Raw genomic sequence first — 141,084 nt, forward strand, 5'->3', positions numbered from 1 at the left:
CCATTCTTTGGATCAACGATTTTAACTGCACCATACGGAAACACTTTTTCCACAATAAACGGCCCATCCCACCTAGACCTTAAATTACCAGGGAACAAACGCAGCCTAGGACTAAAAAGCCAAACCTTTTGATTTGGTTCAAAAGTTTTTTCTTGAAATGTACTTATCATGGAAGGTTTGTTTTGGCTTTATAAATGCACAAGCTTTTGTAAGCTTCATTGCACAATTCCTCTAGTTCACTTAATTGTAGGGCCCAATGGGATCCAACTACGTCATCAGTCTATCAGACCAATCTTTTCGGTCGGGCCTAATAGACTTCTACATAATACCTTTAATTTCCCTATTGGACACTTCCACTTGACCATTTGTTTGGAGATGGTAGGGGTGGTTATCTTGTGGGTGATTCTATACTTGCGGAGCAAAGCACGGAATTGCACATTAGTAAAGTGTGACCCCCCATTACTGATGTTTGCTCGCAAACACCCGAACCTAGAGAAAATGTTCTTTTGAACAAATTTCATTAAAACTTTGTGATCATTGGTCCAGGTTGCTACCACCTCAATCCATTTTGACACATAATCAACAGCTACAAGGATGTATTCGTGATCGGATTATGGAAGAAATGGTCCCATGAAATCAATACCCCAAACCTCAAAATTTTCTATAGCTAGAATAGGGTTAAGTGGCATTATGTCTCTTTGGGACATATTCCCGACAAATTGGCATCTCAAGCAATTTTGGCTAAAGGCATGGAAATCCTTAAATAAACTTTGCAAGTAAAATCCACTCTGCAGAACTTTGGCTACAGTTTCCTTCCCCGAAAAGTGCCCCCCACAAGGTAGAGTATGACAAAAGTTAAGAATGCTTTGGTGTTCAGACTCGGGTACACATCGTCGGATCACTTGATCCGAACAGATAAAAAATAGCTCAGGATCTTCCTATAAGTAGTATTTGAGTTGGGAAAAGAATCTGTCTTTCTCTTTCTTAGACCACCCCTCGGGAATTTTACCTACTGCTAAGTAATATGGGCATACCATGAGGGAGCATAATGAGAGACAGTTAAAAGGTGCTCATCTGGGAATGAGCAATCATGGATGGCCTCGCTCTTTTCAATTTGAATTTGGGACAGATGATCAACTACTACATTTTCAGAGCCCTTTTTATCCCAAATCTCAATGTAAAATTCTTGCAACAGAATGATCCATCTAATGAGCCTAGGTTTGGCCTCTTTCTTAGACAACAAATGTCTTAAGGCCGAGTGATCAGAGTAGACAACCACTTTGATGCCTAATAAGTATGGGCAACATTTTTCCAGAGCAAATACTACAACTAACAATTCTTTCTCTGTGGTGGTATAACTCAATTGGGCTTCCGAGATGTTACAACTTGCATAATAGATCACTACATGACATTTATCCACCCGTTGTCCCAAAACAACTCCAATGGCGTGGTTGGAGGCATTACACATGATTTCAAAGGGCAAAGACCAATCAGGAGGTTGCAGGGTTGGAACCTTGGTCAGTGCCCCTTTCAAGTACTAGAAAGCCTTAAGACAAGCGTCATCAAAGCTGAGTGAGACATCTTTTGCTAGAAGGTGGCACAATGGTTTGGAAATTTGGGAGAAGTCCTTAATAAATCATCAGTAGAAGTCGACATGTCCAAGAAAAGAACTGACTTGCTTGACAAAAGTGGGAGGTGGTAGTTTAGAGATTAGGTCAATTTTTTCTTTATCCACCTCAATACCCCGTTGTACCCAGAACACCCATCTAAGAGGAGAATTATTTTTGCTTGGCGAGTTTTTCTAAAATTTGGTCAATGAAGAGCAAAGGGAAATGGTCCTTTTTTGTAACTACGTTGAGTTTCCTAAAGTAGATGCACACTCGTCATCCCATGGTAAGTCAGGTAGGGATGGCTTCACCTTGATCATTAGTGACCACGGTGAGTCCAGCTTTCTTAAGCACCACTTGCGTAGGATTTACCCAACTGCTATCTGAGATCGGGTAGATAATACCCGCATCTAACCACCTAACTACTTCTTGTTTGACCACCTCCCTCGTATTTGGGTTCAACCTTCTTTGCATCTCCCCACTAGGTTTCGCACCTTCCTCTATGTAAATATGGTGCATACAGATGGACAGACTAATACCCTTCAAATCAGCTACTAACCAACCAATAGCACCCCTATACTCCTTTAATACCTCAATCAATTTCTCTTCCGATCTAGGGGTTAACTTTGCAACTATGATCACCGACAGGGTTTGGTCGGGTCCTAAAAACACATACTTAAGGGAGTCCAATAAGGGCTTTAATTCTAGTTGTAGGGGAGATTCTAGAGAAGGCACATGTGGTTCACCCTTTACTTTTGGTAGAGGTTTAATAGTAGGCCAAGATTGAAATGCGTGAGGAGACTTCATTAAGGCATTAGCTTCCTCGAGAGAAGTCCTTAGTTGTACCCAGAATACCCATCTAAGAGCATAAATATTTTTGCCTGGTGAGTTTTTCTAAAATTTGGTCAATAAAGGGCAAAGGGAAGTGGTCCTTTTTTGTGACTGCGCTAAGTTTCCTAAAGTCAATGCACACTTGCCATCCCGTGGTAAGTCAGGTAGGGATAACTTCACCTTGATCATTAGTGACCATGATGAGTCCAACTTTGTTAGGCACCACTTGCATAGGACTTACCCAACTGCTAACCGAGATCGGGTAGATAATACCCGCATCTAACCACCTAACTACTTCTTGTTTGACCACCTCCCTCATATTTGGGTTCAACCTTCTTTTCATCTCCCTCCTAGGTTTGGCACCTTCCTCTATGTAAATATGGTGCATACAGATGGACGGACTAATACCCTTCAAATCAACTATTGACCAACCAATAGCACCCCTATACTCCTTTAATACCTCAATCAGTTTCTCTTCCTGTCTAGGGGTTAAGTTTGTAGCTATGATCACCGGTAGGGTTTGATCGGGTCCTAAAAATACATACTTAAGGGAGTCTGGTAAGGGCTTTAGTTCCAATTGCGGGGGAGATTCCAAAGAAGGCATAGGTGGTTCACCCTTTAGTTTTGGTAGAAGTTCAACAATAGGCCAAAATTTAAATGGGTGAGGAGACTTCATTAAGGCATTAGCTGAAGGGATGTCAAATCCATCACATGGATGCCCAAAAGGTGCGGAATAGGGTGGGCAAATTTCAAAAATTTATCTCCCTTCAACTGGGAATCGTATTCCCTATTTTAGAAAAATCATATTTTTCAATGATCAATCTTGAACCATAAACCGAACCAGATTTGAAACAAAACAAAGGGAGAAGGATATACCTGATATAGAGAAATAATATCTCTCAATGGAGTTATTCACGCCCAAAGAAGATCACTAAAACTACTCCCACTGAAGATGACATAGTGGATGGAGGAGCAGAATTAATAGGGTCCATCCCACAAATCGAATTCTTCAGCAAGAATCCAATGGAGGCAGTGAGCACAACTTCCTATCAGCCTTTCAGCAAAGACTGATATCAAGATCCAATTTTGACTACTCCTACAATGTTGGAGAACGAACTGGCAGTATGGCGGCTGCAGGAAGCGATCACAAGGAGAAGGCGCAGTCACACTGTGTATTCTTCTCTCTGTAATTCGAGATCTAGTATCTCTGGAACTTATGGGATGATTTGATGGTTTGCCCCCTCTTGCTTTTATAGGCTTAAAGAGATCAGCTCCTGATCCTATCAGGAGTTTCCTAATTCAGATCATTATCTGAATTTGGACTCTCTTTAAGTGATAAGGATAAGACCATTATCTTATCTACAGATTAGATCAGACTTCTCCTGATCTTATTAGGAGGTTTCCATACCTGAATTCAGATCTGGTCTCTCTAAGTGGATAGGGTAGGACTCTATCCTATTTGCTGATTTAATCCCAGATCTGCCTCCTTTATTTAACCAATTAAAAGCCCAGTTTGAAATGGGCTTTAAGCCCAATAAGTCTATGTGCTCAAACTGCTTCCAAACTATTGCCCAGTTGGGTTTCTTTGTATGGCCCAAGCATTGATCTACACATCAACCACATGGGTTCGGCCCAGCCTTTATTACAAGGCCTGACCGAATACACTATTGTGGATAGTGCACCCCCTGAAACCCATCACTTAGGCTTCTATTGGGCCCAACACTTACATTGAGTGGTCCCTATGCCAAGCCACCTTATAAAAACCTAGGGACTATGGGCAGATGCAAGATTAGCCCATCAAGTATTACCCTCAGTGGCCTTACACTTAACCTCTCAGCCCATAATGATCAAACACTACCCGACAAGAGAGGACCTCTCCCTCGGCTACAAGGAACAATGTTGCTCTCTCTGCTTATAAGGATCATGGGAATTAAAACATTTTGCAAACATTTTAGAAACCGTAACATATATACTTTTATATCTCATAAAATATATTTTGCAAAAACAAATCTCAAAGATTGAAATCGGCTGCCGGCAGTCTTGGTTTCCAACAGAGAGAGTGCTTTCTTGATCATTACCATTGTCCGACAAAGGGGCTGATCCTGTCACTATGATCACCCATTCAGATGAATTCTCAGACTATCCCAACATACCCAGGTTTTGACCCCCGCAAGGATCTCACTGATTGGCATATCAATGACAGCCCAATCCGACACCTAGTGCAGTATCATAATCGAGTCTAGGGGTCAGGTGTAACTTTCCAGTTTTGCCCATTAATCTCCAAGGTCCAGAGCAATACTGGAAATCTGGTCCGATTCAAAGATTTAATTAATCTTACACTGCATGTGCCTTGGGTCTCACCCTGGCGGTTGAGACAAGCCACCCCAACCGACTTGGTGGCACATCAGTGTTAGCCTTATCAGGACAGGTCTCCCTAGACCGACCCACCGGCTGTGAACATTCAAAACTAACACGTGTCTCATTAAGTGTCCAGTTTAAGGGTATAACACAGAAACAAACCACAAGAACATGAATCAAATATGCACTTTATTCATTTACAATATATGTCAACAGTACATCATTCTGATTGAAGCTAAGGGCATACAAAGACTGTCTAACATTAGCTTCCTCTGTCGGGTCATCTACTATGACCATATTAGTTTTGAAAGGATGGGAGATCCATCATATGGATGGTCGAACCCTGTAAGAAGGTTGGACAAAATTTCAAAATTTTCTTTACCCCCTTCCAGGAATCCTAATCCCAATTTAGAAAACTACATTTTCAAGGTTTGTTCTTGTAACTAAACTGGACCAAATCTAGAACCAAGATTAGGGAGGGATATCCATGCAAAAACTCCTTCCAATGTAGGTGTTTACACCCAAAGAGTGTACCAAATCCTCCATCCACTGAATAGGACACAACTTAGGATGAAGCAGGATCAATAGGTAGATCTTTACCAATAACTTGTGATTCTTCAACAAGAATCGAATGGGGTAGTGAACACAACTTCAAAAATTGTTTCTTCTAGCAATAAACAATATCAAGATCAAATCTTGATCAAATCCAAGAATTGGAGATCGAATAGGGCAGGGCGACAAGAGCAGGGAGAAAAAGAGAAAAAGAATTGAAGGCATAAATAGTTAAATTGAGTTGTCTTCTTTGTGTTGTGTGTCTTTTTCAAGTTCGCCTTGCTCTTTATTTATAGCCTTAAAGATGCAACCTCCTAATCTGATTAGGAGTCTCCTGATCCAAATCTTAATTTGGATCTGAACTCTTTAAGTGATAAAGATAATCCCCTATCTTATCTATAGATAAAGATCAGCTATTCCTAATCAAATTAGGAGTTCCTTGATCCAAATCTTTATTTGGATAATGACTTTTAAGTGGATAAGAGTTATCCTCTTATCCTTATCTGCTGATCCAAACCCAGATCCACCCCCATTTAATTAATCCAATTAACCAGTTTGAAATGGACTTTAGGCCTATTAAGCTTTCAGGCTCACTCCTTTTTAATGCTAGCTTGCTTGGCTCTTTTTTTATGGCGTGGGACCCTAACATTGATTTACACATCAGTCACTTGGTTTCAGCCTAGCCTCTGTTACAAAGCCTGGCCAAATTCACTACTGAATACAGTGAACCCCTTGAGTCTATCACTATGGGCTCTTAATGGACCCAACATTTACACTAAATGGTCCTTGGGTCCAACCCCCTTTTGAAAGTCCAAGGACTATAGGTAGATGAAAGATTATCCCATCAGGTATAACCCTCAATGGTCTTACACCTCTCAGCCCATAATGATCAAACACTGCCCGACAAGAGAAGACCTCTCCCTCGACTACAAGGTACAGTGCCGCACTCTCTACTCACATGGATCTCGAGAATTGAAACCTTTTGCAAACATTTTGAAACCATAATATATATAACTACATATCTATATAACTATATTTTGCAAAACCAAATTTCAAACACATTTGAAATCCACTATCAGCAGTTTAGATTTCCATCAGAGATAGTGCATTTTCCCGATCATTCACTTTGTCTAACAAAGGGGCTGATCCTGTCACTATGATCACCCACTCAAATGAATTCTTGGACTTTTCCAACATACCCAAGTTTTGATCCCCTCTAAGAGTCTCACTGATTGGCATATCAAAGACAAACCAATCAAACACCTAGTGCAGTATCATAATCGAGTCTAGGGGTTAGGTGTAATATTCCAGTGTTGTCCATCTATCTCCAAGGTCCAGGGCAATACTAGAATTTTGGTCTGGTTTAGGGTTTCAAGAAAACCCACACTGCATGTACCTCAAGTCTCACCCTAGAAGCTAAAACAAGCCACCCCAACTAACTTGACAGTACATCAGTGTTAGCCTTGATAGGATAAATCTCCCCAGATTTATCCAATGGTTATGAAGATTCTAAAATAACGCGAGTTTCATGTATGTCCTGTTTAATGGTATTACACAAAAACACACCACAATAACATGAATCAAATATGTATTTTATTCAATTACAATAAATTCCATAATGTACATCATGCTGATTGGAGCTAAGGGCATACATTGTCTAACAACTCCCACTTACACTTAGGTCCAATCGAGTACAAACCGAAGTCTCATACTTTCCACATGTTTCTCAAACACCTTTTGTGTCAGTGGCTTAGTAAATGTGTCCGCTACATTTTCCGCTGATGCTACCTTCTGAATCAAGATGTCCCTTCTTCCAACTATCTCCCGTAGTACATGGTACTTCCTCTCGATGTGCTTTGACTTCGAGTGGGCTAGTGGCTCCTTAGCCTGAGAAATGACTCCAGTGTTGTCACACAACCATGGAATGGATAATATTCTGGAACGAACTACTCCTAATTCCTGAATGAACTTCATCCATACAGCTTCCATTGGCAACTTCACTTGTGGTAATGTACTCGGCCTCGGTTATGGAATCTGTTGTGGACCCTTGTTTGCTACTTTTCCAGCTAACTGCACAGGACCCCATCGTAAAGATGTATCTAGATGTAGACTTTCTATCATCTAGGTCTGAATGGAAATCGGCATCGGTATACCCAAAGATCTGTAGTGAACTACCATCGAATACCAGACAAAAATCTTGTCTTTCGGAGGTATTTTAGTATGTTTTCCAAAGCGGTCCAATGCTCTTGTCCTGGGTTAGACTAGTATCTACTTACCACACTCACGACCTGAGTAATGTCTGGCCAAGTGTACAGCATGGCATACATGATACTCCCTATAGTAGAGGCATAGGGAAGTTCCTTCATGCCCTCAATCTCCTTAGGTGTCTTGGGAGACATGCCCTTGGAGAGAGTGACTCGATGCCTGGAAAGAGCGTTTCCTTTCTTTAAGTTCTCCATACTATATCTCTTAATTATCTTGTCAATGTAAGTAGACTAGGATAATCCTATTATCCTCTTTTATCTATCTCTATAGAGTCAAAGTGCCAAGATATAAGAGGCTTCTCCAAGATCTTTCATGAAGAATTATTTTGAAAGCCATATTTTCACCGTAATCAACATTCCTACATCATTCCCAATGAGTAGAATGTCATCTACATACAGAACCAAGCATGTAACCTTATCCCACTGGTCTTCCTGTAAACATAGGTCTCATCCAGATTTTACTCAAACTCAAATTGTTTGACAATAGAGTCAAACCGAATGTTCCAGCTCCTAGAAGTTTGATTAAGTCCATATATGGATCGGTTGATTTTACATACCATGTGTTCCTGACCTGCAGCTATGAAACCTTGCAGCTGCTGCATAGAGATTACTTCAATAAGATATCCATTCAGGAATATGGTTTTGACATCCATTTGCCAAATCTCATAATCATGGTATGTTTAATGGATTTAAGCATGGTCATGGACGAAAAAGTTTCCTCATAGTTGATTTTCTCTTTCTGAATGTACCCTTTCACCACAAGACGAGCCTTGTTGGTCTCAACCTTACCATCGGGGCCCTTCTTCCTCTTATAAATCCATTTTCAAGCTATTGTTTTTACCCCAGGGGGCGGATCTACTAGAGTCTAGACTCCATTGGCCTTTATTGAGTCCATCTCAGCTCTCATGGCAACTACCTACTTCAAGGAATCTACGTCCAACATAACTTTCCGTATAAGTCACGGGATCCTCCTCACTTTCCACCAAGTAACTTTCTTGGTCATAACCATAATGAACTGGAGGCCTGGATACCTGGGTAGATCTCCTAGGTTCGTTATTATGTAGAGCTTGTGGGACATCTCCCTCTACCCTTAAGCTCTCCTCATCAAGAATAACTTCCTGACGATGATTGTTCAAGATGTAATATTCCTCAAAGAAATGAGCATTTCGACTATATAACACATTGTGATCTCCTAGGTCATAGAATAAATACTCTACAGAGCCTTTTGGGTAATTTACAAATTGGCAACGACTGGTCTTAGATTCCAATTTGTTAGCATATTTGTTTCCTGAGAGGGAGAACATGGAGATCATTCTCAAGTTCTTCATATGCGAGGAATTTGTTATTTCTTTTGATAGTAATCACATTACTAAAAAGAACAGAATAACCATCCACACAGTTTTGAAACAAAAATCAAATTTCTTCTCAAGTTGGATACACAAAGACAATCTTTTAATGTAATTATTCTTTCTCTGAAATACAATTTTACAGTTCCCATGATTGTAGTTGCAACACTTGCAGAAGTCTCTAAGTAAAGAATCACTTCTCCGTCACTCAGTCTTCTATTTGTCCTGAACCCCTGCAATGTATTACATACATGAATAGAAGCACTGAAGTCAATACACCAAGAAGCAAAAGTGACCAACATATTGGTCTCTATGACAAAGGATTCGAAGTTACCTTGTTTCTTGGTCTCTAGGTACTAAGAACAGTTCCTCTTCCAATGGTCGGTCTACTTGCAAAAGTAACAGGCATCTGATGCCTTGTCCTTCTTTTGCCTTTTAGTCTTGCTAATTTTCTTCTGAGATTTCTTCTTTGCATTCCTCTTCTTCTTGCCCGATTTGCCACCTTCAACAAGCATGGTTATGGGCTTATCATTCTTTATCAGTTCTTCGGCCCTCTGCAACATATTGTTGAGTTCCTGAAGGATAACATTTAGCTTGTTCATATTGTAATTCATTATGAACTGATTGAATGAATGAGGCAAAGAGTCAGGATGGCATCAACTTTGGTGACATGATCTAACCCAGATCCAAGAACCTCCAGTTCATTGGTGTATCCCATCATCTTAAGACAATGGTCATAAACTAGCTGGTTCTTGGACATTTGTGCGGTCATAAACTGCTTTAGGACCTTCTGGCGAGTAGAATGATTCTGCTCTTCATACATGGTCCTTAAACTATCCAAGATATCCTTAGACACTTCGATCTAATCGAACTGTCATTGTATCTAACTGTCTAAGGAGGCTATGATGTAGCACTAGGCAAGAGAGTTTTTTTCTTCCCATTCTTGATATTCCTTCATATGGGCCTCAGAAGCCCTATCACCCGGACGATCCAGAGCAGGGTTTGTAGCAACTTTGTCCAATTTCTCGAACGTCAAAACCAGCATAAGGTTACGATAACAGTCAGCGTAATTTGGACCCTTAAGCTTATTATCGTCCAACAGTTTGACGAATTGTCCGTTTGCCATTTATGGTAAAAGACAAAACAAATATTAGTCAACAACCTGATTCAATTCATATTATATATATAGATATGACTTTCAATCTATGTTCCATTTCCATTTGTTCATATATGAGATTTTCCTCCTCTCTCACTGACGGAGACTGCGAACTGTCTTTAAAAATATAGGAAACCATATAGAGTGCATGAAACCAACTATTTCAGCTGCATAACCCCACCACCTTCGGTGAAGGATCACATCCACTCATCTCATGAACTTTTCCTTTGGGCTCTCTCAAGCAAGGTTCATTGTCATTTTAGGTTAAACCTTTCTATCCGGTAAATGCTTACCCATCATATTCGTAAATGCCAAGGTACCGTGAGAGAGTTTTCAATTTTATGATAGATCCCTTTCACATTGGTCTTTGACGCTCCCATCATCTTATGAAGCAATCCAACAAATCCAACAGCAAATGGATAACCCAATTTTATAGTGCGTCTCCTCATTACTTAATGAGTCATCTTCATGTTAATGATGGCAAGCTTTTAGAGAATTCATCATATGAATCTCCCTATCACATGCACTTATATTTCAATAGAGGGAATAAAATATTACACCCTAGTTTTATTTAGGTCAAACCAAAGTGGCTCCCATTGGCTTTCTTAAAGCTAAATTTAAATAGGCCCTAAACAGCTAAGGTTCTGCACGATTCCTCTTGGAGAGGAAGCTGATGTGGGGCCCATCAAATGGGGAGTTCATCCAATGATCTTATAGATACCATGAAAATGATGTGCATTCAGTCATGGTGTGTGAAAGAGCCACTATCGAATTAATCATGAGCCAAGTACCTATGGCCCATGTACATAGCACATCACATGCATGAAACAAATTGATCCAATCAATTAAAATATCTGTAAAACCCTTAATTAATTAGATTAAATTTGTATCAGCCCAACAGAACCCATAATGTTATCATATAACATTATCTAGGTACATAAGTTGTACTGCAAAAAGCATATTAGTCCATGTAGTTAAATCAGGGCTGATTTAGTTTTATCATATTAAAATTAGGTTTTTATAGAGGTGGGTCGAATTAAAACTTGAAGTGGGCCATCAATCCTCTGGCATAAATCGAATTAGGGTCAGAAAAACCAACCCCATTGAACCAACAATTCGGTCCAACCAGTTTGGACCAAATTTGTTACAAATCGGCCCAAGTTTTAGTGTCCAATTCAAGATTTAATTCAAGAATAATTATTTGAAAAATAAATTAATTCAAGATAACCAAATTATCAAGAAAACGAAATCACAGGGTTGCACTATGATTTTCTTGGACATCCCACAAACCTGCAAAGAACACTTAATCGCAGATTGCAGAATCGACATCTGCAAAATCATAGATCGCAAAACTTTTTTCTGCGAAATCTTCTTCTCTGTTGCGCACTCCAACAATCTCCAAATGGAAATAAAATAGAAAACCTAATTTTTCTATTATTACATCATATCTAATTCCTATACAATTTGTCTAAAAAAAATTATTTACAAACCAAATTGAATAGAAAAGAAATAGCAGGGTGCACCAATCTTGGCAACAATTTTATAAATCTAATAGAATAATAAAGATTTATTTTATAGATCATCTGCCCATAATCTAAGAACCAATTCCTAGAAAAAACGCTAACTGCGCAAATCGGGTAGAACGCCTTCTGCCCATCTGCACAGATCCGGGTCTGATCTAATTTGGTTCAAGACTTGAACTTGGCTCTGATACCACTAAAAGGATGGGAGATCCATCATATGGATGGCCAAACCCTATAGGAAGGTTGGGCGAAATTTCAAAAATTTCTTTACCCCAATCCGGGAATCCTATTCTCAGTTTAGAAAACTACATTTTCAAGGTTCGATCTTGTAACTAAACCGGACCAAATCTAAAACCAAGATTAGGGAGAGATACCTGATATGGAATCCACACAAAAAAACTCTTCCCAATGTAGGTGTTCATGATAAGAATAAAAATTGTCATATTTTTATCCCTAAATATTCAGTATTTTATACTTAATTAGTACTTAATTAGACTCATTATTCTTGTATTTCGATCCAGGGCATGAAAGAAGGCGTTAGGAGAAAAACAAGGCTAATCGGATAATTTTGCACAATTTCGGCATCGCGTAGTAATCTGGGCATAACTCTCCCATTCGGACTCTGATTGAGATGATTCACGATGCATTGGAAAGATAGGAAAAACTCTACAATTTTCATGTTTTGAGTTTTGATAGATTCGAACTGCATCAAAGTCAAAATCGGGCCCAAAGTCTGAGCAAATTTGTAGGGAAGCCCAGTTCACAGCAGAAGCCCAATACAAATACAAGAATAAGGAAACTGCAAAGTATCCTATCAGATTTAATTTTCTAAAATAATTCTAGAAAGATAAAGGATATTGAGATTACCAAATAAGAGATAGGATAGGATTATATATAAACCAATCATTAGGAATGAGGACTTTCTATTTTTTAGAAAGAACTCCAAAAAGGAATTGGAAACAACCCCTCCTCTTAAAGCTATATAAAGGAGGGGGGGAGGGTGGGCGAACTAGCACCAGGCATCAATCAATCTCTGGAGCAATCAAAAGTTCTCCAAGAGAGCTTTAGCTTTCAAGGAAGCAGTCAGCAACTTAGGAGGAGAAGAAGGTAACGACAAAGAGAAGACAAGCTCATTGATCTCAACTTTAAGGGCGACATCATGAGTTCTTTCTTATACATTGTTTGTTTAATCTTCTTTATCATGAACTAGTTTATTTATAGCTGGGGCTATGGAAAGCCTAACTACGACCATGGATTAATTTTTATTTAATTCAACCAAACTGTTTTTATTTTCATATTGTCTATGAGTTATTATGCGTAATGCAATTAGGAGCTTGGCCACCTCTTAGTTGATTTGGTTTATGTGATAGAGCTAAGAATTGGGTTTAATCTTCTTAGGCTTTTTTCATTCTCATTACGTGATAGAGCTAAGAATTGGCTTAACTCACTCCCTGCAGGAAGTATCACTATTTGGAACGACTCGACTCAAAAATTTTTGGGTAAGTATTTTCCTCCTCTAAAACAACAAAATTGATCAATGATATCACTACTTTTGTTCAACTAGATTGAGAATCTTTGTATGAGGCGTGAAAACGATTTAAAGAGATGCTTAGGAAGTGTCCTCACCATGGAATACCAATTTAGCTTCAAATTCAAACTTTTTATAATGGTATTACTCCATCTAATCGCTCCATTTTTTATGTAGCTGCAAGAGGCACAATCATGAGAAAAACTCCAAAAGAAACCTATGATCTAGTGTAAGAGATGATATCAAATAGCTACCAATGGAATAATGACCGAGTTGATCGAAGGAGAGTGCATCATATATATTCTTTTTCAGCTTTATCTGCTCAGTTTGCTAGTTTGAATAAAAAAAATAGACAATCTTAGTGTTGCAGCATAAATATGTCATCTTATAATCCATGCGACCTTTGTGGCCTATTGGGACATATAAATTCTAACTTAGGTAATCATTTTGTTTCACATGAAAGTGCTAATTTTGTTTCTCATGATGGCAGGTCAAATTTCAACCCTTAATCGAATACATACAATCCAAGGTCGAGGAGTCATCTGAATTTTTCATTAAATATCAACCAACAAAAAACACCCATGGGATTTCAACAACAGCCGCCCCCGTAAGATAAGAAGGGAAATTTAGAGGACATGATTTCTAAGTTCATTAATACTACTGAAGCAAAGTTCCAAGATCATAAAAAGAAATTCTTAAATCAAGAAACATCTATTAAGAACTTAGAAGTTCAAGTGGGGCAGATTGTGAGCATATTGTCAGAAAGAAAAGCAGGATGATTGCCTAGTAATACAGAGAAGAACCCAAGGGAGCAAGTGAATGCCATTTCCTTAAGAAGTGGCAAGACTATTGGTGAAATCAATGATGATGATCAAAAAGTTGAGGTAGCCGATTTACAAATGGTGATAGAGGGGAGTACACCTAAACTAAATTTAGATGCCATTAAACTTCCTCTCCCCTACCCTAAAAGAGTTTTGAAAGTTAAATTGGATAAACAATTTGAAAAATTTTTAGAGGTGTTTAGAAAAATACATATTAACATTCATCTTCTTGATGTATTGTCTCAAATGCCAAAATATGTCAAATTCTTGAAAGAGGTGATGCCAAATAAAAGGAAATGGGAGGAATGCAAAATGATGAAACTTAATGAAGAATGTTCAACAATTCTTCAAAATAAATTAACCCCAAAGCTCAAGGACCCAGGGAGTTTTTCTATTCCTTGCACCATAGGAGATACTGAATTTAAGAAAGCTTTATGTGATTTAGGTGCTAATATAAATTTAATGCCACATTCTATTTTTGAAAAACTTTGATTGCATGAATTAACACCTATTACTATTACCTTGCAATTAGCGGAGAGAAGTATTAAATATCCTAGGGGAATAACAAAAGATGTTTTAGTCAAAATAGGCAATTTTATTATACCTGCTGACTTCATTGTATTGGATATGGAAGAATGTAGGACAATGCCCTTGATTTCAGGGAAACTTTTTCTTGCTACTGGTAATGCTTTAATTGATGTGCAAAATGTCTACTTCTTTTTAGAATCAATGGTGAAAAAATAGTATTTTATGTATTTAAAACCATGAAATATCCTAACACAATTGAACATGAAATATATGCAATTGATTGCATTGATATTTGGGCAGCTGAAATCGATACATCTAAATCAGATGATCCTTTAGAACGTTGCATTCTTAATTCTTGTAAAAATGTGCAGGTCTTGGATGAAGAAATTAAAGAGGCTTTGAACTATTTGGAGGCCGATCAAAAAGAGTTCAAACCAAGACAATAAAAATTTTTACCATTAGATGGACCGACCTCTACCAAGCAATTGCGACCTTCCATTGAAACACCTCCAGCTCACACAAAACTCCTCCCATCAATTGTGCAAACCCCTATTCCAGATTTAAGCCCACCCATGATGGATGAGAGGGGAAAACATCGAAAGTTGCTACAAGACCTGGAGGATCCGGTTTATGATTAAAATAACAAAGTTTGTTTTTCTTTTTTTTTTCTCTCTTCTTGTTTTTATAGTTAAGTTATTTCCACCTTTTCTTTTTACCTTACATTGAAGACAATACATAGACCAAGTGTGGAGGGGGGAGAGTATAGGATTTTAATTCAGTTCAAAAAAAAAAAATCAAAACCTCAACTCTTTTGAAATCAATTGAAACAATGTTCTAGAAAATTTTTGTAAAACTAGTAATGATGTACGATCAAGGAGTACACAACTTATTTGAAGTCATTTCCAGTTAAGCTAGTCCTAAATTCAGGTTTAAGTAAATGGGATAGTTGTTTTACCATTGCTACAATTGGTAGGATGGAGCATAAAATGCACCTACAAACCAAATAATTCAATAGTAGGATGGAGCATAAAATGCACATACTAGCCGAGTGATCCAAAAGTGAGACGGAACATAAAATGTACTCACTCCCGATAAAAAGAGAAAAAAAGGGAAAAAAAAGAGAAAAAATAAAAATAGAGGTTTTCCTTGATTTACTACCTGGTTTGCAGTAGCAAAAATTGGATTGACTGATGAATGAGTCGAGTATGACTTGGTTGTGTTGATTTGACGGTTTGCAATAGTTAACCTAGAATATTTGTGAAGAAAGATGGAGAGTTGAATTTAAATATTGGAAGGATAGTTGTTTGTTTTGTGTTTGCTTGAATTTTGTCTTGCCCAATGACAAGCAAGGTTTAAATATGGGGGGATTTGATAAGAATAAAACATTTCATATTTTTATCCCTAAATATTCAGTCTTTTATACTTAATTGGATTCATTATTCTTGTATTTCGATTCAGGGCATGAAAGAAGGTGTCAGGAGAAAAAGAAAGCTAATTGGGCAATTTTGCACAGTTTCGACGCCGTGTAGTAATCTAGGCATAACTCTCACATCCGGACTCCGATTGAGATAATTCAATATGTATTGAAAAGAGAAGGAAAATATCTACAACTTTCATGTTGTAAGTTTTGATATATTCGGATTGCACTAAAGTCAAAATCGGGCCCAAAGTCTAAGCAAATTCGTAGGGAAGCCCAGTTCGCAACAAAAGCCCAATACGAATACAAGAATAAGGAAACTACAAAGTATCCTATCATATTTAATTTTTTTATGTAATTCTAGAAAGATAAAGAAGATTAAGATTACCAGATAAGAGATAGGATAGGATTATATCTAAACTAATCATTAGGAATTAAAACTTTCTATTTTTGAGAAAGAACTCCAAAAAGGAATTGGAAACAACCCCTCCTCCTAAAGTTATATAAATGGGGGGGGGGGGTGGACTAGCACCAGGCATTAATCAATCTCTGGAGCAATCAAAAGTCCTCCAAGAGAGCTTCAGCTTTCAAGGAAGCAGTCAGCAACCTAGGAGGAAAAGAAGGCAACGGCAAGGAGAAGACAAGCTCATCGATCTCAACTTCAAGGGTGGCATCATGAGTTCTTTCTTATACCTTGTTTGTTTAATTTTCTTTATCATGAACTAGTTTATTTATAACTGGGGCTATAGAAAGCCTAACTACGACCATGGATTGATTTTTATTTAATTCAACCAAGTTGTTTTCATTTTCATATTGTCTATGAGTTATTATGCATAATGCAATTAGGAACTTGGCCACTTCTTAGTTGATTTGATTTATATGAATGAACCGGAAGGGAAATTCATATAATAGAATAAATAACTCATAGTGTGAATTAAATGGTATATAGGAATATATATACATGATTCATCTGATGATACTGATTTTTCATAGAACTTAATGCATTTTCTATCTCGAGAACTCTAATCGAGGAATCGAATGGTTACTTGATAGAAGTAGGTCTGATATATCATGGAAGAGAATATTAAATAAATTAAGAAAAACTTCAGCTTATGAAAATAATAAATTATCTTAGTTAATTTAATAAATTGATATTCATTGGAAATGTTAGGTGGACCAATAGTCTTGGCACTTTGAATTAAATCGTTGCAAATTCAATCGTTGATTGTCTTTGTTTTTATCTCTTTTCTTTTTTTATCTTTAATTTTTAATAGTTTCTATTGTTAGATCTAAAATTCAGTTGTCCAAATAATTAAAGAACAATATCTTTATACTACTTGATAACTAGTGCATTTACTAGGGTTATATAATTATAACTATCAATTCACGCCCAAAGAGTGTACCAAATCCTCTATCCATTGAATATGACACAGTTTAGAATGAGTCAGGATCAACAAGTAGTTCTTCATCAAGAACTTGTGATTCTTCAACAAGAATCGAATGGGATAGTGAATACAGCTTCAAAAATTGTTTCTTCTAGCAATAAACAATATTAAGATCAAATCTGAGAATTCGAGATCGAACAATGTAGGCCGGCAAGAGTAGGGAGAAAAAGAATTCGAGATCGAACAATGTAGTCCAGATCAAATCTATGTTGTGTGTCTTTTTCATGTTCGCCCTACTCTATTTATAGCCTTAAAGAGACAACCTCTTAATCTGATTAAGAGTCTCATGATCCAAATCTTTATTTGGATCTAGACTCTTTAAGTGATAATAATCCCTTATCTTATCTATAGATAAAGATCAACTATTCCTAATCAAATTAGGAGTTCATTGATCCAAATAAAGATTTGGATCAATACGCTTTAAGTGGATAAGAGTTATTGTCCTATTCATATATGCTGATCCAAACCCAGATTCGCCCATATTTAATTAAGCCAATTATCCTAGTTCGAAATGGACTTTAGGCCCATTAAACTTTCAGGCCCTAGTTCGAAATGCTGGCTAACTTGGCTCTCCCTAACATTGATATACAGATCAGCCACATGAGTTCCGCCTACACTCTGTCACAAGGCCTGGCCAAATTCACTACTGAATATAGTGAATCCCTTGAGTCTATCACTATGAGCTCTTAATGGGCCCAACATTTACACTAAATGGTCATTGGGTCCAACCATCTTATGAAGACTCAAGGATTGTAGGTAGATGCAAGATTAGCCCATCAAATATAACCCTCAATGGTCTTGCATTTAACCTCTCAACCCATAATGATCAAACATTGCCCGACAAGAGAGGACATCTCCTTCGATTGCAAAATACAGTGCTACACTCTCTACTCACATGGATCCCGGGAATTAAAACATTTTGCAAATGTTTTAAAACCATAATATATATAAGTATATCTATATATAAATATATTTTGCAAAACTAAATTTCAAACATATTTGAAATCTACAACCAGCAGTTTAGGTTTCCATCAGAGAGTGCATTTTCCCGATCATTCACTTTGTCCAACAATGAGGCTGATCTTGTCACTATGATCACCCATTCAGATGAATTCTCGAACTGTTCCAGCATACCCAGGTTTTGATCCCCTCTAAGGATGTCACTAATTGGCATATCAAAGACAGTCCAATCTGGCACCTAGTGCAGTATCATAATCGAATCTAAGGGTCAAGTGTAACAATTCAGTTTTGCCCATCCATCTCCAAGGTTGAGGGCAATACTGGAATTTTAGTCTAGTTCAGGGTTTTAAGAAAATCCACACTGAATGTACCTCAAGTCTCACCCTAGCAGTTGAGACAATCAACTCCAACTAACTTGGCAATACATCAGTGCCAACTTTGGCAGGATAAATCTCCCTAGATCTATCCAACGACTGTGAAGATTCTAAATTAACAAAAGTCTCATATGTGTCTAGTTTAAGGGTATTACAAAGAATGACCTCTAGCAGGTCTTCACACTTTTCTTCCCTTTGAAAAGCTAAGGTTTCTTCGACATTTTCTAATTCTAGGGTATTAAAGGTTGTAGGATCTTGGTATTGGGGAAGATCTAAGGATTCATCTCTTGGGTTTACAACCAATTGACTGAGCATTGAATTATTTTCCCATTGCAGGTTAGCATCCCTAACTTAAATTACTTGGCTCTCTAATTTTAGGATTAATTGTTGTTGAGCTAAGATCAGTTGTTGGAGCTGCAAAAAACAATCATCAAATGAATCAGTTGATAAGATTGAACCAGTTAGGCCCCAGGGTAATCACTATACTCATAGTGAGCCTAGGCTGCAGACCATTGAGAGTGCACATCTGATAGGGTGGTTTCTTGGGCTTGGGCCCAATAAGCAAAATGGGGTAACATTGGGTTGGAGAAATCTGTTAGTTGCATGTACTTGCTCTGGAATGATCGATTGACATGGCCCATCACAGGGCATTGACTCACATGATGGGTCAGGCTTGAACAGATGGAACATGTTGAGTAGGATGACAAGGTTGGGAATTGTTATTGATATGCAACTTGGTCAAGTCTTTAGGACATCCCATTGATCTTGTCCAACTATTGAGACACATGGTTTCAATCTATTTGTGGCTTAGGTTCGAAGTAGTTTCTCATTCCACACACTCCGACCATTGCAATATTATTATTATTATATATATTTTTTCCTTTTTTTTGAAATTTGAAATTTATATTTTTGAAATTTAAATTCAATTTCAAATTCAGATTTTGAAATTTAAATTCCTGAATTTTAAATTTAGAATTGAATTTTTATATTTAAAAAAAATGCAAGCAAATCAACAACAGACTTAAGACTGACCTAGAGTTTCCTAAACTAGTGGTTCAACCAATGTGAATCATTTTAGGTTCACTTGGAATTACACCACTTCCTTTGGTTAGCTAAGTAAGAGGTGGGGATGTGGGAGGCTCCCCCTTACTTTCCATAACTGTCGGTTATGGAAAATAATTACAAGCTTTCTTAAAATTCAGCACACCTTTGAACCAAATGTGAGGCTTTCCTAAAGGATCTTGCTATCCAAATTTTAAATTAGGGTTAGGGTGAATCGCACGTGGAGGGTGGTGATTTTTTTGCCAAGGGTGATGAAATTCCCACCTTATCTTATTTAAGTTGGATGCCCTTGAATGAATTAACGGAAGGAAAAACAATAAAAAAAAATGAATTCATCTAAGAACAATTATTTCTAAAATGCAATTCAACAATATAACATAAAATAATAAAATAAACTAAGCAAGAGCAATAATTAAATAAAATAAACAAAAATTCTTTTTTTTTTGTTTTTTAATATGAAATAAAAGAAAAAAAACCTAATAAAGCAAAAAAATCAAACAAGTAATTAAAATAAAGAAAGGTGAATAGATCTAGAAACAAAATGGAAGCAAAATAATAGTAAAAATAAATAAATTGGATTTAAGGAAAAAATAATTAAAAAATTTTGAAAATTACTATTCTACCAAAAAAAAGAGTGAAAATAAAAATAAGCAATTAAAAATAAAACGAAACGATTACATCTGAAATGCAATCCAATTTCTCTTCTCTTTTCTTCCGTCCCACAGTCCTGCAATGCTCCAATACCACAACTTTCGCTATTCTATCCTATAGAATGAAAGAGAAACAAGAATTAAAACAGAGATAATAGATCAAGCAATTAAACAAAAAAGAAAAAATAATAAAACATCTGAAAAAAGTAAATAAATTTTTTTTTTCTCCGTTGCTTCCCCGACAATGGCGTCAAAAACTTGGTGTGATCCAGAGCATGTTGTTAACCACTTCGGAACACTAGCTTAAACATTTATAAATTTTTTCGATTCTCAAACAAATACTAGCGCAGTAAATGGGTGAGAATGGGTCGTATCCACAGGGAAGTGAGGGAAAAAGCATTTATTTACTTAAGTCCGGGAGAGAACACGATTGGAGAGTGCAAAAATTAAAACAAATTAATTAATTAAAGTTGAATAAAATAGAATTCGAACATTACTGAAAATTAAAAGTGTAGAAAAATAAATAAATACAAAAATAAATGAATGAAAGAAACAAAATAAAGAATTTGTCATCCGATCAGAGGTAGCAGTCTCTGAATCTCTCCTTCAACACTCGAACTTCTCGAACTAAGCCTTCCGTCTTACTTGGCCGAATTCCAGATATGCAGACAAATAAACGAAAATCAAACGAAATGAAATAAATTGTAGGAAGAAATTAATGAAACTAGAATTAAAAGAACATAAATTAAAACTAAAGCTAATGTAAATTGGTTAGAATCCGATTCTAAAGGTGGCAATAGTGGTGTTGGCGAACTGCAAGTAGGAACCCCTCCTCTTGCCTGGACGTCCTCTTCCTCTACCCTAGAACTTCTCAATATCAAACTTCCGTTTTACTTAGGGGCAGAATCCAATCTTCTCAGGAGCTCTTAGGCCATTTTTATAGAGAATGGTGAACACAACTGAGATCAGAGAGAAAGAAAGGGGCAACAACTGGGTTTTAAGAAAGTTATGGGTGCCCTAAGTTTCTAATGAAGGGTTATGATGGTTTTGGGGTGATCCTAAGGCTAAGAATAGAAGGAAAGTTAACCCAATATTATGTAGAATTGAAATTTAATGGCTAAATGTTGAATGGTAAAGATTAGAAATTAGGTGGTTCCTAGGGTTAGAATGCAAAAAAGATAGTGCCCTAGAATGGATGATGGAGATCAGAAGGGATGGAAAATGAGGATTTAGTAGTTAAGGGCGGCTAGGGTTTGTTAAAAGTAAAAAGAATGGGTTAAAAGGTGCCCTACGGTTTGCTAAGGCGTGAAAAACATGCTAATACAGTAGAAGGGGCGCCAAACTGGGTTTAGCAGTTAGGAGGCACCCTCCTGTTTTCAGTTTTTCACAAAAACACTCCCTCTCTCATTTGGACTTCACACCAACTTCCCAAAATCTGCATTTTAGCCACGAAAACTTCCCAATTTTCTACATAATTTGCACAGACCCTCAAAAGTCACATAATTGATTTTAACTAGAAAAGTGATGCACTTTGACTAATCTATGGTCGAAAATACCCCTGAATTAATGCCCTTAAGGCATCAAAATGCAGGGTTATCACCATTGCATAATATGTATAAAAAGATCTGTATGAACCTAGAAGCAAAAATAATGTATAATGTAAGAGAAGTTTTGAAAGAATGTGACATGAAAAGGAAAGTCAATATGGCACTGCTATGAGAATAACAATATTTAAGAAAAGGTCAATGGTGTCACCAAAAGGACAATGGCAAGGATGTATAATAAAAGGATAATAAAAAGTAAAGTACAAGAGATACCAAAATAAGACAATTAGGACGTCAAGCATATAAATCAATAAATAATACCATGCACTTGCACTTTGTTTTGCATAATAGAAACTATAGAACAAAAGAAATAGCAAAGTAAAATTGTACGACTCTTGGAACTAATCCTAATATGCTAAAGAAATAAATCAAAATATTGCATTGGAAAAACTTGTGGCAAAGCACTCAGGAATCACCATGGGACATTGCTCTGAATTCAGCTTCAGCACTAGACTTAGCCACCACATTTTGTTTCTTGCTTCTCCATGTGAAGAAGTTCCATGGTCCATGTTGTTTGCGGATGACATTGTTTTAATTAATGAAATTAATGAATGATTAAATGCAAAATTAATCTTATGGACCAATGCCTTAGAAACAAGAGGTTTTAAAATAAGTAGGACTAAAACAAAATATATAGCATGTAAATTTAGTAATAATATGAGTGTAAATCAGGATACACTTAGGATTGAAGACCAAGAGATAACTCAATGTGACCATTTCTGCTACCTTGGTTCAGTAATTCATAACAAGGGAGAGACCGAAGAGAATGTCACCCAAAGAATTAGGTTAGGGTGAGCAAAATGGAGGGGTGCATCTGAACTTTTGTGTGATAGGAGAATAACACATAGGTTAATAAGGGAAGTTTTATAAAACAGTTGTAAGGCCAACTATGATGTATGGAGCAGAGTGTTGGGCAGTCAAGAAACATGTTCAGAAAATGAGTGTGGTAGAAATGTGCATGCTAAGATGAATGAGTAGAAGAACTAGAAAAGATAGGATCAAGAATGAAGCCATCCATAAAAACCTAGGAGTAGCTCCAATAAGTGATAAAATGGGAGAGAATATACTAAAATGGTTTAGTCGTGTTCATAAAAGACCACCAACAGCTCAAGTTTGAAGAAATTATTCGTTACTACAAGTGGAAGGCACTAGAAGAGCTAGGGGTAGACCAAAAAGGACATGGGTAAAAATAGTAAGAAATAATTTAAACACTAATAATTTCACAATGGGGGATATGGCTTTAAATAGAACAGATTTACGAAATAGGATTCATGTAGCCGACCCCATATAGTTGGGATAAGGCATGGATGAAGATAACGATGATGATGATGAAAAGTTAAGTACACAACCTTAATCTCCATAATCAATAATCAATAGGCCAAACCCTATTAAATCACAACTCATCTTTGTGAGCTTCTATTAACTGTTATATCACAACCCATCAACCCCAAGGGTAAACATTCCCCAACCTTATAGGAAAAACATATAAAAAAAATCAAGTCCAAGCATCATTCACTATTGCTTTAGGTTCTTGGAGGAGAACAACATCTTTGAGAATGTCTCCTCTAAAAATAATGAGAATGACTTTTCTAGAAAATGTAGCCTTCAAATTTAGTGTTAAGCAGAATTAGATATTACTAAGGAGATCGTTCATTTGACTCCAAAGAATTGAAGCAGGACCAGAAATCAATTCCAGAAATTCTTCCTCATTTGAGTTCTGAGGTCTCACTTTCTCACTGATTGGACTTGGGGTATGTCTATGATGTGTCAAGTTGTGGAAAATATTCTTCAAAGCGAATGAGTAATGTTAGGGTTGTAAAACCCAGATTTTATTTTTTATATACCAACTGATGGTGGCTCAATTGGTAGGATCTGTGATTCGTCAGAGTAGAGACCCAGGATCAAATCTCATTGCCACTAGGGTTCGGGGTTAAGGGAGGGGATGGGGATGGGCTACCCCCCATTGTGTAGCCCCATGAAGCAAAAAAAAAAAAAAAAAACAAAAAAAAAATGATATTCAACCAGAAAAACACAATATCCAAATTTGATTCAGATACTGATGGATATTCATATTTCCCTATTCAAATTCAATTCAATTAAGTAAATGGATATCTGATTCAAATTCAATTTGATTCAACATGGAGATTCACTAGGCCTCATGCTTAACTGTAACTGCAACTAGGCAGATCCTTAACCATTCAAATTGCATACAAGACCATTTAAATACTCAATTCTTCCTAAAATTATTCAACTTAACAACAATAGAAAATTTTTTTATCAATAACAGAAATTCAGTATTGCACGTGACAACATTTGCAACTGGATCCCACAAATTCAGACAGTGTTCAACTCAGGTTGCAGAAATCTAAATTAGAAACAATAAATTGAACCCATCAAATCTAAATCACAAATCATAGATAGTCCTATTGTAAAAAAAAAAAAAAAAAAAAAAAAAAAAGCACTAACCCATTAATTGATATCATATCAGTCCACAGACTGTAAAAAAGAGGAAAAAAAATCCCAAAGAGAGCCCAACCTGAACCTTTGAACAACATAAGAAGAAAAAGATCAGAAAACATACCTGAGATCTTAGAAAAGGGTTTACTCTCAGATCTGTGTCAAATGGAAGCTTCAAATGATGATTGAGATTTGTCCTTGGTGATCCAATGCCGGTGACAGTACAGGTATTCTCCAGGTCTGACCATCTGGGTAAACAACAGGTTGAAAATACTACCATAACACCCTAGACCAAAAGCCATCACACTTGCACTGATTTGGCTCAAAGGTTTGCAATAGATTCAATCTCTATACCACCCCAGACCATAACAAAGATGAGATTAACTATTATTTTCTTTCTTTTTTCTCAGGAAAAGGATTTCATTAAAATTAACTAATAAACTTAATACAACTGTTGGAAGATTCCAACACCCTTCAGTAACAGTTTTACAAGTTTTCCCATAATAGACTTGGCCTGTTAACTCCCTGTTTAGCCAGTACATCTGCTGCCCCATTGGCAGTTCTTCTCACTCAGCTGAAATGTGAATTTAATTGCTTTGCAATAACATCAATTTACCTAAAAGCATGTCTATATTTCCAAGGTGCTGCTTTGACTTGCTTTGCCCAATGAATTACCAGTTGTGAGTCACCCTCCACTTCCGAATTTCTAAGACCAAGCTGTTTACTAATCTCAAACCTTGTAAAAGTGCCAAAATTTCCATTTTAATTGAGCCTCCCAATCCCACCGGACCTGATACACTACCACCACCAATGCTTGATGATCTCATCACTCCCCCAATACCTGCTCTTCCCAGGTTGTCCATAGAGCTACCATCAAAGTTCAGTTTCAGTTTATTTTACAGCAGGGGGCTTCCAATCCATTCTCACCTCTTCAATGTTTCTACCTGTTTGCACCACCTCAGACCAAGCTCTAATGATGTTCTTAACTGAAAAGATCTAAACAGCTCCAATGTTTTTTACCCAATGTGCAGCTCTCACGAAGATAGCTTCCAATAGCTCCTCCTTAGACCTGCTTTTCTCATTGAAGATTGTATTGTTCCTTTCTTCCTATATCATCCAAACCAATGCAGCTCTTACTGTCCTCCACATGATTTTCCCTCTCTTTTCCTTTAGCCTCAGGAAGTTGGGGTTGAACAGGTTTACTACATCTTATGGGGGCACCATCTGCAACCAAGGAGAGAACAAAAATATTCACAAAAACAAAACACAAGAGGACAGGATAATAATAGATGAGAAACGGTCAAACAATTTGACTGTTTGGGTCAACAAAGAGTTGAAAACATTGATTATAGCACCCTAGACCAAAAGGCAAAAGCCATCATACTTGCACAGATTTGGTTCTAGGCCTTGCAATAGATTTAATCTCTAATATGGGTTAATTAGAAATGTAATTTATAGATCCATAATGAGTCAGTGCTCTTCCTCAAGAAATAAACAATGAGTCAGCTACACAGGAATATGACTAGACCTTATCATTACAAATTCAAGGATCTGTTATTAATCCCTCCTATGACGATCCAACAGATTCAAGAATTAGTTGTTCATAAGTGAGTTATGAGGAAACAATGTCAGAATGTGAATCCTTCATCCTTAAAACTATATACAGATAAGGATTTGACTTTAATTAGGAATCTGCAATGTCAAAGCAGACACTAATAGAATTTCACAGCTTCATAGGAAAGACCACAAGACTGCCTACTTTGTGTCCCCACGCCTGTGTCCGTTCTCACCTTGTTGATTCCTTTAAACTTTGAGAAACCTAATACCATTGCTGACAGATACAGAGATCAAACATAAGGAGGCCTAGGTGGGCGTAGGGGCCATGGGTGGGAGCCCCCAGCTGCAGTTGATGGGCTGGAACTAGAAAACTGCTTTGGTCTTTGAGAAATGGTAGCGGCCTTCGGGTCTTTGTTCACCTTCTGTTCAACCTCTGGAGGGTTAGCCTGTGTTTCATTAATATCAATATCTCGCTTGACATTCTGATTTTTCTCTCCATCTGTTGGCCTTGGGGTAGAATAGAGATGATGGGGCTGCCAGAAGGTCGTTGCACGATTTAACACATGTTCACTGTGTCCTGATCCATATGATGCAGGAGGGTGATGGACCATATGAGGATTACCTTTACTCTCAATCTCTTCTTTTCCTTTGCCCTGATAGTCTGTCTGCAAACCTTCAGGTAATTTGTTAGGTTTATTAACTTCAAGTTGCTTGTCTTTGTCTGAAGAAGATGAAATCTCAACTGGATCAACTCTAGGAGCTGATGAACGGCCTGAGGTAATTGCAGTTGTGGGGAATGCTTTCTCTGGAGGGACAGCTGGAGTGTAGTTAGGTGGGAGTAGATCATCCCAATTCTCCAGTAGCTCCTTGTAGACTTTTCGCAGAGTGACCTCAGTGAGACCTGTCACTTTGCAAATCTCTGCCTGGGTTTTGCGTTTGTCTTCCAGTTGACAGGCCAGATAAATAGCAGCTGCAGAGATGCTAATTGGATTCCTACGAGTGCAGAAGCATTTGTTGATCACAACTTCTCCAATATGAGTTGCTAGCTCCTGAGAAGGTCACAAGAGGATAAAATGGAATTCTGTTAAAGAAAATAAATGAAGAGCAAGGTTGAATAACTCCAACAATCAGGTCAATGAATTGGACAAAAAATTAGGGACCATTACTTGGTATAATGGTAAAATCTCAGGCTGACAAGAATGAGAATGTGAATTCAAGTCTGCAAGTGGCCACTTTGTGCTAAAATAGGCCAAAGGTTAGATCTATATTTACCCCTCCCAAGGCCCCAGATAGCTTGGACCAACATTAGGTAAGTTTACTTGCTCCGTGCAGTATTTGTAGTTGGGAGAGCCTCATCCACATGTGAGTTAAAGTGTTAAATCAAGCTTAATGCAGGGAATCCATAATTCATAACAAAGATGATTCATGATAAATTTCTTCAAATAATATACCTGAGCAGATTTGTTGAGTTGGAGGAGAGTGCAAAACCTTGGCATGTGAACTGATATCGAGTTGCTGTTAATGGGTTGACTCAGTTGCAGAGCTTCCCCTAGTATTTTAATATATTTCCCTATCTCCTTCTGGGGAACATTAGCTGCAATTGAAATTTCCTGTGGTATATAAAGAACAATAGGAGTTCAGATAATTCTAATGAAAAGTGGAAACAAAACCTAATCTTTTACCGAAGAATTATAACAGGTCCCACCTGTTCAGGAAATAAAAGTTTTAAGCTCCAGCATTTTCATATATGATCTAGCAATTTGGCCCTTAGGAGCCCTGATTCTATTTGTTACATTTTTTTATTATCTAACAAAATTCTCTCAAAAAAAATACCAGAAAATTGAAAAGCATTGTCAAATGCAAGAAAGTGACCCTGGTCAATGCTTGAAAAGGAGAACATAAAAGAACCTCTAGAACTTCAAGACAAGTATGAACCTAGAGGAAGAACCAGAGAGAATATCACTAAAGAAAAATTACTTAAATGGATGTCCTACAAGTTAATTTGGTTGCATACAGAACCAGGATCAGTACCAACCATACTAGCTGATTATTCTTTTTTTTTATCAACGACAGAATTTCATTAGATTTATTAAAAAAAAATTATAAGACTGAGGCAAACTATCTTACCTCTCCACAACAAAAACGCAATTACAATTGAGCCCAAAACAATTGATTCCTTCCTGGCCCCTTGTTTTGCTAAAACATCAGCAAAGGCATTTGCAGTCCTTTTAATCCAGCCGAATTGCACACCCACATCTTGAATCAGCCACTTAAATCTCTTCTTCCTTTTGAACCACTGCACTACTAACTTTGAATCACCTTTGATAATCAACTTTCTCATATTCAATTCCTTTGCCTTTTGCAATCCTTCCATGACAACCATAACCTCAGCCCTTAGGGAGTCAACAACTCCAATTGGGTGATTGGGTCCAAATAAAATCCAATAACTCTGCTTTCACTATCTCTAAAAACCCCTCCAATACCAGAAGGACCCAGGTTTCCTGCACTATGCCCATCAAATTTCAGCTTGATGTAGTCAATCACTGTGGTCCATCAAGAAGAAATAAGAAAAGAAGACAAAAAGGAGAAGAGGAAGGAGAAAAGAGAAAAGAGAAGGAAAAGTTCTATTGGAAAGGTACACTGGCTGGTAGCACCTAAGTTAGTATTTATACTTATGGCGACAGCATAGAATAAAAGGATAAGGAAAAAGACAAAAATACCCCTACGGCAATACATAACATGTTTCAACATTCCCCCTCAAGTTGGAGTATATATGTCAATCATGCCCAATTTGTCACACAACTCATTATGCTGCAAGTAATAAAGACCTTTTATAAGAACGTCTGCTAGTTATTCCTTGGAACTAATGTAAGGAGTACATACTTCTCCCTCGTCAAGTTTTTCTCTTATAAAGTGCTTGTCAACTTCAATATGCTTGGTCCTATCATGAAGAATTGGGTTGGCAGCAATATTGATGGCTGCCTTGTTGTCACAATAAAGGGACATTGAACTATCAATGGAGAAGCCCAATTCACCAATCAAATCTTTTACCCAAAGCACTTCTGCAACCCCATGAGCCATAGCTCTATACTCAACCTCAACACTGGATCTGGCCACTACACTTTGTTTTTTGCTTCTCCAAGTGGCCAATTTTCCACCAACAGAGGTGCAATATCCACTAGCAAACTTCCTATCATCAACTGCACCAGCCCAATCTGCATTTGTATAGACTCCCACTTTCATATGACCATGCTTCTTGAACAAAATGACAGTCCCTAAATACTTCTTTAGATATCTTAAGACTCTCTCTGCTGCCTCCAAATGGGAAGACTTTGGAGAATGCATAAACTAACTAAGGACACCAACAATGTATGCTATATCCAAACAAGTTATCAACAAATAGCGAAGCCTTCCGATTAACCTTTGAAATTTCTTGACATTGTCACAAGTTCTCCAATACAATCACCAAGTTTATGATTTTCATCAATAGGGGAATTCATAGCTTTGCTCCCAACTTCCTTGTACCTTGTAAGAGATCTAGGACATATTTCCTTTGAGAAATAAAGATGCCCAACTTCAATTCCAAGGAAATAATGTAACAGTCCTAGGTCCTTAACTTCAAATTGCACAACAAGTTTTTTTTTTTTGATCAATAACAACAGCTTTTCATTAAAATGAAACAAAATTAATTACAAGGAAGGGGAGATAAATTTTCTTAACTCCTCGAGTAGGGCAAGAGCCCCTAGAAAAGCAATAAAGTAGAATTACAACAAAGCCCAAAATAAAGATTCCCGAGCCACCCCTTGCTTAGCTAACCTGACAGCAAAAGAGTTAGTAGATCTCTTCACCTAACTGTACTTCACTTCCATATCCTTTGCCAACCACTTGTAATTTTTCTTTTCATTGCTAAAGTTCCACAACCTCGCCTTATCCTCTTATTAGCCATCCTACTACCACCTCCAAGTAGGGATGCAAACGGATTGGATTCAAATGAAGGTATATTCGAATCCGATCTAACATTGTTCATGCTGAATTCGATCCGATCGAATCTAATAGGACTCTATCTGAATTCGAATCTTCGGATCTAATTTGATCCGACTTGTTTTCTTTGAAAATTCATAAATTATTAAAAGAAAAAATAAAATATACCAATTTAAATAAAGAAAAAACAAAAAATACAAGTATTTTTTAACTATTTTCATCATATATACATGTTTTTTATAAAAAAACAAATAATATAACAAATTTATAAAAATACAATATAAATAATATATTTATAAATAAATAAATAACACATATATGTAATTATGTATTATATATATTTATATTTATAAATAAACACATTGGATCAGATAGAGGTGATCCGAATCCGATCCGATTTCTGATCGGATCATAGGATCTGATCCGATCCGAAGAACCAACTAGGGGTGATCCAAATTCAACCAAATAGGATCAAATCATGATCTGATCCATTTGCACCCTTACCTCCGAGTCACCTTCAACCACAAATCTCCTTATATTCAACCCCTTTGCCCTCCGGATTCCTTCCAGAACCACAAGGATCTCAGCCTTGAGGGAATCACCTACCCCTAGAGGACTTGAAAACATAGCTGAATTAACCCCTTCATCCCTGAAAACTCCCCCAATACCAGATTGTCCTGGGTTCCCTCTATTGCTGCCATCAAAGTTCAACTTTATAAACCTAGTAGGGGGAGGGGTCCAAGGACTAATCCCAGTTCTAATCTAAGTAGCACTAGCAATCTCCTTCCACTTTCTTAGCAAATCATCCAAAGTAAAACCAATAAAAAAATCAGAGGTCTTTAACCATTGTGCTGCCCTTAGGTGGATTAGTTCTATTACAGTTTCAATATTCCTCTCCCTATTTGAGAAGATCCTTGAATTCCTTTCTTCCCACAATGTGCAACAAACAACAACCCTTAGGCACCTCCACATGATCCTTAGGCACAGCAAGGAATTTTTTTTTTTAATTTATGTATTTTAGAGTCCTAGTTCCCTATAATTACTATGTCATCTACATACAAAATTAGAACCACAACCTTCACTTAGTTTCTCTTTACGTATAAAGTATGATCAAACTGACATTACTTGAACCCCAGTTTGTTGAAGGGCCAAGTGAAATCTACTAAACCATGCCCTAGGAGATTACTTCAGACCATATAGTGATTTTTTTAGTTTGTAGACTTTTCCTTCACACCCTTGTGCTATAAACCCAGGAGGCTGAATCATATACACTTCTTCTAGACCCCCATTCAAGAAAGCATTTTTTGTATCCAATTGATGAAGTTCCCACTCAAAGTTAACAGCCAAGGATAATATGATCCGAATAGTGTCATTTTAACAACTAGGGCAAAGGTTGCTGCATAGTCAACCCCATATACCTGTGGGTACTAGGTACCCTTTTGCAAACTCAACATTTTCATGCTCCTTAAGCACTAGCTAATGTACCATTCCAACATCTTTGGGGTTTGTCCTCTTTTGTATGGATTGTAGCTTAGGAGTTTATTGATGTACTCCAGGTATGTATTATTACATTCAGATTTTCAGTGTGGTATAATTGAGGGTGTTACAGTTTGGGGTTGTAGAGACTAGTTCTCTTTGTTGCCATAAGCTGATAACTATTTAGCTAGGGTTTCCTAACCTCAATCCTATAGAACTAGTTTATTAAGGCCTCTTTTTATTCAAAGGTGGCTGAAACTTTCCCTTTGTTTGAAGTATTTGTTAGACTTTTTTTGGCTCCAATAACAGTGTTGTAGAGGTATAGAACCTCAGTTTTCTCAATTCTGTCGAGGTAGTAGTTGACTGCTAAGAAATCTCTTCGTGTAGTAGTCAACTACTAAGAACAGGATAGTACTACTAGTCAACAACTAGCAATAGGACATTGAAGATTCAGCAATAATATAGTGAGCTTGCCTCTCCACATCCCTTGAAATCAGTTGTCCCTTCTGACATCTCAAAAAACACAAAATGGGGTGGAGTCAAGAATGAATGGGAGTGACACTTGAGGAACTTGCCTCTCCTCCTGCACCCTATTCTCCCCATGAGAAGAGGCCTTGAAGGAACGATCAAACTCAAAAAAGGAGGCATCTATTGATACAAAGAACTTGTGAGAGATAGTATTAAAGCATTTGTAGCCTTTCTAGGAGGATGGGTAACCCAAAAAATAATACATGGGATAGACTTGGGTCCAACTTACCTCAACTTGGGGACAAATGATGAACAAAACATTTATTGCCAAACACATGCACAAGAATAGAAAACAAAGGGGATTGAGGAAACAAGAGTTGATGTGGAGCCTTGTACTGCAAGAGGCGAGAGGGCATGCGATTAATAATGTATGTTGTAGTCATCACAGTGTCAACTTAGCACCGCTTGGGAACATTCATATGTAGCACCATACTACAGGCAACTTCAAGAAGATGTCGACTCTTCCTTTCTACAATACCATTCTGTTGTGGTGTTTTGGCACAAGAGCTTTGATGAAGAGATCCATGAGATGCAAAGAAGTCAACTAGATCATGATGAAAATATTCTTTCGCATTATCTGATTAGAAAGTTTGTGTATCAACATGAAATTGAGTTAAAACCATGCGACGAAATTCCTTCACAATTCTAGGTACCTCTTCTCGGGAATGCATAGGATATATCTAGGTATATTTGGAATAATCATCAATGAAGTTGATAAAATACTTGCATCCGCCCTCAGTGGATATGTTCACTAGGCCCCAAACATCAAAGTGCACAACATGAAAAGGAAAGATAAATCATTTATTACTTGATGGAAAATTTGTTCTGCAATGTTTGCTTAATTGATAAGTTTGACATTGCAATCCAGAGGTAGACAAGTTTCTTAAAAGCTTTAGCATCCTCGTCATTTTTCCATTCAATGGTCCGATAATGGTTCAGCTCCTTCCATATAGAGGTAAGGGCTGAATAGTAAGCAAATGGCTACGGTCTCCCTAAAGTAGATGATTCCGCTTGAAGTTGGTATATCTTAGCATAATGGCATTGTTCTGAGTAGGTTTCCATGGCCTGTTCCCAAATTTCACAAACTTTATCAGCCCAAATGAAGTTTTTTACATGTAGCCACATAGAACTCAAAAGCCATGACATGACCATATTGTTCTCCTGATCCCATCTATCATGTTCATCTATGCCACGTTTTAGTTCTTTAACTTTCCCATTTATATAACCAACCTTTCCCCTATTTGTCGCATACAGTTTGTTGCCTTTGGACCTGTTAGACAAGGTATGCCCTTAGCTCTCCAATCAGAATGATGTACCTTATGACATTTAATTTTAATGAACAAAGTACATAATTGATTCATGTTATTATGGTGTGTTTCTGTGTAATACCCTTAAACTGGACACATATGAGACTCGTGTTAGTTTAGAATCTTCACAGCAGTTAGATAGATCTGAGGAGATTTATCCTGCCAAGGCTAACACTGATGTGCCGCCAAATTGGTTGGGGTGGCTTGTCTCAGCTGCCAGGGTGAGACCTAAGGTACATGCAGTGTGGGTTTTCTTGAAACCTTGAACCGGACCAGAATTCCAATATTGCCCTAGACCTTGGAGATAGATGGGCAAAACTGAATGTTACACATGACCCCTGATTATGATACTACACTATGTGTCAGATTGGGTTGTCATTAATATGTCAATCAGTGAGATCCTTAGAGGGGATCAAAACCTAGGTATGTTGGGACAGTCCGAGAATTCATCTGAGTGGGTGATCATAATGACAGGATCAGCCCCTTTGTCGGATAAAGTGAATGATTGGGGATGCACTCTCTCTAATAGAAACCAAAACTGCCGGTAGCCGATTTCAATTGTTGAAATTTGTTTTGCAAAATATATTTATATAAAGATATACATATATATATATATATATATATATATATATATATATATATTAAGGTTTCAAAATGTTTGCAAAAGATTTTAATTCCCGAGATCCATGTGAGTAGAGAGTGCAACACTGTTCCTTGCAGCCGAGGGAGAGGTCATCTCTTGTCGGGCAGTGTTTGATTATTATGGGCTGAGAGGTCAAGTGTAAGACCATTGAGGGTAATACCTGATGGGCTAATCTTGCATCTGCCCACAGTCCTTGGGTTTTTATAAGGTGGCTTGACCCAGGGACCACTTAGTGTAAGTGTTGGGCCCATTAAGAGCCCATGGTGATAGGCTCAAGGGTTCACTGTTTCCTATAGTGAATTCGGCCAGGCCTTGTAACAGAGGTTGGGCTGAACCCATGTGGTTGATGTGCAAATCAATGTTTGGGTCCCATGCCATACAAGGATACCCAATTGGGCAGCAGTTCGGAGGCTAAATGAGCACATGGACTTAATGGGCCTAAAGCCCAAATCGAACTGGTTTAATTTGATTAATTAAAGAGGGGTGGTTCTGGGATTTAGATCAGCAGATAGGATAGGGAGTTATCCCTATCCACTCAAAGAGTCCATATCCAAATAAAGATTTGGATCAGGAAATTCCTAATAAGATTAGGATGGCTGATCTTTATCTACAGATAAGATAAGGGTCTATCCTTATCTCTTAAAGAGAGTCCAGATCCAAATAAGATTTGGATTAGGAAACTCCTAATAGGATTAGGAGGAGCTCTCTTTAAGGTTATAAATAGGGGAGGAGGGCGAACCCCAATTTACCCAAGCTGATTACAGATTCAAGAGAGAAGACAGCTCCAGTGAGACTGACGCCATCTTCTGCTCTTGCCTCCCTCTATTGCTGCCGCCATTGCCAGTTCGTTCTCCACCAATAGGAGTGATCAAGAAGCGTTCTTGATATCGGATTTTGGTGAAAAACTTATCTGAAGTCGTGCTCACTCACCCTCCATCGAATTCTTGCTGAAGAGTTCGGTTCTTACTGAAGAACCACCTATTGATTCTGCTCCACCCTACGCTGTGTCGTCTTCAGTGGGAGCAGTCTTTGGCGTTTTCCTTGGGCATGAACACCTTCGTTGCGAGTTATTGTTACTCTATATCAGGTACATCCCTCTCCTACCTTTTGGTTTCAAATCTGGTCCGGTTTAGGGTTCAAGATTGATCTTTGAAAATGCAGTTTTATAAAACAGGGAATGTGATTCCTACTTACCTGCAGGGTTCGACTATCTATATGATGGATCTCTCATCCCTTCAGTGGTATCAGAGACAGGTTTAAATCTTGAACCGAAATAGATCAAATCTGAACCTGCGCAAATGGGCAGAAGGCGTTCTACCCGATTTGCGCAAATAATTGATTTTCTGGGAAATCGGTTCCCAAATTAAGGGTTGTTGATCTAAAATTAAATCTTTATAAATCTGAATTATATTTAAAATGGTTCTTTATATTTTTCTTGATTTATGGGTTGTTAGCACAGTGGAGATTGAAGTCTTTATTGGCGCAGGAAATCTATGTTTATATAGTTCTTTAACTTTTGGTCTGTAATTAATTTTTTTTAATTTCTAGACTGAATGTAGAGGAATTCGGTCTGATGTAATAATTAATAGAAAATTAGAGTTTTTCTATTTTATTCAAGATCGAAGTTGATTGCGTAGAAGGAGGAGATTTCGCAGATTGAGAATTCGCTATCTGCGATTTGCAGTTTGTGAAACTGCAAACTGTGATCTACTATCTGTTTTGCAGGTAGCAGATGTGTAAACAGCCCTAGTACTGTTTTTTGATTGTCTTTAATCAGTAATTTAATTTCAGATCAATTCTTGAATTAATTCTTGGATTAAAAATCAAACCCTAGACCCATTCGAACCAGATTGGACCAAACTGGTTGGACCGAATTTGCGGTTCGATGGGGGTTGTTCTCAGCCCTAATTTCCCACTCTTGGGTCAAGAGATTGATATTTAATTGCAAGACCTAATTCGGCCTACACCTGTAAAGCCCAGTTTTAAAGTGTTAAAACTACTTAAACCCACTAACAGCATAAAAGCTATATGGGCCGAACTGCTCTTTGCTATTCAGCCCATATGCCTAGATAATGTTAATCAGTAATATTATGGATCATTATGGGCTTTACAGATATTAATTGATTGGATCAATTCAATCCCTGCATGTGATGTATGGATGTGTGATGTGCTACGTTCATAGGCCATAAGTACTTGGCCCATGCTGATACGATAATTGCTCTTGCGCACACCATGGCTGAATGCACATCATTGCCATGGTGTCCTTAAGATCATAGGATGATCCTCCATTCATGGTGGGCCCCATACCTCCCCTAAAGATGAACCATGCGGAACCCTAGCAGTTAGGGAGAGAAATTAAGACCCTTCAATTGGATTGAGGTGGTGAGTATCTCTCTGACGAATTCAGGGACTACTTAAAGGTAAACGGGATAGTATCACAACTAACTCCTCCTGCTACACCACAACTAAACGGTGTGTCAGAGAGGAGAAACATGACTTTATTGGATATGGTCTGGTAACTTCTCGTACACTCAGAGTTGCCCACATCCTTTTGGGGTTTCGCATTGGAGACTGCGATATACGTGTTGAACCGGGTTCCAACCAAATCAGTTCCAAAGACTCCCTATGAGCTTTGGACTGGAAAGAAACCAAGTGTGAGACACTTGAAGATTTGGGGTTGTCAGGCACATGTTAAAAGAACGAGTGCGGACAAATTGGAATCCAAGACCAGCCGTTGCCTATTCGTAAGCTACCCCAAAGGCTTTGTGAGTTACCTATTCTATGACCCAGGAGAACAAAAGGTGTTCTATAGTCAAAATGCTCATTTCTTGAAGGACGATTACATCCTGAACAATCACCGTCAAGAAGTTGTTCTTGATGAGGAGAGCTCAGGGTCAGTGGGAGGTGTCCCACAAGTTCCAGGTAATGGCCAACCTAGAAGATCTACCCGGGTTTCCAGGCCTCCGATTCGTCTTGGCTATGACCAGGATAGTTACCTGGTGGAAGCTACGACCAGTGAGAAGGATCCCGTGACTTATACAGAAGCTATGTTGGACATAGATTCCTTGAAGTGGGTAGATGCCATGAGAGCTGAGATGGACTCGATGGAGACCAATGGAGTCTGGACTCTAGTAGATTCGCCCCCCGGGGTAAAAGCAATTGGTTGCAAATGGATCTATAAGAGGAAGAAAGGCCCCGATGGTAAGGTTGAGACCTACAAGGCTCGTCTAGTGGCGAAAGGGTATACTCGGAAAGAGGGCATCGATTATGAGGAAACCCTTTCATCGGTGGCCATGCTTAAATCCATTAGGATCCTGCTAGCTGTAGCAACATACCATGATTATGAGATTTGGCAAATGGATGTCAAAACTGCATACCTGAATGGAGATCTTAGTAACGATATCTACATGCAGCAACCGCAAGGTTTCATAGCTGCAGGTCAGGAACACATGGTATGTAAATTAAATAGATCCGTATATGGACTTAAGCAAGCTTCTAGGAGTTGGAACATCTGGTTTGACTCTACAATCAAAAAGTGACTTTGAGCAAAACCCGGATGAGCCCTATGTTTACAGGAAATCCAGTGGAGTTAAGATTACGTTTCTGGTTCTGTATGTGGACGACATTCTACTCATTGGGAATGATGTAGGAATGTTGATTACGTTGATAGAAAGTCTACATCTGGGTATGTTTTCACGATAGGATTGTGTGTTGTTTGCTGTTAAAGCAACAAACAGGGGTCCACAGCGGATTCCACAACCGAACTCGAATACATTGCCGTAAGTGAAGCTGCCAAAGAAGCCCTATGGATGAAGAAGTTCATTCATGAATTTGGAGTAGTTCCACCCAGCACATCACCCATTCTACTGTTGTGTGACAACACTGGAGCTATCGCTCAGGCTAAGGAGCCACGAGCCCACTCGAAGTCAAAGCACATCAAGAGGAAGTACCATGTACTGTGGGAGCTAGTTGGAAGAGGGGACATCCTGATTCAGAGGGTAGCATCAGCGGAGAATGTAGCAAACCCATCAACTATGCCACTGACACTGAAAGTGTTTGAGAAACACGTGGAAAGTCTGGGACTCCAGCTTATACCCGATTGGACCTAAGTGCAAGTGGGAGCTGTTAGACAGGGTATGCCCTTAGCTCCAATCAGAATGATGTACCTTATGACATTTAATTTTAATGAATAAAGTACATAATTGATTCATGTTATTATGGTGTGTTTCTATGTAATACCCTTAAACTGAACACATATGAGACTCGTATTGGTTTAGAATCTTCACAGTCGTTGGATAGATCTGGGGAGATTTATCCTGCCAAGGCTGACACTGATGTGCCGCCAAGTTGGTTGGGGTGGCTTGTCTCAACTGCCAGGGTGAGACCTGAGGTACCTGCATTGTGGCTTTCCTTGAAACCCTGAACCGGACCAGAATTCCAATATTGCCCTGGACCTTGGAGATAGATGGGCAAAACTGAATATTACACATGACCCCTGATTATGATACTACACTATGTGTCAGATTGGGCTGTCATTAATATGCCAATCAGTGAGATCCTTAGAGGGGGTCAAAACCTAGGTATGTTGGGACAGTCCGAGAATTCATCTGAGTGGGTGATCATAGTGACAGGATCAGCCCCTTTGTCGGATAAAGTGAATGATTGGGGATGCACTCTCTCTAATAGAAACCAAAGCTGCCGGTAGCCGATTTCAATTGTTGAAATTTGTATTGCAAAATATATTTATATAAAGATATACATATACATATATATATATATATATATATATATATATTAAGGTTTCAAAATGTTTGCAAAAGATTTTAATTCCCGAGATCCATGTGAGTAGAGAGTGCAACACTGTTCCTTGCAGCCGAGGGAGAGGTCATCTCTTGTCGGGCAGTGTTTGATTATTATGGGCTGAGAGGTCAAGTGTAAGACCATTGTGGGTAATACCTGATGGGCTAATCTTGCATCTGCCCACAATCCTTGGGTTTTTATAAGGTGGCTTGACCCAGGGACCACTTAGTGTAAGTGTTGGGCCCATTAAGAGCCCATGGTGATAGGCTCAAGGGTTCACTGTTTCCTATAGTGAATTCGGCCAGGCCTTGTAACAGAGGTTGGGCTGAACCCATGTGGTTGATGTGCAGATCAATGTTTGGGTCCCATGCCATACAAGGATACCCAATCGGGCAGCAGTTCGGAGGCTGAATGAGCACATGGACTTAATGGGCCTAAAGCCCAAATCGAACTGGTTTAATTTGATTAATTAAAGAGGGGTGGTTCTGGGATTTAGATCAGCAGATAGGATAGGGAGTTATCCCTATCCACTCAAAGAGCCCATATCCAAATAAAGATTTGGATCAGGAAATTCCTAATAAGATTAGGATGGCTGATCTTTATCTACAGATAAGATAAGGGTCTATCCTTATCTCTTAAAGAGAGTCCAGATCCAAATAAGATTTGGATTAGGAAACTCCTAATAGGATTAGGAGGAGCTCTCTTTAAGGCTATAAATAGGGGAGGAGGGCGAACCCCAATTCACCCAAGCTGATTACAGATTCAAGAGAGAAGACAGCTCCAGTGAGACTGACGCCATCTTCTGCTCTTGCCTCCCTCTATTGCTGCCGCCATTGCCAGTTCGTTCTCCACCAATAGGAGTGATCAAGAAGCGTTCTTGATATCGGTTTTTGGTGAAAAACTTATCTGAAGTCGTGCTCACTCACCCTCCATCGAATTCTGGCTGAAGAGTTCGGTTCTTACTGAAGAACCACATATTGATTCTGCTCCACCCTACGCTGTGTCGTCTTCAGTGGGAGCAATCTTTGGCGTTTTCCTTGGGCATGAACACCTTCGTTGTGAGTTATTGTTACTCTATATCAGGTACATCCCTCTCCTACCTTTTGGTTTCAAATCTGGTCCGGTTTAGGGTTCAAGATTGATCTTTGAAAATGCAGTTTTATAAAACAGGGAATGTGATTCCCACATGGGAGAGGGAGAAATTTTTGAAATTTCGCCCTACCTACCTACAGGGTTCGGCTATCTATATGATGGATCTCTCATCCCTTCAGGACCATTCCAAGTAATTAAGACCGTCAAAGAGAGTGATAGACATAGAGAAATTTATGTTGTCCATCCCTCCATTTAGATTTCCTTGGAGAGAGGTAATACCAGAAGATGTTGAATCTCCAATGGACATTGGGCTCACTGTATTATTGCTGAATCTTCAATGTCCTATTGCTAGTAACCGACTACTAGTAGTATCTTGTTCTTAGTAGTTGACTACTACACGAAGAGATTTCTTAGTAGTCAACTACTACCTCGACAGAACTGAGAAAACTGAGGTTCTATACCTCTGCAGCATTGTTATTGAAGCCAAAAAAAGTCCGACAAATACTTCAAACAAAGGGAACAACAAAGTTTCAATCACCTTCGAATAAAAAGAGGCCTTAATAAACCAATTCAACAAGAATGAGGTTAGGAAACCCTAGCTAAATAGCTATCAACTTATAGCAACAAAGAGAACCAACCTCTACAACTCCAAACTACCACACTGAAAAACTGAATATAACAATACATACCTGGAGTACATCAATAAACTTAATCTACAGTCCATGCAAAAGAGGACAAACCCCAAAGAATACTATTCACTGCATTCGGCTTCCACCAAAAGACACCACAGAGCCTCCTCTTGGTACAACAACCAAGAGAGAAAAAGGAATAAACTCAGAAGCACAAGCCTAGTTCGATCCGATGAGATTTTGGTTCTCCTTCTAATCAAAAGGAGATTTCAAAAAAAAAAAATGACCTGAGAAGCCTAAGCCCGGATCAATGCTCTAATACTATGTAGTCCAAGCTTCCAGCAAGAAGAAATAAGAAAGGAGTTGATTCAAATGGAGGCTTAAAATTGGTAAGAAAAATTCAAATGAAGGAAACAGTAAAAGAGAAAAGTGTGCATTCTTATTATGGTACATCTGGAAAAATAGAAACTAAAAATCCTTTAATTATGTGTCAACCCCTATTCAAGTGGTGATTGAAAGAGCTCTATCGTCCTTTATGGAATACTATGAAACCAAATTGAAGCCTAATGGAGTTGATTCTCATAAGTCGTGCAAGTATGTTGTGTGGCAAACTCCAAAAATTGGTACAATCAAAATAAACTTTGATGCGTCCCGGCTAAACAATGGGTTGTGCTCAGTCACAGCCATAGCTAGGAACTTCATGGGTGAGGTGGTAGATTACAAGGCCTACCACTTAGGTTCTACGACAATCAACTTGGCGAAAGCTTCGACCGCATGGGAGACCCACAACTTGGCAATGGATTTCCCAAACCATTCCATCATCATTGAAGGTGGCTCCTTAATTGTGATTTCTTGTCTGAAACGGCCCATCGACCCCCCTTGGAACCTACGGAACATCATTGAAGAGTGTTTGGATTTGAAGAATCGAACAAATGAAGACTTGGTCTACAATCATGTGTATCGGGAAGCTAATCAAACAGCAAACTGGCTCGCCAATCAAGCTTTTTCTTCTCAACAGGGTATAGTAAGTCTCAATCTTAGTGATCTTCCATGGAATCTAGCTTGTATTTGTAAGTCTGATTTATGGGGACGTGCTACCCCCCGTCTTGTGTAGCCCCTCTCGATTTCTATCAAAAACAAAAAAGAAGACGAAAAGGAGAAGAAGAGGAAGGAGAAAAGAGAAGGAAAAATTCTACTCAAAAGGTTAAAGGTACACTAGCTGGTAGCAACTAAGTATTTATACTTAGGGTGACATCATACAATAAAAGGATAAGGAAAAAGACAAAAATACCCCTTCGGCAATACATAACATGTTTCAACAAATTCCTTTGCCTTTTGCAGTCCTTCCATGACAACCATAACCTTAGCCCTTAGGGAGCCACTTACTCCAATAGTCCAATTGGGCCCAAATATAATCCAATAACTTTGCTTTCACTATCTCTAAAAACCCCTCCAATATCATAAGGACCTAAGTTTCCTGCACTACGCCCATCAAAGTTCAGCTTGATGTTGTCAATCATTGGAGGAGAGCAAACAAGGCTTATATTGGACTTATGGCAATCAGAACTAGCCACCTCCTTCCATTTGTTCATGATATCACCTGTTGAGAACTTAGCAAACATATCCATAGATTTTACCCAATGAACTGCCTCACTCTAATGGTTTCTATGATAGATTCTCTACTTTCCTTGTCTAGAAATAGTCTTGCATTTCTTTCTTCCCATATAGTCCAGTTCAAAGCTGCCCTTACACATCTCCATAATACTCGTCCCCTTTTCTTTGGCCACCTCAAGAAAAGACGAAGCAAACAAGCTTTGCACATTAGTTGGGGGAGACCACCTACACCCGAACAACAAGAAAAACCACTCCCAAATAAAAGTAACAAAAGGGCATGAGATTAATAAGTGAAAGCAAGTTTCTCTATTATCCTTACACATAAAATACCGGTGTGGAGATGAGAACTAATTTGTTCTTTTCCTTTGGAGTAAATCACAGCTAGCTGATTATTTGCATAAGTCAACTTTGCAGTGTGTAATTATGTGCTACAGATAGAACACTTCTAGAGTTTCCCAAAGCATAGGGATGATGAATTACTAAGCACAATATACAAATTAGCAGTACAACACCCAGAACTTAATGGAGTTTTCAGTCAAGAGAAAATAAAGGGAAAAATCATTAACTAGTACGATGTGGAGCTCCAATTTCCCCAGCCAATTTGTATTGGCTACATGTTCACCTGTGCAAATTCTGAACCATTAAACTCTATAATCATCAAAAAATTATAGGCTACATATCTTCCATTCAATTCAAGTCAGATTTTTCTTTTTGATGGTCAAGTAGGAAGTGTGGTTCCCACTGTAAAAATTATTTGAGCCTGCATTCTACTTTTTAACAGAAACCCTTTGGTACTTTCGTAGTCTAAATTTCTAAGTTCCAAGCTACTGAAGCACAAATCGTCAGAACTCAAAATCCAGTTCACATAACTTACAAGCTAACCAACATAAAGCGAAATGGAAAATTGCTACTACAAGCACGCAAAGAAAGTTGAGAAACCCAAAACCCCAAACGATACCTGGAGTGTCCTGGGCTCCTGGGCCTCCCTGATAGCCTGAACTAGAGCTGCTGTTGCAAGTGCTTCTACACTGCGGTTCCTCAAACAAGTAGCAGAAGAACAGTCCCTGAACAGCTGAAAAGCATGGTCCGAGATATCGTAATCTAGACCCAATATCGACGAGACGTCGATGATCTGCAGATAAGCCCGAAGATTGTCCACGACGACGACCCCCGGCCCCGACGAACTCGACGGCGTCGACGAAGAAGAAGACGAAGTGGAGTCCAGGGCTCGCTCCAGCTCAGCGAGGTGGCCGGCGAAGGAGAGGCAAGAACGGGCGAATACAGGGCTAGGCTCGAGTGACCAGGTGGAGAAAGCCGTGATAAATCCCGTTGGCTCAAATGGGTCTTCATCTTCGTCGTTGTCTTTGCTGTTGGTGGTGGTGGTGGTGGTGGTGGTAGGAGATGGGATGGAAGAAAGGTCAGAAGTAACAAGGCAGAGGGGGTTGTCTTGTGCCCGAAGGAGGAAGAGATCGTGAGGCTGAACTTGACGCTCCTCCACTACTCGGCCGCATGAGCAGCACTCCGTCACTGACCGGCCCGACGTCGTGGTGGTGCACCGCCCCTGAGAACCAGAACAGTAGGTGCACCGCATTTTTCTCCTTTCGTCCGGCTTTCGGCAGCGACGGGCAGTCTGACCAGTGTCCTCTGAATGCTAATATGCTCCTTCGGTACACAGTGCTACATACAAGGCAAAAAATTTGGGTCTGGGCCTCTAGAGAGTCGAGCCACAAACCCATTGTCTGCAGATGGACTTGGTCCAGTAATTTCGGCCATCTAGACCCACCATTAATCCATTATGGCTAGGTCAGGGCTATCAAATCAGCAAGGCGGTTCTACTCGATCGATCGAACCGAATCTAACCGATTATATCGGTTCTGGTTCTGATATTTTCTCCAGATTAATAATTGGGTCGGTTTTAGTTTATTTCTGCTTGTTCTGAACCGAATCAGTTCCAAATCAATTATTTTGCTAATAATATATAAATATTTTCTAATTTTTTTGTAATCTTTATTATATTTTATATTTAAAATGATAAATTTGATAGATAATATATAAGAAAGTTTTAGTTAAAACACTTGATTCATTAATATATAAACATTTTAACAACTGCCTTTTTTTATTAAGACTGTATTCTAAAAATTCAAGTCTTAATTTGTCATCCATATAAATAATCGCATTTATCGTATAATTGAATGTATTGAGTCAGACCCGATTATCCCAATTATTAATTGAGATGGTTATCAGTCTATGATTTTATCCCAATTAATAATCGATTTGGGACTGGGACACCCTCTCCCGACCTAAATCTGTCTCATTTAAAGGAGATCAAAATTTGGGTGATTATTTCATGCCCAATCCGGCTAGGCCTGTGCAAGTTTGGCCTCAAAATTTTGGGCTTGGGTCTATATTTTGTGTTTAGCCTAACCTGAGCTTGGGCCCAGATCACTCTCACAAATTTTAAGGTCCGGCTTAGGCCCAATACTGCAAGCCTGGTCCAGGTTTCCTGATCACCCCTATCCAAAATTGATCCATTATAATTGGATGCAATATGGATCTACCCCTATTCAATCTAAATATTATTCAATTCAAAAATATATGTGTGTTCGTATATATTTAAATTTTTATCATAGGTTCAAGTTTTGTATAAATAAAATTTAATATATTTTTTTCATTTATCTATTTTTAACCTGAATTCGATTTAAATCTAATATAAATCCAATGGATAATATTCGATTCAAATTTAAATATAAACGAATCAAATTTTGATGTACCTATATCCAACTCGATTTGATCTATTTTGGCGGATTCATATTTCAATGGTGCAATGTAAATAGGTTGAATTTAGCGTAGGTTCACCTCAATCTAAGCCTGATTCAAAGCTTAATTAAGGTTGATACGATAGAGTTGGGTCCGTGTGGGTTAACCACTTTACCAGATCCACTAACATTAATAACCCAATTACATAGCTCAGATTAGGGCTGACAATGGTTAGGTCTACCCAACATACCTGAGCTAACTAGCCGATTATAATGGTTTTGGTTCCAAGATTTATACTAATGGGTCAACTATGGTTCTGATTATTAGTCTTAATTATTATTGGTTTGGGACTGGCTCTACCATGCCCCCCTCCTTCTCTCTATCTATCTATTTATCTAATATAATATATATATATATATATTAAAATTAACATTTATAATAATATTTTTTAGATAATTTATTAATCTAATATAATTGTCCATCAGGTGAGAGCCGATTGTCCCAATTATTAGTTGGTTCAATTCAATGCCTAAAATTACAAACCCTACAAGGTTTGGTTCGAGACCAATACAATGCAATTTCTTGTCAGTTCAGGACCGGTTCTACTTAGGGTTTTAGGGTGCATGTGAATCTCCCGCCTCACACCCCCGGCGGTTAGGACCAGTTCTACTTAGACCAAACTTGGACACTAGCTGGGTTGTTGGGGAGGTCAAAATAAAGATAGCTTGACCTAAACAGTTTAGGCTTGGGATATGTCCAAGCCATTCTACAACTATATTAATTAAGCTTTTATTTGTATGGATTAGGTGGCCCAAGCCCCTTATTCAGGCATACATGAATGTGATTTAAAATGGCAATTCCTCCAATATAGAAATGGAAAGATATGAGGAATAAGGATTTGGACTAAGAATGAAGAACTAGGATCCTCTATAATCCCTTTTTGTACAATATGCAATGCATGGTTTTTGTCAAGCAAAATCAAGGTAAGAGTCTTATGACATTCCCAATTGAGCTGAGCTAAACAATTCACCTAATCATTATTTTTTGCTTTATGTCTTGTTTATAAGTTTGCATTAATTTTTATTCTTTTTATTAATGTTTATTAAATTTTTATTGCTAGATACATTTGTATTATTCTTTCTAAGTTTTATTATTTTTAAATTGAATTAAATTGATAATAAGTTGTATTAATAATTTTTTATTAATTATTGTTTGGAACATCTGGGCTTTGTAAACCGAGCTTAAAGTAGAAAGAACTTGTCCAACCCAAGAATTATTTTTGGGTAATGTACTATTTGATAATTTTGTTATTCTTTATATGCATTTTGAATTAGAAAATTATTTTTTAAATTAATTAACTTTCATTATTTTTAAAAGAAATCTAAATGGATTTTGAAAGTTAAAAATTTTTTTATTTTAAATATTTTATATTATTTTAAATTAAAGTTAAATGAATTTTATGTTTTACTAATGTTTAATAATTATTAATTTCACTAATAATTTTATTTTTAATTGTTATTGTTAAATAAATTTGCATTAATTTTTATTGTTTTCAAGTGGACATTAAGTTAGTAAATTATATTTGTTTTCAAGGATAGTCGGAGAAATTTTAGGACTAAGACACATACACATTAGATTATGTGATTATGTGATAGAAGATGAGAGAAACTTTGGATTTAGTAAGTGATGATCATGGACTACGTTGGGTTTTTATAGTGTATTAACCGTCTTTGAGGCTGTTGGGGCATGAGGCCCAAGCCTTGGCTTGTGTAAATTAATAAAAAAATGGTTTTTAAAAACTGAAAATTTTAATTTAATTTTAAATGAAAGTTACAAAAACATTTAAAATTTTATTATTTATATATTAATATATTATACCACATATAATATGCCATAAATGTTTTATGTCACACACATTATACTATATATTTGATAAAATATTCTGCCATAATAGATAGATATTTGTGGGCCAGGTCATAAGTGATCAAGCCTAGGTTTTTTTATTTTTTTTATTTTTCATAAGAGTTTATCCCTATATTAGTTATGTATTTAACATGAGAGAGGAAAATGTGGGAGAAACGAGTTAGGATTTGCTCCTCACAAAGCACACCTCACACCACAATACATCTCTCCACGAATAATAACACACAAGTACAGGGGATGTTCCCAATGTGCAATTGGGACATGTTGTGAGGTTGGTGTGAGGAGCAAATTCAGACTCAAGAGAAAGTTACCAAATGACATACAACTTCCATATAAATTGAATAGAAAGAGAAAAGAGTGAAGCCCACAACTTCCTTTTCTACAACTAGTATCTTTGATGCAGTTCAAGTATAAAGGGAAAATGTAAAAGAAATTTGCTCAAAGAATTGGAGAAATGAAGAAGATTGGATGAAATTCTATTAATATGAGATGACTTACCATATGAAGCAACAAAGTTGGGGACTCATTCACCCAAAGAGAGGTTTTTCTCAATTCTCAAATAAGGCTCTAGGCTTCTCAAAACAAAGGAAAGAACTTGATGCCTTTGACTCGAGATTACAAGGCTTCATATAGGGAATAAAATTAGTTATTGGAACATTAAATAAAAGACTAGTTATTAGAGTATTAAATGCAAAACTAGCTATTAGGAGTTGTTGAAACTTTTAATGAACTAGCTATTAGAAATCCACTAACAACTAGCCATATGATTCTATGTTTCTTGGAGCATGATTGTGCATTGCATCATTCGCCCTCTCTTGAAAAGAACTCGTCCTCGAGCTTTGATGTAAATATTGTCTTCCATAATTTGTCATAAATATTTTCAAGTCTTCATCATTAATCCAAGCAACTTCTAATGCGGGTTTGTCCTTCCAATGAACCAAATATTGTGTGTAAGTGACTTGACACGTACTTGTTGAACGTATATTAAGGATATCAAGTATTTTTTTATTTTCCAAGTGAAAATTAAATTCCTAAATCATCAATAGTAGTTGGGGACTGACTTAGGTCATCATGAAAAGGATATAAATTAGCAATGTTGAAGATTGGACCAATTGCCATTCTGCATGGTAACTCAATCTTATGTATCCCAATTTTCTTCAAGATGTGACAAGGGCCAATCTTCTTATATTTAAGCTTGTGGTAAGTACCTGTTGAGAACATTTCCTTCCTCAAATATGCCATGACAAAATCACCTTCTTGGAATTCTAAGTGTCAACAATGAACATTTATAGCTTCTTTATACTATTTATTTGCCTTTTTTAGATTCATTCTGACTTGCTCTTGAATTTCATAGTTGTGATTGGCATGTTCCTCAGCTTCCATGCTACTCTTACCTGGATTAGGAAATGCCACTTTATCTAATACATGATTTGGACTCCTCCCATAAACTACTTCAAATGAAGTCTTTTTAGGAGATCAACACTTAGAACTGTTATGTGCAAATTCAGCTTAGGGCAAAACGAAGTCCCATTGGCAAGGATGATCACTTGCTAGACATCGAAGTAAATCACCAAGAGAACAATTTACTACTTCAGTTTGTCCATCAGTTTGTGGATGACATGCACTTTAGAATTGAAGTTGAGTGCCCATGAGCTTCCATAAAGTGCACCAAAAATGACTTACAAATCACATGTCTCTATTAGAGGTGATGCTCTTAGGCACACCATGCAATTGAATAATTTCTTTGAAAAAAAAGATGAACAATATGAGAAGCATCTATGGTGTTTTTACATGCAATGAAATGAGCCATTTTTTGAAAATCCATCAACCACCACAAAGATAGAATCAAATCCTTGTTTTGTTCTTAGCAAACCAAGCACAATATCCATACTTATGCCTTCCCATAGTTGAGTTGGAATGGGTAGAGTCTGGTAAAGTTCATGATTTTGAGTTTTACCTTTGGCCCTTTAACATATCAGACATTGTTGAACAAACCATTCTACATCTAAGTTTAATTTAGGCCAAAAGTAATGCTCATGAACCATGGCAATGTTATATCTCTTCCAAAATGGCCACCTAAGCCTCCATCATGTAGTTCTTTTATAACTTGCAATCGTAGAGATCCTTCTAGAATGCAAAATTGGTTTTCTTTAAAAAGGTAACCATCCAAAATGTTAAACTTATCATTTTTCCCAACTTTGCATTCATCCTATATCTTAACAAAGTAAGGGTCAGTCTTACAATTTTATGGTAAAAGATGAAACCTAGTTACTTTAAAAGATAAAGTTTTCAAAAGACAAACATTTTGACTGAGTTACTTGATTCTTGGTACCTAACTTTTGATGAATTGCAAATGTATACTCTTGAAGGTAAGAAACCCACTTGGCATGTCTTGTGTGGCTACCCGACCCGGAGGGGGACAGAATGAGTATGGAGTGGAGCCGCCACCTAAATTTTTTGGGATTTGGGTATTTAGGAAAACCCAAGATTTTCAAGAACAACTTTTTTTTCTTGGTGACTCATTGTCCAATGGGGATGAGAGATTCTTTGGGTTTGGGGACCAAGGTATGGTGTGGGAAGGTGTTAGGCACCCCACACGCGCTCGTTTAAACCAGCCCTTATTTCACCAATGTTCTAAGGAATGCTTTTATAATTTTGGGCCTTTAAAAGGAAAATTACCACACACCAAATCATTAGAAAAGAAACTAATTGTTCCATGAATGTCTCAAGAGAACAAATATAAATAATAAGCGGATAGAGAATAATTAGACAATTGGCAAAACCTATAACATAACTCTAAAAAGCAAAAATTAATTCTAAATGGTTTAGATGATGGAGACTTAGTGCAAATGATATATGCTGCAATGGTAAAAAAATGCAAATGTTGACTAAATACATGATCTAAATGGTAGAAAGATAACCAAATGCAACGACTTAAAAAAAAAACACTAAAGCAAGAAAGGTTTGGAATTAATGCAATCACTTGAATGTGTAAATGTGGAAAGTGGAAAGTTCCAATTAAATAAGTGAAATTTAATGGAGTTCAAAATCAAAGAGGGGCCCACTTTAAACCTTGAATGCTAATAACTAGGGGTGGATTTGAGCCAAGCCGATCCGAACATTTGAGTATTTGAGCTCAACTTGGTAGGAAAATGCAAGGCTCGAGCTTGGGCTCGAGCTCGGTTCGAATTAGAAATATAAGCTTGAGCTCGGTTTGATTACAAAATTCACAGGTTCGAGCTTGATTCAACTCAAGCTCGAGCTCTCTATGAACACAATGTCCTCTATTTTGACATCATCCTTTGTTTTTCTAGTGGCATTTAATAATTTTGAAGTCAAGTCTGAAAAGTCAAAAGGTTATTTACATATTTTTCAGGATTGAAGTCTAAATAGTGGCAGTCTATGGGTTAGTTACTGACAGATTTATTGAAGCCCTCAAAATTAGTACTAGTCCCACAATCAAATAATTACAGTAAAAAGTGGTACTAGGTTGAATCCCACAGGGAGCAAATCAGTAATCTCTTAGCCGAATGGATAAAGTAATTAAGTGGGAAAATAACTAAAATTTAAAAGAATAAGAAAGCAATAACAAACCAAACAACCAAGAGAAAATCAGTCTTATCGAATTCTGGTTCAAGGGTTTGGGTTGAGTCGATTGGCCATCGATCCTAGGTTAAATTTCAGCATTCTTGCCATTCAAGCATTTAACCTTAGATTTATTAGGATAGCCATAATAAACCTTGTGTTTTCCTAAATCAGTTGACCAAACTCAGCATTCGATCAATACTTATCACCACTCAACTAGGTACGATAGCGTCCATGTTAAAAAGTGATAGCATTAAGATTTGTAAAAACAATTAAACCAAAATAACAATAATTGAGATAGCTGCAATTATTGAATCTTGTTCCATTGATTCCTTTAAGTTGAACCATGTTAAAACATTGGTCAAAGGCTGTCAAGAATAATTGACCCAAAAAGATATCAACCTAATTGTTACTTGTACCATTATTCGTGACAATTACAGATCACCGAAATCATGGATAGCAGTAGGAAAATCAACATTAATTCAGTTTGTCAAACTAATTAACATCAACATCTAATAAAAATATGCACAAGAATCAATGAATACTTGAATTAAAAAGCAAGAAAATAAATTAACTACATAACCTCACAATGACACAATCGAACCTCCCCCCTTGAACTAGAAAGAAGCTTAGCTACTCATGATCTGCGCAATCTCCATGCCTTGCTTCTCCATAACCGAACTGCTTTCTTGAGCTTTTTAGTCTTCTTGATGATCTCTTGGATCTGGGAGTGAATGATGCTAGAGCTGGTTCGCCCTCCTCTTTATATATCCAAAAGAGAGGGTTGTTTTCCAACTTCTAGGAGATCATCTTATCTTTAGGGAGTCTTGATCTTCTTTGAACTAATCCTATCCTATCTCTTATCTAATGATCTAATCTCAATCTTCTTATCTCTCTAGGATTACATTCAAGACTTTAGATCTGATAAGACTTTCTCTTTGGAGATTACATTCAAGATTTGGACTCTTGACTCTTGAATTCGAGTTGGGCTGCTTCAAGGTACTTCTACGAGTTGGGCTTAAGTTGTGAAATGGGCCTGACTGCGAACTTGCTCCGAATTCGGGCTCGTTTTCGTACTCGATGCGTGCCGAATCTGTTCAATTCAGAGTCCGGAATTGAGAGTTAGGCCTAGATTACTGACTATCGCCGAAATTGTGCAAAATCACCCAATTTGCCCTGTTTTTTTCCAATTGCCTTCTTTATTGCCCTGAATTGAAATACAAGAGTAATGAGTTCATTTAAGTGCTAAAGTAATGTAAAAAGATGAAGATTAGGGAACAAAATTAGGGTTCTTTTTAGTCTCATCAGTTACCTTTGCCTGACCTGCCGAAAACTCAGGTCATTGAACTAATTTGCAAATGAAAAGTCTATGTGAAGGTGAAGAATTAGAAACTCTCCACACCTATTCTGTTATTTCTCTGTGTATTTATTATTTAATTACCATTGATTTATTAGAAATTCAATTGAGGGCTCAAGAAAGAAATACAAAAAAGAGAAAAAAATGAGAGCATCTCATCCCCTCTCTCTCTCTCTCTTTGAAGATAGATACACATTTCACAAAAATTTGGGTAGGAAAAAAAAAAGTGAGCCATGGAAAGAATAACCCAGAATCTGAAGATTAGACTAAGAGGAGGCATTGACACTCGTGAAGATTACAAAAAGGTTTTCAAGAACCTTTTAGTGATTCTGTAGTAAATTAATGAAGTTAGTCTTATGGAAATATGCATATATTCTGTATTATTGCTATGTTCCCACCCATAATTCCATGGAGATCAAAATATTCATTAAAGGAGTTAAATAAGATGAACTTACATGGCATATAGGGCCTTGCGAAGAAATAACTGACTGCATCTCAAATGGATCTGAAACATATCCCAATCGTAAATAAGGAAGCATATCTGAAACTGCTTCTTTTTCTTTGCCTGCATATACCTATAGGAAGGTAAGTCCTTGTATTCAATGAAAAAAAAAACATATGAAAAACATATGTTAATAATTCATGATAAGATATTCGATACATACATGGAAAACTTGTACAACTAGCTTCTCATGTCTTTGAGCAATAATTCTCCTTTCATAATATTGAGGAACGAACTAGAGATATGGTGACCTTATTAAAAGAAGGGCAGCAAATGAATTTCACCTCAACCATGATACGGTCATATGGATTACTTTCATCAACAAAACCATAATTCAAAAACAGCCTTGAATTTGGTTGAGGTTCACACCTATGTTAACATGACATACCAAGTTTAAGATGTATTAGTAATAAATAAAAGAAGTCAAAAAATCAGAAAAAGCAAAGAAAATTATTAAGGGAAATTTTCCACCACCAACAGCTAATTAAATGATCCCAAACAAGCAACCACTATACCATACAACAATTGAATCCCCATCCTTATATGGACGGTCAACCACCAATAAGTAAGAGAAAAGTAGTGACTAATAAACAAAGACTAATGGTGCAGAACTAATAAACAAGCTACGGCACAAGCTATAGCAACCAAGTGACTTGGATTCTTAAAACAAGTGTATATACCAACCATAGTTATAACCAATAAATCCATGATAAACGGAATGTAGGAAAGAAACAAGTGCACATACCAACCATAGTTGGACTACAACAAAATTGAATCCAATTAAACTTAAAAAAAGGAGGAAAACAGGAAGGGTAGGGGAAGGACAAACCTGGCCTCTACCTTGTTCCCGAATTGCTTTCTGAAATATTTGCTCACTACATGTGCTGATTGTGAAGAGTTCCCTCCATAGGAAACTCTCTCCCTCTCTATCTTCTAGAGTTGTTCCAAGCTGAAAATAATAAAAAGATTAGAAACAAAAACAGAAAAAAGCAAAAAAAGACACTTGAATTAGAATATAGGATGGATAAACTAAGAATTACCTGCTTCTCTATTCTCTAAGCTTCTCAACTTATGCAAGCATCAAACAATTTCAGCAAATAACTTAAGAACATCTAGTTTCTAAATAAACAATGCTAAGAAAATCCAATTAAAAAGGAATGCCAAATAAAGTTTCAACTACTACAAAAAAGGGTTATCAAACCATTAAATAAGTTTAATAGTTCAAAAAAGTAATAAACTCAAAAGTTTGATCCACTTATCAATCAATAGTTCATCCTTGATTTTTTCTAACCATAAAATAACTCAAAAATCCATAACCTAAATACTCTCATGCTTGAAACCACAACCAATGATTAACATGGCCACATCTCCTTCTCTTGGCATCAAGAAATCGGTAGAGTTATCCCAATTGACTTTTTGTCCACCTACAAACATGCAAAAGTACCAGAATTAAATCATTGATAAACAAATCAAAGCACAAATAACTAAAGTACCATAAACAATAATAAATAGAAGTTAAGTGTCATATACCTTATGTCTTTTCTTCACTCCATGAAGAACATAATCCAATCCCCTCCACAAATCAGAGCTTGAACAATTTCTAGAACTAAAGATGCACGATAAGGATCAATTACCCTACCACTAACACTAAATGTAGATTCTAAAGCTACTGTGGATATTGGAATGGCAAGAATCTCAGTAGCCATCTTTGACAACACCTAATATTTCAAATTGTTAGCCTTCCACCATTCCAATGCATTATACTCATAATGTGACATTTCATCCTCAAAAATATATACACCCTCCTCAAGGTATATATCCAACTCTGATTTTGATGAGGGAATGGTCTCAACACTCTTCACATAATTTATCAACTTTGGTCATACCGAACTTATTGATAATTGAGAATTGGAACTAGAACTTAAAAAAGATCTATTGCTACTATTCCCTTGAGTGAAGGAATGCTCACTACTAGCATTATAAGCAGCCACATACTCATTATAGAGTTGGTATAAAGCCCCTCAAACTTGCTCAATGTTATTTCTAGCTTCAACTTCTAAATATATTTCTAGAAAGCATATCTCAATGAGCCTTAATTTGCATCTCGAGTCTAAGATGGAACCCATAACCATTAATAGATTGCATTCACCCCAATACTTATCAAACTTCCACTTCATCTTAACAACCATCCCTCTAATGAAATCGTTTTCATCCATTGACTTCAAGTTCAAAATTCCTTCACCCTATATATCTCACTAAGGTACAAATTAGAACTAGGATGGTCCTACTAGAAATAATGTTTGTGACTACATTGAAAACTTCAAGTATCTCACATACTTTCTCCACCTTTTCCCATTATTCAGGAGTTGGCAAGTAGTCATAATTTGATTCCCTTTCTTGAAATCTCGAAAACACATCTTTGAATTTTAAAGCACATGACAACATATCAAAAGTTGAATTTCAATGAGTAGGACAATCAATGACCAACTTCCTTGTACCAAGTTGTAATTGTTGTACAATTTCAGAAAATGTTTGTTTCCTAGCTTCAGACTAGTTAATATATTTGACACTTTCACGCACATTTTCAATGATGTGACCAATTTCACCAAGGCCATCTTGAACCAACAAGTTCAAAATATGTGCACAACATCGCACATGGAACAATTTTCCATCACAAAGCAACTTCTTATTTCTTGAAAAAAATCTCTCTCAAAAACCTCAAACATGAATCATTATATGATGCATTATTTACAAAAACTGTAAACATCTTATTCTCAAGGTCCCATTCCTTTAAACACTTATAAATAGCATATGCAATATCAACCCCACAACGAGGTTGAGGAACATGGACAAAACTGAAAACACGCTTCTGTAACCTCCAATTAGCATCTACAAAGTGACCAGTTATCACCACATACTCTATCCTTTGGTTTTGTGACTTCCAAAGGTCGATGGTTATGCTAATCTTTGAAATACCCTTTAAAAGATTCTTCAATTTCTTCTTTTGGTCATCATACACAGCTATACAATCATTCTTTGTTGTCTTCCGAGAGATCTTCTCAAAAGCAGGATTACACATCTTCTACTACGGTAAATGGATGCTCATGCATAAGCACCCAATGAGCAATTGCTTTCCTCATTTTAGAATGATCATACTTTGTAGCAATAGTAGGAATTCACGGGTTGGAAATTCAATGTCATTTGTTGCTTACACTATTCCTCACCTTTTTGAGCCAATTTTCTTGGTATGCATGTTTTTAAATGCCAACTCATATGACTTGTTGCCCTAGTAGATTGTATAGATAATTTGCTTTTACAATGGACACACTGTGCCTTTTTCATTCCATCAACAAGTTCAAGCTCTTTGAATTCCTTCCATATATCTAAAGTTTTTTGTCTCTTTGATTTCGATATTGGGCCATCTTCTTCAATAGGGCTCCAAGATCTTGTCTGAGTACCATCTATGGTAGAAGGAGAGGTAATGGGATTATACTGTGCATTAGTTGTTGTTTGACTTGTCTCATTTGGAGAGGAGTCATCAGCAATATCAACCATGATTATAGGGGAAGGACCAAATACAGAATGAGAGAGTGAGGGTCCTATAGAGGTTGATGGAACATTTGTTGATAAAACATTGTGATCATGGCCGGGGGATGATGGCATTACTGCATAAATGGAATCTTTTTAATTCTCTAGCACTTAATGAAAATGAAATTAAATAATTAATGATTGTGAAGTGTTAGCTTTATGATCCTTGACCATATAAAAGTTTTAAATCCATATAGCTGATATTATTATTCTTAATAAGTTCCTCATATAGTCATATCATAAAATTCTAGATTTATTGTTTAGCTTTCAGTTGAAGTTGTATTGAAGTACAACTAATGTGTTAGATCCATATAGGTGACTTTATTATTCTTAGATCTTAATAAGTTCCTCATATCTTAAAATTCTACATTTTCATGGTTTGCAATTACTTTCATTTTCATGGTTTGACTATTAGTTAGGTAACTAATGAAACTAATTAATCCTACTATTTTAATTATATTCCCAATTATCTTTCATTTTTTTTTGTTAAAATTCTTTATTAAATTCTATGATTTTAATGCAATTATACAAACAAAGAGGGCAAGAAGGAAGAACCCCAAATAAGAAATGTAAGATTTGAAATAACTACTCTAAACTCTAGTCTCTAATAATTAATTGCATTTTTCATATCTATTTTGAGCACACAAGTATGAATAGATATGCAAAATTAATAAATTAATAAATTAATAAATTAATAAATTTATTTGCATATCTATTTGCATTTCCATCAACAAATTACCTTTGAATGTGATTCTGTGAAGCTGTGGCTTATTCACCCTTAATGGGGGCAATGCCATATCTGGCAGGGTTCTTGTCGGTGCAGTCAATCCTTCCAAGTTTGAATTTTGAGGTTCCAACTCCTAACTATAGTCTATAGAGAAGAACCCCAAATCAGAAATAGAAGAAGAAGAAGAAGAAGAACTCACACAACCGTATCCTCTGGACTTGTCGCTGCCAGTGCTTTGAGAGTCAAGAGCTGAGAACCTAAGATCGGAAGGCTCCTTAGTCCTCCCACTTTAGAGTTTCGATAACTAGGTGAGAGTTGAGAGGTTGAGACTGCCAACCGCTGATTGGTGAGAGTTGTGGCCTATGAGAGCAAAGCTGTAGGAGAACGAAAGTCTGAAAGTCAAGAGAAAGAAAGGGTTTAATCGCTTCCCGCTTAGTTTTTTTTTTATCGAAGAAGACAAAAGATTTTTCTCCCTCTCTAATTGTTCTCTAGTCTCGAAGAAGTATACTATGTGTAGGGACCATGGTATAACTGTGTCCCAACCAATAAAATTTTCTAAAAAGGTATATATGTACTTATATATATAATATGTATAATATAAATATATATATTGATATACATATAAAGGCTCGTTAGGCTCGCGAGCCTAACAAGCCAAACTTTAACATGTTCGAACTTGGCTCGATTGATAGACGAGCCATATATGAAGCTCGTATTCGGTTCGAATCTCGGTCTGGGTCGAGCTGAGCCAAGCTCGAATAGCTTGTGAAAAGCTCGATTCATGTCCACCCCTACTAATAACAGAATTCACTTTAAACTTAGAAACAACACTTACACACTTTTTCTTGAAGGAAATTAGTCTAATTAGAGTCCTTCCTAAGAAATTAACTAACCATGCAATAATCAAAGCTAACTATTTTAATACATGAGACTAGAGGTGTCAATTGGATTGGATTTGGTCCAACCTGATCCAGTCCAATGTGAGTCCACTTATAAATGGACTGAACTAATCCGGCCCAAATCCAATGCAAACCAAATTCAGTACAATCCATAAAAATGTAAATGGATTGGATTGGATCCAATTCATACTAAATGAAATATCAAAAATTATATAAAAGCACTTTTGGCACTGAAAAAACACTTTTGTAAAAGTACTTTGATAAAAATATTTTCATAAAAGTGCTTTTACAAAAGCACTTTATTAAAAGTACTTTGTAAAAGCACTTTTAGAAAAATACTTCCATAGGCTTTTATAAAAGTGCTTTTATAAAAGTTGTAAAAATGTTTTTCTAAAAGTACCTTAGCAAATCAACCAGGGCACTCAAGTTAACTACCTTAAGAAGAATATTTTGAAACCTTTCACTCCATGTATGTATGAGCCCTCGTATCCTTTTATAAATAGAGGATCTTATGGTGGAGAGTGTGACATTCTATCATCCTATCACCATTCTATTATACACTCACTAAACATGTGATCATCTATTCTTCCTCCCCAAGCTCCGTTGACCAACCCTTAATCTCTTTTCTTTTTCATTCCCATCTCCTTCTCAACATAAGAGGCAAGACCATCACCATCACGTCCTTGCATTAAGAATCTTTGGTTTCGGTTTTGTCTTGAGGAGAAGATTCCACTGAGAAAAACCACAGTCCAAGAAGAACCACAACAACAACCATCAAGGAAGAAATGCCTCTGGAGTAACCTGCCTAGTCACCACTTGAGAAACTAAGGGATGAGGTGTTTTAGGACCGTCTAGTTAGTCTTACCAGAAAAAGTGTATATCATGGAAGAGCGTTTAGATAATACGGAAAAGTTACAATAGCAAAAGTTCATAAAGTTGGAAGAGAAACAAGGCCAACTCTACAACTAGCTAGCTGAAAGAGAACTTTTCATCACCATCACCCAAGACAACAATAGTAGGAGAGCCCTCTACCTCAGCTAAAGCATTCATCCACTAACAACTAGATCTAAAAACCATCATCTCACCACATCTTCAACAAGAAGCTAAGTAGCAACTACCTATAGAGCCAATTCATCAACAACCACACCGTCCACCTCTGTCTCTCCACCCTCCATTGACATCTCTTATACCAGTTATAGGAGCTTCATATCCAATCTTCATAGAGGAGAGGGGAGTGGCGATAGAAGATTTAACACTTGTCTAAAAGTCATTGGACTACTTAGAGTCTACCATTGGGGGTGGTTCCACTAGTATATCTTATCAAGCCTTGAAACCCTACACCTCGGGTTACTTCCCACCTTTAACTTGGCAACAATATGATGAGTGATTGGGAGTTCTTGTGGGCATGTTAGCAAGTTCAAAGACACATTCGAACCTTATGGCATGGATGAAGGCTTGAAGGTAAAAGAGTTCTCTAAGACTTTGATTCATTTAGCTTACACCTGGTTTGTTAATCTAGTACTAGAGAGCACTTAGAGCTGGGGAAAGTTAGTGGAAAAGTTTTTGGAAAAATGGTTTGTCATGGAGACTCAACTAACCATATCAGGCTTAAGGAATGTGAAATAGGGAAGGATAGAATAGTTGATGTAGTATGTTTAGAGATTCAAACTTACAACCTAGGAGCTACATGATGATAGAGTACTGGAGTTTAATTTGGTGAAGGAGTGCATCAAGAACATGCACCCTTACTATAGGGTGAACTTAGAAAACTTGAATCTATAGGACTTTGGCAAAGTATGGGAGTGTGTGTATGGAGGATGGTTAGGACCTTGAAGCAACCGTGAGACAACCACTAATAGGCATAGATGACAGAAAAAGTATACATTATGGAAGGCATGTTAGATAGTGTGTAGGCCCTCAGCTCCAACTAATGTATTGTACATAACTTATTATGAATTAAAGTTCATTTATTTCATTTTTCATGGATTTGTTATGCTAATTTATCCCTTAGTTCATATTAGTATTATGTATGAGGGCACATAGTTATTACAACATGGTTTAAATGTTCACAACCAGTGGATAGAATTGGGGAGTTTATCCTAACAAGGTTATCATTCCCACACTGCCAAAGTAGTGGAGCAGTGGGTCTCAATTGCTTGGGTTATGACCTAAAGTGTAAGAATGAATGTTTACAAGAAACATTGAACTCGACTAAACCCAAGGTATTCTTGAACTTTCAAATAGGTGGAACAACTGGTTGTAATTAATCCCTAGACTTGATATTGTGTCAGGAGAATATCATACATATATATCTTTAATATGCTAACCGGTGATGTTGGGGTAGTCAAGAATGGTATGTCGAATGATAATTAATGTGATAAGATCTACTACTATGTTAAGACATAGATAATACTTTGTACAACTTCCTATAATAGATGCCTAAATCTATTGGTAGTAGGATTATTTGAATTCCTCATAAGGATTCATTAGGAGTAGAGGTTAGACACCATGTCATAAAGACCAAGAAGAAAAAAAGTCCTTAAATATGGTGTCAAGTATTATTGGCAAAGAGATTGGTTGCAAGTGATATGTTGGGCTGATTTAACTTGACTATCACATAATGGGCTAAACTAATAGGACTTGGGCCTTTAGGATGGAAAGGATTAAGTGTTTAGATACTTACTGGGCCAACTCTCTAAAGCCCATGGTGGATATGGGTGAACTAGCCACATGGGCTGATTAATCTTAAGTGTCTAGCCCCACTAACTTAAGTGTTAAGAGCATGTGGCATAAGTTAGTTCACTCATTAGTAGTGGGTCCTCAAGAATTAGATGGAATCTAGAAGTTAGTTAAAAGTCTTTCTAAAGAAACCTAGTTATACTACCAATAAGAAAGTAAAAGTTAGATACAAGATTTTACTAAGAAACTTAACTATAAGGGCTTTAGTATTTGGGTTGAATTAGGAGAGAAAGATTCTCTTAAGTCTTTTTCTTATATTGTTAGAAAACCTTTTAAAATTAGGAGATGGCTTCTTTTAACCGTCCCTTTTCTATATAAATGGTCCAAGAAAGGGGATCAAACTATGCATTGTTCTCCTTATGCTAAGATGAATTCAGCCTACAAAACTAGAGAGACTCACCTAGGGTTTTTCAACCCCATCTGACTAAACTTTGAGAGCTTCCATTAGAGAATAACTCCAAAAGTATTTTGGGTGAAACAATCAATTAAACTTGTGACCAAGACATCACATCTCTTACTAGAATTTCAAGAGATTGATTGAGGCTACAAATCCAAGGCTATACCATCTTTAGCTTATTACAAAACACTCTTTGGAAAATCAAAGGTTGGGTGTAAATCACCATTTTGATCTCTACACTTGTGGACATCAAATATTAGGTACAAATATAAAATAACATCCAAAGCTACATCATTTGAAATAGTTGGTTCCATGCACCTATATGATTTCTCACACTCTTATAGGCATGCAAATGTCTCTTTCATTGAGGAGGAAAATCTTACAGATGAATAAAATGGGACTGAACCTTAGATAAAAGCCCTTCTACAATGCAAAACATGAAATAAAAATCTGGTTATAGATTAATATGTTTTCAACTTTTTTTAGAAATGACAAACAAACCATTTGCTAAGTTCCTAAATGACAAAGGACCTAACTATATTGATTGGAGATGCAATCTTAACATTACCCTTGCATTTGAAAATTTGGATAAAATTACTATTTATAAGGCTTTGAATCCTCTTGATGAAACAACCAACAAGACTGAAGGAAAAGTATCAAGAATGGGAAGAAAAGAATTTTTTTCCCATTATTACATATTGGCATCCTTACATAACTCCATCCAGAAGTAGTTTGACAATATCGCATCCTGTAAAGAAATTCTAAATAGCTTGAAATCCATGTATGAGGAGTAGAACCATTCTGCCTACCAAAAGGTCCTTAAGTTTTTGATGACCACAAAAATTACTAAGAGCCAACTTGTTGATTTGAAGATTGGAGGGACTTGGCACCAAATTGGATGTTGATTTGAAGATTGATTCTATCATCAACTCCCTGCCATCATCCTTTAATCAGATTTTCATGAATTATAGCACCAACAAAATTAAGATCACTTTGTAAGAGCTTGATAGTTGCTAAAAGTTGAGGATATATGTGTTGCCATTGAAGGTGGCAAGTTTGGTATAAAGAATAGGAAAAGGAAGAAAGTCACTAAAGAAGGGTGATAAATCCAAAACATAAATGGATTTCTCCTCAATATCTAGACTCCTTGAAAGTCACTTTTCATTGTAGACAAAACATTGGAAATGGATTTATCCTCAATATCTAGACTCCTTGAAAAAGAGGCTTCAATTCATGTTTTTAATACCTTTTAGGGGGGGTTTAAGGAAAGCAGAAGATTGAGTAAGGACAAGATAATGATCTACAAGGGGACCTATAGACAAGATAATGATCTACAAGGGGACCTATAGAGCTATTGCAGCTATTACTATAGGTATAGCAGATTTAGTTTTTAGGGAAGGTCGAATAATACTTAAATATTATCTTTTTGTACCATAATTAAGAAAAAATTGATTTATGTTTCCAAACCTTACTCAAATGATTATTCTATTCTCTTTAGTAATAAAATTATAATTAATTATAATTGAAGAATAAATTCTTGACATGTGAACTTGAGAATGGTCCCTATGTACTTCACCCTTTCCTAAAGACAAATGTAATTGAAACCATTTTAGAATAACTCCTTGTGAAAATGATATATAAAATCGTTAGTTCTACCTACTTGTGACATTACTAGCTAAAGCACATTAGCTTAGAAAGAATTACAAGATTGGTTAAAGATGGTCCTTTGGATATTCTTTTAGTAAAATATTTAACAACTTATGAGTCTTACCTATAAGGCAAGACGATGAAACGACCCTTCACCAATAAGGTAGAAAGCATAAGCACACTTGACTTGATACAAACAAATGTATGTGGTTCATTAAATTTTAGGATATGGAATGTTCATGTTTATTTTATTACCTTTATTGATGACTTCTCTTGGTATGGGTATGTGTACTGTGTAGGCACCCCATTTTTGTGCCCCTTCAATCTTTTTGTAGTGCTTCAAGGTTCAAGCATGTTTCAACTAACCTCTCAGTTAACCTAAGGGCATTTTTGAAATTTTACAAAAATTTGGACCTCTAGGGTTCAATATCATAGTCACATAAATCCCATAATTCCAAATATGACAATACCAAGATCACCCAAATCCAACACCACTTACCCCTTCATCTTAAGACTTGAAATCGGAGCCGATTTCAATCGTTCAATCGGGATCATTTCAACCCTAAATCTTATCTCACATCAAGTTAGAAATCAAACACCATATGTACATAGAACCCAAAATTCAAAATTTGACGATACCATTTACCCCTTTATCTTAAGACTCGAAACTAGAATGAATTTGATCATTGATTGGGGTCATTATGATTCAGAACCTTATATCACATCAAGTTAGAAATCAAACACCATAAGTATGTATAGCTCAAAATTCTAAATCCGATGACATCAAGATTAACCAAATCTGACACTATTTACCTCTTCATCTTAAGACCCAAAGTTGAACCTAGTTCCAATCATCCATTCGTGATCATTTTGATCCTCAACTTCATTTTACATCAAAGTCAAAAATTCAATACCATAAGTATGCAGAGTCCAAATTTCCAAATCCAACGACACCGACATCACCCAAATCGGACACCATTTACCCCTTTATCTTAACACTCGTAGTCAAAATTGATTTTGATTGCTCGATCGAGGTCATTTGATCATAAACTTTATCTCACATTAAGATAGAAATCCAACACCATAAGTATGCAGAGCCCAAAATTCCAAATTCAATGACACTAAGATCACCTAAATCCAACATTGTTTACCCCTTCATCTCAAGACCCGAAGTCAAAATTGATTTTGATCATCTGATCGGGATCATTTTGATCTTGAACTATACTTCACATGAAATAAAAAATATAATCTTGTAAATGCATTGAGCTCAAAATTCTGAGTCTAACTATACCAAGATCATCAAATTTTGACACCGTTAACCCCTCCATCTTGAGAACCAAAGCTAGATTTGATCCTAACTTTCTATTTGGAATTTCTTCATTACAACTTCAAACTGAGGGACTCACACAACTAGATCTTTCTCCCAACCTCAAGAACCATTTTTACATTTAAATTCGACCAGCTAAGGAGTCTCCAATTAATCAAGCCAATCACTTAAACTTAGAATGTTCAATTTAGGCAAATTTGTAAAATATTCAACTTATTGTTTTAATTAATTGAGAAGATCTCTCACAAGGCTGTCATGTCAGCCCTCACACAAAAATAGTTAAATACTTATGTTTCCTCACACAAAAATACGCATGCTAACCTAAGGGGGGGAACCCATGGAAACACACCCACACAACCATTAACCACATCCCAGACCTTCCCACTTATACATCTTTAGAGAGACTAAGAGAGATTTGAGAGCAAAAATCTCCTAAAATCATGTATACATCTAAGAGAAGAAGTATGAAATATTCTTAAAGCAACAATAGTGCAATAGAAATTCATAAGCATACAACAACAATCCTACATCGTTTTGGCTACATAACAAATGCCTTTGATCTCCCAAATAAATGGGAATTCATCCTATAACTAGAGATCTATTCTTGGTGTAAAGGTTGATAAAGGGTGCGCATTCATTGCAGCAACCTAAGTTGAATTTGTCGTTGGTTGTGTCAATAAAAGAACGAGATGCTCATTTTATGAGGAATGATATAATAATTCTTTTGACTTGTCGTTTAGCTATTTTAGTTCACTTTTCTTTTAGTTAAATTTCATCTTCTTCTTTTATTTAAAACTTTCTTTCTTTTAAATAGTCTCGTAGGATTGGCCTACCAACCATTCAAAGATGAATACTTTGTTAGAATACTGTTAATTGCTTATAATTTGCATATAAATTGCACTCCACTCTCTTACTTCATCTAATAACCATCCCGGATTTATTTTAGAATTAGCTAGTTTTCTTTTCTTCTTTCTTTCTCCATACAACATACATCTACACCACAATAAGCATTACATGTGTACAAAAGCAATCCATGTCATTTCAGAAAATTGCATCAAATTGAATTTATTGTTTCCAAATTTTTGTTGAATCAAAAGCCAATCCTTCATTAGGTGGTCAAAACGTCCAAGTGGGCCCCTCTTTAATCTTGGTGTCCATTAGAATCAGTAGTTTAGTATCTTTAGTAAGCATTGATTTAGTTCATCGTTCATTCCCATCTAGTTAGCACACATTACATAAATTAACTTTTTTTTTTTTTTAATTTAGTTCTCTGTGCATTAATAGAGTAGGCTATGCTCAAACAAAATCATTGTTTTAGAACTATGTTTGCATTTAGGTGTTTTTGTATTTAATCACTTTTTCAAGGTTCACGCGTCAAGTAATTACATGTCCATTTGTCCTTGTGTTTTTTATTTTTTATTTTTTAATTTTTTTTTAAGTCAAACATTGGCATCCAGCCTTCCCAATCCACATAACAACCCATCATCCGTCCGGCCATTTCTTTTAAACATGTTTAGATTTCGTCTCTTTCTCTCCAATAAAAATAGTGTTGCATTAGATTTCCAATTTCATCACCATGAACAAATTATTACTCATTTCGATAATTTGGTCTCCCTTTTTCTCGCAAGACAACATTTTAATATTTAATTGCTCACGTGCACTCAAAATTTCACATATTTTATCTCTTAGGAGTTCATTGATCAATTATTAGTAAGTCATCACCTTCATCTTTTAGAAAAGTTCAACAACTTTATAGCTTAACCATTTAACTCTTTAGTTTTTTTTTTTCTCACTTGTTACTCTTTAATCATCCTTTGCATAAATTAATAAATTTCATTATCATCTAATTATTCTCTCTTTAATGCATATTGTGTGTATTATATTAACACTTGTTTAATTGGATACCTAATTGAATATTTTCTTCGTCCTTTCCTTTTAATTGCCATTCTTAGTATGTTAAGCCCAAAAATTATAAAATATTCCTTAGAACATTGGTGAAGTAGAGGTTGGTATAAATGGGCATGTATGGAATGCCTACACCTTCTCACACCATACCTTGGTCATCGAACCCCAAGAGTTTCTAATTACCATTAGGTAATGATAGGGGTGGATTCAAGCCAAGCTGATCCAAATACTTGGCCATTCAAGCTAGGCTTGTAGGAATAGTATTAGGCTCGAGACTTGAGCTCAAGCTTGGCTCGGTTCATTGCTCGCACGTTCGAGCTCAGCTCAGCTCGAGCTTGACTATAAGCCAAGTGTTTTTTGAAAAATAAAAATTATTTTTTATTTTTTAGACAGAAAATTAAGAATTATAATAATTATTTAATATTATATATAAAAAAATAATTATAAAAATTATTTTTATTTTACATACAAGAAAATAAGAATTATAAAAATTATTTACTATTATACATGAAAAATAAAAATATTATATTAATAAAAATATTATTATATTTAATAAAATTATTTACTATATATATATTTATATGCATGTATGTATGTATGTATGCATGTATGTATGTATGTATGTATGTATGCATGCATGTATGTATGTATGTATGTATGTATGTATGTATGTATGTATATGTATGTAATACAAATTGTTTATTTAATACTAGGCTCGTGAACCTCACAAGCCAAGCTTCACTGGGCTCTAGCTCGACTTGATTAGCAAACAAGCCTATATATTAGGCTTGAATTTGGCTCGAAGCTTGGTTTAAACCAAGCTGAGCCGAGCTTTTCACTAACTGAGCTCGAATAGCTCATGAAAGGCTCGACTCGTGGCCACCTCTAGGTAACGAGTCATCAAGAAGAAATTTTCATTTTTCTGGAAAATCCTAGGTTTTCCTAAATTCCCAATTCCCAAAAATTTAGATTATGACTCTATCGTCCCCCTCCGATTTGGATAGCTACATACTAAATTAGACACAAGTTTAAATCTTTTGAAAAGTTGAAAGAGTTTGGATTTGAAGTCGAGAAATAATTAGGAAGACATAACAAAGCACTTTGATCAGATCGGTTGCCACATCTTACTACATTACAACTTAATGTAGTGTCAGAGAGAAGGAACCAAACTCTATTAGATATGGTTTGGTCACTTCCCATCCACTTAAGAGTTGCTCATTTCCTTTTGGGGACATGCACTTAAAATGGTTATCTATGTGATAAACCAAGTTTCAGTGAAGTTAGTGTCTAAGACTTCGTATGAGCTTTAGACTAGCAAGAAACCAAGTGTAAGACACTTGAAAGTATGGGATTGTCCAATATAAGTTCTTCCAAACTAGAATCCAAAAATAACCATTGCCTATTTGTAGGCTATATGAAGGATTCAATTGGGTACTTATTTCATAACCCAAAAGAACAAAAGGATTTTGTTAATTGAAACATGATTTCTTAGAAGAGGACTACATCTTTAGAAATCTTCACCAAGAAATAGTTCTTGATGGGAAGAGTTCTGATATAGTGGGAGATATCCCATAAGCTCCGGATACAATCTCCCAACTTAGAAGGCCTATTTGAGTATCTAAACCTCTTGTCCAATATGGTTATGATCAATAAATGTTTTTTATGGAAACCAAGGATAGTGAGGAAGATTCCTTAACTTGTACAAAATCTCTATTAGATATAGACTTTGAAGTGGATAGATGGCATGAAAGTTAAGATGGATTCAATGAAGACCAACAAATTCTGGACTCTTGTTAACACCCCTTGAAGTAAAAACAATTGGTTTCAAATTGATCTTTAAGAGGAAGAAGAGCCCTAAAGGAAAAGTTGAGACTTGTAAAAATCAGTTTATAGTAAAAGGTTATAGAAGTATGCTATAACAATACACTATGACTACGAGATCTGGCAATTGGATGTCAAGACAACATTCCTGAACGAAGGTCTTACAGAAATAGGCTTATATGGGCTGAAGTAAAACCTGATGATTATAGTGAAAGGTTATAGAAGTAGGCTATAGCAGTACACTATGACTACGAGATCTGGCAATTGGATGTCAAGACAACATTACTGAACGAAGGTCTTACAGAAGTAGGCTTGTATGGGCTGAAGTAAAACCTGATGAGCCCTATGTTTATAAAAAGACAATGGGAGAAAAAGTTGAGTTTCTAGCACTCTAAATGGATGGCATACTACCCATTAGGAATAATACAAGATGTTGTATTTAGTGAAGGTATAGCTTTCATAGTAGTTCTCAATGAAAAATCTTGGAGAAAGTTTCTATATCTTAGGGCTTCAATTTTATAGAAATAGGTTAAAGTGGCTAATAGGATTGTCCCATTTTACTTACATTGATAAGACCATGAAGATGTTCAACATGCAAGACTCCAAGAAGGGATTTGTCCCTTTTAGGCATAAAGTCACACTCTCCAAGGGTATGCGACCCAAGACTCTCAAGGAAATTAAGGACACAAAGAGGATTCCTTATGCTTCTATTGTAGAGAGTATCATGTATGCCATGTTATGCACTCGACTTGATATTGTACAAGATGGTAGTGTAGTAAGTAAATATCAATTCAATCTAGGACAGAAACACTAGATTGTAATAAAAAAGCATACATAAGTACTTAAGAAGAACTAAAGACTATTATCTAGTCTTTAATAGTAGTTCATTGTAGATTGTCAGGTATACAAATGCTAAATTCTAATTAGATCTAGATGATAAAAGGTCTATATTTGGATATATCTTTTTATCAGAATCTTGCACAATCAGTTGGAGAAGCAACAAACAAGGTACCATGACAGATCTCACAATTGAAGCTAAGTATAATACTACAAGTGAAGTTGCCAAGTAAGTGGTATGGACGAAGAAATTAGTCCAAGAACTAGGAGTCATACTCACTAACACATCACACATACCATTATTGTGTGACAACATTAGAGCTATTATTCAAATTCAGGAGTCGAGAGACCACTCGATGTCTAAGCATATTGAGAGTAAATACCACATCTTAAGGGGGATAGTTGGAAGAAGAGACATCTAAAAAGAGAAGGTAATATTAGTGGATAATCCCAACTATAAACAATAACTAATTATCTAAAAACAAAATAATAATAAACAAATAATTAAAATTATAATAGAAATAAAAACTTGTATATAATAATAAAAAAGTAAATTAATAAATCAATAATAATAAAACATTGTTTTTGTGTTTAAGCTTGTCTTGGAATTAATCATGTGGGCTCCACACCTAACTCCTTCCCTCTCTCATTCGAGTCTTACCCAGATTAGTTTAGTTGATGTCTTGGATTTGGAGTCACTACTAAGCTAAAATGATTTTAAGCACAATTCCCAGAGGTCCCATTACTTCCATTTCCTTTAAATAATGGATAGTGACTCCAAATTAGTCCAAGTGAGACATTTTGTAATGCTCTACATACAACTACTAAGAGACATACATTACCAAATTAACAATTATGTGCCATTATATCGTGATAACCTAGACATAGTTTGATTAACAAAAAATTCAGTATTTCATGTAAGGACAAATAAAGTTCACTATCACTTCATTAGATAAAATGTATTGTGTGGAGAAGTTTTCTTAAAGTTAATAAAGACAGAAGAAGTTGATGATTTATTTACTATAGGATTAAGTCTTACCAAGTTAGTCAAGTATAGGACAAAACTTGGGATGATTAGTAAGAAAGAAGTTGTTGTTGAAGGGGAGAAATGATAGAAGTCATCACTGACTTCTCTAATTAACTAGCTTCCAATGCTATCATCCTTTGTTGACTTCTAACAGTGAATGCACTTATGGATTTAAGAGGGCCCAGTAATTAATTTTTACACCATTTATTTTATTAAATCACCTCTTATAGTAGTGAAGTAGTGAAGCTTAGCTATAAAAGGGGAGGTCACCCCTATTGACTTTATGTGTTTTGATGATAATAAACTCATTGAGAGTACTGACAGTTTGAACTCAAGTGTGCAATTGTGTCAAATGACTTCATCAATTGAGCTAAAGTGTTGATAAAATTGTTTAAAGAGTTCTAATGATTTGAAATGCAAAGTGGGCAGCCATTTCATGAACTAAATACTCTCTAAGAAAGAAGAATTCTACCACAAAGACGAAGATAAAGAAGAAGGAATCAAGTTCCATAGCTTCCGACTTGTGTTTATTTATTTTTAGAACTTGTTGTAATTAGTTTCAAGATTCACTACATGGGCTTAACTCAAAAATACCTTGGTTGTAGCAAAACCTTAAAGATCAATGGTTAAATGAATAGGCTTTACCTAAACTTTATACTAAGCTTAATTGTGAAAATTCTAAGTGAGGAGTCTTAAGAAGTCGATTCTCAAACCTTAGGAGTCATCTACATAAGGTTAGACACTATTAGTAGTCGACTACCCTAGAGAAAATAATTGATTGCTTGTGTCAACAATGTTACTCAATAGTCGATTACCTATCACAATAGTGTTTGGGAAGGCATGCAATCAACTACTAGAACTTTGTAGTTGACTATTTAATGTGAAAAACTCTCTCACGTGATTTATTTTTCAATCATTTGAGTTGTAGTGACTCTTTTTTCTTTGGGAAAAGGTTGAAACTTTTTGGAAATCACCTCTATGACTTCCCAATAGAGGTTTGATCAATCTCCAATGAATTAATAATGATATTGCTTCTTTGGTTATAAAAATCTATGAAAATGAGAAAGAACTTAGGCAACAAATGTAAGATTTAAAGGATCTACCAAGAAAAACAAGAGAGAAACATGAATAAACAAAATATTGGAGCTATTGAGCTTCCCTTGAGGTGAAAAGACAAAAAACCTTTGAGCTTAAGTGTGAGAAAAGTTGATATTTTAGTGAATCTCAAGAAGTTTCCTTGAGCCTAAGTAAATGTGTCTTCTTGCATATTGAAATAGTTTTGTTTGTATTGTTATATCAACCTAATGAGAGGCATTACATTTCCTTGAGCTTGTATAGCTAGTGGTTTTCTAGTTGTGTATTTTAAAATAGAACATAGTAAAAGATTTGAATAGGACTTATAAGACTATCTGGTGAAGGATTTGGATAGGACCCATGAAGACTATCAAAGGGTATTGAGTCTTTAGGCAAGAGAACAAAGACGTGTTGAAATGTTGGAAAAGCACATAAATCTATTTAGTTTAAAGGTCTTCTTGGTACCTAGGAAGTTTAACTATTTTAAAGGTTTTGTTGGCACCTACAAGCCCAACTAATTAGTGGAAATTCTGAATTGGTGTATTTGGGGAGAGGATGTAGGTTAGATTTGGCCAAACCTCTATAAAACTTGTGTGTGTTATGTTTTCCTTGTTTTTTGAATTTATTAATAAACATACTATTGTTTTTGTCATATAGTTCTTTACATTATTGCACTCAACATCATCCAATTAATATTCAAAGTTTTCAAAAGAAGATTAGTTGGGAAAGAAGTGTGTAGAATCCAATTTGCCCCTCTCCTAGGTTAGGCTACTTGGGCAACAACCCCTACAATGGACATTGTAATTTTAGAATATATAGTATAGTGTTTGTAGCTTAAAGTGTTTGAATAAATAGTATGCATAGCTTGTTTCAGATGTGCTTGTAGTGTATTGTTCATAAAAATAGTTATAGTGTGTTTGTTCAAGTTTGTTTGGATATTATTATTTTGCTCTTCTTGTGTGGCTCCACTTGTTTCCTATGATTTATAGGATTTTCAAAATGAATACTTCACCGCAATATGTTTTACATTAGTTTAAATGGATGGTTATGAAATTCTTGGTGTACAAAATATACCTTACCATTGAGTTTTATCAATTTGCTTACCCTTTGTTATTCACTCACTCTTGATAGAATTTGAATCTAATATGGATCCTACACCATAATCAATACTACGGACCAAAAACATAAAAAAAAAATAGTTAAATTTGATATGGAGCCTACAACAACAACAACAAAGAAAATAGTTCAATGAAAAGCATCCAAAAAAAACCATATCAAAACGAGAATAAGGTTTATCAAAGTTACTTGAAAATGAAAAGTAGATCAAAGTTATCTCTCTGAAAACAAAAAGGTAGATTTGTCTAAAATTGAAGATAGATTTGCTTAAAAATAAAGACAAATTAATGGATTTTGAGAATAAGGTCATATCTCTCCTTCTACAAGGTAGGCAACCTAAAACCAAATGAGACTAGAGACCAAAATGAGAACATAGTTACCTCTCTCAGTTTTTAGAGATCATATGTGTTGGAAGGGTTAGGATCCATATATGAATGGTCGAATTATGGTAGATGGTTGGGCGAAATTTCAAAAATTTCCTAATCCTTATAGGAATCAAATTCCCTATGTTTTGAAAAACTACATTTTTCAATATCGGTCTTGCACTGAAACAGACCAGATTTGAAACCAAACAAAGAAGGAAATGTGTACCTGATATGGATACCATAAACGTAGATTCCAAAGTGGAAGTATTCTTGCCCAAATTTAATTTGGATCTAGACTTTATCATGAGATAAGCCCCATCCTCTTAAGAGGATGGGTGCTCCATACCCATTTCCAAACCTAGATTTGACCTAGATCAATGTGACAACTTACTTAATCTTATTAATTATGGGCCTTAGGCCCATTTCCTCAAAGGCTCATGACCCAAGTTGTTGCATGACCAACTTAAGCTTAATTTATATGGCATGGGACCCCATAATGACCTCACATAAGTCCACATGGGTTCAGTCCAGTCTCTATGGAAAGGCTTAGCCAAATATACTACTAAATGTAGTGAACCCTTGAGCACATCACTGTGGGTTCAATATGGGTCCAACATTTACATCTAAATGATCATTGAATTTAGCCATCCTATGAAGACTCAAGGATAATGGACTTAAGTAAGATAAATCTCATCAGGTAATCAGCCATGTAATGGTTTCTTACACTTAACATCTCGGCCCATAATGATCACAACATTATCCGATAGGAAATGACCTCTCCCCTAACTGTAAGGTATAGTGTCACACTCTCTACTCGGATGAATCCCGGGAATTAAAACCTTTTTGCATACATTTTTCATAAATCATTAATATACATATATGTATCATATAAATGTATTTTGCAAAACCAATCTCAAACACAATTGAAATCCAATGTCGATAGTTTAAGTTTCCCTCAGAAAGAGTGTAAGCCTTATCATTCACTTTGTCCGACAAAGGAATTGATTATATCACTATGATCACACACTCAGATGAATTCTTAGACTCCCCCAACATACCCAGGTTTTGACCCTTGATGGATCTCACTGATTGTTATATCAAAGACAACCCAATTCAACACCTAGTGTAATACCATAATCAAGTCTAGGGGTTATGTATAACTTTTCAATTTTGCTCATCAATCTCCAAGGTCCAAAGCATAACTGGAAAATGATCCGGATTTAATATTTCATTGAAACACACATTGCATGTGCTTTGGGTCTAACCCTAGCAGCTAGGACAAGCTGCCCTAACTTCCTTGGTAGCACATTAGTGTTAGTCTTAACAGGATAAACTCCTAAGTATATCCAATGGCTGAAAACATTCTAAACTAACACGAGTCTCATAAGTGTTCAGCTTAAAAGGTAATGTATTTTTATTCATTTATAATAAATGTATTTGTACATCAATCTGATTAGAACTAAAGGCATACATTGTCTAACAAAAGGTAGAGATTTCTGGAGTTACTCTCTCGTAGTTCAAAGTTGTTCTCCTCTCTCTCTCTTTCTCTCTGCTTTAGGAGAAGGCACTCAAAATAGATGCAAAGAAAATTCCTATTTACTTTGACCAACAATGAGAGCAAAGTTTTTCTTATTATTTTCAATGCAAAACCATGGCACATATACTTGCATAAAAAAATGATGCACTTTTGAACTCTTACCAAATGGATACAAACCTGAAACAAAGTGCATATTTGCAATGATTCAGCTTTTGTATTCCTTTCAAATGTAGCCTTTTAAATGAAAACACACTTTGTCTTAAAAAAACAACCTAAATGAGTGAAAGGGTGTACACTTACTCCTATTAAAATGTAAAAGGAAAGAATTCACTTGTAGTAAATTCTATTGGTTAGTATTAATAGTGTCCTGTTATTTCTGTTAAAATAATCAATGAATTTACCGTAATTAATAGTAAATTATACGAAATTTGGTATTTACAGTCGTTTTTGTTCAGTGCTAATAGTAAACTCTTTGAAATCTTTTGATTGGAAACCAATCAGATTTAATTGGTCCATGCAGCCGGACTGATTTGAGTCAATTCTTTGTTTTGTGAAACAAAACCAATTAGATTAATTTGTGAAGCTAGACCGGACTAAGCCAATTTAAGTTACTAGTAACTGTGCACGTGCTTTTCACATGACAATTCTAGATGATGATAATGATAGGAATAATGTATCCAAAATCTTCTATAAAATCCATGTATTTTTTATTTTTTATATTTTTGTCTTTCACTAGTAATTGGATGTAGATTGCAAAATCTGAATATGATTACATAAGCACCTCATATTGGGCTGTAAAGTTTTAGGTAACATTAATAAGCCTACTTACTTGACTAAAATTTTCTTTTTGTAATGTTTTATCTTCTTATTATATTTTTTATTTATTTATCAAAAAAATATAAAATTTAAAGAGAGGGAGTTGAATGATGTGAACATTGTAGTTCAAGTTACATTTTAAACCTTAGAATTAAATTAAAAAAAATGTGTATTTTAATCAAAAGAAAGTTCCAAAATCTTATTCATATTTTTAATAGCAATGTAAATATGAAGTTATAGATGTGTTCAAAGTTTTCTATAATTTTTTTTATTTCTATGTGTGTAAAAATAATATTGTTATGTACACTTATTTTTTGTTTAATATGATAGATATATGATATTATACATGTACCCTGATGCTTTTTGTAAAATTTATGTAGTTTTGTGTTTTTATATTTTATTAATTTTTATTATTTAATTATGACATTAAATGTTGACAAATTTGACCCAAAAGTTGAATAATTGAGGTCTGCTAAATAGGAAAATAACTTAATTTTTTTTGTCTGTTTTAGATTATGTATTTTATTTTCATCATCAATAAAAATAATTATTGTTTATTATACTTCTTTTTTTAATTTGATTAATAAAAAATATCATAAATGTATCTATTTTATATTTTTGTAATTTTCTATATTTATTTCTATTTAAAAATTTATTATCTAACTATGACATCATGGATTGGCTAATTTGATTTGGATAGTTGAATTGCTTAGTCATCACTTGGATAAAGAATGGTTGTGTTTTTTATTAAGTTTTAAAATATATGGGTTTATATTGTATTGTTAAAAGTATTAGACATAAATCTAATTAGTAGCATTTATTAATGAAAAATTACTTAAATATGTGATTTAATAAGAGAGAATGGGAGTTAATACCTTAAATACAAGAGTTAATGAGAGCGGATTAGATGAGGTGAAAAGCATTAATTGAAATTATGTTTTTTTTATTAAGTTTTAAAATAAATGGGTTTATATCGTTAAAAGTATTAGGCATAAATCTAATTAGTAGCATTTATTAATGAAAAACTACTTAAATATGTGATTTAATAAGAGAGAATGAGAATTAATACCTTAAATACAAGAGTTAATGAGAGCGGATTAAATGAGGTGAAAAGCAATAATTGAAATTATGTTTTCAACCTTCAGAATTAGAGATGGACTAAATAACAAATGTGGGAATTTTAGTCAAGAAAAGTTCCACAACCTTATTCATATTTTTTATCAAAGTATAGATTTAATGGGTTGGGTTTTGGATCCATTTAATGGAAAGGATTCAACCCATTTATGTCACTCTCTCAACCCATTAATATGCAAAGGTGTTCCCTCGATGTGGCAAGCACAACAAAGATAGAGGTGTTGGGCCAATAAGACCCCACCTTTTGCCACCTAATGGTTTTTGTAGACTTCAGAAAGAATCCTAAAGTGGAATTTCCAGATTGAAATGGATGAAATGAGGGAAAACCTGAAGGGATGAAATATCAATCGTATGGATGCCCAAATCTTGCGGAATAGAATGGGCGGATTTCAAAATTTTCTCTCCATCCTACTGGGAATAGAATTCCCTATTTTAAAAAAATCATATTTTTAAAAAATAAATCTTGAACCAATAACCAAACCAAATCTGAACAGAAACAGCAGGAGAAGAATATACCTGATACGGAGAAACAATATCTCCAAATGAAGGTCTCCATGCCCAAGGAAGGAACCAAAAACTGCTCCCATTGAAGATGCCGCAGTGTAGGATAGAGTAGAGTCAGCAGTGTTCTTTCCAAGAACCTGATCCTTTGCAAGAATCAACAGGACGGTACGTGAGCACAACTTCCTATTAGTCCCTTCACAAGAAACTGATATCAAGATCCAATCTTGATTTCTCCCACTTAACTGGAGATCGAACTAGCAGGTGAGGCGGCAATAGGAAGGAGGCGGCAAGAAAGAATTTCGCAGGGTTGCTAAATTCTTTTTTCTGTGATTTCAGCTCTGAAGAGGATGTGAATATATGTCTTCTAAAGGCTGCCACCCCCTCCTCCTTTTATAAGCTTAAAGGGATCAGCTCCTAATCCCATTAGGAGTTGTTGATCCAAATCATATTTGGATCAAAATTCGTTCTAAGTGATAAGGGTAAACCCTTATCTTATCTACAAATCAAATCAGCCTCCTCCTAATCCTATTAGGAGGTTTCCAAATTAGAATCATATTCAGATCTGGACTCTCTGAGTGGATAGGGTTATGACCCAATCCTATCTGCTAATCTAACCTCAGAATTCGCCCCTTATTTAACTAATCAAATCAGCCTAGTTCGAAATGGGCTTTAGGCTCAATAAGGTTATGTGCTCACTTAGCATTCCAAACTGCTGCCCAGTTGAGCTTCCTTGTTTGGTGTGGGACCCAAACATTGATCTACACATCAGCCACATGGGTTTAGCCCAGCCTTTGTTACAAGGCCTGGCCGAATACACTGTTATGGACAGTGCACTCCCTGAAACCCATCACATGGGCTCTATGGGCCCAACATTTACCCTAAGTGGTCCCTGGGCCAAGCCACCTTGTAACACTGAGGGATTGTGGGCAGATGCAAGATTAGCCCATCAGGTATTACCTTCAATAGTCTTACACTTAACCTCTCAGCCCATAATGATCAAACACTACCCGACAAGAGAGGACCTCTCCCTCGGCTGCAAGGAACAGTGTTGCACTCTCTACTCACATGGATCTCGGGAATTAAAACCTTTTGCAAACGTTTGAAACCATAACATATATATACTTTTATATCTCATATAAAATATATTTTTCAAAACAAATCTCAACAATTGAAATCGACTGCTGGCAGTCTTGGTTTCCATCAGAGAGAGTGCATCACGATCATTACCTTTGTCTGACAAAGGGGCTGATCCTGTCACTATGATCACCCACTCAGATGAATTCTCGAACTGTCCCAACATACCCAGGTTTTGAACCCTGTTAAGGATCTCACTGATTGTTATATCAAAGACAGCCCAATCCAACACCTAGTGCAGTATCATACTCGAGTATAGGGGTCAAGTGTAATTTTTCAGTTTTGCCCATCAATTTCCAAGGTCCAAGGCAATATTGGAAATTTGGTCCGGTTCAAAGATTCAATTAATCCTACACTACATGTGCCTTGGGTCTCACCCTGGTGGCTGAGACAGGCCACCCTAACATTTGGCAGCACACCAGTGTCAGCCTTGGCAGGATAAATCTCCCCAGACTTATCCAATGGCTATGAACAATTTAAACAAACACGAGTCTCATAAGTGTCCAGTTTAAGGGTATTATATAGAAACACACCACAGGAACATGAATCAAATATGTACTTTATTCATTTACAATAAATTCATAATGTACATCATTCTAATTGGAGCTAAGGGCATACAACTGTCTAACAACTCCCACTTGCACTTAGGTCCAATCTGGTATAAGCTGGAATCCCATACTTTTCACGTGTTTCTCAAACATTTTATGTGTTAGTGGCTTAGTCAATGGGTCTGCTACAATCTCCACTAACACTACCTTTTGAATCAAGACGTCCCCTCTACCAACAATCTCCTGTAGTACATGGTACTTCCTCTCGATGTGCTTCAACTTTGAGTGGCTCGTGGCTCCTTAGCCTGAGCAATCGCTCCATTGTTGTCACACAACAATAGGATGGGTGATGTGCTGGATGGAATTACTCCCAATTCATAAACGAACTTCTTCATCCACACGACTTCCTTGATAGCTTCACTTGCGGCAATATATTCGACTTCGGTTGTGGAGTCTGCCGTGGACCCCTATTTGCCGCTTTTCCAGCAAACAACACACGATCCAATCATGAAAATATACCCAGAGTAGACTTTCTATCATCTGGATCCTATTGGAAATCGACATCAGTATACCTTTGGATCTGTAGTGAGCTGCCATCGAATACCAAACAAAATTCTTTTGTCCTTCGAAGGTATTTAAGTATGTTTTTCACAGCAGTCCAGTGCTCCTGCCCTAGCTTAGCCTGAAATCTACTTACCACACTCACTGCCTGAGCAATGTCAGGACAAATGCACAACATGACATACATGATGCTTTCTACGGCTGAGGCATAGGGAACGTCCTTCATGCCCTCAATCTCCTCAGAGGTCTTGGGAGACATCGTCTTGGAGAGAGTGACTCCGTGCCTGAAAGGAACATTTCCCTTCTTGGAGTTCTCCATGCTGTATCTCTTGATAATTTTGTCAATGTAAGCAGATTGAGATAATCCTATTATTCGCTTCGATCTATCTCTATAGAGTTGAAGACCCAGTATATAGAAGGCTTTTCCAAGATCTTTCATGGAGAATTGCTGTGAAACTCATACTTTCACTGTAACCTTATCCCCGCTGGACTTCCTATAAACACAGGGCTCATTCGGATTCTGCTCAAAGTCAAACTTTTTGACAGTAGAGTCAAATCGAATGTTCTAACTCCTAGAAGCTTGCTTAAGTCCATATATGGATCTATTCAGTTTACAAACCATGTTTTCCTAACCCACAACTATGAAGCCTTGTGGCTGCTACATATAGATATCTTCAGTAAGATCTCCATTCAGGAGCGTAGTTTTGACATCCATTTTCCAAATCTCGTAGTCATGGTATGCTGTTACAGCTAACAGGATCCTAATGGATTTAAGCATGGCCACAGGCAAAAATGTTTCCTCATAATCGATGCCCTATTTCTAAGTGTACCCTTTCACCACCAGACGAGCTTCGTAGGTCTCAACCCTGCCATAGGGGCCCTTCTTTCTCTTATAGATCCATTTGCAACCAATTGCTTTTACCCCGGGGGGTGGATCTACTAGAGTCCAGACTCCATTGGTCTCTATTGAGTCCATATTAGCTCTCATGGCATCTACCCACTTAAGGGAGTCTATGTCCAACATAGCTTCTGCATAAGTCACGGGATCCTCTTCACTACTCAAGGCTTCCACCAGGTAACTATCCTGGTCATAACCAAAATGGTCTAGTGGCTTGGATACCTGGGTAGATCTTCTAGGTTGGTCACTACCTGGAATTTGTGGGACACCTCCCACTACATCCGAGCTCTCCTCATCAAGAACAATTTCTTGACGATGATTGTTCAGGATGTAATCATTTTCCAAGAATTGTGCGTTTCGACTGCAGAACACCTTCTGCTCACTTGGATCATAGAATAGGTAACCCACAAAGCCTTTTGGGTAGCCCACTAATAGGCAACGACTAGTCTTGGGTTTCAATTTGTCCGGTTTTAACGTGAGTCGGACAACCCCAAATCTTCAAGTGTCGTACAATTGGTTTCTTTCCTGTCCAAAGCTCATAGGGATTCTTCGGGATTGATTTGGTTGGTACCCAGTTTAGCACGTATATCGCAGTCTCTAATGCGTATCCCCAAAAGGATATGAGCAACTCTGAATGGACGAGAAGTGACTGGACCATATCCGATAAGGTCCTATTCCTCCTCTCTGAAACACCGTTAAGTTGTGGTGTAGTAGGAGGAGACAATTGTGATACTATCCCTTTGACCTTCAACTAGTCCTTGAATTCATTAGAGAGATACTCACCACCTCGATCTGATTGAAGGAACTTAATTTCTCTCCCTAACTGTTTCTCGACCTCTTGTATGAATTCTTTGAACTTTTCAAAGGATTTGGACTTGTCTCATTAGGTACACGTAACCATACCGAGAAAAATAATTAGTGAATGTAATAAAGTACATGTGCTGGTTACGGGTCCTGACACTCAGGGGACCACATACATCAGTATGTATAAGGTCAAGCGTGCCTGTACATCTTTCAGGCTTACCGTTAAATGGCCTCTTTGTCATCTTACCCTGAAGGCAAGGCTCACAAGTGGGAAGATCTTCTACAGTTAGAAAATCCAAAGGACCATCCTTTACCAGTCTTGTGATTCGGTCAACACCGATATGGCCAAGTCGGTAATGCCATAGGCACGTGGGATTAACTGTATTACGTACTCTTTTCTTGGGAATATCAACCGACGTAGTTTCGACTATATTAGTTTCTAGAGAAGGATGTAGAACATAGAGACCGTTCTCCAGTTCCCCGTGTGTGATGAATTTATTGTTTCTTTTAATAGTAATCGTATTACTAAAAAAGACAGAATATCCATCTGCATACAGTTTTGAGACAGAAATAAGATTTTTTCTTAAATTTTGCACAAAAAGACAATCTTTAAGTACAATGGATCATTGTCTAAAAAGTAATTTTACGGTTCCTATCGTCGTAGCTGCAACACTTGCAGAAGTCCCCAAGAAGAGCGTCACTTCACCTTCATTCAGCCTTCTGCTTACCTTGAACCCTTACAGTGAGTTACACGCATGAGTTGAAGCCCCAGAATCAATACACCAGGATGTAGAAACCACCAATAAATTGGTTTCTATGACACAAGATTCGAAATTACCTTTCTTGGATTCCAGGTATTGAGGATAGTGACCGATCTACTTGCAGATGTGACACGCATCCGATGCCGTATCTTTCTTCTGCTTCTTGGGTTTGGTAGCTTTCTTCTGAGGCTTCTTTGCCTTCTTCTTTTTCTTGCCTGATTTGCTAGCTTCAGCAAGCATAGCCACAGGCTCATCCTTCGTAATCAAATCCTTGGCCCTCTACAACATGTTGTTGAGTTCCTGGACTTTGACATTCAACTTGTTTATATTGTAATTCATTATGAATGGATTGAAGGAAGGAGGTAGAGAATTAAGGATGGCATCCACTTGCGTGCCAAGATCTAGCCTGAATCCAAGGGCTTCAAGTTCATTGATATAACCCATCATCTGAAGACAATGGTCGTGAACTTGTTGCCCCTTGGACATTTGCGCGGTCATGAACTGTTTCAAGACCTTCTGCCGAGTAGAATGATTCTGCTCCTCGTACATTGTCTTTAGACTATCCAATATGTCCTTGGCAAGTTCGATCTGATCGAATTGCCTCTGTATTGGGTTGTCCAGTGGGGCAATGACATAGCAATGGGCTAGGGAGTTTTTGTCCTCCCAATCTTGGAATTCCCTCCTTCTGGCCACAGAAACCCTTTCACTCGGACGTTTCGAGGCAGGATTTTTAACTATCTTATCCAATTTTTCAGATGTTAAGACCAGCATGAGGTTACGGTACCAATCGGCATAGTTCGGGCCCTTAAGCTTGTCGTCGTTAAGAAGCTTTGCAAATTGTCCGTTTGCCATTTTCTGATAAAACAACAAACATTAGTCCACAACCTAATTTGATTCATGTTCATTACATAGATATGGATTTTAATCTATGTTCCATTTCCATTTGTTCATCTCTGAGATTTTCCTCCCATCTCAGTAACGGAGACTGCAACCTGTCTCTGGAAATGTGGGAAACCACATAGGGTGCATGAAGCCAACTGTTTCAGTTGCAAAACCCCACCACCTTTCTATGAAGGATCATATCCACTAATCATATGAGTTTTCCCTTTGGCCTCTACTAGACAAGGTTCAGAGCCATTTTCAGGTAAACATTTCTGTCCAGTGAGTGCTCACCCATCATATTCGTGAATGCCAAGGTATCGTGAGAGAGTTCCCATTTTCTGGTGAAGCCCCTCCCACATCGGTCTATGACACCCCTATCATCTTATGAAACATTCAGACAAGCCCAACAGCAAATGGATAGCCCATTTTCTAGTGTGTTTCCTCATTACTAAAGGACCCATCCTCATACTAATGATGGAAGGCCTTTAGAGAGTTCATCATATGAATCTCCCTATCACATGCACTCGTATTTGCTAGAGGGAACGAATAATTATGCCCTAGTTTGATTTAGGTCAAACCAAAGTGGCTCCCACCACTGAGGGAGGTCATCCAATGACTAGCAGGGACACCATGGCAATAATGTGCATTCAGCCATGGTGTGCGCAAGAGCCACTATCGAATCACCATGGGCCAAGTACTTATGGCCCATGAATGTAGCACATCACACATCCATACATCACATGCAGGGAAAAATTGATCCAATCAATTAATACCTGTAAAGGCCATATTAAAGCCCATAATACTAACCATTAATATTATCTAGGTATATGGGCCAAAATTAGGGTTGATCAATTCGGTCCATATAGCTTTATCTGCGAAGTGGGCTTTTAGCAGTTTTAACAATTTAAAACTGTGCCTTTACAGGTTGGGCAGAATTAAACATTCAATTAATTATCAATCCTCAGGCCCATTAGTGGGAGAATTAGGGCTGACATTCAGCCATGATCAAACCCTAGATTCGGTCCAACCAGTTTGGACCAATCTAGTTCGAATGGTCTAGGGTTTGATCTTTAATTAAAGATTTAAATCAAGAAATTAATCTGAAATTAAATACTGATAAAAGAAAAATCCAGACTAAATCAGATAGGGTTGTTCGCACAATCCATCCTACAAAACAAAGGTTAGACCACAGTTTGCAGTTTCATAAACTGCAAATCACAGATAGCGATTTTCCCATCTGCGAAATCTCCTTCCTTGCACCGCTACCTTCGATCCAAAATAAAATAAATAGAAAACCTAATTTCTATTAATATTACATCAGATCAAATGCCTATACTTTCAGTCTAAAAAATAAAAAAAAAATTATTTTACAGACCAAATGTAATAATAGAATCAAGAAACTGCAAAATCGTAGGTTCCCTGCGCCAATCAAGATTTTGATCTCCATGTGTACGAACAACCCATAAATCGCAGGTTCAGATTTGATCCAATTCGGTTCTAGACTTGAACCTGGCTCTAATACCACTTGGGGATGAGATATCCATCGTATGGATGCCTGAATCTTGCAGAATAGAATGGACGGATTTCAAAATTTTCTCTCAATCCTACTAGAAATCGAATTCCCTATTTTAGAAAAATCATATTTTTCAAGGATCAATCTTGAACCAAGAACCGAACCAAATCTGAACAGAAATAGTAGGAGAGGGATATACTTGATACGGAGAAACAGTATCTCCCAATGGATGTGTTCACGCCCAAGGAAGGAACCAAAAACTGCTCCCACTGAAGATGGCGCAGTGCAGGATGGAGCAGAGTCAACAGTGTTCTTCCCAAGAACCTGATCCTTTGCAAGAATCAGCAGGACAGCACGTGAGCACAACTTCCTACCAATCCCTTCACAAGAAATTGATATCAAGATCCAATCTTGATTTCTCCCACTTAACTGGAGATCGAACTAGCGGGTGAGGTGGTGGCAAGAAGGAGGCGGTAATAAAGAATTTCGCAGGGTTGCTAAATTCTTTTTTCTGTGATTTCAGCTCTGAAGAGGGATGTGAATATATGTCTTCTAAAGGCTACCACCCCCTCCTCCTTTTATATGCTTAAAGGGATCAGCTCCTAATCCCATTAGGAGTTGTTGATCCAAATCATATTTGGATCAGAATTCGCTCTAAGTGATAAGGGTAAACCCTTATCTTATCTGCAGACCAGATCAACCTCCTCCTTATCCTATTAGGAGGTTTCCAAATCAGAATCATATTCAGATCTGGACTCTCTAAGTGGATAGGGTTTTGACCCAATCCTATCTGCTAATCTAATCTCAGAATTCGCCCCTTATTTAACTGATCAAATCAGCCCAATTCGAAATGGGCTTTAGGCCCAATAAGGTTATGTGCTCACTTAGCCTTCAAAACTGCTGCCCATTTGGGCTTCCTTGTATGGCGTGGGACCCAAACATTGATCTACACATCAGCCACATGAGTTCAGCCCAACCTTTGTTACAAGGCCTGGCCGAATACACTGTTATGGACAGTGCACCCCTGAAACCCATCACATGGGCTCTATGGGCCCAACACTTACCCTAAGTGGTCATTGGGCCAAGCCACTTTGTAACACCCAGGGACTGTGGACAGATGCAAGATTAGCCCATCAGGTATTACCCTTAATGGTCTTATACTTAACCTCTCAGCCCATAATGATCAAACACTGCCCAATAAGAGAGGACCTCTCACTCGGCTGCAAGGAACAATGTTGCACTCTCTACTCACATGGATCTCGGGAATTAAAACCTTTTGCAAACGTTTGAAATCATAACATATATATACTTTTATATCTCATATAAAATATATTTTGTAAAACAAATCTCAACAATTGAAATCGATTGTCGACAGTCTTGGTTTCCATCAGAGAGAGTGCATCCCGATCATTAACTTTGTCTAACAAAGGGGCTGATTCTATCACTATGATCACCCACTCAGATGAATTCTTGGACTGTCCCAACATACCCAGGTTTTGATCCCCGTTAAGGATCTCACTAATTGGCATATCAAAGACAACCCAATCCGACACCTAGTGCAGTATCATAATCGAGTCTAGGAGTGAGGTTTAATTTTCCAGTTTTGCCCATCAATCTCCAAGGTCCAGGGCAATACTGGAAATTTGGTACGGTTCAAAGATTCAATTAATCCTACACTGCTTGTGCCTTAGGTCTCACCCTTGTGGCTGAGACAGGTCACCCCAATATTTGGCAGCACACCAGTGTCAACCTTGGCAGGATAAATCTCCCCAAACTTATCCAACGACTGTGAACATTCTAAACTAACACGAGTCTCATAAGTGTCCAGTTTAAGGGTATTACACAGAAACACACCACAGGAACATGAATCAAATATGTACTTTTTTCATTTACAATAAATTCATAATGTACATCATTCTGATTGGAATTAAGGGCATACAACTGTCTAACAAAACTAGCAAAATAAGATGGGTTCAAATCAACATTTTTTTGTCCTTACCAATTAAGAAATGGGATCAAATTCCTATTTCCTACACTCCTTCCAAATCTAAAAAGTGTGAGAGTCAACCATAAATTGTGAAGAAGCTCATGATTTGTGATTATATGTGAAATCCAGTATACCACTTTACCTGATTAAACATAGAAATAAAGACACAGTTAGCATCATTTCTACTGAACAGAACAGAGAAACGATTAGCTATGGTATCAAACTTTTGACACAAACTTCCTCTAAACAGAACAAAGAGAAGATTAACGTAATGGTAGATTGGTAGACAAACTGTGTAGGTAGAAAAATTCATACAAGTTTTTTCTCAAAGTCGAAATAGATCATAACATTTAAGAGAAGAGAGATGTTTAGGGGAGGGAAATGAAAGAAGAATGTGAAATATTTAGTATTAGGAAAGAAGCAAAGAAGAAGGAAATGATTTTGTCAAGTTCCCTATGCATCTACATAGGTGTTTTTGGAAAGTTTTCCATTGTAACATGATTTGTGTTAATGAGAGATAATTGAGAGGCTTGCCACATGGCCTGATGGGTTGATTGGAAAGGGGAAAAGGAAGAATAAAAGAGGCTCAATGAAAAGGCTAGGAAGGGGTAAGGGAGAAAGGAGAAAGTAGAAGGGGGAATGAAAGAAGAGGATGGTGTGTGTGGCATGGACAACCTTACTTTATATATATAATACTAGGAGGCCCCGTGCAATGCATGGAATTGAACCTAAAACTTATTGTTCTATGGAGCTATACAACCTGGGGGTAGGGATGGCAAATTTCTCCTGCCAAGTACCTCACCTCCCTGATTAGGTGGGAATGGGGATGGAGATTGCCTTAGCGGGGATAGGGTTGGGGGATGGGATTAATAGGAATACCTGACTAGGGATAGGGAGTGAAGTTCACACCTCTTTCCAACCCCAATTATATATATATATATATATATATATATATTATTATTATTAAATATATAATATTATTTATAATAGTATTTATATTATATATATCAAAATATATTTAAAATATTATTTACATTTTAATTTTTCCTTTATTTTAAATAAATACCTTTCTAAAAACACTTTTAATTATTAAATTCCAGGGATTTAGGTCCCCGATGGGGAACCCACATCTCTGTCAAGGACTAGGGATGCAGCTAAAATTTTTGGTGGGGATTAATTTAAAATTGGAGGTCGAGATGGGATGTATGATCCATGCCCCGAACCCGCTCATTGTCATTCCTATCGAGGGGGTCATCCCCGAAACCCATAACACCCCCAAACCCATAAAATATAGTTCCATCCATTAATTATAATAATTATAAATGTAGTATCCAATGCTTATGGAAATTATTAAAAGTTTCCAATTATTTATTTGAAAAATTAGAAGTTTTATAACTTAGCTTTCACTAAATTACCAAAATCACTAATTATTGCTAAAAAATTATAGTAAGTATCAAGGTTACTAAAAATATAAAAAATAAATTTATATTTATTGAAATTAAATTTCCACTAAAAAATCACTGAAATTTTTTAATTGTTATTTGATAATATCATTAAATATTAAATTGACTAGAATTACTGAAAATAACAATAATCACTTGTTGATAAAAATTACTGATATTTTTTAATTATTAAATTTGTATTTATTAATATTTCAATTAATTATTAATTTGTTAGTAATTATTGGTTTCAATAATTAATTTTCAAAAATTCCTGAAATTAAATTACCAAAATTAGTAATTTTCAGCAAGTAATTCTTACTAATTAAAATTTTCAATTACCAAAATTACGAAAATTTATAGTTTAGGTGTTCACATTTACTGAATAATATTCAATAATATCAATAACATTGAAAATATAAAAATATTTCACAAAATTTAGGAGGAATTTTAGATGGGAGAGATTGTTTAGTGATTAGTAACGTGAGAGAGAGAGAGAGAGAGAGAGAGAGAGAGAGAGAGAGAGAGAGAGAGAGAGAGAGAGAGAGAGAGAGAGAGAGATGTTGGAGTGTAATTCTAGTGAAAAAGATAGGGCTGCCACATGGCAATATAGATTAAGGGGTGTTTTAGGAAGAATTTTAGGTGGGAGAGATAGTTTAGGAGGAATTTTAAGAGGGGTTTGGCTAGGCTAAGTGATTGTGAATATGAGAGAGAGATTTGGAGTGGGACTCTATTGAAGAAGAGAGGATTCCCATGTGCCTACATGGAAGGGCTGGGAAGGGATAAGGGAGAAACGAGAGAGCGACAAGGAAAAATGAGAGAAAGAGAGGGCTGCTGATGTGGCCTATAGGTAGATGTAGTTTGCACCATTGGGCGACTGGTCCCATGTAAAGTTATTTGGATGATCATTCTTATCCTAGCTTGCAACTATTTGGGCAAGGCCCATATTAAACCTAGAAATTTGTAGGGGGCCCAACACTCCCTTACATTCTTAGGTTGCATTTGGCATTCCTTATTTTAAGGACTTATCTTCTTTTTGTTGTTAAAATGCCCAAATGAACATGGAGTTTCTAAAAGGAGAAAGTCCTTAATGCCAACCATAAACAGTAGTCAATTATTGAAAAAGGAAGACCTACATTACTATGAAGCAATTCATACCCAACATGTTTTATATTATATTATGTATATGGATATTATAAATTATATCATATAATATAATATTATATATCATATAATATATTTTGTAACCATATTATATATCACGTAATATAAAAAGGGTTCAACTATGATGCTTCAAAGACATATCAGAAAAACTAATATAATCAATCAACCATCATCATAAAAGTGGTAACTAATTAAGTGAATTTTCATCAAAATTCGTAGGGGTTTTGACTGATGAAAGCCTTCCTTATATCATATCTTTATGACATCATGCATTTTCTATATAACATATTAGGGGAAATCTACATTGACCGAAAGACATGGTAATGGAAGAGCTTTTAATAACAATAAAAAAAATTATTGCGAGTTTCGATAAATACTACCTGATTGATTACCACTTATATGACACTGATTTTTATTTTATTTTATTTTTTATTCTGAAATATGACATTGATTCATTGGTTACAAGTTTTCTGGTATAATATTCAAATCCATAATATTATATCATATAAAACTTAATTAATTACTTAGGTTCAAAGCCCGGCCTAGCCCATAAAGACCTGAGCCCAGGTTCAAGTCTTCTGGTGGAGACCGGATTTACTCCTCACACCGACCTTACAGGCACATTCCACCGTGCATTGCGAGCATCCCCGTATTCATGTGTTATTATTTACAGGAAATATTTCTAATGCACGGTGGAATGTGCCTGTGAGGCGCCTTTTGTGAGGAGCAATCCCAAATTCCTTCTGGTGTGCCTCAATGCAACTGATCAATCTACAGTTTTTCTAATCTTGGGAATCGATGGTCTAGCTTTGCTTAGCAGGTTAGTAACCTAGTCCTGGTTCTGTGGTACCAGATGGCAAACAAACTGCAAACTTGACGTCTCAGTTTGGTAGTCCAGAGACCAGAGCCAGAAGTGTCCGGCTGTCCGCCCGTGGAAAAGGTCCAGCGGTCGAATCACTTGGCACGACCACGTTCGTCACGAGAACGACATTCCCGAGTTCTTCTGAAGAGTTGTCGAAGTGGAGAGACTGGACACAGAACAAACAGTCGGGGTGTCTAGTAGGATTTACTCACTTTTTTCTTATATTGTATTAGATTTATTCATTCCTTTTTGTAAATATTTTCGTTTCATTCTTCTACTGACCCGGCAACCAGATTCCGACGAATCGACACAAATCCGATCAGATCTCAGCTCGTTTTGGTTAACTCATCTCCGCGAGGTATCTCTCCCTCAGCCATTTCCATCTGGGTTTTATTCTTTTTATCTATTTTCTGGGATTTTCTCATGCAATCCATGTAAATATCGTTCAATCTTTGATCCTCTCTGTCTTATCTTTCTCTCTCTGGTGTAAATTATGTTTATAACTTGGTGGAACTGGCTTCTAAGTTGTGGATGTTGATTGATATTGTATCGCAAGCAAACTTCTAAATCGAGTATGAAACATGAAACTTGGCTTGAAATCAATCTGTAATCTGGGTTGGAATCAACATGTATTCAATTTGTTTTGGAACAGAGCTCGAACATTGGTTTGAATCTTCGTTTGTATTTGGTTAATTAAATAAGAAAGTTTTTTTTTTGCTGAGTGAAGTCAGCAATCTAATTTTCTTTCGAGTAATGTTGAAACGAGATTCCATGACTGATAAGTCTGATAGATTGATAGTGAGGGGGAGCTGTATTAATTATGTTGTTAATATGCTTCTTTAATCGAATTATTGCAGGTTTCATGCATCATCTGTAACTGGTGGTAACTCTATGAGGACAAGGGGTAAATGTGGAACATTTTTCAACTCTGTTCTCATCACCAAATCCCTGATATATGATATGATTGGCAGTATTATAACTTCAGTGTCTTTGTATTTGACCATCAAAGTTCTAAGATGAAGTTGCGTAATTTTTCCAGCAAGTGAAAATTGCATTGGCATTTGACAGAATTACAGAATTCTTTTCTGCTATATTGAGTCATAAAGTAGCTCCTCATTCTATGAATGCGTCATCAGCAACGGCAAGGTTGTTGCCTTCTGCAGCTTCAAATAATGACTCCAATTTAGTTATCCCTGGACACAGGAACAATTTGAAACTTTCTGCATCCCTTCAAGATTTTTCAATGTACAGATTTAATTCCGAAGAAGGTGATTTTGATCCTGGAATTAACCGGGATGCATCTCAAGAAAAATTGCTTCACCCCCTACAAAGGGAAAGCATCCAAACAAGTTTTGCAAAGGAGAGGGCCTCACCAGGATTCCCATTTGTACAGAAGAAATGGGTGCGAGCAACCATGGTTATTGTTTGCCTGATTTTATTCTTTTTCTTTATCTATTTAGGTGCTAGATATTTTAGTACTTTTTGGTCTGAAAAAGCATCAAAATATTATGTAGTACTTGATTGTGGAAGTACTGGAACTCGGGTTTTTGTATATCAGGCATCTATTGTTCACAGGAAAGATAGCAGTCTCCCTATCATCTTGAAATCACTACCTGAAGGAAATCAAAGAAAATCTATGTCACGAGCTGGGCGTGCCTACCGTCGAATGGAAACTGAGCCTGGACTTGATAAGCTGGTCCATAATATATCTGGGTTACAAGCAGCAATAAAACCACTTCTTTCCTGGGCAGAGAAGCAAATTCCCAAGCATTCTCATAAGAGTACTTCACTATTCCTCTATTCAACAGCTGGAGTTCGAAGGCTACCAACTTCAGAGTCACAATGGCTTCTTGATGAAGCATGGTCTATATTGAAGAATTCATCATTCTTGTGCCAGCGAGACTGGGTTAAGATCATCACTGGAATGGAGGAAGCTTATTATGGATGGATAGCTCTTAATTATCACATGGGTACATTCGGATCTGTTCCAGAAAAAGCAACTTTTGGGGCACTTGACCTTGGTGGTTCATCGTTGCAGGTTACCTTTGAGACTAAAGATATCATGCATGATGAAACTAGTTTAAACCTAAGCATTGGAGCCATTAATTATCACCTCAGTGCCTATTCTCTCTCAGGCTATGGTTTGAATGATGCCTTTGACAAATCTGTGGTTCATCTTCTTAAGAGGCTCCCTGGAATTACTAAGGCAGACCTAATTAAGGGTGGAATAAAGCTTAATCATCCATGCTTGCAGTCTGGGTACAAAGAAAAATACATCTGCTCTCAGTGTGCTTCATTAAATGACGAGAGTGGAAGCCCTCTGATGGATGGAAGCAGTATGGGGAAGAAAGGAAAAGCTGGAATATCTGTCAACCTGATTGGGGCTCCACAATGGGAAAAATGTAGTGCACTTGCAAGAGTTGCTGTTAATTTGTCTGAATGGTCTGATTTAAATCAAGGCATGGACTGTGATCTGCAACCTTGTGCTCTTAGTGATAGTTTACCTCGCCCAAATGGGCAGTTCTATGCCATGTCTGGATTCTTTGTGGTTTTTCGTTTTTTTAACTTGACCTCAGATGTCACTCTTGATGATGTACTGCAGAAAGGCAAGGAATTTTGTGAAAGAACATGGGAAGTTGCAAAGAACAGTGTTGTGCCACAGCCTTTCATAGAACAGTATTGCTTTAGGGCACCATATATTGTATCTCTTTTGAGAGATGGTTTACACATTACGGATAGCCAAGTGATTATTGGTTCTGGTAGTATTACTTGGACACTTGGTGTTGCTTTATTGGAAGCTGGTGGAACATTGTTTCTTAGGATGGAGCTCCACAACTATCGGATACTTCAAATGAAGATAAATCTACCCCTTCTTTTTGTTCTAGTTTTTATCTCATTGGTCCTTTTTGTTTGTGCTTTATCATGTGTTGGCAATTGGATGCCAAGATTTTTCCACAGGACCCATCTCCCACTTTTCAGGCATAACAGTGGGACTGCTACCTCTGTTCTTAGTATTCCATCTCCATTCCGGTTTCAGCGCTGGAGTCCTATCAGTTCAGGTAAACTCCATGACAGAATTTGTGATCCTTTCACTCGGTGTTACAAGGATTACCTTCTCAAAAAAAATGTATATGGTATTTTATATTTTATATAATACCTGTTACATGCTTAAGAATTTTAGTTGTCTATTTGTTATTAATTTATAAAATCATCTTTACTTAGAAGGGAAAGGGAATTCTAGATGAAGAGTGGTGTTCTTATTCTGCACCTAGATCGGATTTTGTCTAATCAACACATTTTCTTTTCTTTGTTCTTTTCCTATAACAAAAATATATGTTCAGCCCTTATGCTTTTTGAATTTTCTTTTCTTTCTTCTTTTTCTTCTCATGAATATGTTGATTTTCTATACTTTAGCATGAACTTTATACTTTTCTTATGAAAATTATGGATAATTATTAAGGAAATATGGTTATGGAACCTAGGGAACTACCCTAGGATATATGTTTTTTACTTAAAAAAGTCCATCACCTAGCCTCCCATTGGTGCCTTGAAAACTATGGTGTGTGGATTTAGAGACTTGCTTGGGATCAAATTCAGTCCTTTAATCAACATTGATTAAAAAAAAGATCACCCCAATCAGACATCTAAGTGCAAAGTTATGGCATCTGGAAGTTTACATATGCATTTAGTGTGCAACTTGTGAAAAGTTGCTCCCAATCCTTTAGCTAGACTGCCAATCTCCCTTAGATTAGTCCTTACTCAGTTCTAGGGTCTAGGGGTCTACCCTACCCGAATTGATCCAATGAAGCCTTGGTTGGCCTTGGAACTGAACTTGCCTTGAAATAAACCCCAACATACTTTTGAGGATGTGAATATTTGAACCCAAACAATCATGGTTACAAAGGCCATGGTCTCACATGAACCCAAACACTCAAGTGATCTGATCATTTGTTTCCATTTTAATATTTGAATGTGTATAATAAGTAATGTAAAATGTGATTCTTACAAAATCTAAATTACAATTATAAGTTTTGAACCATATATTAATATATTATGATAATCTACATATTAAATTACTCAATTTAATCAGTAAAGATAATATAAGTTTTAAACTATGTATTATATGTCAAGTTTTTAAAGAACATGTTTCTTTCTTTTTTTGAAGGGGGAGAGTAAAGAAAGAACAAGTTCCACAAATAGATTTCTTTTTTTTTTCCTAGTCAAACAAATGTTTCTTTTGGCCAGTGTTTTAAAAGCGCAAGGGCCATTTTTTGCTCGAGGTGCGAGGCACACGCCTTTTTGAAGCAAGGTGCAAAAATGCAAAAAAAAGCTAAAAATTTCAAAAACGCCAAAATTTTCAAAAAAAACACAAAATATTAAACACATTATTAATTAAAAGTATAAACTGAAATTTTAAAATAAATGTTTTAAAAAAATATCTCAAATGTAAACATAACATGTAAAACATATTTAAAATGAAAATTTAAAAATAAAATCAATAATAACATATAAAACATATTCAAGCATGTAAACTCTTTATTCTTCTCCTCAATTGCATTATTTCAAATAGCTAATGTGATATTAAACGTTATGCATTCCTGATTCCATGAGCCACCTTTGTACCAAGCCCCTTGAGGCAAGCCCAAATAAGTCTATATTAAGGTCTTAAATTCTTAATCCCTATAAAAAAAGGTTTTATAACAAGAAAACTCCAGGGAATCCATCATTAGACACAAAATACCAAAATCAATTATAGAAGTACCCTTTTTCTCAACAAGAAGTGGAGAGAGAGAGAGAAGAATTGTAAAAAAAAAAAATGAAAACTCCATCCTTTTTTTTCTTTTTCTCTTCCAAAAGCCCTTAGATCTTATGTTTCAATGTTGAAATCATTTTTTTGTAAGTAATTTTGAAATCATTAAACAAAACATAAATAATATAAGTAATATATGATAGGATGTATGGGTGAGCATGGGTCGGTTCGGTTCGGTTCCATAGCAGAACCTAGAACCTATAGGGGGGTCAGTTATAGGATTTTTTGGAACTGGAACCTACCCTGGTTCCAGGGTCAGTTCTGGCCTTGGTGGTTCTGGGGTCGGTTCCGGGGAAATTTTGTTCAACACTTTTGAATCATTACTAATTTATTTGAAATTGCAATGAACATCCATCATGAAGCTTTTTGTCCTTTCATGCTTTCAATGACCATGTTAATGCTAATATTCTACAATTCATACTTGAAATGCAAGGACCAGACCATATCTGAAGCAAAATAGACAATTTCAGGTGATCATATCAAACCTCGTGTCAGGGTTGCTCCATTGGACCTTGGCGCAATGGTTGGGTTGCTCCATTGCAACCTAGGTGACCAGGGTTCAAATCTTTGTAACAGCCTCTCTATATGTGCAAGGGTAAGGCTGTGTACATCTGTCCCTCACCAAACCCCAAATTGGCAGGAGCCTTGTGCACTGGGCTGCCCTTTTTATCAAACCTTCTGTCAGGGTTTATTTTTCTTTGTTATGAGTATAACTCATATGTGGTCTACATTACATGAAAACACACCCATCTTTTGTTTTACACTATTTATTCATTTATTTTACCAAAGATTATTTGCTTGTTTTAACACATGCATGTGCATGCATTCTGCAATCAGTTGTAACAAGTTCTTCATTCAAAGTCAGGCTTTTAAATCAATCTCAATTGTGTTCTTTCAGGAGATGGGAGGGCAAAGTTGCCATTGAGTCCTACCATTCCACAGTCCCGGCAGAGGCCTTTTGGTTTAGGACATGGTTTAGGAGGCAGTAGCATCCAGCTCATGGAGTCTTCCTTGTATTCACCAACCAGCGGCATCTCACATAGTTATTCCTCAGGTAGCTTGGGGCAAATGCAGTTTGACAATGGGGGAAAAGGTTCCTTTTGGGCCCCTCGCAGAAGTCAGATGTGCCTCCAAAGCAGAAGATCACAGTCTAGAGAAGACCTTAATTTATCATTGGCTGAGGCACACATTGTCTAAAATATGCTGACTGAGAAATCGTGGTAGGAGCACTTTTTAATTTTTGAAGTTATATTAAATCCTAGAAATAGAAATCCCAAGTTCTTCATAAAGGCATTTTTCCTTTTAAAATTCAAGTTTTGGTGGTAGGAGCACTTTGTACCATAGAGCTCCCACATTAGTTTTGGTGTCCATTGACACAATAAAATGGGATCTTTTGAGTTTTTTTTCCCTGAAATAGAAGTCCATCTATTCTTTTATGTACGAGGCTGAAGCAATCAAGGGTTCTAAGTGAAAATTAGGTTCCATTCAATCTAGAATAAATCTTATTAAATCATCATTAGATTTACTGCTTCTGGGACATGCATTTTGCTTTGAGGATAATGCTGATCCCTCCATTATTAATTTAAAGGTAGTCTATTTTCACCTTATTTAGCTAAGCTGCAACTATTCCAAAAAAGAAGAAAAGAAGTTCAATTTGTAGTAAAATTTTATGCATTTCAAGAATGATTTCTTCATATGCTCCCAGTGTTGCAGAAAAATACTTTCTAACAAAAGTGCGCTTTTCTACTGCTTAAAATTCAGGTTGTACATTATGTTCCTTCTTTTCTTTTTTATTATAGATCATTAACTCCTTGTTATAACACCATTCATATTGTTTTTAATAAAGATCCTTTGACCTTTGGGTTATTGAATTTTGGAAATCTATCAGGTTGGAGTTGGACCTACGTGATTATGACGCAACTTGTCTGTACGACGGAAGATTCAATTCTGCCTTTTCTTCACTGTTGAGATACAATATGGCGATCCGTAATTAGAGGATAAAAAAGTCCTTCCCTTTCTAATCTCTCCCAATCAAGGGGCCTTTGTTTTTAAAAGACAAATAATACACCAAATCCTCATTGCAAATGAGAGTGTGGAGTTTAAAAAGAGGAAAGGAAAAAGGGCTAGTGTGTAAGTTGGACCCGGAGAAAGCTTGTGATTTGGTGGATTGAGATTTTTTTCTAGAAGTCTTAAGATTGAGAGGCTTTGGAGAGAGGTGGTGTAAATGGATAAAGGTTTGTATATCCTTCTGTCATTATTCCATATTGGTCAATGGAGTTGGCTAAAGACTTCTTTCCAGCTAAAAGGGGCCTTTGACAAGGTGACCCCCTATCTCCCTTCCTTTTCACTCTAATAGCAGATGTATTTAGTGATTTGATATCAAGGGCTGATGCAAACAACATGCTACAAGATTGGAGAGTTGGGGGGAATGATGTGGTGGTTACCCATCTACAGTTTGCAGATGATGTTGTTATCTTTTGTGAAGGGGAATGGGAGGAAGTGACTAATCTACAAAGGTTGGTAACACTTTTTGAAAAGGTCTCCAATCTTAGAGTAAATTGGAGCAAAAGTTGTGTAGCAAGGTTAAATGAAAAGAGATGGGAGGTAGAAAGCCTAGCTAGACTATTGGGTTGTGAGGTAGGAGATTGGCCTTTACAGTACCTTGGACTTCCCTTGGGGGGAGAACCTGAATTCTGATAGCTTTTGGGATCTGGTAGTGGAAATGTTTATAAAAGGGCTTGTAGGTTGGAAGAGAAACTACATCTCTCTAGGGGGTGGAATAACCTTAATAAAATCAACCTTGACTAATTTGCCAGTCTATTACCTCTCAACCTTTAAGATCCCCACAAAAGTGGCCAATAATCTAGAGAAATTGATGAGAGATTTCTTGTGGGAGCTAAGGGATACAAAAAATGATCATTTGGTAAAGTGGGAGGTGGTGTCAAAGAGTAGGGATAGTGGAGGCTTACGAATAGGAAACATCAAGCTGAGGAATTTGACACTATTGGGTAAATCGTTGTAGAGGTTTCCTTTGGAACAAGAGAACTTATGACACTCTGCAATTGCAAGCATTCATGGCATGACAGACAATGGATGGGATGTTGGTCTTGATCCTAGGGCAACACGGGCTTCTCCTTACGGGTGTAAATAGATCGGATTCGAATCGGACCAGGCAATATCTGAATTTGAATTCGCTTAGAAATTTCGATATCCAACGGATAAAGAAAATAAATCCGATTAAATATTTGAATTCAAATCTGATTAAATATTTGAATATTCGATTCGATTCGGATTCGGTTAATTAATTATTTTAGATAATTAATAAATATATAAAATAAATATTTTATTGATATAAAATATATAAATATGTAAATTATTTATATAACTTAATTATTATATATAAATTATATAAAATATTTTATATATTATATATAAGAATTAAATAATCGGTCGAATTCGGATATTTATCAAATTGAATAAGGTCATATCCAAATTCGAATCCGATTAATTATTCGGTAAGAATAGGATATTCGAATTCAACCAATTAGATATTTGAATTATCTGAATTCTATTTGATTATGTCAAATATCGAATTCGAAATCGGATTTTTGAATACCGTTGACACCCCTACTTCTCCTTGAAAAGCAATTCACATTTTGCTACCTTCTTTCCTTCCGTTGGTCAGGTATGATGCTTGTGCTGGTAACAAAGTACGTTTTTGGGAGGATGTTTGACTTGGGGACACTCCTTTTAAAGATAGATTTCCACTTCTCTAGTAGATTATCTCATCTCCCTTCTTGGTCGATGTCCCCTTCTGGCTCATTTACTTGTGATTCTTTTTTCTCCACCCTCCTTCATTCATCGGACCCAATAGGTTCTTTTCTTATAGAGGAAGTTTGGTGTAATCTAGACCTGTTCATGGGTCGGGTAGCCCGATGGCTCGGCCCGCACCCCGGTCGGGCTTGGTCATGTAATTAGGCCCATGGGCCTGACCTTGGCCCTAACACAGTAAGCCCGACTGTGTTACGGGCCGGGCTCAGGATTTGTCAAAAAAGCCCGGCCCGGCCCGACTCAACATTATATATTTTATAAAATACGTAATATGCATTTTATATATTATATAAAATATATAAATAATATAATATTTATTGAAATATATATATATATTTATAATTCAAAATATACATTTTTTTATTTTTTTCTTTATAATTTCTCTCTCTCTCTCTCTCTCTCTCTCTCTCTCTCCAGCCACTTCAGCAGTAGTAACAACATGGGATAAATTTTAAGCTCGAGCCTAGGCCCAGGCTTCGGGCTTTTTATGAGGGCCGGGCTCGGGCCCAAGTTGTAGGCCCGTTGGTCGGGCCGGGTTTGGGCTCGGGCCTTAGAAAAATCTATTAATACAGAGTGAAAGCCCGGCCCGACCCGGCCCATGAATAGGTCTAGTGTAATCCTATACCTCCAAAAATAAGAGCTTTTTGTTGGGAGGTGGTGTTCCAAAAAATCAATACTTTGGGCAATTTACAAAAAAGGAGGCCGAATCACTGCCTATCTCATGCTTGTTGCCTTTGCCCTTTTGCTTCTTTTGTGGGGAATTGGTTTTCATCCTTATTTGGCTGTAGGTGGACCCCTCCCTTGGATGTGACAAGCCTCTTTAACCCAAGCTTCTTCTTACTACCAAAGAAAAGGTGTAAAGTGGACCCCTCCCCTGGATGTGGCAAGCCTCTTTAACCCAAGCTTCTTCTTACTACCAAAGAAAAGAGGTAAAGTGATGTGGAGGGCAACAAGAGCGGCCATTCTTTGGTCTTTACAGGAGGAAAGAAATAGCAGAATTTTCCAAGGGGTACAAAAATCAACAGAACAAGTCATTGACTGTGTAGCCATCAAAGTTGTACACTGGTTGAAAGTTAGTGACTTATTCAAGGACGTTTCAATGGATGATATACTCAGGGTGGTCAGGAATGGCAAATTCCTCAACTAGACAACTTCTATTTTTGCCTTGTCAGACACTTGTAGCACAACAAAGGGTAAAATTAAACATTAATGGAAGCTCTTTGGATAACCCAAGACCCTATGGATCTGGGCGAGTTTTCAGGAATGGGGAGGGCAGAATGGTGGCACTATATTCTGGTCCCATAGGAGTGGGTGGCTCTCTGAGAGCTGAAATTTTGGCTCATTTTAGAACTTTAAAGCGGAAGGGGATTATAAACTGTTAATAGGGTGGTTATAGACAAAAGGTTTGGGTGGAAGGACATTTAGACAACAAATAAGGGAAATAATCTACTTTGCAAGGGATGCTGGGGTATTATTCAAATGGGTAAGGAGGTCAGCCAACTTAGTGGTAGATAGTTTGGCAAAGTAGGGGACCTTCAGGGAAAATTTCTTTTGGGCTGTATTGTAATTCTTGAAGCTGATAGGGGTTAACACTCATATTTGAGTGATTGACAATGTACATTGTTTAACTGATATTTTATGAAAGTTACTGTTTCAAAAAGGAAAAGGCAATCCATAATTAACTCAAAATGTGGAAATAAATAATTGAGAAACAACTAGTTCGGATCTTTAAGCATTTTGTGGGTATTTTTTGGAGCTTTATTGATTTTTTTTTCTTGTTGAAATAATATAAATTATAATTATATAATAATATATTAATAAAATATTTTTTATCAAATTTATTATATTGTATATATAAACAATTGTATACATCAAAATTTATATAAAATTAAAATTTTATTTTTATTTTTCAATTTTTTTAAATAAATAACATTGACCCGGTCCATAGCTTGACCTGGCCTAAGTCTCAGCCCATGGACCAGCCTAGCCCATGGCCTGGCCAAGCCCGGCATGGGCCTGCGTGGGCTCAGGCCATGGGCCATGCCGAGCTGACCCCCCAAAATATCCCAAGGGAGAGAGGCACGGCCCAACCTGCACTTTGTGCGGACCGAATGCGGACCATGCCATGTCACCCCAGCATGGCCCGTTTTACTCTAATTCCAAACAGAGGTTTAGATATTGGGGACTATCCGAAACTCCAACATTGTGAAGTTAATGTGTTGTATTTCCGGTGAGAAATCAAGACTCCTGGCTTATGAGTTCATGGAGAACTGAAGCTTGGATCGATGGCTTTCACTTTTCTTTCTTGTAGTGAGAATTTAGAAAAGAGCATGAAGAATAAATAGAAGAAATAAGATAAATAGGGCCTAAATCTAGGACCTGCAATAGTTCCATGGAAACTGAGATTTTATCATGTGGGGTTCATAGTAATCTGCTGCAATCTCGAGCTAGGTGCCCTTTACAGCTTGAAAAAACATATGGTACAAGTTGATGAGCACACAAAAAAAAATCTATTATCGGTTGAAATATTTATTTTTTTCCCTAAATCTGGGTTTGAGGGCAACATATATTTTGCTAAATCTACATATCTATGGCTAATTTCTACTATTTTTTTTGGATTTATAGATCTCTTATAGTAAATTATTCTAGAATGTAAGCAAGTTTTAAGTAGAGTGGCTGATGTATTGTGTTGGGTACACTTTGTGTCTTGGGACTTATTTGTTACAGTCCTATTTTATTTACGAGCCTTTTATTTTTTTAATTGGACAAGGAGTGAGGGAAGGCTGAAGTTGCAATTACTTAATGCGTTGGTAAAATCTTTGGCTTACAAGTGTGAGAACATGGGCCGAAGTCTAAGAGTGATTAATTTGCTCAAAAGAAAAAGAAAACCAAAGGTTAGTCCATACCCAAGGTTTAAAGTATCAAAAACGTTATGGATATGTTAAAGGTAAATTTAGGAGATGGGATACCTTGGATACACATGAGCTATTCATGCTAAATACTCTAATAAATCATAAATAAACATTAATATCACTAAATATAAGATACAAATGAGCTATTCATGCATAAATATAACACCTTTTAATGAGTTTTATGAATAAAAAAAAATATACGGGAACAGTGGATTGAAACTTAGCAACAACTCCTCCACGTTTTACTTAGAAGCTTCTTGTCTGGAAACGAGTTGCTGCTTATCATCAAAGTTGTTACTGGTTCGGTAATGCGGCATATGGTTTTGTAATATCTGAGAAACCAGTAGGGATCTGATTGAGGATGGATGTTGCGGTGTGGCAGAAGCAACTACTTCCTTCTCCCCATCTCACCGGCCAATGTTTGTGCAGTTTGTGCTTGAAAAGCCGGTGGCTTAGTCGCCCTTGACATTAGGAACCTCCCCGATCACTGGTTACTGTCATCGGTACATGGCAACAAGCATGCCTGTCCAACCTTTATATTTGCTTCCCTTTCCCCGAGATGGCTCGACACTGATCCAGGCTATCCAGCCACTCTCCTAAGCACCTTTATGGATACAAGATCACCCACCACTTGCTCAGGGTCGTCCAACAACCTCCACTACCTTCGAAAACGATACAAGAAAAGCGATTAAGGTTGTCTAATTATTCATCGGTGTAAGTAGATCGGAGCAAGATATGGCATTAAGGTGGCTAGAGAAATCCATTCACACTATGTTCACATCCGACGACCCAATTTCCAGAATTCAAGCTTTCAGAGAAATCTGGCGCCTCACCAAGATGTCTCAAAGGTACCCATTTTTCTTCTGCGGTGGCTGAAAATGTGGCGGAATCCAAACCACAGACAAGGACTGAGATAGAGATGGGATGGGGGAAGAGGTGAGGAGGAACCCGTCCAAACCAAAGGCCGTAGGGATGAAATAGGGGAGAGGGGCCAAAAGTGGAGTCAATTGCTGCAATGAGTTGCAGCGGCGGTGATGAAACAGGGGAGAGAACGAAGGGGAAGAAGAACTGGTCACCGTGCTAGCAAGAACCAGGAGTAACCAAAAAGGCAACCTCGACATGGAGGTCACTATTCTGACTCATTTCCAATGGTCCATACCGCTTGAGCTGATGAAGGATCCGATCACGTTATCCACCGACATCACTTACAACCGTGAGAGCATTGAGACATGGATTGAGTCTGGGAATCAAACATGCCTGGTTGCCAATCAAGTGTTGAGAAGTTTGGACCAGATACCAAATCATGTCATACGGAAGATGATACATGATTGGTGCATCGAGAATCATCACCGCCGCCTCGAATTCCTGTAACCCCATTTGAGGTCTCACATATTCTTTCGAGGATTACGGATGCAGGTCAACATGGGATCAATTTGGGTGCCAGGAATTGGTGGTGGAGATAAGAACCTAGGGAAGGAAAGCGAGCGCAATAAGCGGTGCACCGTGGCGAATGGGACGGGGCATGTTCTGGCTGCAACATTCGAGGCTTTCGCTGCGGCCTCATTCGAGAAGAACACCGATGTGCTAGAGGAGATCTTATTTGCACTTACATGGATGATTTCATGGATTTAGAAGCTCAGTCTTACTTAGGATCACCAGCTTCTTTACGTTGCATGGTATAGTTTTCCAAGTCTAGAGGTCTCTCGGGAAGGGGCCAAACCCCTCAACCTCTCCGATCACAACCCCCAAACCATGTTTGGCTATGGCAAATGAAAGTCATGTTTGGTTGTCTCTGTTGTACTGATTGTTATAGGGTTCCAAGCAGGTCCGTCTACCCAAGGAGGGGACCGTCTTTGGGTGGACATGGAAAGTTTATCGAATCCCCATCGGGCAGTCCGGCGGTGAGGTTGTTGCCGTTAAAAGGATTTGGGATAACAAATTGGATAAGAAGTTGTAGAAAAATCGGGCCGTGCCGTCTGTGGCCCGACCCAACCCGGCATGATTGTACGGGCTGATGGGCTGTGCTAGGCTTGGGGTTTCAAGTCAGTGAGTCGGGCCGATACGGCCTGCACTATCGTGTCGGGCCGCTTGTGGCCCCGAGCTAGCATGGCTTGGCCCGACCCATATATATTTTATATATTTATATTATATATATATTGATATATATATTTATGTGTATATAATAGATAATATATTATATAAATTGTAATTATATAATAATATATAGTATATAATATATTAACAAAATAGACTATTTTTATCAAATTTATTATACTATTTTATTTAATTATTGTATACATAAACAATTGTATACATCAAAATTCATATAAAATTAAAGTTTTAAGTTTAACTTTCATTTTTTAAATAAATAACTTTGGCCCAATCCACAGCCCGGCTTGGCCCAAGGCTCAGCCCATGGACTAGCCTAGTCCAGCACAGCACGGGCCTGCGCAAGCTCTGGCTATGGGTCATGCCGGGCCGACCCCCCAAAATATCCCAAAGGAGGGAGGCACGACTTTGACCTGCACTTTGCGTGGGCCGCATGCAGACCGTGCCATACTGGCCTAGCACGGCCCGTTTTACACCTCTAATTCTAGACAGAGGTTTAGATATTGGGGACAATCCGACACTCCAACATTGTGAAGTTAATGTATTGTATTCTGGATGAGAAGTCAAGACTCCTGGCTTATGAGTTCATGGAGAACTGAAGCTTGGATCGATGGCTTTCACTTTGCTTTCTTGTAGTGAGAATTTAGAAAAGAAGGGAGCAAGCGAGCAAGAGGGTAGTGGTTGAATATGAGGTTACGGCAATGTGACTTATAGTAAAAGGATGGAGGGTAATATTGGGTTTTAAAAAATTTATATGTCACATAGTGTTTTGATAGAACATTAACGGATGGTAATGATAATGATAGGGGTAGAGTTAGTCAATTGTCAGGAGTGATTTAAGACAATAGTTAAACAGCAATGATATACTTTTCAATTAGCTAAACAGTAGGGATAGTTTAAGAAATTTGACTAATTATTATCATTCATAAAGAAGTAAAGCTTTAATGTTGTAGAGCCCACCCCGTTTAGTGTTGTGATGATTTCCTATTATTTGTAATCTGGTAATTGGTTTCTGACTAAAGCTCTCGTTACTCGTTAGAGCATTCAAAGGCCGGAGGTGAATGGCACATTGGTGTCTGGTAGCCATGAATTACCGTCTATAAAGTTTCCTACCGTGAACTGTGATGCTTCAGCTGCACTAGTTATGACATGATAGCCACCCCATTTCACTCGGTTGGCTGTGGACGAACCCGGGCCTGTGTTCTGGAACTCCCCATAGTATAATGTATTCAGAGCAAAAGTTCCATTCCATTCCATCCAACCGGCCGGATTGATCAAGCTATCAAGAAACGTCTTGAGGATTACAGTTCGAGAATACAGCTGCCATGGCCTTCCAAGGTACGTCTCGACTGATTTCTGCACTGGCTTTAGGTCCGGAGCGGCTGTTATCCGAGAATTATGGATCACAATTCCGGTGGACTGGTTGGCGTTAAGTCGACCTTGTGCTGTTACTACGACGGTGCCGGCGATGGGCTTTCTGGCATAGATGTTACAGTCCTGTAGCACAGCAGCTGCATTTCCAAATATGAAATCAACTGTACCGTAAATATCACATTGCTTGTAGAATTGCCTGTTAGAGTGGACGTAGAGAGTGTCTTGATATCCTTCAAAACTACATCGGTAAAATACTGAGGCGTCCGACCCCGAACGAAGCGCCACTGCTTGGTGGTTCTGCGGTCCGGCAGTGTTCTGGAATGTGACGTCGCGAGCGATGAATCCATCTCCCATAACCGCTGAAATCAAGTTTTATTTCAGAGAATTGGAAAAACAAACTAACTTCATTTCGGAACAATATATATCATTAATACGCAAAATTACCAAAGCAACAACAACAGACACTAGGGCCAAAACTATACCAGAAACGCCACCAAACTAAGAACAACCAATAAACAATGAAAACCCACCATGAAACCCCGTGTTTTCGAGAATCCATTTTTTTTTTTTTAAATAAAACAACTATTGTTTAAAGTTGGATACACCTCTGTCACACACAAAGATGTATTGATACTTTGAACCATGGAGTACTCCCAAAACCAGCTCAACAACCTTTACACAGTGACCTTTCTTCTCATGCCACCTCTATCCCTTCTCCGGAAGCTGCTAACTCCTCCGGTTTGAATTTTCACCACCACATCTTGAAAGGAGTCGGCCAAACTTTTTTGTTTTTCTATACGCTGCAGGAAGACAATCTAAACCATATATCAAATGACCAATCTGAATCGTCACTCCCAGAGCTTTAGTCTTTAGCTGGTCCCAATTTAAACTTTGATTTTGCACAAGCTTTGAAGTCAGTCAAATTTTTTGCTTTTCCATAATCTGGGCGCATTTCTTTTGTTTGTTTTCTCACTTTGTTATTAGTATTATCCATATACACCTCCTACACCCTGCAGGAAAACAATCTAAACCATCAATAATGACCAGCAACCTGATTCTTCACTCTCATAGTTTTGATCTTCCCCTTGTCCCAACTTACTCTCCTTTGATTTTGCACAAGCTTTTCGGCTTATCAACTCTCTGGACTTGAGCTACTCTTATCTTCAACTCCCAGGAAGGTGACTCCAAAAAGCTTCCTAAGCCTCAGCCCCGACTCCATTCATAGTTCGATGGAATCTCAGTCATTGCATACTTCCCCTCTAAATAGATATCTTCTCTCTCACCTTAATTTATGGTGTAGTTTCTGCCTCGTAGTCATAATCATCAATGTTATTCCCCTTCATTGGTACTAGTCGTCGAGACCTGTGGCATGCACAGCTTTTATGTCTAGTTTATTCTAGAATTTTTTGAGGTTATCTAGTTTATTGATCATAATTCAAGTTGGACTTTAGCGAGATTGACTAATTTGCTATGCTTTAGATAAATTTATATTTCTTTTTGTATTTTGATGTTAAATTTTTTATTAGCTTTTAAAATTTTATGGTTTATAAATTTTTAACAAAATATTTTTTGGTTTATAATTATTTCTGAATAAAGTTGGTTATGGGTAAATTTGGTATTTAAAGAAAATTAATGCATTACATGAACATTTTTCTATTTCGGATGTTAACCAAAGGAAAATATCTGCACATTTTTCAAAACAATATGGGGGAATTTTGTTAAGGTCAAAACATATATAGGGGAGGTTCATAGGATTGTTAGAAAACACAAGGAGGTTTTTATAATTTTTCCTATTTCTAAATAGAAGTTGATTTTAATTTGACTAAACTATATCTAAGGTTAATGGTTTTTTATCAGTCCTTATTAAATTTAATGAATTATATTACATTTTTAATGGAATTTGTTCATTAGTAAAAAATAATATAAAACTAATAATTGTTAGATAATTTTGTATTAGTTTTATATTAATTTTATATGGATAATTAGTTTTTAATTTATCTTATTACAATTTTGTTCATTTATTTATTTTTATTATATTAATATAAATATTTTTATCAATAATAATTAATAATTTTTTATCTTATTTAAGTATTTAATAAATTATTTTTACTATGGCTAATTAATTTTTTTAAATCAAATGGAATATAAATAGATTATAATTTTTATGATATTTTATTCAATGTTTTCAACTCATTGTTGACTTAGATGGTTAAACCATTTGAACCATCACTTGGTGCTATTTTTAATTCTAGATTTCCTAAACCCAACTATTTTATCAAAAACTGTTGATTTGGTCAAAACCCGTTCAACCTAGACAATTGAACCATTGATCCTTTTGATCTAGTCATTGGGTCATGGGTTACAATATACAATGTATTGAAAACTTCTATAGGATATAACTTTGTGCTCAATTATATATCTGATTGGGGTGATCTTTTTCTATTTTGGATAATTTTTCAAGATCTTTGCAACCTCGCTATAAAAAAAACTCACTTTGTAGTCTCAAATTACATTTTCAACTCTTTTTATTTATAAAAAAATAAAAATTAAAATGAAAGTACAAAATAAACCTAAAATAATATACACAAAATGTAATTATATTATATCATATTATACATATAGAGTGGATGATGTGTCATTGTTTGATTTGACCAACCCAAATAATTGAACTGTTGACCCACATGACCTAAACGGCTAAAGGCAAAAACTATTCAGCCTCCCAGTCAATTTTTAAAACAATAGTTTTATTTATTGAGTGAACTAAATACTATTTAGGGAAAATTCCGGATTAGTACCCTATACTTTGGGCTTAGTGCCACTTTAGTCCTTGAACTTTAAAACATGACAATTCAGTACCTGAACTTTCAAAATGTGTCAATGTAGTACTTACCGTTAACCATTTGTTAAGTGACATTTGAAAAGACACAAATACCCTTCAAGTGTCATCTAATTTTTTTTACTAGCCATCCAAATGTTGATAAAATAATGAACAGTTACAAATCCTTGGTTCTTCCATTCAAAAAAGTTGGGGTGACCAAAATGCCCACTGAGACATGAGCCCAACTTTCTTGAATAGAAGAGGCATGTGCTGTGAGGTTGGTAAAGGAGCCTTCTGTGAGGAGCAAACCTAAGGTGGCCAAAGAAACCATTGACAGTTAGACTTTGGATTTTCTCCTACCAACCTCACAGCACATCTCAGCCATAGCCATGCATTGCAAATGAATAATAATTAGTATGGGAGATGTTCTCAATGCATGCCTGTTGCGATGCACGTTTTGTGAGGAACAAATCCAAATTCTGACATTTAATTTTATTAATGAATTTGGATTTGTTCTTGAGAGAGAGCACCTCACAGCGCATAGCAGCCATGCATTGACAGCATCTTCTCATGAATCACAACATCAAATACCGTAGATGTTCTGAATCCAACCCTGGACGGGCCTATTTCAGTTTAATTAAGCTTTACATCTAAGCAAGAACAGATGAACTTAACCTAACAAATTAAAGGAAATTAAGCTGGTTGAACTCACCAATTGTAGCAGAATTGAAAGTGGTGGCGCCACCCCCAACGCTCATGCTTCCGGTGATTACAGTCTTTCCTATGCCATCACCGACAAACATCATATTTGGGGTGTAAACCTGCATATGCTCCTGATATATCCCTGCCTTCACATGTACAACATGCCTGCGGCCTGGCGCCACCCCGGACGGGTTCCACTTTGCCACTTCGTTGATTGCCTCACTAACAGTCTTGAAGTTCCCTGACCCATCTTGCGCCACCACAAGATCTGCCTTCCAAGCCAGAGAAGTTCTCTCCATCTGCAACAGCTTTCGATCTCTGGGAGATACCCAAGTAGGGAAGCCATCGTCAAATGTTTCTTCCTTGGGCGGAGGCTTGTTGATTGCAAGGGCGTTGATAATTAAATTGGAGACATTATTTGACACAAGAGAGAAGATGTTGTCCGAGACACCAAACTCCATGAGACTGGTGCGGCATGTCTCGAGGTTGGTGAGAGCCGTGCTCAGCCATGTCTGCACATCATAATCAGTGCACTTGGCACAAGGGTTGACAGTGAGATTGAGTCGAGCTATGGTGTTCTGGTAGAGCTCAGTGCAGTCTGCCCATGCAGCCTTCTCACGCCCATTGCTGAACTTGGGCTCATGCAACCTGTTATTGCTTTTAGCTTGGATTGCTTGGTCCAAGGTAATTTGCATTGCCAATTTCTTGAAATCTGAATGACTTTTGAGGCCGGAAGAACGAGAGTCGTGAGCCATGTAGTCCTCGCAGTATTGGGGATAGGGTGTTTGGCTGCACCATGTTTTTATGTTCGGAGGAATGTTGTCGGAATGTGACAGTGAAACAAGGACAGAAATCAAGACAAATGTTAGGAACTGATGGAACGCCATCTCTCTTCTTGTTGTCCTTCTTCTGGGTTTGCTTGGAGCTGATCATGTCTCTCATGGAGCCCTTTATATATATCTAGAGAGAATAGTGTTATAGCAGTAGACTTTAAGAGGCTGACACTATTTTTATACAGACAATAGAGATATTATGAGGTCGAGATTGCTAGGAACAAAATGCTAGGCACATTAATTGCACTCCACAGTCCACACCACTGTTTTTTGCCACCTGTGTTTAGCACCTGAGACACGTCCCAAATGTGCCAAAGTAGTTGATGGGCATTAAGTAGTGGAGATCTGCTAGCAACATAATGCTGGGCATATATACAACGTGTATGCATGGTTGATATCCATAGCTCTATATCATAGAAAATAATAAAAATAGAGTGTTCAGCCCCCAGATTTCTTTTTGAGATACGGGGGGGATTAAATGACTGAGATATATTTATTGTTGAATTGAATTTTCTTTTATTGCTCAAGAAAATTAAGATTGGTTTGGTAGATTTCACTTCCATTTTTATACTTTCTTTTTCATTTCCCCTCATAGCAGGCTACGTGTGACCATATTTTGGTAAGTCTCTCACCTCTCTCCCTGTTCAAAGTAACGTCATTTGATCAAATAACGAGGCTGTAGAGGATGGGAAGTTTGTCCATCTTTGAAGACATGAAAGACCTAGTGGGCCAAATTTTAGAAATTCAAAGTTAGACACGTTTGTGAGGCTATTCAATGTGCAGACTACTTAGTTAATACTAGTACTAGCGGAGTAATCCTTGCTGGGCATGGGAGTGATACTGGACAAAATGTCTGACATTTCATCGAATAGAGATCATGTTAACAGAAATTGAAAAGAGCTTCTTTTTTTCCTAATTTATACCAACTTGCCTAGTAATAAGCTCCAACTGAAAGAAAGTGTGTTTTAAGAAGCATGAGCAAATACCAAAACTTATATTCTAGGTCATTAAAGCTCTGGAATCAAAATATGGAGTTTGAGCAAAACTGGGAAAGGCATTAGGACATCCACAGGAGAAGCATAAGCCTAAGCTCTAAGTTGGTCTCTTAAAGAGACCGATGCATCTGATGAGTAGAAGAACAGTAAGCCCTTTGAGCTCCCAAGTTCCTGTTGAGAAAATTCAAGTTCACCGGAAAACAGACTGTCAATGGATTGTGAGAATTGAACAATTGGGTTCTAGATCACGTGGAATCTCCTGCACTACAAAAAAAAAAAGACTTTTAGTGGAAGTAACTGCTGTTAGAGACTTTACCGGCAACCGGCAAACAGCCGCTAAAAGAACTGTCGGTAGAAGTTTCTAGCGGAAATTTTATGGCTGCCGGTATAAATACAAAACAGCCACTAATAATAAACCGACTGCCGCTAAAATTATTTTTGGCGGCAGTCAATGACATCTTTAGTGGAACTCGTGACTACTGCTAAAACCATATATATTTCTTTTCATATAAGCTTTTTTTTTTATTTTTCTTTCTAATTTGCTTCAAGTAACCTGTTTTCTCTATATTCACTCAAATTGAAATGAAATACACAAATAAAAAACATCAATTACAAATAAATTTTAAAAACCCATTCTTCATTCAAAATATTTGAATCACAAATACATCTTAATTTCAATTTGATAAATTCTTGGTTTGTACAAAAAATGTTTTCTTCACAAAATGCCATTTTGGGAGTTTTTCAAATCAAGCCTCATCCTCCCTGTCTGTTACCTTCACAAATACATTTATGTTGTTTGAATTCCAAGAGGAGAGCTAATTTGAAAGATCTTTGAGACCCGTTTTCAGGTCGAGAAGAGCTTCTCTCTCTATGGTACTGCAAGCCAAGTCAACAGTTCTGAAAATATCCAGTTGATGGATGCCATGAAAGCACTTTGATAGGACTTCAAATGCTGCAAGAAAATATCCAGAAAATGAGATAGGATCTGAAGATAATCCAAATATATCATACTCAATAATTGAACACATTTTCTAGAGAGGAAAAGGAAATAAAGAAGTTGCTAGGAACAATTAACAATTAGTTACTCTTAAAGTTCTGTATGCTAAACATCTGTAACATTCAAGTTTGATATAAATACTGAACAAAAATTTTATAGGCCAGCATGGCATCTAGCGTGTTATCAAGCAGCGTTCCAACTAACATGGCCACGGTTGGAGCTGACGTGAATATTGAATTCCATATGTCATTGAACTGCAAGCATGTACCCAAAGGGAACAAGATCAGATGGATTACTTCCAGATACCCAATTTATACAGATGCTAAAGGTCTAGCAATGCCAATTTATGTGTGTTACGGAGGTTTGGAATTAAAAAAAAAAGCACTTCAAATTCCAATTTAAATAAATGCCCTTTTGATTGTTGCAATCTAAAAAATTGCACCTTTTCCCTGATGAAAATCAGGGTGGCGCCTTGGAGCATCACAGTTTTTCAAAATGATGCAAATCTGGCTATGGAACAAACATCTGATGATTATATTACTCACCCATCCACCACTTGTTTTAACTGGTCCATGGCCTGCCGAAGAAGAGTATTCAATAAAATACTGAGGAATGGAAATTCCCAGGAACAGAGAGAGACCCAATATGTAGAGGTTTCTCATTGAATTATTGTTTGTAAACTGAATAAAGGATATCTCAACAGCAGCTGCAAGAGAAAAAAAATACAAGTTCATATAATAGAACGAGGATCAAAACTATGATATTGATGGAAGTGATTATTCTTCATCTATGGAATATCAAAAATATATATTTTTTCAATTATATATTATTATTTTGTTAAATGGTAGTATTGCTGCTTAACATACAAATTGTCTGATTTTTGGGCTGTAAACTCAGCAATTAGTCCAAATAGAACACAATATATGACAGCAAATATTGGGAAAGGTATCGATGCAAAGAAAGCTCCAAATTTCCCTGATAAAGAAAAATGAAGTTTACTTTAATCAAAAGATTCGAAAATATCTAACTATTCTAATTTCTTGGAAGTCAGAACAAACCAAATATAGAGAAGAAGATCATGAAAGCAGTTGATATCTGCACCACTCTTCAGCTTCCCACAAGGGTCAGTCAAAGAAGGCCAACATTTTCACTGCAAGGGAAATGAATTCTATCAGTGGAAGTCGATGATTTAAACTTTACATTATCTGTTGATGATTCCACTCAGAGAAGGCAAAAAAATCTAAGAATATTGCTTTCTTTATCCCTTTTAAATGGTTAATTGTAGAGAGCTAGGAAGGACACTAGTAATTAGTTATCTTTCTCTTAGAAAATGAAAGAAAAATATTCACTCACATGCCTATAAACTAGGGAAAAAAACTAAATTCATTTATGCTTGGTTGCAACAGTTACAATGTAATAATACAATCTCAATGTGCTTCTAGTCGTCTAAAAAACATTTTTCACTGTCTTCACTTTTAGCAGTTCCGAATTACTATTTGCTAGAGAAGATTAGTCAAGCTTGAGCAGTCACATAAAGCAGACTAGATATACTAATTATAGGCTCATGTATGTCCTTACACAGATGCAGTAGTACCAAGAGCAGCTCCAAATATCCCATCAAGCAGCATGCCAATACCCTGCAGTCACAAAGAAACAAGGCTTGTGTAAGTAGAATCATGCTATTCTCTATTTATCTGAACAAAACCTTCTAAAATTAGTGCATACATTATTATTTGATTACTAAGAAACATGAAGGTTTGGGTGTATGATTCATGAATACACATGGGGTTTCTCTTCCATTTTCAGATAAGAATTAACTCATCAAATAAATATCATGTTTCTAAAACGTTCTTCATTTGATCTCATAAGAAAATATTATCTTTGTTATCCAAAATGCTAGTATCTAGACTATCAGTCAAGTCTTCATCTGACCCAGGACATGCCATCCTTAAATAATTTCCTTGTGAATACATGCATACTGAATGCCTACCAACAGTCCTTTACAGATGGGTGTGCTCCAGCCATTAGTTCTGTTTAAACAATTTTAAATCCATACAGTGTACCCTATAAAAAGAATGGAAAGGACAGTTCAAAAATTACTATAGGTCTCATTAAAGACAAACTCTGAAGTTTGTCAGACTATAAGAGCAATACTAGAACAATGAGAAGGGAATAACTCAGTTCGGAATTGACTGGTCTCTTGAGTCATTTAAATAGAAAACTGGTTACAAGAGGATAACTATGTACAGAAGATAACAAATATAGAGTTAGAGTTTATCTAGGAAATTATCAGAGGATAAGCTATATGATAATGAGATAAGGTGATCAGTTATCTAGGATAGCTATCAGAGATAACGATCCTAGTTACGAGTCTATCATAACTATTGAGATATTCTAACATCCCCCCGCAAGCTTAGTGGTCTCTTGGAGATGGTAAGCTTGGCTGTAAGGTCATGAAACCTTGTTGATGGCAGAGGTTTGGTAAGAATGTCTGCAATCTGATCATGGTTGGAAATGTGATTGATTAGTATAAGGCCGGCTGCAACTTTTTCCCGTATAAAGTGAACATCCAATTCTATGTGCTTGGTGCGAGAATAGTGGACAGGATTGGAGGAGAGAAACTTGGCACTCAAATTATTGCACCAGATGATAGGTGGGTGAGGGAGCTTCAATCCAAGCTCCCTTAGTAACATCTAGAGCCAAAGAATTGCAGTGAAAGTGGATGCAAGACTACGGTATTCTGATTCTATGTTTGAGCGAGAAACCGTGGACTGTTTACGGGAGCTACATGAAATCAGATTACGACCCAGGTAAACATAGAAACCCCCTTGGGAGCGACGATCAACAAGACAACTAGCCCAATCAACATCAGAAAAGGCTTCGAGAGCCAATTCTAGAGAAGAACGAAAAGTAATGACATGATCAATTGTGGACTTAAGATATCGGATGATCCTCTTGACTGCACTCCAATGAACATCAGTAGGCTCTTTCATAAGCTGGCAAACTTTGTTAACTGAGAAGCTGATGTTTGGCCGAGTAAGGGTAATATTTTGTAGTGCCCTTACCACACTGTCATATTCGGGGGCATCTGGAAGAGGAGAACCATGAGTGACATCAAGTCTGGTAGATGCCGCCATAGGTGTATGAATTGGTTTAGCCTCATGCATCTTGGTCTTGATGAGAAGATCATGAATATATTTATGTTGGGATAGGTGCACCCTATCTGAACTGCGATGCAGTTCCAAACACAGGAAGTAATGAGCTTCCCCAAGATCTCGAAGAGCAAAAGTGGTAGAGAGCTAAGAGATGAGTTGAGTAAGGGCAGAATTAGAAGATCCAGTGATCAATAAGTCATTCACATATACAAGAAGAAATATGACATCAGTGCCAGTTTGCCGCATGAATAGAGAACTATCTGCTTGGGATTCCAGAAAACCAAGGTGAACCAAATGATCCCTTAATCGAGTAAACCAGGCCATGGGGCTTGTTTCAAACCATAAAGTGAATGTTTAAGACGACATACAAAATGTGTCTGTGCTGTTGAGTAAATTGTGAGAGATATTATTAACCGAATAGTGGTTGGTTTAACAACCGGACTAAAGGTCTCAGCAAAGTCAATACCGACTTGTTGGGTAAATCCTTGAGCCACCAATCGCGCCTTGTACCTTTCAATGGACCCATCCGGACGTCTCTTAATCTTATAAACCCATCAATTTCCTACAATGTTCTTATGAGGAGGTGGAGGTATAAGATCCCAAGTATCATTGTGTAACAGAGCTTTGTACTCATCCTCCATGGCGAGTACCCAATGGGGATCTTTCTTGGCAATAGTGTAGCAAGAGGGTTCAAGATTGGGGTCAACAGAGGCTTCCAAAGCATACCTAGGGTTTGGTTTGTGAATGCCACTCTTGCTCCGTGTCATCATGGGATGAGCATTAAGTGGGATTGTAGTGGAACAAGAGGGTGCATCTGAGGAGGTTGATGATGATGGGATCAATTCATTAGAACTAACATTAGTGGATATAATAGGTGGGCTAGGGGCGGTGGTGCCGGTGGGTACAGGAATGGGTTTAAGAGAAGGTCACGGATATGTAATGATAGGAGGGCCAACTACAGTGTTGGGAAGTGGAGGTGTGCTGCTAGAAGTACATGGGAAGGTATGTTCATCAAAAACCACATTACGGGAAATATATAGATGACCAAATGTTAAGTCCAAGCATTTGTACCCTTTGTGATGTAAACTGTAACCCAGAAACAAACACCATTTGGAGCGATAGTCCAGCTTAAAGCGGTTATAGGGTCTGAGATGTTGATAGCAAGCACATCCGAAAGTGTGCAACATAGTGTAATCAGGTTTAGTGCCAAAGAGACACTCTAAAGGAGAGTTCATGTCCAGTATTGGAGAAGACAGCCGACTAATTAAAAAAACTATAGTCTCAAAGGCATTATACCAGTAATGTTTGGGCATTGAAGTCATAACCAAGAGGGTGAGACCCATTTCAACAATATGGTGGTGGCGTCGTTCTATAGCCCCATTTTGTTCATGAACATGAGGACATGAGAGACGATGAGTGATGCCCGAATTGGAGAGAATAGGGAGAAGTGGTTTGTATTTTATACCTCCATCTGTTTGCAAAGTTTGATAGAAGTGTTCAATAAATTCTCCACATTCTTCTTAAAAACAACAAAAATAGAGTCAACCTGAGTTTTAGAGGCCATAGGAAAAATCCATATATACTTGTTGTAAGCATCAACAAAAATCAAATAATAGCAAAAACCATGTCTTCTAAAGATATGGGCTAGTCCCCAAACATCAGAAAATAAAAGTTCTAATGGATACTTCGTAGCAAAAGTACTATTAGAAAATGACAAGGTATGACTCTTGCCCAGTGGACAGGATGGACAAAAAGAGATGTCCTTATTTGAAATTGGAAACTGAAATGAGATAAGATGTGGGCAGCTACTCGCTTGTTGGGATGTCCTAGCCACTGATGCCATATGGAAACTGATACTTTCTCACCAATGAATGCTGATGGAGCTTTAGTTGTGCAATTTGTCTTCAGTTGATAGAGCCCTCCCTTAATCGGCCCTTGGAGGAGAATTTTCCCGATCGCTTTGTCCTTAACAGAGAAGCCAGTAGCGTCAAAAATAAAAGTTGCATTATTATCCTTACAAAACTGGTTAGCAAAGAGTAAGTTCTTAGATATATTAGGAACTCTGAGAATATTATTTAAGACAATGGACCCAAAATCAATAGTCAAAATAGAAGAGCCAATATGAGATATGTCTAGACCCGTACCATTGCCGACTAGGATATGATCTGTTCCATGATACTTATCGTGAAGAGAGAGATTCCCAAGATTTGAAGTCATATGATTAGTTGCTCCAGAATCAGGATACCAATTATCATTGCGAGCTGAACGTGAAGATGAGGCTGTATGAGTTTGCTTGGTATTCTTATTGGCAGTTAGTTCTAGATAACGGTGGCAAGTAGTTGTTGTATGGCCAGGATACCCATAGAGTTGGCAAACTACTATGGCGTTCTTGGAATTTAATTTGTTATGATTATTGTTATTATAGGAAGTTTTCTTGGAATTGTCAGAACCACCATCATTATTAAATTGCCGAGGCTTATAAGAAGATGATTGATTGCGATTGAAGTTTTTCTTCTTATTGGCCAAATTAGCAGAGGGAGAGTCCAGTACAAATTGTGAAGAGTGACACTCTAAGCACTTTTCAAAAGTAAGTAACAGACTTTGAATTTCAGATAAGGAAAGGCTATCTAGTCTAGTAGTCACAAAGAGCACAAAGGTATCATATTCAGCAGGTAAACCACCAAGAAGATAATAAATTTGATCAACATCAGTGAGAAAGTGTCTAGAGCTAGCTAATGCATCAGATAAACTTTTAATTTTCTAAGCATAATTAGTGATAGTGAGAGTACCCTTCTTCAGGTAGGCTAACTCTAATTTCAAATCATGGATTCGAGTCTAACTGGTAGAAGAAAAAAGAACATGGAGTCAATCCCATACCTCTTTGGATCCTTGGCTACTTCCATCTTCCAAGAAGAGTGGAGGACAAGGGAAAGATCCATCCACATAGCCATATAAACGATGCCCTCTGAGAGCTGGTGTAGTTTGAGAAATCTAAAGCAAGAAGTTATTACGGTCCAATTTTACTGAAACTACATTCATAAAACTGGAAAGGGAGACTACCATAATAGTTCGACCATCTATCGATCCAAGTTGCATTTGTCTCTGGATGGCATGAGTAGTGGTGCTTGTCTTTGAAGCCATGACATTTGTCAAATGGCTCTAATACCATATAAGAGAAATACTAGAACAATGAGAAGGGAATAACTCAGTCCGGAATTGTCTGGTCTCTTGAGTCATTTAAATAGAGAACTGGTTACAAGAGGATAACTATGTACAAAAGATAACAATTTCAGAGTTAGAGTTTATCTAGGAAATTATCAGAGGATAAGCTATATGATAATGAGATAAGGTGATCAATTATCTAGGATAGCTATAAGAGATAACGATCCTAGTTACAAGTCTATCATAACTATTGAGATACTCTAACACAGACACTTGAATTGTGAATTCCTTCTCAGATATGACACATAACAACAATCCCTCACTTGTGGGAACAAATAAATATTCAAAGAGGAAAACTAAAACAAATCAAATAATCTCTTTATCCAACAACAAACTTGCAGACCAGTGCTTCGACTAAGTACGTGTGGAGGAGGAGGAGTAGCACCCGCAAGCCGTGCAGCTGCAAAATATGTTCCAGTTGACTGCATTTGAGATTATGAGGTGAGTATAGAAGTTTTTTACACAACATATATTCTTAATCTAAAATTAGCTAAAAATGATAATTGAGTATTGAGAATAAGCCCCTGGAATGAAAACAGAGCTTACCTCAGATGATGAAACAAAAGCTGGCCCCATCATGCCAAAGACATGGCTTGCTCGAAAAATGGGTGCACCCCACTGAAAAGTATATGGAATTCTAATCCTATAATCAAGGGAACAAAAGTAACAGCCTAAAATTAAAAGCTAACTCCTCTAATAGGTAAAACAAAGAGTAATAGAAGCAAGTTGAACACTTAAACTGGAGGATACCAAGTAGCTGATGATATTAGATATGAACGATCAGTGTGGTAAATGATCTTAGTCTGCTCCCGGACATCAATACAAGCAGCACTTACAGTGAGTAATGAACGATCATTGGGGAGGACCCACTGTTGTCTAGTTACTGAAATGAATCTAGAACAAATAAATAAGTGTAAAACAATTTTCCCCTGCTGTCCATAGAGACTGCACACATTTTCAATCAACATATGATAGGAGGATTGATGCAAAAGCATCAATGGGTAGAGTATCCTTGGTAGACCCTTAGCACTTGTTGGCCATTGTGGCTAGAGAAGAAAAGAGAATTCTGTATCATTTCATTGAAAGAGAACTATGTACTCTGAACTTATTAAGAGTACCTACCATTTTGTAAATATGAATTGCTGGATTATCTTCAACTGCAGCATGTGGTTCAGAACCTGTTCAGGCATTAGAACTTAGAAGTGAAGCATAATGGAGGGAAAAAATCCTAGCAGAAAAGAATACTTGGGTGTCAAAAGTTGTCACTTATTATTCACTTTTCAACTATAATTAATAAAGTATAGTGTTGTTATTCATAAAAAAATAACTACTTATTATATGCTTTAATTACCAGCAATTAAGGATTATACCATCACAAGTGTGGCATAGAAAAAACTATGAAGATTCACACAAGTGCAAGGAGTTAATCAATAACTATAGATAACGGGAAGGCCTAACCCTGACCATGGATGACACAATCCATGAAGCTGCACAAAGCCATGCAAACCTTACATTCAAATTCTGCATATGGTATGTGTAGAAGAACCACTGAAGGGTAGTTTTGTAATTCTATTGTACTTTATTTTTCTTTCTTATATTCTAATAGGCGTGTACTTTACTGTATAGTTCCTTTATTCTCTTTGTAAGGTCAATATTGTCCATTTACATAAGATTAATATAAATATATCTTTTCTAGGTTGGTTCGATCAGATTGATAAACCCTAACAGATCTGAACCTTTGTCTCTTTCATTGCTCTTTCACTTTCTCACGAGCTGACATGGTATCAGAGCAAGCTGCTCTCTGATCCTTTTCTCCTCTTTTTTGATCAGTGTGACAACTTTAGTCACTGCTGATTGAATCTAGATTGTTTCAATCTATCTAGAGATATGTTCTTTGTGTTTTGTGTTAGACAGTTTTGTATGCCCTTAGCTTCAATCAAAATGATTTACTTTATGAGTTTATTGTAAATGAATAATAGTGCATATTTGATTCATGTTCCCTTGGTGTGTTTCTGTGTAATACCCTTAAACTGGACACATAATGAGACTCGTGTTAGTTTAGAATGTTCACAGCCAGTGGGTCAGTCTGGGGAGACCTATCCTGACAAGGCTGACACTGCGGTGCCACCAAGTCGGTTGGGGTGGCCTGTCTCAGCTGCCAGGGTGAGACCTTAGGCACATACAGTGTAGGATTAATTGAATCTTTGAACTGGACCAAATTTCCAGTATTGCCCTGGACCTTGGAGGTTGATGGACAAAACTGAAAAGTTACACCCAACCCCTAGACTCGATTATGATACTGCATTGGGTGTCGGATTAGGCTGTCTTTGATGTACCATTCAGTGAGATCCTTAACGGGGGTCAAAACCTGGGTATGTTGGGACAGTTTGAGAATTCATCTGAGTGGGTGATCATAGTGACAGGATCAGCCCCTTTGTTGGACAAAGGTAATGATCGGGGATGCACTCTCACTAAACTGCCGGCAGCCGATTTCAATCGTTGAGATTTGTTTTGAAAAATATATTTTATATGAGATATAAAAGTATATATATATATGGTTTCGAAATGTTTGCAAGAAGGTTTTAATTCCCAAGATCCATATGAGCAGAGAGTGCAACACTGTTCCTTGCAGCCAAGGGAGAGGTCCTCTCTTGTCGGGTAGTGTATGATCATTATGGGCTGAGATGTTAAGTATAAGACCATTGAGGATAATACCTGTTGGGCTAATCTTGCATTTGCCCACAGTCCCTGGGTGTTACAAGGTGACTTGGCCCAAGGACCACTTAGGGTAAGTGTTGGACCCAAAGAGCCCATGAGATGGGTTTCAGGGGGTGCACTGTTTTTAACAGTGTATTTGGCCAGACCTTGTAACAAAGGCTGGGCCGAACCCATGTGGCTGATGTGTAGATCAATGTTTGGGTCCCACACTATACAAGGAAGATCAACTGGGCAGTAGTTTGGAAGGCTAAGTGAATACATAACCTTAAATGGGCCCTAAGCCCATTTCGAACTGGGCTAATTTGATTAGTCACTAAAGGGGCGAATTCTGAGATGGATCAGCTGATAGGATTGGGCCCTAACCCTATACACTTAGAGAGTCTAAGATCTATATAAGATTTAGATCTGGAAGCCTTCTAATCAGATTAGGAGATGGCTGATCTCATCTGCAAATAAGATAAGGGATATCCCTTATCACTTAAAGTACTTCTAATCCAAATATGATTTGGGTTACAAACTCCTAATGCGATTAGGAGCTGATCCCTTTAAGTCTATAAAAGGAAGAGGGGGTGGCAACCTTTAGACATGCAATCAACACACTCTTGCCTTCAGAGCTGAGATTACAAGAAGAGAGAATTCTGCACCCTGCAAATACTCTTTTGCCGCTTCCTTTCTGCAGCCGTCGCCTCCAATAGTTCGATCTCCAATTCTTGGGAGAAATCAAGATTTGATCTTGATACCAATCTTATTGGTTGGAGCTATATTCACACGCCATCCAGTTGATTCTTGCGAAGGGTCAAGTTCTTTTGGAAGAACACTGCTGATTCTGCTCCACCCTGCACTGCGCCATCTTCAGTGGGAGCAATTTTTGGATCCTTCCTTGGGCGTGAACACCTCCATTGGGAGATACTGTTTCTCCGGATCAGGTACAATCCCTCCCTACTCCTTTTGGTTCAGATCTGGTTCAGTTTATGGTTCAAGAATGATCATTGAAAATATGATTTTGTAAATAGAGAATTCGATTCCCAGTTGAAGGGAGAGAAAAATTTTTTGAAATTCGCCCCTTTATTCCGCAATCTATGGGTGTCCATGTGATGTATATCCTATCCCTTCATTTTGCACATCCAAGGAGAGAGATTTCATTAGATCTCTCTCGTACGACATCAGTTTGCAATAATAATTGAAAGGACGTGTCGCCTAGGCTCTCTCATCATATTCTAAAACTTTCATCAAGATCTGAGAAGTTTTGAAAGAGATCTATAGTTCTCTTCTGGGCGGCTGCACCTAGACTTTCCTTGTCTAGATTGTGTTTCAAGTTTTCTCCTTTTGTTGGAACTTGGACAATTTCTTGTGATTGTAAGAGGCTTTTATTATCAGTTTCTTTGATTCTCACAGCTTGATTAGATCAGTCTTTACTTGTTTCCTTTTCATTATGGCTTTGGAAAAGAATGAATTTATTTTTGTCAAGTTCGATGGGAGCAACTATGCTTTCTGGAAATTTCATTTTCAGTACTTTGTTGAAGGGAAATGAATGTGGGGTTACATTAATGGTTCCACTTCCATGCCTGACGCCAGTGATGTCAAAGGGCTGAAATAGTGGAGAATAAAAAATGCTCAGGTTACTTCATGGATACTTGGGTCTATTTCAATGGATGCCAGTATTTCAATGAGAGGTCTCAAATCTACTCATGACATGTTCGGATACCTAGAAAAGGTATATCAACAATCAAATATGTCTAGGCAATATCAGATCGAAATTGATATCTTCTCCTATGTTCAAGAGGAGAAGCGGATGTAGGAATGCTATGCAGGATTTGTAAATCTTTGGACTGAATACGAACTAGCTCACTTTGGGGATCTTTCTACAGATTGTTGTGTGAAGACTATGAAGAAGCATCTCACTAAGAGAAAGACTGCACTTTTTGATTTACCTCAGGCCTGACTATGAAACTCTACACTCCAACATTCTCAATAGAGAACCAGTGCTTGAACTAGATGCAATCCTTGGAGAGTTGTTATGGGAGGAAACTCGTCTTCGTACCTTATCTGCACTAGATCAGAAGAAAGAACATGGGATTGATACTGTGTTTCCAGCCACCAAACAGAAGGGTAAGAAAGACTTATCACTACAAGAAAATGGACTTTTAGCGGGAGTAAACTGCCGCTAAAGGTTTTACCGGTAGTCGGTAAACTGCCACTAAAACAATTGTCGCTAAAAGTTCTAGCGGCAGTTCTCCTGATTGTTGGTAACGCTTCAAAACTGTTGCTAGTTATGACTGTAGCTATAGAGATGCACCGACTACCGCTAAAACTATTATATATATATTTTTTCACACCTGCCCAAATAACTTGATATTTGTTCAAAGTAACCTATAATTGTTTTTAATTACTAAATAAAATTTTTATTTTCTTCAAATAACCTATTTTATATTCAATCATCCAAATTGAAATAAAATACAAAAAATAATAATAATAATAAAATTCCATTAATTCATTCATTCATTCTCAAAAATTCAAGTTTCAACCATTTATTCTTAAAAATATCAAGCTCCATTCAAAAGACTTTACAAAAACTTCTTCGACTTCTCCCAGAAACTTATTTACAAAAATACAAGCATGGGTGGTGGCATAGTATGTGTATGGATGGCTTTGGAAATGGTGTTAATTGAAGTAGTAGTAGTGATGGGTGTAGTCATGGTACTCCGGGTTGTAAGGGTAGGGCCACATCTCTGCCCTCCTCCCAGTCTTTCCTCACTGCCTTGAGCACCTTCCTCTGCTCTGCCCACCCAGTTACAGTCACCTTATGCATCTTCATGTCTATGTCAATTTCATCCACTCCTGATTCATCATAACCATGCCATCAAATTTAGAGATACTCTCTTTATGTTTAAAGGAGGGCATCTCTCTCTCTCTCTCTCTATATATATATATATGTATGTATACCTTGTAGTTTTTGAAAAGCCTTCTGATCTTGCTCTTACATCCAGCACAATCCATGTAGACTCTCATCTCGACAATCTGGAAAACCCAAAACAATAGGAGTAAGTGTGATTCATGTATGGCCATGGTAATGATAATGGGTCACAGAACACGAGTGTTGGCTTAAGTGGGCCCGGTCAGGATTCTTCTTTCAACTAAAGAGAAAAGGATTTAGTAGAGTTTGTGGGGTATATCCATTCCACCCAATGGGAAAGGTCATGGAGCCCGTTTGAGAGTTGAGATGGGTATGTTCAAAACCTAGAGAAATGCTAAAAAAAGCACCCCAAACCAAGAAATGTATCCTTTTAACTTTGAAACAACAGAACAGCATGGTAATAAAGCACTGCAACAGCTAGCGCCAATCACCCTTTGACCTTCAACAACAGCTTCTACTCACTGAAGGTTATATATATGATCTATGGAATGAAGTTGTACTGTAACACACAAATCACAAGTTTCATGGATGCATGCAGCTATCAAAGAGAAATAGAGGTCTGTTTTTTTTGGCACATGGATGCATGGATGTTTGTATTCAGTGCAGCTATCAAATAGCCATGGATGCATGAAGCAAATTAAACGCTTTGTCAATATTCTTGTATTCAGTGAAGCCATAAATGACCCTGGGGTATCCACCTGGAAAATAAAATAAATATTAAATATGATGAATTATTCCTTCACATGTATAGAACAGCCATGTTAGTTTCAGAATATGTACCTCCAATGCTTGTAAACAAGTAAATTCCTTCAAAAGTTTTAGTAAGCCATTAAAAGAATTCTGCTCCATTGAACTCATCAAACCAAGTTGAATCCAATAACTGTATATATTATCATCCATGCTTTATATTAAAACTCTTCTATAAACTAGGTCTTAGCTTTTCAAACACTCAATTTGTGGAAATGAATCAGTCTAGATCTTATTTACTCCATCCGTCCCACTTTGCTGTGTGACACCAGATTCTCTGACTGTAAATATTAAAATAATAGAGATTTTACCTGGAACCTCTTCTTGACCACATCGAGTGGGTGACAGACAGCTTTAGCACATGTACCAGCAGCTAAACTACAGAGGAAGAGATGGAAGCTCGAAAGACTATCATCTATCTGGCTTGAGGCAATATGAAGAGATCTATATCTGTTCCATGACTGAAGTACAAATACCATCAGACAAAAGCAGAAGTTAATCAAGTAAAAGTAATCCATCAAAAATTAAAGAAAAAAGTTAATCGAGTGAAAAGGATGGTGGAATAATTGTTCCAGTTGAAAACCCTTAACCTTTTCTTGCTATTATTATGATCAGTAATCCAAATGTGTAACAAGATACAAGATGCGACCTTGCATCAATCTAAAGTTTTAAAGGCAACTCTGTTAACAAAACAGTATGACGACAAACATAGATTACATTAGGACATCAGTGCATCCTTGTTAATCCTACTCTTGCTAGCAAATTGGCCAAGACGCATTTCAAGAACCAGAGAGATGAGAAAATTCATTCTTGACCATTCATAAAAAAAAATGCATTCTTGACCCTCTAATGTCCTTTCCCTCAAATCTAACACCCGTAGAGTGAGATGAAATAAGGCAATTCACACATAAAAAACATCAGTTTAAACAAGTCTGTAATCTCAGCTATACAAAAGAAAACATAGATAATGGTGTTGCCACTTTCCCCATATGGACCACCCATCTCTGAAAGCCATAGATTGCCTAAAGAGCCCACATTAGTAGTGCATTTGGATACAGCTTAGACATATATTACATCAGTTCAAAATACAAGTTTGTTATTTGTTTGATCAATATAGAAAAATCATAAAAAAGATTTTTTGCATATTTTTGTTTAGGTCGGTTTATAAAACAGTTCCTAATTGTGAACATGCCGCCCCATACAGAGATCTCCTATAGAAGGGTTCTATCTGGCTGGTGACTAGACAAAACAGAAGTACTTGGCTTCAATGGAAGGTGCTGTTTTGTCTGGGAAGCTTTGTGCACAGACAATTGTGCAGGTAACACTAGAAGCAGTGATTTTATAGTTTTGAAAAAAAAAAAAAAACTAAAGAGGGAGATCAGTTTCTCATTCTCTTGTTTGGACACAAATGCTTAAGATGATAGGTTGAGCTGCTTGTTGAGGAATCCTAAAGAGGGTTTGGCTTCTTGGGCAGAGTTTTTGGACATACACGGCAATGGGCCTACCATTATTGGCTTTCATCTAGAACATGCCTTGGAGCTTGTGGACTTAGATCCGGAGCCAAGCATTGGCTTTGACCTAAAATGTAAGGCAGCAGCCGGATCCATACAGGCAGCAACCGGACTTAGATCCACAACACATTTTCTTACACAACAAAGTAAAATGCCAATTTAAAGAAAGAATTCATACATCAATGCAATGCAAATCTGAATAAATCGAAGAATGAACATAACTAGAATTCCTATTTCAGTAACTCCACATACTTTCTACATTTTTCATTTGGATCTTATTTTCTTTCACATGTGCATAAACCTTTTTCCACAAAATGAGATGCAATGGCCATAATATCCTCAGTACATAAGAGGAATTCTTACCTTCGCCTTTCTTGAGCTTCAATAAAATTAGAGTAAACATTCAGCATGTCCCAAGCAACATCCCTCTGAATCACAAGGCGAATGTTTGAAGGTCTTCCTAGGATTTTTTGGCAGGCTTTCCTTTTGGTCCCTGGGATTCTGGAATGGTCTGGATACTCTACATCAGAAAGTTGTTTAAAAAGAAATATAGAAAGAGAAACCTAAGCCAAGATGAAGCTCCCATTTTAGTGAGATATTAAGGCTGGAGGAAGGTTTTGATTGAAGGTGATGCTAAACTTGCAGTAGGTTGTCATTCAAGGACTGACACAGTAGTTCCATGGTTATGCTTTATCAATTATATACACCTGGAGGCTGAAGGATAATATCTTTGCTGTGCTAAAAGTTAAGGCATCTCGTATCTTTCTTGAAGGCAACAAGAAGATGAATTCATTGCAAATAGAGGTTGAGAACCCAGTTACTCAGAAGGGAATCAAGAGGATGAACAGGTAATTCAAATTCTTGAGCATATCTGGAGAGAGAGAGAGAGAGAGAGAACTTCAGTAGGGAGAAGGTCCAAGTTGGATTTGAGCTGATTTGAGCCGAGCTTCATGTTAACAAACAGTCAAGAAATGGGGTCCCCTCCCTCCATTTCGTCCATTCAATATTGCTTCTTGCTGCTTAAGGCAATCAGTAGACAGATATCCTTAACTAATCAGTATCCTTAACCAATCATAAATTCTTTTGGTTGGTTGAGACAAAGATCAAGAAAATTGCAGATTCATCAAATGATGCATGTCGGCAGAGCCAAATCTACCAATTAATTAATCTATTTTATATATTAACGTTACTAATTTAATATATTTATATATTAATCTATTTTAGAGCAGAATATTATGTAATATTCCTAGCTAGTAGGCAAATAATGCATGTCAGCAGAGCCAAATCTACCAATTAATTAATTATAAACTACCATACCTAAGAGAAATTTCAGAAAGAAATAAAGAGATATTTCAAGCAAGTACAAGGAAAAAGATAGAGGAAAAATGTACCAAGAAGTGTCTTAATGGATGGCGGTTTTGCCTTGGTATTCTTCTTCTTCAATTCAGCTGAAAACAGGAATGTATAGGAAAAACAGTCAAAATCACCAATAAGATGGAATTTGTCAATAAGATAGCAAGGAATAATAAATGGTGTGGTCTTTTAAAGATCTTTTTTTCCTTTATTTTTTCTTATCCTTTGGTTCTATTCATGTTACCCATATTCGTAATATAAATGATCCAACATTAAAGTATCAATGTCCTATGAAAAGTTAATAGCAAATGACAGGTGTTTCTGATACATTCAACTAATCCAGACCCATGTATCAATTCAACCTTAATAAACTCAAATCTCACAAACATATGGAAGAAACCATTTTGGTCAGGTTTGGTATCTACAGGAAAGGTTAACAAGGGCAGTATGGGCTGTTAGCAGTTGTGTGGATATGCAGGGTAAGTCTGTAGTAGTTTCCTCTTTGAGAACACAGCCTTGGAGTTAGAAATGATCAATGCAAACTCTATGAATCAGAAAGAGGATAAAATGGCCAATGTAATAGGACGGTTCAAAAGTAAAGAAAACCACCAAACTATTCAGGAGCCGAAAGTTTTTGCCAGATTGAAAGTGTGGGACTATTTGGGGTTAGGCCTAGTAATGTTGGGGGATTGAAATTTTTATGCTAAAAAACAAAGCCACAACCAATTCTGTTCATATATAAAAAAGCAACGTCTGGGGTCCAAATAAATAGACTTACAGCAAAACTAACGTTAGTTAAAAATAAGCAATTAAACTAGAAAGTGAATAAACATGGTCCACTAACTAAAAAATAATGCCTAACAATTAGGAAGTAAATCACCCACTAAGTACCCACTAAATTTGAAGCACTATTCCACATTCCCACTAAGATTGAAGCACTATTCCACATTCCCACTACGTTTGACGCACTATTCCACATTCCCACTAAGTTTGAAGCACTATTCAACACTCCCCCTTGCTTCAAAACTTGTTACTCTCATTTGTAGTTTGAAGAACTCGTGCTTGTCATGTGGCAGTGACTTGGTAAGAACATCAGCTACTTGTTCATTGGTCCCACAATGCTTCATTGCTATTGTTCCTTTAGCAACCAGATTTCGGATGAAATGATAGCAGATGTCAATGTGCTTTGTTTTGTTGTGGAAAGCTGAATTTTTCGTCATAGCGATTGTTGCCTTGTTGTCACAAAACACTTGAGTTGCACCTTCTTGAACTTGGCAAAAATCAGCTAACAATCTCCTTAGCCAAACTGCTTGACAAATTGATGCCGTTGCAGCAACATATTCCACTTCTAATGATGACAAGGCCACAATCTCTTGCTTCTTTGAACTTTATGAAATAGCACCCGAACCAAGGGAGAAAACATAGCCGGAAGTGCTTTTTCTATCTTCCAAACAACCTGCCCAGTCACTGTTTGTAAAACCCAAAAGTTTGAAATCTGATACTTTTGAGTACCAAATTCCAAAATCAACAGTTCCAGCAACATAACGAAGGATCCTCTTTATTGCCCCGAGGTGATGCACTGTTGGGCTATGCACAAATCTAGAAACAACGCTGACTGGGAATGCTATATCAGGCCTTGTGTGAGACAAGTAGTTCAAATTGCCAACCATACTTCTAAAATACTTTGCACTCGCCATTATGGTGCCATCATTAGCTACGAGTGTCTCAATTCACATTCATGGGAGTTGGAGCTGTTTTATAGGTGGAACAAACTTTGGCTAGCCTTGGTGAAACTGACCTTAGTTGGCCTATGTAGAACCAACATTGGAACTAAACTTGCCTTATAAGTAAATCCTATAATATTTTGAGGATGTGAGCAATCAAACTAACCACTCATGGTTATTGGTTATATAGGTTATCATCTCACTTTGCCATTAAACCACTTAAGTGCTCTAATAGTTTTTCTTCAATATAATATATAAATGTATATAAGAATTAACAAGTAATGAAAATCAATAAAGTTAATATTTACTAAATGTAAATTACTTATTTAAGCAATATTGAAATATATATAATGTTTTAATGATAACAATTAAATAATTAATTTATACTACCATGTTGAATAACTTGACATTTAATGATAACAATGTTATATATTCCACTATAATATCATAAAAAATAATTATTTAAATCATTATTAAAAATCAAGGTTAAATATTATACAATTATAATGTATAATCAATCATATCTATTGATAAGAAAGCATTATTATGAACCAACCAAGCTTAAAGATTTTAAAAATTAAACATTTAAATTATTATAGAAATTTATTTATTTATTTATTTATTATTGTTATTATTATTTATTTTAAAAATCAAAAAGTTGAAGGAGTTTCAATGGACGGAGGAATGTTAGTGCGCCTTTGATGAGCTAAAGGCCTACCTCACCTTGCCTCCCCTCCTCACTCGACCAACCCCAAGAGAGACCCTATATCTATACCTATCGTCCGGGGACGAGGTAGTCAGCTCAATCCTAATGAAAGAAGATTGAACACAAAAACTGCTATACTACATGAGCAAGGTCCTCTGCGATGCCGAAATCAAATATCCTGAAGTTGAGAAATTGGCCTTTGCCCTCATGGTCTCGGCTAGAAAGCTCAAGCCGTACTTTCAAACTCACACTATAATGGTCCTAACAAACTAGCCCCTCAAGGTTGTCCTCACCAAACCTGAGACCTTAGGGCGCTTGACCAAATGGACCATCGAGCTATCTGAATTTGACATATAGTACCAACCAAGGCCTTCTATCAAAGCACAAGCCTAGCAAACTTCATAGTAGAATGCACTTTCCGTCGAGCCCCCGAAGATGTTGAAGGGGATTGCCCGACCAAGGAGACTCATCCCAAGTGGACACTCTTTGTTGACAGTTCATCCAATGCCAAAGGAAGTGGAGCAGACATCATCCTCCTCACCTCAGACAACGCAATTATAGAGTATGCGCTAAGGTTCAACTTTTCTGCATCCAATAACGAAGTCGAGTATGAGGCCCTCCTCCCTAGTTTGCAACTTGCTAGGAACATCGGCTCCTTACATGTCAAAGCCTTCAACAATTCGCAACTGGTGGTGAATCAAGTAAACGGGTAGTACAAGGCCAAAGAGCAAATCATGTCCAACTACCTCGCCAAAGTCCAAGAACTGGCCCGCCACTTCTAGCGCTTCCCTCTATAGCAAGTCCCGCGAGCCAAGAACGCAAGAGTCGATGCCCTTTCTAAATTGGCAAGCACCTCAGATGCAACCCTTGGCCGCACTGTCTATGTGGAGAAGCAACATCGGCCCTCCATAGAAGAAGCCCAAGTACTTCCAATAGAGGCCGAACCATCATGGATGAACCCCATCATCGACTTCCTACTGACATAATGACTACCCGACAATAGGAACGAAGATAGTCGACTTCGACGCCAAGCAGCCCACTATAGCCAATTGGAGGGAAAATGGTACAAAAGATCCTTCACCTGGTCTTACCTTCGATGCCTCCGTCAGGAGGAGGGTGAATATGTGCTCCAAGAAGTTCACAAAGGTATCTGCGATAACTACCTCAGTGGTCGAGCCCCAGCCCAAAAAACACTGAGGTAGGGGTACTTTTGGCTAACCCTTCACAAAGACATAGCCGAACTAGTACGGAAGTGCAACTAATGCCAGAGGCATGCCAACATATGCCATTAGCCAACCACCACCCTCTTGGCTCTCAGCAGCTCCTGGCCCTTTTCCAAATGGGTGATGGACCTCCTTGGCCACTTTCCTCAAGCAACAGGGGCAAGAAATACCTCGTCATCACTGTGGACTATTTCACCAAGTGGGTGGAAGCCGAACCCCTGGCTACCATCACAGCTCTGGCAGTTCAGAGCTTCTTTTGGAAAAATGTTATTTTCCACTTTGGACTCCCCCACATGCTACTCATCGACAATGGGAAGCAATTTGACGATGCCAAATTCCGGGAGCGGTGTGCCTCCCTTGGCATCAAGCAGCAATACACCTCAGTAGGCTACCCCCAGACAAATGGCTTAGTAGAGGTCACCAATAGAACAATCTTTGATGGACTGAAGACTAGACTAGACCAAGCCAAAGGCTTATAGGCTGATGAGCTAAACAGTGTCCTCTGGGCATACCGACCACACCTCGGACAGCCACGAGAAAGACCTCGTTTGGCCTGACCTACGGTACAGAAGCAGTTATCCCACCAGAAATTGGCTAGCAGACGCTCCAAACTAAAGCATGCAACGAAGCCGAGAATAGTGAAGCACTTAAAGAAAACTTAGACCTATTAGAAGAAACTCGAGAGCAGGCATAAATCATGGTGGCAGCCTACCAACAACAAGTGGCCTACTACTACAACTCAAAAGTGAAGGAAAAACGCTACCGAGAGGGAGACCTTGTCCTCAAAAAGGTAATGGTCCCCAAACCCGGTGTAGGAAAGCTGGGCCCCAACTGGGAAGGCCCCTATAGGATCAAGCAAGTCATCGGCCTTGGCACCTTTCGCTTAAAACACTTAGATGGAAGACTTATCCCTCGGACATGGAGCTTAGAGAACCTCCGGATGTACTATAGATGAATGCAATTTTTTGATGAAGTGATCAATGAATGAAGCAAAGGTCCTCTTCGGCTCAAAGCTCAGCACGTGTTCTCACTAAGTCTCTAAGACCCCTTGGCTTCGTGACTGGCCTAGTCACATAACCTCTCTCGAGGACCATGCGCTCATGCTGGACCGTCACTAGGGCACTTTACTAGTAGCAAGCACCCTAACACCTCGCCAAATTGCCCCAGGATAGTCGAGGCCTCACACGCCTCACTACCCGCCTCGGCAGCCGATGGCCTCCTGGTCTTATACACTTAGTGTGATTAACTAAAGGCTGCAACCCTGACTAACTCGGCAATTCACCTCGGCCTGAGACCCCGACCTCTTTAAAGCATCACCTCTGCTTCATCGAAAAAACCACCTGGAGAGACAAGAGCTAGGTGAACTTCAGCTCTACCTCAGCCCCTCCCCAATAGTTTGATGAGCCATCTCGGCTTTACCTAAGCAACCACGGGAGGAAGGGAGTTAGGCGTTTGCTCCTTCTTCGGCGTTTGCTCCTTGAAAAATCCTTCGGCGTTTGCTCCTTCGTCATGGCGTTCCCGGCCAGACGCTCGCCATGGGCCACCTTCTTCGGCGTTTGCTCCTTGAAAAATCCTTCGGCAGGCCTTTTCTTGCCTTCCTTGGCCCCCTTTGCAGGCTTCTTTGATGTCTCAACCAGCTTTAGGGCCCCCTCGGCTGGCCTCTCCCCTTTAGAAGGGACTGATGCCTGCTCACCCCTTGCAGGCTCGTTCTCAGTAGGCCTCCTCGACGTTTTCCTACCTGCCTTCTTCTCCACTTGGGCCCTCTGCTTGGCATTGGTGCTCTCAAGCAAGAGCTTCTTCACATCCATTGGAACCTATGCAAAGGAAAAGAATGTGAATTAGTACCCTAAAAAAGGATGAGAGGAATGTGTAAAAAAGCTAAGGAATCTCTCCTACCGAGGGGGGCAGGTCTGAGCCCCGTAAGTACCAAGGAGAGCTCCTCCTCCACCAAGGGCTTGGCCTTGACCATCCTCAACACAGACAAGTGCACCACGGCCGCAACCTCCTCATCCCAAAGTGAAGGGGGACACTTCTCCATCATCGTAGAGGTTGTTCCCCACTTCGACCTAAACAACCAACCTTTAGGGTAGAAGATGAAGAAAAATTTAACCTTCCAGTTGTGGACAGACGTGGTGTTATCAACCGGCCTCCCCCTCCATGGCTATAGGTAGTACATGCTGGCCTCGTAAGAGTGCTTCCTCGGCATATACATGGAACAGAACATCTTCGGGGTTAACTCTACATCCCGAAGCCAAGCCCACACTAGTATGGCTACGAGGGTCCTAACGGAATTGGGGATGAGTTAACTGATTGTGATGTCATACCACTCCAAGAGCTCGAAAATTAAGGGGTGGAGAAGGAACCTAAGGCTGAATTCTAGAAAGTGCTAGTATATACAAATTTCCCCCTCCTCAAGGGTCCATGGCTGATCACCAAGGTCAGGAACCCTAAGCTGGTAAGATCAAGGTATGTAAAACCTCCTAGCTAGGGCCTTCACTTGATCCACATCCAGAATACTTTCGAACTCTGAACATGGAACATCAGCCTCCACCACCCTTTGGGCAATGCTTTCAGCCATCACCCCAAGACAGGCTATGGGATTTGCTCCCCCTTGGCTTGGGGGGACCCCTCTGCCTCCCTCAACGTCATAGATGTGGCACTCTCACAAGGAGGGCCATCACCTTGGCGGCTGCCTTTGGCACCCCCAAAGGCTACCCTCTCCCTCAGCACCCTCACCTCTTGCTGAAGGGGGACAATGGCCAAAGGACCCATGGGAGAAAGGGGGGAAGGAGTTCGAAGAGAAATCCCTTTCGAACCATTCGGAAGTTCATAGCACTTAGGGATAGAGTCTGAGAAAGACATGGTTTGAGAGTTACCTTAGAAGACGAGGTGTGTCAAAGGATTGAAGGTCTAAGAGTAAAGTTCACTAAATAGCAAGGGCGCCTAGAGACAAATGACGAAGAAAAAATTCACCACTATGGCCCCTATGGCTCAGATCCAACGGTCATGAGGTCCTCGCTTTTGCTAACCATCCGTGGCGTGACACTCAATGCCTAGCCTTGGGGAAACAAAACAATGCCTAATAAACCTGCGCATGCCCAGCCTCGGGGAAACGAAATGATGCCTAGTAAACCTGCACGTGCCTGCCTCGGGGAAGCAACACGACACCTAGTGAACTAGCATTCAACCTCGAGAAGACGAAACAACACCGAGCAAATCAATAGGCCTGCTTGCCGCGACCCACCAGTTCACCCAGAGCGCCTGTCCCCCTACAGAAGGCTCCTCTCGCACCAGACCCATATCAGGCATGACCCCAACACACTAGCTAGCAAGTCCCGTACCGTGCACGACCCCAAAACTACCACCATGTTAGTACAAGTCACAGGCTCAGCTCAGTTGGGCCCCATCAACCTCGGGCCCCCTAGCTGAAGCCGAGGCATCCACAGCTTCACCCCCCTTCCACAAGCTGAATCCAGGCCAAAGCAGAAGCGAGACAAATGGGATGCCACTGCAGGGTACACTTCGCTAAACAAGCCCGACGGCACCTACCAATTTCGACACTACCTTCGGCCGAAGCCAAGGCCCCTTTCGAGCCCCCACCTCGGCCTCGGGAGTGGGGGGCAAGTGATGTAGGCACATTTGATTGGCTTGTACAAGGCTGATGTGTGTCGAATAGAGGACACCCGCATAGGCTTATTATGAGGACACTCAGGCACTGCCTAACGCAAACTAGGCGGATCCAATCCCAGGGTGTCATGCGGCTCTAGTAGAACATCTCGCTAGGCCCTCATACGGCTCGCATCTGGACCATCTGAGACCAACTACCCCCTGGCAGCTCCAGCTATAAATACAAGGCACCCCCCACAAGGTAAGAGATTCAAAACTTGAGCAATCTCTACTCATTACCTCTCTCTAGAGAACATAAGTGTTATTTGAGACCTCGTCTAGACCCTTCGGCTCCAGACCTCTAGCTCACCTTACGTGCATACTAACTTGACCGTCGGAGTCTTCACCTCGAAAATCCACCCGAGGGTTCTAACACTTCACTCCCTGCAGGACCTATACGAAGCCTCCTTTGGACCCCTCATACATCATATTCAGCACTAGCCCTCGGCTTCTACAGTATCTGAAGAGACCTTCCACCTCAAACAAAGTCCTCAGCCTCGGCTTTCCCTCTTCAGACCTTTGAAGCCTTCGGCCCTCTCATTCAAAGATCGGGAACAAAATTACTTTGTTGTCCTCGGAATCCGAACATCAACAATTATTATTATTATTATTATTTTCTTTCAATTTGTTGATTACAAGTTGCATTTTAATGTTATATGACTAGTTTGTATTTTCTAATTTTTTTTGTTAATGTTCTTTCTTGTAGAGATGAATGGACGTGCCACCAAGACACTGAGTAAATTAACCGATGAAAATGATAACCCATAGGTTATTATTACAATCTATATCTTTATAAAATTTTCTTTAAGTGAACCTATTTTGAATGATATCTAACTTTTTGTTCATTTGGATTCTAGTTATAGGTCATTATAAGGATGGGCTAGTGCTTATGAGTGGTTTTGTTGTGTTAGCGACAAATCGTGGGATTGATTCCTTTTTGTTGGTTATGACTATGAGATTTGGCTTTTGATATTATTTGAATTTTGCACATATATCGATTTGAACGATGGGTTATGACATTATGTATTAAACTATTAATTATGTTGTGTAGTTTGGATTATATTATTTGAATGATGGATCAGTTTAGTTATGATCATATGATATCATTTAGGTTATTAATTTTTTTAAGAACAAGTTCAGGTTACTAATTTTTCAGAAAATAGGTTCAGGCTATTAATTCTTTAAAGAATAACTGATTTTACTGACCTTTTAAAAAACATGTTTATGTTATTAATTTTTTTTAAATAGGTTTAAGTTATTAAAATTTTAAAGAACAGGTTTCATGGATAAACCCTAGAACCAACCTTTACAAGGTAAGTTCCGGTTTCAAAAACCTAGAACCAACCTATATAGAGTTAGTTCTATGTTCTTCCTTGAAACCAAATCAAAATAACCCATGCTCACCCCTATGGTTTACAAGAAATGGCATGATGAGTTAATTGGTGAATAGGTCCACCAGAAGTGTTGTTGTTGTTTGTGTTGTTTAATTGTTATAATCACATTATAAGAGGCAATGTTCAAAGTATCAGTTCTCTTGATATGAACTTTTTGAATTAGTCAATGGAAACCCTTACCTTTTTCTATCTTTTTATGTATGGCCATTTGTTAGTAGATAAATTATATAATACTAGTGCAATGGAACATGCTATTGAGGGTGGATATGAATCTAATATTTCATGAACTATTCGAGCTCGATTCAGCTCGATTTAAACGAAACTTTAGGCTGAGCTTGAGCATAATGAAGCATGGCTTGTTACGCTCACAAGCCTAATCAAGCTTATATTATGTATAGTATTTTTAATTATATACATAATAACAAATGATTTTTTACATGTATAATTGTTTATTTTTTATATGGAGATCGGATCACTATTGGCTTTTGAGTTAAGCCAAATCTGAGCTCACGTCTCTACCTTGAATTGATCTTGATCCCAAACTCTGAGCCTCATGTTTTTCTACTAAGCTAAGCTCAAATAGCCATGTATTCGACTTGGCTCAACTGGAATCCACCCCTATGTATATGCAATGCACATGTGCAAATAAATGGTAAAGATATAAGTTCATATGTATATCAAATTTAACTTTTATAGCCTATACCTGCACGCATTTGCTTTATAATAGTATAGATATTAAGACTTACAACAATTAAAACTAACTAACCTATATATAGTATTTGGCGATTGTTAAACTTGAAAACGGATACATATTGTACGATATTCTATGATATGTATCAACACTTTGAGATATTGTATGACCCTTATGTTTTGACCCCTATCAACACTAATCTATATATACTACTCTGCAATTTGTGTTTCGAGCTATCAGCACTTTGAGCTATTGATGACTTTTATCTCCTCTCATTAACTCTCTCTCCTCTTTTTCATTAACTCCTTTAATTATCTTTTCTCATTAATTACGTTACTAACTCTCTCCTTCAATAGCTCATGCTACTAATTCTCTCTCCTCTCTATTACTCCATTAAATTGCCTAAAATGGAGAAAAAAAGTTAAATTTCACATAACATTTAACTATAGGGGTCAAAACACAAGGATGGTTTTGACCCCAATAGTTAAATTGTGTATAATAATGCTTTAGCAATGATAAGGGTATTTTTGTAACTTCAATGTTTTTATTACTAAAAAGCTAAGGGAATGGAGGTATACGCATTTTTTTCAAAACTATAGGGGTCAAAATACAAAGATGGTTTATAGAATTGTTATAAGATGAGTTTTTTTTTTAATTTTACATAAAAATAATACAAAAATAATTTTAAACCAATAAAATTTAAAAATTATTAAAAAATTAGCATTAAGATACAAAAATAATACAATTTTATGAAAAAAATTAGCTAATCTCACTAAAGCGCAACTTGAATTGTGATTGAATAAACTTGACATAAACAAAAATAATAAATAAATAAATAATGCTTAAATTAAACTTAAATGAGAATCATTTAATTGAAAATGTCATAGAACTTCTCCCTTAATTTTTCTTAATAAAATCTGTGCATCTCATGGGTCCCAACTGGTATACCCTATTTTTTATCAGAGCAAAGACAACCTTAGATTTCAATGGACAACTAAGGAACAAAAGTTAAAATATGGAATTAAAATATTTGGAAATGGAGAATAAAAGAAGAAAATGTCAAAGTCGGTGCAAAAAAAAAAAAAAAACCAAAATTCAAAATCAAACCCAAAAAATAGTGGCAGAAATTTAGGGCTTAAATGTCTCTAATTTTGTTTCTTCAAAGTTCAATCTAAAAAGTCAAATTCAACGCAAAGTGTGAAACTAACAAAAGCCTTGGTTACAGTAGGGCCCATTGGTTTGGGGAGAAGAGAGGGTGTAATGAATCAATATATCATCATTGCCATGTGGCCACAATTAATAGACCAGATGTAATTAATTTAGCTAGGCTGAAAGCTGGTAAAATCAAGTGATTTGCTCAAGAACTGGTCACAATACTATCTTTTAATTTGATGGGACATTCTACAGAATCATGGTTCACAGTTTAGCTTCTTACTTTTCCATTTCCATTTATAATTTTTCCCATATTTTATCATCAATAAAGAATAGGCAATTGGATAAAAGAAAAGTTTAAAGACAAATATATATATATATATATATGTATATATATCAATGTCAACCGGTATTCTTTGGACTCTATCAATTTTTTAGTTCTGTCCAACTATGCCATTTTCACCCTTCTAATCCAATCTTCAACCATTAATTCAAATAATTTAAGCAACTAGGAAAGATCAAACATTAATTAAAAAAATTAAGCAACCAGAAAAGTCCTCTTCAAGAAAGGAGTCGTGCTCTAGATGTTGAGTTGAGTGGATTGCTATGACCTGTTTTCCCAATCAATCAAACTCCATGTTGTACTTCAAGCTGATTCCCTTTCTTATCAGATGCAGTAGAGAATCTTCTATAATGTGGTTGTAGAATGTAGGGAGAATCCACAATCCCTGTCCCATTGCAGCTTAGGCGGTGTTGGGCAATGCATTCATCTTGTGGACGGGATACACAGGATGAAGACGCATTTGGCTTAGTGTGGATGGGTCTCGTGCACATCTCAATATAGAATTCACGGTTTATTTTTAATCCCATGCTATATTGATTCCTGTTAGACAGTTTTGTATACCCTTAGCTTCAATCAGAATGATGTACTTTATGAGTTTATTGTAAATGAATAAAAGTGCATATTTGATTCATGTTCCCTTGGTATGTTTCTGTGTAATACTCTTAAACTGGACACTTAATGAGACTCATGTTAGTTTAGAATGTTCACAACCAGTGGGTCGGTCTAGGGAGACCTACCCTGACAAGGCTAACACTGTGATGCCACCAAGTCGGTTGGGGTGGCTTGTCTCAGCTACCAAGGTGAGACCCTAGGCACATACAGTGTAGGATTAATTGAATCTTTGAACTGGGCCGAATTTCCAATATTGCCCTAGACCTTAGAGATTGATGGGCAAGACTGGAAAGTTACACCTGACCCCTAGACTCGATTATGATACTGCACTAGGTGTTGGATTGGGCTGTCTTTGATGTACCAATCAGTGAGATCCTTAGTGGGGGTCAAAACCTGGGTATGTTGGGACAGTCTGAGAATTCATCTGAGTGGGTGATCATAGTGACAGGATCAACCTTTTTGTCGGACAAAGGTAATGATCAGGGATGCACTCTCATTGATAGAAACCAAGACTGCCGGCAACCGATTTTAATCGTTGAGATTTATTTTGAAAATATATTTTATATGAGATATAAAAGTATATATATAATGGTTTCTAAAAGGTTTGCAAAAGGTTTTAATTCCCGTGATCCATATAAGTAGAGAGTGCAACACTATTCCTTGCAGCCAAGAGAGAAGTCCTCTCTTGTCGGGCAGTGTATGATCATTATGGGCTGAGAGGTTAAGTGTAAGACCATTGAGAATAATACCTGATGGGCTAATCTTTCATCTGCCCACAGTCCCTGGGTGTTACAAGGTGGCTTGGCCCAGGGACTACTTAGGGTAAGTGTTGGGCCCATAGTGCCCATTCGATGGGTTTCAAGGGGTGCACTGTCCATAATAGTGTATTCAGACAGGCCTTGTAACAAAGGCTGGGTTGAACCCATGTGGCTGATGTGTAGATCAATGTTTGGGTCCCACGCCATACAAGGAAGCCCAACTGGGTAGCAGTTTGGAAGGCTAAGTGAATATATAACCTTAAATGGGCCTTAAGCCCATTTCGAACTAGGCTGATTTGATTAGTCACTTAAAGGGGTGAATTCTAAGATGGATTAGCTGATAGGATTGGGCACAGACCCTATCCACTTAGAGAGTCCAATATCTAAATAATTTAGATCTGGAAGCCTCCTAATTAGATTAGGAGATGATTGATCTGATCTGTAGATAAGATAAGGGTTATCCTTTATCACTTAAAGGGACTTCTAATCCAAATATGATTTGGATCACCAACTCCTAATGGGATTAGGAGCTGATCCCTTTTAAGATTATAAAAGGAGGAGGGGGCGGCAACCTTTTGACAAGCAACCAACATATTCTTATCTTCAGAGCTGAAATCACAAGAAGAGAGAATTCTGCACCCTGCGAATACTCTTTGCCGCCTCCTTCCTATAGTCGCCGCCTCCAGTAGTTCGATCTCTTAGGAATAATCAAGATTTGATCTTGATACCAATCTTTTGGAGAAAAGATTGATTGGAGCTATATTCATAAGCCATCCTGTTGATTATTGCGAAGGGTCAAGTTCTTTTGGAAGAACACTACTGATTCTACTCCATCCTACACTGCGCTATCTTCAGTGGGAGCAGATTTTGGATCATTCCTTGGGCGTGAACACCTCCATTGGGAGATATTGTTTCTTCGTATCAGGTATAATCCCTTCCTACTCCTTTTGGTTCAGATCTGGTTCAGTTTATGGTTCAAGAATGATCCTTGAAAATATGATTTTCTAAATAGGGAATGTGATTCCGAGGAGAGAAAATTTTTTGAAATTCGCCCCCCTTATTCCGCAATCTTTGGGCGTCCATGTGATGGATATCCTATCCCTTCCCTTCTTCTTTGAGTTACGATATGGGTGGTCATGGGGTCCTCTCAGGTGGCTAGTTCCAAACGAGCTTTTCCCGTTGGAGACGAGATCAGCTGGACAAAGTATGGTTGTCTGTGTTAACCTCTTCTTCACTGCTTTGGTTGCCTAGTGTTTCCTTGTAGCTCTCTGCCACCTCCATCATGCTATATTCTTGTTGTTCGTGTGCTTGATTTTCATCATGAGCTACTTCGCTTACTTGCTTCTGCCAAAAATGAAGCAAGTTCTGATAGAAGAAGTAAGTTTACTGTTCCAGAACATTGTTGGAGAGCAAAGTTGGAGGACGGTCTGAGAGCGATGTGAATAGGGAGAAGGAGAGGAAGAAGAAGAGGAGAAGAATAGGAGGAAGAAGAAGGAATAAAGAAAAAGAAGAGAGAGAGAGAGAGAGAGAATAAGAAGAAGAAGAGAGAATGGGAGAGGTTTTAGTTGCCACCACGGCATTGTTCTCATATAAGGAGGAAGATGTTGAATAGTGCCTCTTTCAAATTAGGTTAAATTAGAAAGTTTGGTCAGTTTTGATAATAGGGATAAAGGTAGTTTGGTAATTTTAGAGAAGTCTATGGGTAATTTGATAATTTTGGAACTTCAAGGGTAATTTGGATAATTGGGGTCTAAGATGTCAAGTTCAAGTAGGGTAATTTAATTATTTTATTATTATTTTATAAAAAAAATAATATTTATTGGTTAATATTAATTAATTGATGCATTTTTCAAAATATTTATCATATAAAACACAAAAAATAGATATTTATGATTAATTATGTATATCATTCATAAAATATATATGAAATACATAGAATAAAAAATGTGTGGTGTGGACTTAGCTACTATGGGTTTACATAATTTATTCATAGTTCAAAACAGCTATTCAAATCTGCGCCTCACAAATGCCCCACACAAAGGGGGAATACCTCCGATGTGTTTGCCAGAACGATCTTCGACTTGCCAGAATGATCTTGATTCGATTGGGGAGAAGGGAGTTTGTAAAGATTGGGGAATAAGGGATCAGGATGCAGACCACTCGTCTTCGCATCGGCGGTTTTATTCAAAAGCTGAGAGTAGTGGGCGGAAGGGGTTATCATCTTCGTCTGGGTACGATCGATTGATAGATGATGATCGGGAGAGTTCCAGATCCTTGCAGAAGCGATTGGACCATGACTCTGATGGCTTCGATTGTAGAAAGAGCTTTGATCGCTACCGGGACTCAGCGATAGGGGGGTTTCAATTTCTTCGCCTAGGAACTCCTATGGAGGAGAGCGTATGCATCGATCCGAGAGCTTCTCTAGATCTAGGCGGGAGTTTCCCAAGGGGTTTAGATCAGAGAGAGATTGGTCACGGTGAGATCTCTACAGGGATCGAAAGTCAAGCCTCGAGAGTAGCGGGAATTTGGAGCTAACGGCCGACACGTTAATTCTACGCACGCTGAGGAAGGAAATCAGGCGAGAGGACACTTGGCGCCTTCCGATTGTGTGGGGCGTTTGTGGGGGCGCTGATTTGAATTCCCGTGAATTATGTTGTGGTGTGGATTGATATATGGGTGTGGTGTGGATTAATCCATATCCACCAATTTTTATCCACATTAGAAAGCATCTCCTTAATTGCAAATTCATAACCAATACCAAAATAGCATTAACTGAATTTTGTGCACATGACCCAAACACAGGGAGAGGCATGTAGTTTCTCATAAATCAATCAATGATGTAATCAATGGAGAAATACATACAAGCCCGAAATCCAATTTCCACTGTAGATCTACAAGGTCAATTACCCCTAGGGGTGTCAACGGTATTCAAAAATCGAATTTCGAATTCGATATTCGACATAATCAAATCGAATTTAGATATGCTATTCGTACCGAATAGTTAATCGGATTCGAATTCAGATATGACCTGATTTGATTCGATAAATATTTGAATTCAACCGATTATTTAATTCTTATATATAATATATAAAATATTTTGTATAATATATATAATAATTAAGTTATATAAATAATTTATATATTTATATATATATATATATCAATAAAATATTTATTTTATATATTTATTAATTATCTAAAATAATTAATTAATTAAATTTGAATTGAATATTCAAATATATTTTATCAATTTAAAATTCAGATATTAATTTTCAATATCCATTGGATATAGAATTTTCTAATCAAATTCGAATTTAAATATTACCTGATCTAATTCAAATTCGATCCGTTTATACCCCTAATTACTCCACTCTCGCCCGTGAATTTACATCAATTTCGATCTGGCACACTTTGCCCCATGAATTCTGACGCTGGGCTGAACCGTCATTCTCCCCGTAATCAAATTCTAAAAATTGTAGTCTATGAGTTTGTTTGAAGTTCGCAGTCGTCCTCCAGAAAACGTACAAGGGCGGTGCGTGCTGAAACAATCTAAACCGTCTGATCAAC

General features: G+C 37.4%; 3 protein-coding genes, 1 long non-coding RNA gene and 1 other non-coding gene across 8 annotated transcripts; 1 reads left to right on the forward strand and 4 right to left on the reverse strand.

Moving 5' to 3' along the window:
* Positions 1-13,164: 13,164 nt before the first annotated feature.
* On the reverse strand, positions 13,165-13,271 carry LOC148874212 (small nucleolar RNA R71). Its single transcript, XR_016106196.1, has one exon. It is a non-coding gene; the product is annotated as a small nucleolar RNA R71 (small nucleolar RNA).
* Positions 13,272-20,852: 7,581 nt separating this feature from the next.
* PBRP (plant-specific TFIIB-related protein) lies at positions 20,853-43,774 on the reverse strand. Of its 3 annotated transcripts, none has more exons than XR_016109579.1 (5): positions 43,069-43,774; positions 27,492-27,650; positions 26,274-27,089; positions 24,608-25,707; positions 20,853-21,062 (listed from the first exon to the last, which is right to left on the reverse strand). XR_016109579.1 is itself a non-coding variant. In XM_088976314.1 (3 exons), exons 1-3 carry the CDS (start codon positions 43,699-43,701, stop codon positions 26,331-26,333), a joined length of 1,551 nt encoding a protein of 516 aa, XP_088832440.1. In that variant the 5' UTR covers positions 43,702-43,769; the 3' UTR covers positions 25,901-26,330. The 3 variants fall into 3 exon arrangements, 1 of the variants encoding a protein (XP_088832440.1); XR_016109584.1 differs by having other exon boundaries at positions 20,853-21,066; XM_088976314.1 differs by lacking the exons at positions 20,853-21,062; positions 24,608-25,707 and having other exon boundaries at positions 25,901-27,089; positions 43,069-43,769.
* Positions 43,775-88,008: 44,234 nt separating this feature from the next.
* Positions 88,009-94,497, forward strand: LOC148874214 (putative apyrase 7). 2 transcript variants are annotated; one of them, XM_088964515.1, is made up of 4 exons: positions 88,009-88,444; positions 88,541-88,605; positions 89,105-91,306; positions 93,956-94,497. In XM_088964515.1, exons 3-4 carry the CDS (start codon positions 89,368-89,370, stop codon positions 94,252-94,254), a joined length of 2,238 nt encoding a protein of 745 aa, XP_088820641.1. In that variant the 5' UTR covers positions 88,009-88,444; positions 88,541-88,605; positions 89,105-89,367; the 3' UTR covers positions 94,255-94,497. The 2 variants fall into 2 exon arrangements, with proteins under 2 accessions (XP_088820641.1, XP_088820633.1); XM_088964507.1 differs by having other exon boundaries at positions 88,241-88,605.
* An 8,456-nt stretch (positions 94,498-102,953) lies between these two features.
* LOC148874215 (pectinesterase 2-like) lies at positions 102,954-107,690 on the reverse strand. The gene is made up of 2 exons (XM_088964526.1): positions 106,814-107,690; positions 102,954-103,642 (listed from the first exon to the last, which is right to left on the reverse strand). Exons 1-2 carry the CDS (start codon positions 107,688-107,690, stop codon positions 102,954-102,956), a joined length of 1,566 nt encoding a protein of 521 aa, XP_088820652.1.
* Positions 107,691-121,660: 13,970 nt separating this feature from the next.
* On the reverse strand, positions 121,661-124,828 carry LOC148874216 (uncharacterized). The gene is made up of 3 exons (XR_016094977.1): positions 124,259-124,828; positions 122,696-122,845; positions 121,661-121,741 (listed from the first exon to the last, which is right to left on the reverse strand). It is a non-coding gene; the product is annotated as an uncharacterized LOC148874216 (long non-coding RNA).
* Between the last annotated feature and the right edge of the window lie 16,256 nt (positions 124,829-141,084).

This window comes from Nelumbo lutea, chromosome 1 (genome assembly GCF_056320005.1).
Source record: "Nelumbo lutea isolate HS-2025 chromosome 1, American lotus-T2T, whole genome shotgun sequence".
Lineage (NCBI taxonomy): Eukaryota > Viridiplantae > Streptophyta > Magnoliopsida > Proteales > Nelumbonaceae > Nelumbo > Nelumbo lutea.

Excerpts from the sequence above, each read along its gene's own strand:
- PBRP (XM_088976314.1), bottom strand. The coding sequence starts at position 43,701 with ATGCGGTGCACCTACTGTTCTGGTTCTCAGGGGCGGTGCACCACCACG. Across the intron at positions 27,651-43,068 it reads AGGAGCCCAGGACACTCCAG|GAAATTTCAATTGCAGCTAA; the intron begins GTATCGTTTGGG and ends TATATACCACAG. Across the intron at positions 27,090-27,491 it reads AACTCAACAAATCTGCTCAG|GAGCTAGCAACTCATATTGG; the intron begins GTATATTATTTG and ends TGACCTTCTCAG.
- LOC148874214 (XM_088964515.1), top strand. The coding sequence starts at position 89,368 with ATGAATGCGTCATCAGCAACGGCAAGGTTGTTGCCTTCTGCAGCTTCA. Across the intron at positions 91,307-93,955 it reads CTGGAGTCCTATCAGTTCAG|GAGATGGGAGGGCAAAGTTG; the intron begins GTAAACTCCATG and ends GTGTTCTTTCAG.
- LOC148874215 (XM_088964526.1), bottom strand. The coding sequence starts at position 107,690 with ATGGCGTTCCATCAGTTCCTAACATTTGTCTTGATTTCTGTCCTTGTT. Across the intron at positions 103,643-106,813 it reads TTTCAATTCTGCTACAATTG|CGGTTATGGGAGATGGATTC; the intron begins GTGAGTTCAACC and ends ACTTGATTTCAG.